Source organism: Brassica napus, chromosome C4 (assembly GCF_020379485.1).
Source record: "Brassica napus cultivar Da-Ae chromosome C4, Da-Ae, whole genome shotgun sequence".
Classification (NCBI taxonomy): Eukaryota; Viridiplantae; Streptophyta; class Magnoliopsida; order Brassicales; family Brassicaceae; genus Brassica; species Brassica napus.
The window spans coordinates 9,764,491-9,908,669 of NC_063447.1; the positions used below are offsets into that span (position 1 = coordinate 9,764,491).

The following is a 144,179-nucleotide window of genomic DNA, read 5'->3' on the forward strand; positions in this document are numbered from 1 at the left end:
ACCATCATCATATCTTCTAGGAACTCTTTTCCTCGTACAAACAGTTGGAGCAAAGTAGTATGATGTGAAGTTAAATGTTTCGGCTGTCAAACTCCCCGCAACTATTGAACCTTCCACCTTTGCAAGATTTCTTGCTTTCCCCTTCAAATGTTTCATCTGTCGCTCATACGGATACATCCATCCATTGTGAAAAGGTCCACGAAGCAATGCTTCATACGGTAGGTGGACAACTAGATGCTCCATGACGTCAAAAAATGAAGGAGAAAATATCTTCTCCAGGTTGCACAATATGATCGGAATGTTATGATGAAGTTGTTCGATGACTTCTTCCTTGAACGTACGTGTGCTAAGATCTCTGAAAAAGCGCCGATGGCTGTATATTGCAAAAGTAATCAAATTAATAACATTTCATAACATATGTATATATATTATAAAATTATAATTACCTGCAAGTGCTTCATGGACATTTGCTGGAAGGAGCTCGGCAAAAGCAAATGCAAGTAGTCGTTGCATAAACACATGACAATCATGACTCTTCATTCCGGAGAACTTTTGACCTCGTTCAACACATCTTGACAGATTTGAAACATAACCATCAGGAAACTTAACTTCTGATGCAACCCAGTCAAACAAGGTTGTTTTGGCTTCTGATGACAACCGAAGATGGGAACATGAACGTTTCCATTGCTCTTGATATGTAACTCACTTCTTGAGCAAATATCAGGTAAGTCCATCCTTGACTTTTTGTTATCTTTTGTCTTCCCAGGGACGTTAAGTAATGTATTCATGATGTTCTCAAAAAAGTTCTTCTCAATATGCATGACATCCAGATTGTGGCGTAAGAGAAGATCCTTCCAATAGGGTAGCTCCCAAAATATACTCTTCTTATGCCAATTGTGAGACACACCATACCCATCAGGCATATTTCCAGGAACATGCCAATTTCCTCCAACTTTAACTGTTTTCTGAGCTCCGTAATAATCAATGTCTGCTTCGATCTGCTGGCCAGTGAGATATGGAGGAGGACCGTCTCTGACAATTTTTTTGTGCCGAAACAATGTCTTATTTCTTCTGTACGGATGGGCAAGTGGAAGAAAGCGACGATGACAATCAAACCAACAACTCTTCCTACCATTCTTCAGTTGAAAAACATCTGTCAATCCAAGACAATATGGACAAGATAATCTTCCCTGTGTTGTCCAGCCAGACAACATCCCATAAGCAGGGAAATCACTTATCGTCCACAGCAGAACTGCTCGCATCGTAAAATTGTTTTTCAAGGAACAATCGTACGTCCTCACCCCTTCTGACCACAATTGCTTTAGCTCTTCTATCAACGGTTGAAGAAAAACATCAAGAGACCGTTTTGGATGCTTCGGCCCAGGGATTAATATGGTCAAAAATAGAAATTCTTGTTCCATGCACATATCCGGCGGTAAATTGTACGGCGTAAGAATGACTGGCCACAAAGAATATTGTCTACCAGACATTCCAAATAGACTAAATCCATCGGTGCATAACCCAAGATAGACATTCCGAATTTTTGTAGCAAAATCTGCGTGTACCTTGTTGAAATGTTTCCACGCTCTTGCGCCTGATGGATGTGCAACCTCACCATCTCTCTGGACATGTTCCGCATGCCACCTCATCGACGCAGCAGTCCTCTCAGATTGATATAATCTTTTCAATCTGTCTGTAATTGGTAGGTACCACATCCTTTGGTACGGTACCCTATTCCTCCCACGGCCTTGCGGTTTGAATCGTGGTTTTTTGCAGAATCGACACTCTTCTAACTTGTCATCTTCTTTCCAATAGATCATGCAGTTGTCGATGCAAACATCAATCATCTCCGAAGGCAACCCAAGACTATAAACCAATTTCTGAATCTCATAATATTCAGCAGACACGTTGTCTTCTGGCAAATACTCTTTAAACAACTCCGCCCATGCATCCATGCAATTCTCAGGTAAATTATGATCCGTTTTAATATTCATCATCCTAGCTGCTAGAGACAATTTAGAGAGGCCTTCTCTACAACCAGTGTAGATTGGTTGATTTGCAACATCTAGCATTTCATAAAACCTTTTTGCATCCAAATTAGGTTCTTCTACATTTCCAGTTCCATCAGCTATTGTTGTAGTTGTTTCTAAAATGCATCACTAATCATATCTTGAACCCTATCATGATCTACCATCTGCTCCTGATCTTGATGATAATTATATTCATTATGCAAATGATTCGGTTGTTCACTATGATGACCATCCTCAAAATTATTAACTACTACTAGCTTCATTTCCCCCATAACCCTCTCCATGTTGATACCAAATGTAGTACTGTGGTGTAAATCCTCTGTTTACTAGATGCTTCCATACAGTTTCACTACGTGCAAATTTTGAATTCTTGCATTTTCGACAGGGGCAAACATCTTACCACCGCTTTCCTGTGTGATCGGTGTACAGCCCGCCTGGTGCATGAATGTCTCTAGCCCGCTCAGAAATGCGTTCGTCACCCTCCCGTCGGAATCTTTGTGCAAATACATCCAACTCCGTAACTCGTAAATACTACCGCCACCGGCCATTTTTTCTTAAATTTTTTTTTGAAATTTTTTTTTCTGATTTTTTTTTCCGTTTGTGTGTTGTGAGGAAGAGAGTTGTGAGGAAGAGAGTTGTGAGAAATGACATATATATAGAGAAATTTTCGAGTTGGGTAGTTGAAATATAACAACGATTTTACAAGGAATATTTTACATGGTTTTAACATAATATTTACAACAACTTTACGACGGAATTAGGTAAGTTAAAGCGCATTGAATACACGTTTTCACCTAAATATAACGGTAACATGTTTCGTTGTAATGTCGATGTAATGATTACGACGTATTTCTACGTCGTAAACTTACATGGATTTTACGACGAAAACTGTTCGTCGTAAATTTACATGGCGTTTACGACGAAAGTTGGATTCCTCGTAACTTCGTTGTAAACACCATGTAAATTTACGACGATATGTAAATTTACGACGAAATATTTTCGTCGTAAATTTTCGTTGTTTTGGACACGTTTTCTTGTAGTGATAGTTTCACTAAGTAAAAGTCGTGTTCATTCTTTGAAGAGTTAATATCTTTTCAACAACTTAGCCATTGGACTTTTTCATAATAGAAAAGTTGTATATTTTTCAGAATTTTAACCACTAAATTCTTTCATAATAGAAACCTTTTAAAAATTTATTCACTTGAGCAAAAAAAAAAGCATTTTCATTTATTAAAGAATTGTAATTTCAGAAAATTAATCACCCAAAATTTTCATTAAACCCTTTCATAATAAAAATTTATATATTTTCAAAAGATTAACTATTGAACTTTTTCATAAGAGGTTAACAAATTTATCTAACAGTCAGTTAAAAACTTTTTTTTACATAGCACTTTTTGGCATCCTAAAATGTGATTTTTCACAGACAATATCTCCAATAATAACTGTTTCTGTAATTCTAGAATTTAGCATGCAACCTTTCATGCAAACACAAATAAAATTCTAGAACATGTTAACCAAAAGGTGCAACTATCCATAAATATCCTTCTTCGTGATAAGACAGCATTTTTAGTGATTTTTTTTTTATTGTTTTACTGGTTTTACCACAACAAAAACAATCCATCTGTATAGTATCACACTACCTTTGAAGAAACTATTTACGTGAATCTACAATAGACAAACTTTCATAATGCATAAAATCTATACTATTATTTTTATGCACTTGGCCACTTGGGTTGGTGTTCTTTTCAACTTTGACCAATCAAATATTATCCCTCAGTGCTTTTTTCAAGTTTGTTGAATTTCCCACAATAATGTGTACACATGTCAACAACAAAATTTGCCGATATGTAAAGTGAAGGCACTTATCCACAAATTGATGCATATATACGTTCGTTTACGTGTTTATGAGATTACAACACAATTTCAGACTATCGGTTTAAACAAATGCCTTATGTTTAACAACGGTTATAAGATTCTCTAGACCAAGACTGCAATCTGTAACTTCAAATGACCAAATCAGTGAAAGATTTGTATTAAGAAAATATTTATCATTTTATTTCAAAACGTTGAAGTAACGATTTTTTAAAATCGGGCTGGTTCAAATGATAATTTACATGGATTCTTCTCAACAAAACATAAAAAGGAAAACCCTCAAAAGAGTATGAAGAGAAAAATATGATACCAATCGTTTTCCAAAACCCACAGATATCAATTTAGGGAATCCCAAATTCAAACCAGAAAAGCCAACAGATTTGGTAGACATGCCTTTTGATCTAAGGGTCGAGCAAAACAAGGAACGAAGAACGATGAAGATGGGGTGAAGGTGGGAATAAAAATCAGGAAACAACCACGGTAAATTTGATTGATGAAAAATCAGACGATATAAGAGAATAATTGGAAGGTGTAGAATATCAAAGAAGAAATTACATGTATAAATATTTTCAAGAGACTCCACACGAAGGTACCATTTCTTTTTTGTTTGCAAATTTTTTGTTAATGCATTTTTCATTGCTCACAACTAATATATATAGACCAAAGATTGCAACGGTTAACCACCAAAAATTGCAATTATTAATTGAGTTTCAAATGTTGTAATGGTTGAACACCAAAACTTGCAATGGTTAGCTATTAAAAGTTGTAATAAGTTCCTTTAAACAGTTGCAAATATTAATCTACACAATTGCAAGAATTCATTTAAATGGCTGCAACGATTCACAACGATTCACATAAATCTACCACAGAACATTATCTACGTATGAAACTAAAAAAAAAAATATAATTTTAAGAACACACAAAGCAATTACAAGTGAAAAGGTACAATAAACAACTATAAGATAAAATGATACATGTTTCGAGCAAAGTTGAAAAGACTCATTCGTAGATATTGTTTGGAAACAGTACTATAGCCTGAAAATATTGTTTTCAATTTCATAAAAAATAAATATTTATTAGATGAAAATGAAACTCATATCATTTCAATATTGTGACCAATATGGATTTTTCTTCAATAATAAATAATAACAACGGGTTTTTGATGATCATCTGCAAAGAGAAAAAGTAATAATAATAATAATAATAATAATAATAATAATAATAATAATACAGTTATAAAACACAAACATAATAAATATAATTAAAAATACATACATTAAATAGAAATACAATTTTTTAAAAATAAAAACAGCTATAACCTAAAAGATATCAAAAACTGCTGTAAACAAAAAAGTACAATAAACAGTCATGAGAAAAATTAAAATGAAAAGACACATCCTTTAGAATTAAAATGATACATGTTTCGAGCAAAGTTGAAAAGACTCATTCGTAGATATTGTTTGGAAACAGTACTATAGCCTGAAAATATTGTTTTCTATTTCATAAAAAATAAATATTTATTAGATGAAAATGAAACTCATATCATTTCAATATTGTGACCAATATGGATTTTTCTTCAATAATAAATAATAACAACTGGTTTTTGATGATCATCTGCAAAGAGAAAAAATAATAATAATAATAATAATAATAATACAGTTATAAAACACAAACATAATAAATAATTTAAAAATACATACATTAAATAGAAATACAATTTTTTAAAAATAAAAACAGTTATAACCTAAAAGATATCAAAAACTGCTGTAAACAAAAAAGTACAATAAACAGTCATGAGCAAAATTAAAATGAAAAGACACATCACTTAGAATTAATTAGGATTGCTATTATTAGTAGATATGAGTAAAATAAAAAATAATTTTTTTAGACAAATCTAAACACAACACGTGTTGCATTACTGTTCATCTTCTTCATATCAGACTTCGTATATGACATTGAAGCATAGATAGTGAAATGAACTGTGGACAATGAATCATAGATAGTGAGATGAGCTGTGGACAATAAATCATAGATGGTGGAATGAATCGTCAATATTGAATAGTGGAATGAATCCTGGACAGTGAATCATGGATGATAGAGTAAAATTAATCATGGACGGTGAATCGTGGACAGTTTGGACAGTGAATCACGGACAGTACGAAGCGTAGTCAGCGAACTTAATCGTGAACTGGAAATCGTGGACGATTGACCGTGGACAGTGAATCATAAATCATTCATTACTCACAAACTTAAAAGAAAAAAAAAAACAAAAAACTTATCTTTTCTTGCAGTAAAGTCAAGTACGGATTTGCCACCATTTTTTGTGTAGTGTTAGTGGAGTTTGTTTCATGAAAATGATCATGTTAAGAACAAGCTAATGAAAATTCAGATCAACAATACGTCTTTTTGGAAGGGATGTGACATTTCCAAGTAGAACATGGAGAATAGAGGTTTTATCAATTCTGAAATTCGGTATGTCCTGCTTTTGAATCTTCACTGCTTTCATGACATCCTTGGTCACTCTACCTTGCTTGAACAAATATAACATGTGTCGAGTTAACTTAAGGGCAAGATGTAAGTGTACCGACTGACAGATTAGAGAGAAGAGTCAAACTCACTTTTATGGTTTGACATCAAACCATTTGTATCTTGGTTCCTCAACACCAATGATTCCAAGACATACACATGGTGTATGATTACGAAAGTCACAGTAGTAACCAGACCAAACCATGTCTCTTGTTATTTTTAGTCATACACAATCGCGTGAAGGAATTTTTCTGGACGTGAAAGAACAGTTGATTGGGAGTAGTTGGATTTCACATATGAATCTTGAGAAGAAATCACATTAGTTGATTCATCATTTTCAATGGACGTCAACAATTATTTTCATGATATCAGTCATATGAAGAGTGTTAAATATGAGAAGCAATGTCCATTGATAAACTTAGGCAAGGAAAGTACCTAAAACTCTACTTATTCTTGTTTGAATAGGTTTGTCCCTTGAGAATTAATGCATGTGTGTGTGCATTGTTTGAATAAGGTACTTGGAGCTCATGATAAAAGTCTGGTCGTGGATCAAACCTTTTGATGATGGCAGGATGTCAGAAGAAAGGAGGAGACAAAGAACCAGCCACATTGAGACTTCCAAGCAGTTTTGAGTGTGAAACAAGGAAGGCATTGGTGCCTGCTTGCCATTGAAGTAAGACTATGATCCAGGGTTTATGAGTCCCTAAACTTGATTATAAGACTCATAAACCCACTGGCTAATCCCTAGGCTGTGGGTGGTTACACTTTTTTTTCCTAAGTGATGGTTTTATCCCATGAGGTTTTCCACACTTAGGTTTTTAATGAGGCAAGTGCTCTCAGTTCCAAGCTTTTCCAAGGATCTCCTATGGCCAAGCTTGAGTTGGAGTGTTGACATGAAGCAATAAAAAGCAAGAGTAAAGACATGAAGAACCTGATTGATCATGGACAGGATATCATGGACAGAGGATCATGGACAGGAAATCATGGACATGAAAACTGAGGCAAAGAATGAGTTGTGGAGACTAATATGGACATTAGGAACCTCTAAGAAGTCAAGGTAACCAGTTTGAATTCAAAAGAAAAGATCTGGTTTGAATTAGACAAGAAGTCACATGTGTTGCTTTGGAGAAGCAGCTGGACTGGTCACTTTCACTCGAGCGGGCTGTGCCAACCTCTCTCGTGTCCCTTTTTTCTCATCTGGTCATGCCTTCCCTTGTCCATATTCTCCTTTGTGCCTCATCTCATTCCCTAGAGAATTATTTATTTATGTTTATCTTGCTTAGTAATTGTTTAATCATGTGTATTGCCTATTTAAAGGCTTCTCCATCACTTGTAACATAACATCAAGAATCAATATACAAGTTTCTCTCAGTCTAAATTTATGGCTCTCTCTCTCTATCTTGTGTCTAAACAATATTCACAATGTAGAGAGTTAAGCATTATGGTTTAGAGGCTGCCTTAACTCTTTCTCTCTTAACGCAGCTTAATACTTGTAAACTCATTCTAGTATATCAAAACAAATTTCAAACATTGGCTTCAAGTATTTTTTTTTCTTTCTCTTTGTTGTGATAGCAGTTGGGACACCAAAACACACGATGGCAGCCCCTGTCAAGAATTGCTGAGCGCAGGCATAACGTGCATCAGCCATGAGCGACCCAATTCTCTCTGGTTTAACATCATCACTCCTCTCTCTCCAGAAACTTTCTAACATTGCCTTCACAAACTGGCTAATATCTTCTGTTACATCCCCAAGGTTGCCACAATGACAGGGGAACCGGCTAGCAGGAAAGATATCGGAACACTTTTTGGTACATATCTGCCTCCTCTATATGGCAAACCGCTGCAGCATCCCATAAGAAAAGCTGCAGAACATCTGTCCATATTCTCTACTTTGCGCATGGGAATATATTGAAAAATGTCATGATGGAAACAAACTCACTTTCAAAGGCAATTGAGAAGAAAGAAGAAACTCGACCATTTTCTTTTCTTATGTTAAAAAAAAAGAAAATGTTTTTAAAAAATTGTAAAATTACAGAAGTTTTAAAAAATGTTTTTTCTTTGGGGTTTGTGATTTTTTTATTTTGTTTTATTATTTGTGTGTTTTGAGGGGACGTGACATCTCTCATCTGCTGTCTCTGCATCATCTTCTCTTTTGTATTACTCAAATGATTTTATAAGATTAATGAAAGGAATGTTATTATTCAGTCTCTGAAACATGTTTTCTATGTGGAATAATCACCTTATGATTGTACAACTAGTGGACATCGTTCTATCAAATCTCTTTGTGATTATTGTACTGATGGATCTCTTTGGTATTATTGTACTATAGTCAGTTTTGTTGAACCACATATAGAAATAGTGCTTTTGGAATAGTTGACTCCACTTATGATTATGATTAGGTCCTTAATCTATCACTAATTAGGTACTACATACTAAATTTTTAATAGTCATTTATTAGTTGGTTAGTGATAAACTGAAAACAAAACACTCCAAACGTATACTTCTAAAATCTTTTCGATGGGTTAATATGTTTAATTGGTTCTCAACCAACTCCGTGTACATACTTTGAGTTATCTTGTTGTTTAGGAAACAATATTTGTACTACCTAAAGGCCAAAACTGATAATGGAGATTAAAAAAAAATTGATTAACAAGATAAACCAAAGAAAGCCTATAGGAGTTTGATTAGTAGATTAAAAACTAACGTTCATTGACATAAAACTATTGGGTATGGGTTTGGATTGGGTTTTTATATACACTAGGTGCATAGTCTCCGCGCAAGCGCGGGGTCGGCTACATTATAGGTGTATTGTATAGTTTTGTTTACGGAATTTTATTGTTTTTTGTCTATAATGTGATTGATGGGACTTTGGATATTACATAAGTTGATGAGTTTGATATAAGAATGAACGATGAAGTCATATGTTGATATTTTTATATCTTATATGTTCAAAGTTGAGGGTGATGGAACTTGTTAGTGTTTACTTAGGTAGTTGTTTGTATATAAATCAAATAGTGCATGGAAAAAGATAATAAATTTAGATTTAAAATGTTAGGGTTTCAAAATAACTGGGCCTTGAATCTGTGGTTTAGTCTAATACTGAAAAAACTGTTAGGATTTCAACTCCTTTTTTTTCTCTATGTCGGGAATGTGGGCACTAATTTCCCGATTCATGTAGGTAAAATTGTTTCTTAGTTTGTGAGATTGAAAAGCGTAGATTGATTTTAAGCATGATTGATGAGAGGTTTACTTGCATCAGCTTCGTCTGCCGTGGGTGTTGAGTTTCGTCGGCGCCAGATGTTAGACATGCAAGAGAGAAGATCTGAATATGTTAATTTCGTGTTTTTGTTTTTTTCTCTCTCGTGTTTTGTGGGTTCCACTCTTTGCTCAGGCTGTACAAAAGATGAAGTCTGGCTAGGCCGTCTCACTTCTCTGAAATATTCCCTTGATTAACCTCCTACCAACATCTATCTTCTGATTCTGTCTTGAAGTCGATGAGCTTCCAAAAAAATTAGCTTTCATCTGCTATTCCGCTTGGAATGGAGAGTTCTGAAATGCCGCATAAAAACATATTGGCAAATAACTAATGATTGTCAACAACTATCACTATACTAAATAGAAAATAAATCAAGGTTTTTTGTTCTGCACAAACTAAAATCTTACAACAGGGTTGTCACGGTTTTTTTTCAGGAGCAAGATCTTTTTCTTCCCAGAAACCATAGTCAATGCAATTCTTGGGAGAGAGCTATCCATGACAGAGGCTAAAGTTGCGTAGATGAAAAAATAGATCAGAAACACAGTAGATTTTTTCAGATAAGGAAAATATGGGATAAGTTGTTGACTAATTACCAGTTTCAGTTGTTGGTATGTCATTCCACTTGAATTTGCCTGATTGTAATCTTGCTTGGAGCTGCCAAATATGCTATGTTTACCAATTTCTAGGTTTGTGTTCGCAATCACTTGGAGCACCTAGCAACCTCAAAACGATCTACTTTCACAATGGAATCTGCTTTCAAAGATGGCATGTAATGATTAGCATGTCCGACGGGAGTAAACCCATGAATCACGGAATCTGCAAATAGTATTACCCAACAAAGAATCAGGAAATAAATTAAAACAATTATGTTAAATAAGTGTGATAAATCGAAGATTAACTTACCTTTTCATCGAGGAAAAGAACCGTGATTCCCACAAATTCCCTGTCTTTCTTGAAGTTCAGGGAATCTCAGAAGCGGAGGAAGCCAGAGGCTATGCTCTGACTACTAAGACCAAGACGGAGAGACTCGAAGGTTGAGTGACGGACGCCGGGACGCCGGTTTGACGAACTGGAGAGGCAGAGAGAAACATTTTCTAAAAGATGGTTAAAGCTAAGAGGAATCAATGAGTTATGTGGAGATGCAGATTGAGTTCATCAAAGATGAGAATCATATATATATGGTTTACAGAGGGGCTACAAATCAGGAACATTTATGATCAAGCGATTTAAGATGGAAACATGAAGAGTTCATCGGTGAAAAAATAGATTACGAACATACACACGGCGCAACTCTGTAACTCAGACTTGTTTGAGACAATGATGAAAAGAACCCATATTAAACTACAACAGTTTACAATATAGGAAAACCATAATTGTTGCAAACTTAAGCTTTTTTCATATAACGTGATGAATCCTATTTAAAAATGAAACTCATAACACACTTGTAGGTCCGACCCTCAGAGGAAGCCGAAGAAGCAATGGCTTCCGACCTTCATAAATATATATTAGGTTCGGCCATCAATGTACAAAGGTATCAGTTAGCTTAGTGGTATAATGTTGGTGTTTATATCTCAATAACCCGGGTTCGAGCCATAGACTTGACACTTTTTATACTTTTTAAAAGTGGGACCCACAAAACGATGACGTGGCGCGCTGAGAAGTGAGCAAAAACTGATCTATTATAATATAGATTAGTGGAGTATCTGGAGACTATTAGACCACAAACCTAACTTAAGAATCAAAGGTTGATGTTGCTAATTTTAGATTACAGGGTTCATATGACTTTCTTAATCTCTGATGAAAGAACAAAATTCAATGGTTGGTCCAGTGAGTGTCTCAGTCCAAGATATGTAAAGCAAGTCCACTCTTTGTTCAAAAAAAAAAGTCCACTCTATCTAAAGCCCATCAGATCCATATACTTTTCTCTATTAAAGTTTGGTTTGTATATAGTTTTATCTTTTTGGAACATCAAACTTTTGTTATCTTTTAATCAGATTAAGTAAGATTGGTTTGTATACATCATTATTCATTAATATTGGCCAATTGGGTTCAGTTTCCCAAGACCATGCTCTTATAGTCTTCAATCTAGTGTATCTGAAATGAGACTGAATGGTCTATTTGTTTCATGCAGTATCTGTTTGCTTATTATTGTCATATGAATATCACAACGTGGATACTTCTCCAACACACATCACTTTGAAAAGTCAGTTGTAAACAAATCACTTTACATGTCATATCAAAATTGCATCACGAATAGGTTACGAACTTATTTCAAGTTGCAACTATCTAACAACCTTCATTAATGTCGAAGATCATATGTAATAAGAAGAGGCTCAAAATATAACCAGAAAAAACGTTCAAGTCTAAATATTTATTTATTATTAGAGAAATTGCAGTAGAGACACATTGAAAAAGACTCGAACCATAATTAAAATAACCCATATAATGGGTTTTCTCCCACGGATTATTCTAACGACAATCATTGCAATAACAAAACTTATATAACAGGTTGGTTTAGACCATATGTTAAACCGACTGATTCGAAATGTTAAACCGGCCGCCACTGGACGTTATATAAAAATTTCTTTGATTTCACATGGGTCATATGACACCCCTCATTATTAACTACCACCTCCGCCACTGGACGTAAGTGTACCGGCTGACAGATTAGAGAGAAGAGTCAAACTCACTTTTAAGGTTTGGCATCAAACCATTCGTATCTCGGTTCCTCGACACAGAGCCGAGCTTGATCCCATGCTTGTAAAACATTTTGAATGGGACCCCATTTAAAATTTTTTTTTTGTATATACTAAATATATAAATGTTTAATGTAAATAAAAAATGATTAAAAAAATAGATTTTAAAATTATAATGATATAAAAAAATTTATAATAGACTAAAATGTTCTTTTAAATTTTTAAGTAACCAAAAAATACTTTATCTTAAAAAAAAATTTAAATTAATTTTTTTCAAAAACATATTTTAACAAAAATAAAAATTAAATATTTTTTTTGTTTTGGATAGGGCTCAGGTCCGGCTCTGCCTCAACACCAATGATTCCAAGACATGCACATGGTGTATGATTATGAAAGTCACAGTAGTAACCAGACCAAACCATGTCTCTTGTTATTTTTAGTCATACACGTCGCGTGAAGGAATTTTTTTGTGGACGTTAAAGAACAGTTGATTGGGAGTAGTTGGCTTCCTCAGTCTTTTGTGGACATCAGAGATTCTCACATATGAATCTTGAGAAGAAATCACATTCGTTGATTCATCACTTCTCTTCAATGGACGTCAACAATTCTTTTTATGATATCAGTCATATGAAGGAAATACGTGGTTTGAATTCAATATTAAGTTGAAACACAAAAATAAGGAAGAAAAATCTTCTAAATCATCAATATTTTGAATGCCCTCCTAGTATATCAAAACAAATTTCAAACATTGGCTTCAAGTATTTTTTTTCTTCCTCTTTGTTGTGATAGCAGTTGGGACACCATAACACACGATGGCAGCCCCTGTCAAGAATTGCTGAGCGCAGGCATAACGTGCATCAGCCATGAGCGACCCAATCTCTCTGGTTTAACATCATCACTCCTCTCTCTCCAGAAACTTTCCAACATTGCCTTCACAAACTGGCTAATATCTTCTGGTACATCCCACAAGGTTGCCACAATGACAGGGGAACCGGCTAGCAGGAAAGATATCGGAACACTTTTTGGTACATATCTGCCTCCTCTATATGGCAAACCGCTGCAGCATCCCATAAGAAAAGCTGCAGAACATTTGTTCATATTCTCTACTTTCCGCATGGGAATATATTGATCTCCTGCACCACCCCCCCCCCCCCCCCCCCCCCCCCCCCCATTGCATGGCTCGAATCAGTAATTTGAACTTTTTTCTTATAGGTGTATTATGTAAGGGAAAGGACCACCATACCAGAACCATGCCCATGATATAGGAAAAGATCACGATTTCCCAACGCATCATTTAGCTCCTGAGCAGAAGGAGCAGGTGGCTCTAATCCAGCTTCTACCTGTATAAAACAAATATGATCGGTAACAACCAAGACAGACGAATTATATCAGTTTATTTTAATATATGTGTTACCTTGATTTCCTTAATCTCGGACAATCCTTCAAGCACGGTTTGCAATGTTTTGCAATTATATTTCGGATCTAATAGATAACAAGAATCTCGAGGATCGATCACAAGGAAGGGAGAAGGATCTTCTCGGTAACAGCTTTTCTTAAGCACTGCTGATATACTACCCACAGAAGGCATACGGTATACTTCTTGTCTTCTCAATGTTGGAATGTTCTCCCATGGAAGCATCTATTATACAGAACAAGTGTGTTTCAGAGAATACAACATGTTACACATCAAGTAATCACAAATAACATTGAATACAATCAGACAGTACCATATGATATTCTAGTATTCTCTCCTTTAATTTTAATACTCGTAAAAGCTAACAAGGGTTTAGAATCAATGAGCAAGATTATATCTTTCCTATGTTGTATTTAAGAAGAAAACTCTATTCTAACAATGCACATCCTGAATCTCATGATCCAACACAAGTATTATCGGTTCTCTCTTCTCATTATAATCCTCTAGCTTGATCCCTGAGTCCCGTATCAGTTGTAAGGCTAGCCGGTACCTACTTCGAAGGTCATCAGATATACTGCTTCCATTTTCTTCATCAATATGGTCACTTGGATGACCTCCTATGCAGCAACCATTCTTTGAACAAAGCTGAGATATCCATGAGTCGCCGTCCTTGGCTGTGTCATTTCCAAGGAAAACCTTTAGAAGTGTCTCATTTACTTCCATATTACATTTGGCCCTTAGCTCTTCAACCAGCTTCTTTTGCGTGGACTCATGCGATTTACTATTTGAAGACTCTCCCAAAAGCAGATGCCTCCAGGGACCCAACCAGGTGTCTTCAAGGTTTCTGTATATAATAACAATAATACAACACGCTTCTTTTAAAATAGAAATATGCTGTAGTCCCGAATTGTGCAACTATAAGTGTGTTCACTATATGCATCACCTCCGCATGGAATGTGTACCTTAGCAATTTATTAAGACGAAGTTCAAGTTCGTCTATCTCCTTCCACCTCAATTTTTCATCTTCCATAGGAACCTGAGAACCAGTAAAGTTGTACTCCTTCAATATTAATCGAAATGCTGGAGCGACAACATCCACCACTGTGGAACCCCATGGAGAATCCCATCTTTTATCCATCTTTTCAATCCCACCTGCTTCGGTGTTGGTAAAATTATTTATGCTATCAAGTAACAATGACAGAAAGGAAATCCCCCTTGATCAACCAATGGATAGTATAAATTTTACCTTCTCCAAGTGAAGAATAAATTGGCAGAAGTACAGCTAAAGGCTGCTGACTCTTTGAGCTCAACCGTGACAAGAGCAGCCACCCACAAACTTGGGGGCTTTTCAATAACTCCTGCAACAATTTACTCAGTGTGCCTCCAAGCACGCTAATGCAGATGGCTGTCGTTTCTGGTAGACCATTGAAAAAGTTTTTTGCAAACTTAACAAGACCGTCGGTGCTTTTGGGAGCAAGCCTGCAGTGTCAGGTAAAAGACAATGGACTCAGTAAGAAAAAAAAAACAAATAAATCCAACTTTAATCCATGTTTTCTAGCTTTAAGACCTGAGAAAGTCGAATTCTTCAGAAGCCTGCAGATCAGAATGTTTTGGTCAGTGCAACTTATCTTATTAAGCAAAACTAACAAGGGATACACATATTAAGATACAACAAACATAACCAGTAAAACAGATCGTAGGAAATTAGTTTTGTTTACCAACCTCTTTATCTGAGTTGCGTCCTGATTTCATAAATTTTGACAAGAAGTGGTAGTTGCTATTAGCACCAAGAGAGGCTTGATGATAATATGTAACCCAATGACTTAAAGAAAGCTCCCCGTCACAGGGGAGTGAGAACTCAGACCCTATAGAAGAGACCAAGTATAACACAGCAAGCAACCTTGAAATCTGTTGTTGTACATCAGCCAGTCTCTTTTTAATATATGCTAAATCACTATCAAAACATAAACATAAGAAGAAGAAAAAGCTTCACCTTTCGACAGAGTATCGGATCCTCTCTGCTAAGTACAAATGCCAACGTTAACAATGAAACCAGCGTCTGATATGGAATATGTGATAAATCACATAAAACAGACCTATACAAAGTAGTGATCAGTGATGTCTGGTGAAATTTACAAATTGGCATTTTATTAAATTTGTATATTAACCAATATGACGAACCTGGAGTGGTAAGTTTGAAGACTCAACTTGCACAAGTTGTATAATATTCTTGCACGATCAAGACCAAATACATCTCCTTTGATTTCCTTCCCAATAAAATCCAGCAATGGACTGCGAGAAGAAGGTGAGCTGAGGATGGATACGGTACTGTTATACAAAGCAGCGATGCTATGCAAAATTGCCCCATGTGCTTGATGAACCTTTCCAGATTTAGCCAAACATTTTCCTGAAATGAAAATCGGTTTAGCTCTTAGAACAACCAATATTCTAGTCGAACATTAATCTGTGCATGTAATCCGTTCTTTGTTGGAAAAAAGACATAGCCGAGAAAAGAAAGTAATTTTAGGCCGAAATTTTTAATTTCTAAGGACATGCATTTTAAAAAGTATAAAAATAGAATATTATAAGGGATAAGGGCATACCAAGGCTGACAAGAACCGTGCACGCAAGCCTCCTTTGGTAAAATTGCCATTTCAAACTTATAAAGTTATTCGGCAATCCAGATCTTGTAACTTCGTTAGAGAGGTGCTGCTGGCTTATTCTATTGATGCAAACGCAGATTCTGTTTTTAGTGTCCCGCATCAACCCCTTTGCATCACAGATATCAGATTCATCAATGAATCTACACTTCTTAGCAGGAAAGTTTTGAGGTCGTTCTTCAAGTGATCGACTCATTGAGCGAGTCAACCTTATAATAGGCTGCTCCTTCATCTCGCAAGCATGCACAATTAGAGCACCTCCTCCACGCCTCATTTTCGAGTCTCTTGGTTTCTCTACCTCGGCTGTTTGATTAATGCATCCTTTCCAAGCTGGGCAGCATATTTTTTGTAAGGCTGCACTATACAGACTCTCAGATTGTCTTTGAGACAAGTCTCCAAATTGCTTATCCAACGTAACCTCTAACATCAGCTTGCAGTTTCGGCAAGGAAAATTTTTTTGACTATCTGTTAGCAGCTTTTTCGCATTCTGGAGCTCCTTTTCTGCTAGATCCCTACACTGCATTTTATTGTAGAGATTCCCTAGTGGACAGAAAAAACAAATAAGTGGCTTTCATGGCCTAAGGAAAAAAGACAAATTGCAGAAAAAAATTAATGAAGCTTCATACCCAAAGCAAGAGAAAATGCAAGGACAAAAGGTTGTAGGCTCTGAATAGATGAAACAGTTTTTCCCCAAGATAGCAAGTTTCCAGCCCTATCTCTTTCCCCCATAAGCTCCCAAATACCACCAAGCTGCATTTTTAAAATAGATTAACAATGCAGAAATAGTGACAGTCCAAGCAACTGCCAAGGAAGTTTTTTTTTTGAAAAAAAACAAGACCTGAAGAACACTTTCCAAACAACATTGGAGCAAAATCCAAGGGCTTAAGTAGCAGCGGCTAATATCCCAGAGAAAAGTTCCACATGGCCATGAATCGGTATCTCTAAGACTTGAAACTTCAAACTTCTTAAAGTCGAAAGTCATTATTTCTACTGTCTGTGTAGTTTTCCCACTAAATCTAAACCATTTTCTTAGAAGAAAATTTCGAATCCTTTGTGCTTCCGTAGCATAAGAGAGAGCCTATAAAAAAAGGGAGATAATTAATAATCTTGATATTAAAAAACAAACTTTCATAAAGTATCAAGAAAAAACTACAATCAGTTGCTATATAGTATATACTAGTAAGACTCTCATGATTCAAAAACTATCTTACCTTGTATAAATTACCACATGACAATTCTCTTTCACAGAGATCATAATATAGAGATGCAGCAACAAAAGACGAGAAACAGGGAAGTGGATCCTGGGAGACAAAATCATCACATTTTAGCCAAACAGTATAATTTAGAAGAAAATAATAGATACATCTATTTCTTACACTTGAGACTGGTTTGGAAGTTGTGTCTAGTTTGGAAGCTGTGCGTTTAATCTCAACTATTGTGATGTCTGACTCATGTATGCTCAGCTCGAACCCAATTGATTTTGCTTTTGAAAACTGCAAGCAACTTTTCCAGAAATCTGTTGACTCTGATATTTCATCAAAGTAGCATGATAATCCCGTGATGACAGCATCATCTATTGGAGAAGGACATAACGCATGACTTAGCCGTCTACAGTCCCACAACATTGCCAAAGCATCCTTCAATCTGACATTTCTCCCTTTAAATATTCTAAACATCAAGTCGTATATCCGTTGATGGAGCTCTATCCAACCCTAAAATTGGAGGAAAATAGAAGTATTAAAGGCTAGAAAAATTGTAAAACAATCAGAATGAATGGAGGTATATCCCAAGAGAATAAATTTTAATATGATAAAATTACAAAATATACCTTTATTGAGACCAAATCAATTACATTGAACAGTAGAGGAATCACGTTTTCCAGGGGCATAGTCTCACCAGACTGAATCCATACACATAGATTCAATGATTTGTTAATGTCTTCGAAAATTTGCTGCACATAAAAGTAGGATTAGAAGTAAAGAAAATAGCACACAATTATAGACATTAGCGACCAAACATAAATAAATAAACAAAATTGACGTAACTCAATGATGTTACCTTGGACTCTGGTTTAGTTTCTTGGAAGTATAACGCTCTTAAGAAATATATAATAGTTAGTTGGAAACAAGTCTCATGGCCCTCATTAGATATGCTTTCCTGTGTCAATGACAAAGAAATCATTCACAAAAAGAATTGAACGGTAGTTAAGCTGTTAAACATAGTAAATAAATTACCAAATTAGATATTCCTTCTGATAAATGACGAACACAATCTTGTTCAAAAGCTCTTTTTCAACACGTGCTTGTTTAACAGGCTCTTGTTCAACAGGCTCTTGTTTAGCACCCTCTTGTTTAACACACTCTTTTTCAACATGCTCTTGTTCAGCTCTAGCAATCCTTGCTTTCCATGTTAAAACTCTTGCTCTCTCCAAGAATAGATCTTTTGTGATGATAACATCTTTCAAAAGGATATCAGCAATTTTTATCTGATTTGCGCGACATAATTTTGAGCACACAGGAACGAACTCCTCATTAGCAAGAATCTCCTACACGTGTGATGTAAGAATATAAGTTCATTTTATTTGTAAATGACAACAACAGATATATATAACAAGTAAACTAGAATGCAAGGTAACATGTCACTTATTGCTTTGGAAATCTATTGCATAAATTAAGTAATTGGTAGGATCCCAACCTGCTCCAAGATATTTCCAGTCACTATTTTCGAAATCTTCTGAGAAGATAGCAGCAAGGAGTGAAAGAGTGTACATGAGTCAGCCAGATCAGGACTCTTATGACGCTTGTGTTGTATCTGATGATAAAATGCAATTAGAAGAGTGAATTAGAAAGCAAGCGGAAAACGCTGAAGCATAAAGTTACCTTAACCCACTGTTGTATTATTGGTGTAAGGTCTGGTAAACTTGCGATGAGTTTTTTAGCTAAAGACCAAGTTTCTAGAATAAAAAAAACAAGCTCCTCAATTTTTAACTCTCCATGTTGCTCGAGAACATCCAGATAGTATGCAGATTTGCGACATGCCTCGCTCACAAAATCAGTAACTGCTTTTTCGGACACAAAATCCTCAGATGAGTTAGACTCAAATTTCAGACAGATGAGTCTAACACAATTCCACACGGTTCTAATACATAATTCGAACGCTATGGAAACCTGCAAAGTACAACCATCAATATTGAGAAAATAGACTAGACTGCAAAAAACTTGTAATAAAATGAAAATTTAGAGCTCACGGATGCAACCTTTTTAGAATGCTTTATATTGTCACCAGTTTCAGGAAATGAAGCACATAGATGTATGAGCTCTGGAGGTGAAATCCACGGACTAGCAATTACATCCTCAACTAGGCAGGAAATGATCTAAACATGGAAAACCTTGAGATGGTTAGTTTGCCAAGAACTACGACCTTACAAAAAGAAGAGTCTAAATAAAATCCACAGGTAAGCATTTAACCTTCAGTGCAGAGATGCAGAAGTCATGCAGTGAATCCCCATCGAGAAAATGCTGCGGCACTGCTGGTTCTCTAAGGATCGAGAGTGCACACTCTCCCATAGCTGAGACCAGCATTGTGAGCATTTTATTGCTGTCACCATTTCCAATAGGATCTCTTTCAGTAAGACGATTATTATTGTTTTGTTCTTTGTTAAGTGGCGGCATCAGAGTGTCGAACCACTTTGAATCGCTTTCAGAGGCGATGAGAGACCAGTCAGGTACTTGAGCTTGAAACTCTGAACAAAGTAGACCACATGATTCATCCTTCCCAGCTTTCCTCTCGTTAAACTGACTACTGAGTCTCTCTCTTAGATTGTAACTAGGCCCAGCACTATCCCGATACAAAGATGGATGCATCTTCTGGATTTTCTGAAACAAACGCAAGCAAATGATCAAGACTTGGAATGGAACAACAATAGTTAGATCAGAGAGGACATAGTTACAATCACCATAGGAGATTAGACTCTGTTTCAATCACACACGATGGACAACCTCTGTGTAGTGGGACAGCATAGAGAATGTTCTTAGCAATAACATTTCCTAAGCTGCTACTAGCGACTACTTAAAATGCTTTAAGACACATGCAATTCATGATTTCAAATAAATATACACACCCACCTGCCAAGTCTTTTCACAAGCCGAATCAGTAGTGTTTGTTCTTGAGGCCCTAAACAGAAGAAGCTGTTTCCAAGGCTCTTCACTTCCATAAGAATCCCACTTTGATCTATCCGGCAAAGAAGCATTAGATGTGTCACATGGATCCTTAGCAGCCTCGCTTAACCATTTTAAAGTCTCTACAGAACATTCCCGTTTCATCTTCCCAGGCGAAGAGTGATCCTTGTCAACTTTCTCAAGCAACCACTTGAACTCTGCTCCTACTTTCCTCAACTCATAGTTGCTCTTGGCTTGAGATACAAAGTCTCTAAGCCTAGCAATCAGATCCTTTGAGGTTCCAGGCAACCCCGGGCTAGAATCACTGTTCAACCATCGAGCAAGTGCGGCGAGATACTTGACATAGATCAATTTCGCACCAAGCCCTAATCCAGACTCCTGACCAACTTTATCCCATGCAGCATTCTCAGAAACGGCTTTAAACCCGCCTCTATTACTAACGGTGATGATAAGTCTGAGCCAATCCATGGAACTCCCGTGGCTAGTCATCGGGGAGAGGTAGAGGACAAATGAGGGCTTTTTTGTCCCCAGGGAAAGAGATCTTAAACCTTAAAAGAATTCTGATACGCACCAGTAACAGTCGTCTATTGGAAACAAAGGGGATGTTAGGGTTTTCTCAGTAGGGAGTCGTGGGGGAAGAAAAAAGAGGATAAGTCGAGCCACGTTTTGTTTTGAATAAGTCAATGTTAACTAGAAAGCTGGTTCTGTCTTTGGTAGAGGATACTAATGTCTTTCGTACACAATAAAATGCGTCTCAAAAGTACAATGCGACTTTTGCTGCGTAATAAGAAAATCTTTAAAGTGACTTTTAGGAGGTAATTTTTTCGTTTTTACATAGTTTTTTTTTAATTAAAAAAAAAAATTCAATTTCAAAATAAAATCACTTTTATTTAGATAAGCTTCAAAATTCTCTAATTTAGAGGTGGGCGTTCGAGTATCCATTCGGGTTTGGTTCGGGTCTATTCGAGTTTCGGATTTTCGGGGTCAGACCCATTCGGATATTTCTAAAATTTGGTTTGGGTTCGGTTTGGATCTTTACGGGTTCGGTAAGGGTTCGGATAACCCATTTAAATTATTTTTAAAGTTTTAAAATTTATTATATACTTTAAATTTCTCAAAATCTATACAAAAAAAACATATTACATATAAATTTGAATAACATATGTCAAAATACTTAAACTTAACATGTTTATTAGTTTTGTTTCAATAGTTGAATACATAATCGATATATATTTTAAGTATTATTAGTGTTTTGACTATACTTTAGTTATTTAGACATTTATTTTTAACTATTTGTATATATTTTCAAGTATTTTGGATAACTTAAAAGTATCTTATATATCTTGGATGCTTTTAAATATATATTAAATCTAAAAATAATTAATATATTTAGGTATATAAGTCTATTTCGGATACATTCAGATACCCATAATACTTCGGTACGGATCGGATTCGGTTTCGGTTATCTAAATACCAAAATTTTGAACTCATTCGGATATTTTATCAACGTCGGTCCGGATTCGGTACTACTTTTTCAGATCGGATTCGGTTCAGTTTCAGGTTTTTTACCCAGCTCTATTCTCCGTACCTTACAGCAACTGCCCCTTCACCATTCTTCAATTTCTCTATCTCCTCTGCATCTCCATTACTCACTGTCTCTCTCTCCTCTGCATTCTCTCTCTCTCTCTCTCTCTCTCTCTCTCTCTCTCTCTCTCTCTCTCTCTCTCTCTCACTTTGTGTTCTTTGTCGTATGTTCTTCGCAGTCTACAAAACGCAATTTATTAAAGATATTTAAATCAGTCTCACCACTTTCCTTACTTCAGTTTTTCTGTCCATGATTTGATGTCGATGATTTCCTGTCCATGATTCATGTCCATAATTTTCTGTCCATGATCTCCTGTCCATGATCTCATGTCCATGATTTCTTATCCATGATAATCAGTTTCTCATGTCTTTACTCTTGCTCTTTATTCTCTTCATGTCAACACTCTCCCCCTCAAACTTGACCATATGGACTTGGTCAAGTCAAGCGTGGAAACCATGAAGCATTTCCTCATTAAAACATATACTTGAAAAAACTACTTGGGACAAAAACCAAACAAAGGAAAAAGAGTAGAACACTTCATGACAAGATGATCAGTGACAAGAGAAGTCTATGAGTCCAAGCTTAGGAAGAATGAACTCACAAACCTTGCTGCAAGCTACCTTGGTGAATATGTCAGCTAGTTGATCTTCACTTCTTGTGTAGCATAGAAGAATCACTTGCTGTTCCACTGCCTGTCTCACCTTGTGGCAGTCCACTTCACTGTGTTTTTGTCCTCTCATGAAAAACTGAGTTGGAGCAATGTGTATTGCTGCCTTGTTGTCACAATGCATAGTCATGGGTGTGTTGATCTCAATACCCAAGTCCTTTAGCAGTCCCTTGATCTATATAAGCTTACTTGTGAGCTTCTTCATTGATCTGTACTCTGCCTCAGCACTTGATCAAGACACCACCTTCTGCTTCTTGTTCTTCCATGTGACCAGATTTCCTCCAATGAAGGTGCAGTAGCCTGTAATTGATCTCCTATCAACTCTGTCTCCAGCTCAATCAGCATCACAATATCCAACAACTTCAGTACTCTTGTTACATGTCATCCATGCTCCTTGGCCAGGTGCTTCTCTTAGGTACCTTAAGATCCTCTCCACCATATCGCAATGATGCACCTTAGGAGCTCTCATGTGTTGACTCACTTGATTCACAGCAAAACACATATCTGGTCTGGTGATGGTTAGATAGATGAGCTTGCCCACCATTCTTCTGTACTTCTTGATATCTCCAAATGGTGTAGACTCATACTCCCCCTCTCTCAGCACCTTGTATCCTTCTTCTAATGGATTCTTGGCCTTTTTATTCCCAAGGTTTCCTGCCTCATTTAAAATATCAAGTGTGTACTTCCTTTGAGATAAGAATAACCCCTCTTTAGAGTGGTAGATCGCAATCCCAAAGAAGTACTTCAACTCTCCCAAATCTTTGATATCAAAGGTATTTAAAAAAAAGGTTTTAGTTGAGAGAATACCTTCCTTGTTGCTACAGTGATGATAGTGTCATCCACATAGACTAAGATGACCACAATACATTGCTTACTAGTTAATGTGAAGAGGGTGTGATCAGCTTCTGACTTTACAAAGCCTCTTCCATTGAGGGTGGCGCTCAATTTATGGTACCAAGCCATTGGAGATTGCTTCAAGTCATAAATTGCCTTCTTTTATCTGAGAACATTTCCTGGCTTCGCTATATTCTCAAGACCAGGAGGTGGTCTCATGTAGATTTCATCCTCCAATTCTCCTTGAAGAAATGCATCCTTCACATCCATCTGCCATAAATCTCACTCAAGGTTGACTGCAAGAGACAAGAGAATCTTTATAGTGTGAAGCTTGGCCACTGGTGAAAAAGTGTCTAGATAATCTTCACCATATACTTGAGTATAACCCCTTGCAACTAGTCTTGTCTTCTTTCTTTCTGGTTTTCCATTGGCTCCATACTTAATAGTGTAAAGAAGCCGGCTTGTCATTGCCTTCTTTCTTTTTGGAAGTTCAGTCTCAAACTATGTATCATTCTTGATCATGTCTCCCATCTCATCTCTAACAGATTCAGCTTATTGGGTGAGATACAACTTCAGCATTGAAGTAAACTCTTGTGTTGATCCAGTGTGAAGGTTTCCTGATCTTTGTACTCCTTCTCAAAGGTTGTATCTGCTTAGTTTATGTTTCATTTTTTTCACTTGGCGCATCTACTTGAATCTCAGCCTCTGATTCTGATGGCATCTCATCTTGATCATGAGCTACTGAGTTCTCTTCAGGTTGAGCTTGTGTAGACTGCTCAACATTTCTACTGTCCCCCTCACGATCAGGATGAGCGCTCTCAACACTATCAGTTGCAGTAGATGGTACATTTTCAAGGACAAGTTTCACCCTTGGTAGAGAAGGTATACTGTTTGCTGCTCCATCAGCCTGGTTTGCAAGAACCATATCTTTCTTTCCTCCTCCAAAAAGACCAACTGAGCCTTGCTCCTTGTGAATCTCAGAGCATACCTCATCTAGAGAAGGTAGCTCCTTATTCCTTAGGATATGCTTGATGAGGTCGCTATAGCTTGGATGGAGGGTAAGCAGCAAAGCAAAGATTTTGTCTTGCTCTCTCCTTTGATTAAGCACATCAAGTTCAATAGTTGCTGGCCTGAACATCTCAAGTTCAACCCACAAGGATCTGAACTTCCGAAAATGTTTATCAAAATCATTGCCCTCTTGACTAAGGGGACGACTGGTTTTTCCGGTACCACTCGCAAACGCAACTTTTGCGGTTGGTAACGATTATTGGTGGTTTGCAACAATCATTCAGATTGCTCTAAATCGCTTCAAACCGATATATATATTTTTTAAAATATATATATATATATAGAAAAGTAAAAAAATTTAATAAAAAATTTAAAATTGAAATTATAAAAATACTAAAATATATCTATTATATTTAATTAAAATTATAAAATTTTATAATAAAAAAAATTTCAATATTTTTTTTTTAAATTAAAATTATAATTTTCTAAATATAAATGTTATATTTATTATAATTTTATGATTTTTGATATTTTTATAAGTATGTTAAATATAAATATTGTTAATTTATTATTTGACCGTTACCGCATTTGGTAGTTAACCAGTCATAAGTCTCCTACAAATGCACCAATTTTTAGCCGCAGTAACAGTCGTACAAATCTCTTAAAACTGCTAGAAACCGCAATCGTCCGCATCCGCAAACTCTCGCAACTGCTGCGTTTAAACCAGTCAGGCCCTAAGAGTATTGATAGTCCTCTTGACTTCAAAGAGTCTACTGATGTTGGAATTGTTTCCATACACCTTCTGAAGTTTATACCACAGCTCCTTGGAAGTTTCACAATAGGAGTAATCTTCCTGAAATGAGGCTGTGCTGAAGAATGGACAACACCAACTGGTCCTCTTGACATTTCTTCTTGGTGCCAGCATCAGCAACAACAATATTTTTACGATCCTCTCCTAGGATAGTTTTTTTTTGTGGTCTGCCTTCTTCAACAATCTCCCAAAGCCCTCTGCCTCCAAGAGCTGTCTTAGATAGCCTTGCCCAATGTAGATAGTTAGCTCCTTTAAGAGTAACTAGAATCACCACCATTCTTGAGTTTTCTCTTGAATCCATCAAGAATCACAACAACAGAACTGGAAAAAATTTAAGAACAGAGGAAAGAGACTGGTGTGAATGATAAGAGATTTTAAAAAGAAAAAGAGAAATAAAACCAGAACAATTTGCGGAAGAGATTTAGGTTTCAAGAGCTTGTAGCTCAGATACCATGAGAATTAATGAGAGTTAATGAGAATTATTTGAGAGATTTTGGGGAAGAACTAAGAGAGATATGTGAGAGAATCCAAGAGAGAGACAAGAATATTTGAGAAACATTTTTCCTTAGATTAATAGTTACATAAATAAATCTAGCAAGGAAAATAGGACAATGAAAATGAATAAACAAATGAAGATGAATAAACTAATGAAGACCAGATCTGGGTAAGTTACTTTCAGATAGTGACAACTCTCTTCTCTCTTCCTTCCTTAGCATATCATGTGACTTTGGCTTGTTTCCACACTCCAACAGCTCTATCCAGTTGCCTCCACTTGTTTAAATTCGTTCAAAACTTCGGGCAAAATATTTAAATCAGTCTCACACATTTCTTTGCTTCAGTTTTCCTGTCCCTGATTTTCTGTCCATGATTTGCTGTCCATGATCTCCTGTCCATGGAGATCATGTCCATAATCAATCAGGTTCGTCATGTCTTTACTCTTGCTTTTATTGATTCATATCAACACTCATGTCTCTTACTCTTGCTCTTTATTCTCTTTATGTCAACAGTGATGAGGACGACACTTGTTGCAGGAGTGTGTTGGTAGTTGTTGTCGCGCCGGTGGTGAAGGTGGTGGTTTGAAACCTTTCTTGCAGGAGTAGGAGAAGAACGTGTTGATCATTGTGATTCTGATTCTGATCATTGAGAAGAACGTGTTGATCATTGTGATTCCATCATCCATAGGCGACGGAGCAGCTAGGGTTCGGTGATACTATTGGCCGATCTTCCAATTTGGTAAGGAATCTAGATAACGAGCTAACATTCTTTGTTGATTCATGTGGACTTCGTGAGATTGGCTTTTGATCGACTCGATTCGATTCATTCTCTCGATCTGTTTCTCGCCATCTGTGTGTGTGTGTTTGCTTCCATAGATAGTTTCGGTAAACCTGAGGAGTACGTATTGTGATTACACTCATTGCTTGTTGTGATTCTCTGTGATATTGTATCAACATTGATTTGATTCATCATAGTTTCTAAACGTAGTTGAAACTGATTTGTTTCAGATTGTAGCTTTAACTTTTAAGTATTTGAAGATTCTGATTGGTTGATTAGCTCAAAGAAGCGTTGGAGATTTGAAGATTCTGATTGGTTGATTAGCTAATCAGGATTGTTTGGCTCACTTTCCCCTTCAAACAAATGTACTTAATTAACTTTGAACCTATTTAACTATACTGTAATATAATTTTTTATTTTGTTTTTATTTAAAAATCTATGTTTAAAATGTTATGTTTAATAATTTTATCAATAAAATTGAAGTTTAATAAAAAAATATTCTTTTTAAGAACCTTTAAATAAGAGACTTGCAATCAGTGTTTTGAAACACGACCCGGATCCGCGGTTGAACCGGTAAACCCGGTGACCCAGAAAAAATCCGGTCTGGGTTTTATGAAAAATCCAATATTTAAAAACCCGTAAAAACCCGCAAAAACCCACTAAACCCCGGAACCCAATACCAGTTGAACCGCCGATTGAACCAATAAATAACTTTTACTCCCTTTTTAGTTTTTAGATTATGTTTTATATTCTAAGTTTTCAATTAAAAAGTTAGGTGCTGACAAAAAAAAAGGTTAGGTTTTCTTTTTAAGTTTTATATATGTAATTTTTAGATTTTGATGAAGATTTTTCACTATGCCACCTAAAAAAAATAAAGTGAACAATGATTAAAAAAATCAAAATTAGTTGATGTGATTTGGTGTTAGTTTATTTCTGTTATTGACAATTTATTACAATAATCTTTTACTTTTAGTTTATTTTGAATTTGAAGTTAATTTATTATTCAAAAAAAATATTTAAATATTTGTGAGTTTTATATCTTGATTTTTTTATATGTCATAACTCTTACTTTGTTACAGAAAATTTTAAATAGTCTAAATATTTTTTTATATTTTGCATGTCAAATGAAAAAAAAAAACTAAAGTTAAGTATTTGTTAAATACTTTTTAAACATAAAGTATATACATATCTAAACTATTATTTTATGTTTTAAAAACATTTAGAAAATATTAAACTTTAGTTTTTATATATTTATTTTCATAGCTAATATATTATTATATAGTAAAATTAATTCATTTATTAACCCGCGGTTCATCCGCGGTTGACCCAGTGACTCAGCGACCCGGTAAGTCGTCCGGTTCAGTGTCCGGGTCGGATTTGAAAACATTGCTTGCAATAGACCACACAAATATACTCATCTATTAATAAAGTCTATTAAACTCACTTTTCCACTAAAAATTATTAAAAAAAGCTTAAGAGCTCCTAAGTGTCTTTTAAGGATAATGATGTTCTTAACCAAAAGATTTTAGCTTACAGAACACACTTTGGTTCAGATAGTCACTGTCTGATGCTTATTAACATTAAATGCTTTTAAGATTTTGATTGGTTCCCTACGTCGTCATATGTAGTTGCGGGCAACGTTTTGCGGAGTGGCCTTGAGTCCCGCAGAGTTGACAGCGACCGAGGTACGGGCGGGGAGTGCGGTTGTTCTCAGCGTTACGAGGTTGAGACCAAGTCTGAGGTGACCTCTGATTTCCTCTTGGGTGAGAGCCGTTGTTGCGATTGTTGGTGTAGTTCGCGGTGATCGGGAGGGTTGATACGGCTTGCTGTGGAGCAGAGATCTGGAGCTTCGCTTCATGATTTATGAGCTTTTCATGAAGTTCAGTGATTGATGGTGGTGTGTCTCTGCTCTCCGTTTGATCAACGACTGACTTGTAGTCCTCCGGAAGACCTTGAAGAACATAATCAAGTTGATCTTCATGATCAATGACTTTCCCAAGTAGAGCCAGTTGGTCAAATCGGGTGATTAGGCCTTGAACATACTCATCGATAGATCGAGTCTCTTTGGTCCAGGCTTTGAGTCGATTCAGGAGCTGTTTAACATGGCCTCTGTTAGGTCTACCATACGTGGAAGCCAAGGTATCCCAGATCTCGGCGGCTGTTGAGGCGCGAGAGAGAAGTGGCTGGATTGTTATAGAGATGGCTCCAAGAAGAGCGCTGTAGAGGAGCTTGTCCTGACGTTGCCATAAAGTGTAGGCCGGGTTGGTGGTGGTGCTGTCAGCTGTTGACATGAAGAGAATAAAGAGCAAGAGTAAAGACATGAAGAACATGATTGATCATGGACAGGAGATCATGGACAGGAGATCATGGACAGAAAATCATGGACAGAAAATCATGGACAGGAATCATGGACAAGAATCATGGACATGAAATCATGGATAAGAAATCATGGACAGAAAAACTGAAGCAAGGAAATGTGTGAGACTGATTTAAATATCTTGCCTGAAGTCTTGGATGAATTTAAACAAGTGGAGGCAACTGGATAGAGCTGTTGGAGAAATCGATCGATGTTGCGGAGACGAATTTGCGGTTACGATGGGGAGGTGCGGCGTGATCGCTAGCCTGTTAAGGCTCTTACTCAAGGCGAATGATAACGGTATTGTGTTCCGGAGGATTTGGGTGAAGTGTTTGTGGAGTTTAGTTAGGTTTGGATCTTCGATTCGAATTGGGTTAGCTAGGTTAGGTGGTGTAGAGATCAGCGCTGTTCTTTTTCTTGACGCTGCGGCAGCGATCAGCGGGTAAAAAACACGAAGAAAATATTATAATTAACGCCATCGTCTTTCAAGTTTGTGCCGCTGGCTTTATAAAAACATCCGCGTTCTCCAACTTTCTTGCCGCCGGAATTTATGGCGTCACAAAAGTCTCCAATATTTGATCGCCGCGTTTTTGATTTTCTATTTTAGCCACAGTAACAGAAAAGATGAAGCGACTGTGTAATGTATTTTTGTGCCGCCGAACGCTGTCGCGGCGTCAACTAAAAGAACAGAGCTATTAGTGCTGTTCGTTTGGTTGCCGCGGTTTTCGGAGTCAGCGGCAGCGTCGGCGACTGCGTCAGCGTCGTTTGATTGTTGTTCGTTTTGTAGACGCTGACGCCGATGTTGCCGCTGACGCTGCCGCAAATTGTTGTTCGTTTCGAAGTCGTTCGTTTGGCAGACGCTGCGGCTATTTTCATTTATTCATATTTTATTTTTAAAAATTGTAAAATTGTATTTTAAATAAATAAAATGTAGTTTAAATATATTTATATCCATAAAAATATTATGTTTACTTGGTAATATATTTTTGGTCAAATATACAAATATAAAAATATTTTATCATGCTTTTCTTTTTAGCTTTTTTTGTTTAACTTTTCAGATCAGAATAAAAAATGAAACAAATTTTTGGAAAAAATAATAATTTGAATTTATAAATTGTATTTTCAAATATTAATTTAATAACATAAATAAATATTATTAATCCTAACAAATTATTAAAGATAAGATTTTAATAATTTAGTCAAAAATATTAGATTATAATAATATAACAAACAATATATATAGATAATTACTCATTCTACCTAATTGGAGGGAGATGATAATTATAAATTGTATTTTCAAATTTTAATTTAATAACAGAAATATCTCATCTTGGTGTAATATTTTAAAACAACTTTTATTGAAAACCCACATCAAAGATCAGCCTTTGTTTCTATAATCATTATAGAATGACGTATGAACAATATTTGTAACATGGTCTTGTTGAAAGAGTAGCAGTCATCTTTTTCAGTAATGATAATGTTCATGTGAAGAGGTTCATCTTCAAGCTCACCATTAACCCGTCTTCTGCTACTGCTTCTGTAGAAGGAAATCAATTGGCTCTTAAAACTCCAAGTAATGATGGAAACATAGTTCCTAAAGAGTTTGTGAGCTTCTGTATCTTTATCACCAGGATAAAACAATTCGTCATATAACTGCATCAACATAATGAAACAAAGTAATCAGATAACTGCATCAACAAACCAAACCTACAAGCAGACCATGAACTTAGAGCATCAACAAAAACTAGCCATGAGGGGACTGACATTCTGCAAACCGTGGGGCAGTTGCAGAGACAAATATGTAATGCTTCTCGGATGTTACCTAAGAGTACTTGTAATGCTGTAAAACCATGGGGCAGTTGCAGACTTTCTTTCTTTGCAACGAACTCCAACACCTTCTCTATATGGAAACAGAGAGTCTGCAAAAAAGGTTCAATGATACAAGATCATTTAACATAAAGACTTACACTTCAAAGATTCACACAAACTCTATCAAGCATAAAGACTTACACTTCAAAGATTCACACAAACTCTTTCAACAACAAGCTACAAGGTAAAGAGTTATATCTTTCACAAAGCTTCCAGATGTTATGGAGAAGCCTGAGAGATCCTGAGACAAAGCAAACACACAAACGCCAGTAAATAACCAACAAACACATCACACATACAAACATCACACACGAAGGAAGCAAGCATAGAAGGCAAAGCTCTTACGATAGAGTGAGAGTGAAACACACATCGTTCAAGCAACAAAGCTAAACACACATCGTTCAAGTAACAACTAAACAAGAGCAGAATCTAATAGCTTGAAACCCATTCTCAAAAACTCATATGATTGTTACCTCAACAATGCTTGAAACCCAAATCGGAGGAGATAAGAGAGCTCGTGATAACCGTCAGAGATGAGAGAGCTCGTGATAAGCTTCAGAGATGAGAGAGCCCGTGATAAGCGTCAGAGATGAGATAGCTCGAGGTCTGCGTCTGAGATGAGAGAGCTCGTGGTCTGCGTCGGAGAAGAGAGAGAGATCGTGGTCTGCGTCGGAGAAGAGAGAGTTCGTGGTCTGCGTCGGAAAAGAGAGAGCTCGAGCCTGAGTCGGAGAGCTCGAGCCGGAGATGAGAGATCTCGAGGTCTGCATCGGAGATGGAGATGAGAGAGCTCGAAGGTCAGAGATGGAGATGAGAAGAGCTGCGTCAATGTAGAAATTAGGATTTAGGTTTTTTGGTCAATAGCACCAGAAAGAGAAAGTCACAAAAATGATATTCATTAAAGGGTAAAATATCTCTAATACCATTGGTTTAAAATTAAATAAACAAACAAAAATAAATAAAATAAAAATGAAAAAATAAAATTTTTTTTATATAGATTCAGATTATATGTTTTCAGAATCGAAATTTTTATAATTTTCTTTTTGAAATTTTTTTGGATTTTTTTTTTTTTAAATTTTCTTTTTATAATTTAAAAATACTTTTTGAAACTGTTTTAAAAATTTTTATTTTTTATTTTAGTATTTATTTTTTATAAAATTTTAAACCCTAATTCCAAAACCTCACCTCTTAACTCTAAACCCTAAGGTTTGGATTAATTAACCCAATGGGATAAGTGTATATTTACCTCTTTAATGAAACATATTTTTGTGACTTTGAGCTTTGAGTGCTACTTTGGGAACAAAAACTTGGTTTGGTGCTATCATAATCTTTTTCTCTTTTTTTTTGTAAATAATGAAATACAGTAAGGGCAAATGTGTAAAATACATCTCCGAACGCAGTTTTTTTATCGAAGACGCTGATTTTTTCGGCGTCTGACGCCAGAACGCCGCGTTTAGATGCAGACGCAGTACCGGCGTCAACGTAACGAACAAGATTTTTTGAAAAAATTGACGCCGACGCACGCAGGTACCTATGGCAACCAAACGAACAGTATTGTATTCGAGAGAATGACGTCGCCATCTTATTAACAATTAGCCACATAGCTGTTTTCGACTGGTATAACACATTGTATACTAGAGAATGACGTCGCCATCTGATTAACAATTCACTAAATCTTTGACGTGCGATCTTTATCTTTTGAAGCCAAGAAATAAAAAAACTAATTAAGGATCTAGACTTCCATTTTATTGAAGTTCATTTTGGGAAGGTATACACAGAGTTTCAAAGAGAAACGCCTTGGTTTTGTGGATAGAGAAGCAGAGATTAGTCTTTTAGACAAAGGTTTTTAGGGTTTTAGCTTCCCTTACCTTCTTCGGGTGTTTTTTTTTGTTATAAGAGATTAGAAACCCCAGAAAAAATATGAATATGCAATATGACGACGGCTAAGACTGGGTCGAGCTTTAGGTTTATGTTTATCTGGGCTTTGGTTATAGGCTTTATTATTGGGCCGATTATGATATCATATGGGCTGAGGCTTTAAGGGGGAGGAAAAATACTGATTTATTAGTTGATTTTAATCATCCCATATACGTAAAACAGTGAAGTATGGTGGAAACAGATTATGAATATGTAGAATTGAAAAATTACTGATCCCATAATATTTTTTTATAATATAAGAAATGAATGTTTTTTTCTAAAACAACATTCAAGATTTATGGACTTTGTTTCTTATTAGGTTGTATGTAACACCCCAAAACCACCTCAATTAAATTTTTAAAGACTAATGGGTTTTCTACAGCCCAACTAGAAAACCCTAGGGTTTTCCTTTTCCTCACATTATAAAAGCAAGCCCCCACCTCCTTTACCTCTCATCAGAAGTTTAGAAGCGAAGCCCTGCAGAGAATTCCCGGAGACTGAAAGCCCTAGCCGTCGATTTTCTCTCTCTCCCTGCGCCGCCTCTCTCCCCCTTCTCTCTCTTCGCTGCGTCTTTCCTTTCTCTCTCTCTCTTCGCCGCGCCTCCTTCTCTCTCTCTCGGCCACGTCTCTCTCTCCTCGCCGTGTACAGCCGCGAGTGGTGGTGGTGGCTGCGTGGTGTCATAGACCTCAGATCCCGTTTCCCTTACCCTCTATTCTCAGATCCAGATCCAGATCTAGGCTAAGGTGATGTGTTCTACCCAGATCTCTTTCATGCTCTTTTATATTGTTGAATGGGTTGCTAGGATTGATTAGATCTTGTTTGTTGTTAGGATGATAGATCATATTGCATCAGGACTCTCATACTGATTAAAGAACTTTACACGAACGGTTTTAATGATGATTGATGATTGACTGATTGTTTGATTGGTTGAAGATCTGTGGTTTGTGATTGAGAGCTAGGATGGTTAGAAAGAAATGAATGTAGGATCATAAGAGAAATGTTAACCGGTCTGGTTAGATGAATGATAGGATATCTATGAATGATTGTTAAATGGATTGAGTGTGACACCGAGAACGGGTGGCGTCTAAAAAGGAAAGTAAGAAAGAGTCTAAGGGTTTAAGGAAAAAGGAAATAAAAGAAAAAGAAAAAGTTAAATGATTGAAATGTGAACCACCGAGGAACTGGTGGGGAGTATGGGAAATGAATAGAAATGGAATACGAACCACCGAGGGACTGGTGGGGAGTATGGAAAAACGCGGCGGCCGTAGCGTTCAAAAACGGCAGGTTAAGAATAGAGGCGCCGGTAAGATTGAGTCACGCCGAGTCTTGGCGGGAAAGGGCCGTAATACACTGCAAAGGGTATAGACTACATCCAAGGGAACCGGATGTCGAGTGTACCAGGGCAGGCGGCTCCACAGGAACGCAGCAAGAAAAGGGGAGGGTTGGTCCGCTTGAGCTGTGTAGGTCCTAGAGTTCTAGGATGACTGGAGTCTTAAATAATAAACTGAATTGTGTGAATTGAGTGATGACTGAGTTCATTGCATTTCTTGTTTTCGTGAAATAAAACCTTAATAGCTAGTCAAGAAATGGGTGTAGTGACTAGTCGGTTCTCGTTTCGCATTGAGCAGTATAAAAGCTCATGGGGGAGACTGGTCTAGAATCGCTTCACTGAGTATTCATACTCACCCCTCTTTTTCTCTCTCCCTTTTTGCAGAACTATTAGTAGAAATGTCAATGGTAAGAAAGGATACGCACCTTAAACTCATGGGACCAGAAACGGGACACACGGAGATGTCGGGAAAGTAGACATGTGTGTCCTAAACCCCGCGCCCAGGAACCCCGGTTGGAAATGGGGAAGGGGCGGGTGTTTCAATTGGTATCAGAGCCAGGTTAAGGTCCCTTAATACTAACTTAAGGGATCAGCGTTTCCGATATTGCCCATTTCCCTTATGGTTCTGATAGACTGTCATAGCTAACGTTGAAGGAAAATTCGAACAGCTCAGAAGTCTCCAGTTCAAAGTGGCTAGTTGTGATTCCTGAGTCAGCTAGTAGGAGTAGGACACGGTTTTTCTTCCTTTCATAATGGTTTTAGCTTTTCATTTTTTTGTTATAAGGATATTCGCGGATTTTGGCGATACCTTGGGATCTATTTATTTGTTGTAGTCCTACTCCATTTCATTTATTAAATTCATTGTTGGTTTTAAATGATCTTGAGCAAGTAGGACGCCCTTTTCGTGCCTCCCTTGATTGTGTTTGGAAACTCACCCTAGTTTGGGATGTTAAGTTTGAACTGAAGATTTGGAATTCGGGACGAATTCCGAATAAGAGGGGGAGAATTGTAACACCCCAAAACCAGCTCAATTAAATTTTTAAAGGCTAATGGGTTCTCTACAGCCCAACTAGAAAATCCTAGGGTTTTCCCTTTCCTCACATTATAAAAGCAAGCCCCCACCTCCTTTACCTCTCATCAGAAGTTTAGAAGCGAAGCCCTGCAGAGAATTCCCGGAGACTGAAAGCCCTAGCCGTCGACTTTCTCCCTCTCCCCGCGCCGCCTCTCTCCTCCTTCTCTCTCTTCGCCGCGTCTTTCCTTTCTCTCTCTCTCTCGTCGCTGCGCCTCCTTCTCTCTCTCTCGGCCACGTCTCTCTCTCCTCGCCGTGTACAGCCGCGAGTGGTGGTGGTGGGTGCGTGGTGTCATAGACCTCAGATCCCGTTCCCTTACCCTCTATTCTCAGATCCAGATCCAGATCTAGGCTAAGTTGAGGTGTTCTACCCAGATATCTTTCATGCTCTTTTATATTGTTGAATGGGTTGCTAGGATTGATTAGATCCTGTTTGTTGTTAGGATGATAGATCATATTGCATCAGGACTCTCATACTGATTAAAGAACTTTACACGAACGGTTTTAATGATGATTGATGATTGACTGATTGTTTGATTGGTTGAAGATCTGTGGTTTGTGATTGAGAGCTAGGATGGTTAGAAAGAAATGAACGTAGGATCATAAGAGAAATGTTAACCGGTCTGGTTAGATGAATGATAGGATATCTATGAATGATTGTTAAATGGATTGAGTGTGACACCGAGAACGGGTGGCGTCTAAAAAGGAAAGTAAGAAAGAGTCTAAGGGTTTAAGGAAAAAGGAAATAAAAGAAAAAGGAAAAGTTAAATGATTGAAATACGAACCACCGAGGAACTGGTGGGGAGTATGGGAAATGAATAGAAATGGACTACAAACCACCGAGGGACTGGTGGGGAGTATCGGAAAACGCGGCGGCCGTAGTGTTCAAAAACGGCAGGTTAAGAATAGAGGCGCCGGTAAGATTGAGTCACGCCGAGTCTTGGCGGGAAGGGGCCGTAATACACTGCAAAGGGTATAGACTACATCCAAGGGAACCGGATGCCGAGTGTACCAGGGCAGGCGGCTCCACAGGAACGCAGCAAGAAAAGGGGAGGGTTGGTCCGCTTGAGCTGTGTAGGTCCTAGAGTTCTAGGATGACTGGAGTCTTAAATAATAAACTGAATTGTGTGAATTGAGTGATGACTGAGTTCATTGCATTGCTTGTTTTCGTGAAATAAAACCTTAATAGCTAGTCAAGAAATGGGTGTAGTGACTAGTCGGTTCTCGTTTCGCATTGAGCAGTATAAAAGCTCATGGGGGAGACTGGTCTAGAATCGCTTCACTGAGTATTCATACTCACCCCTCTTTTTCCCTCTCCCTTTTTGCAGAACTATAAGTGGAAATGTCAATGGTAAGAAAGGATACGCACCTTAAACTCATGGGACCAGAAACGGGACACACGGAGATGTCGGGAAAGTAGACATGTGTGTCCTAAACCCCGCACCCAGGAACCCCGGTTGGAAATGGGGAAGGGGCGGGTGTTTCATTGTAACCCATATAAAGTAAGAGAAATCATGAAGTCACAAATCAATGAAATCATTAGCTAATTGAAGTACTAAAATAGAGGTTTAGTTGACTCTCAATCTTAACTAAAGCACATCAGCAACAACAACTCCACTTCAATAACTCCATTCACAATAACACTAACCAAATTCATCAATGCTTCTTTATATAAACCCATTAACCCATCCATCATTAAACGTCAAACAAAACATAAATTAACACAACTTGAGTATCCAAAACAAGAGACGAAAATGACCAAAGCTCATCACATAACCATCCTTCTCTTCCTCATATCCGCCAACTTCCTCGCATTCATCAACTCAGCTAGACTTCTTGATGAGATCCAACCTCAGTCTCAGTTAGTGCTGGCCAAATCCCCACCGTTGCTCCAACCGAAGCTGAGGAAGAACCAGCACCAGCAACTACACTCCCATCTGGTCCGTCCAGCAGGGGCTGGACACGAGCCATTACTAGAGTTCTTTATGCACGACGTCCTAGGCGAGTCACACCCATCAGCTCGTGTGGTCACTGGAATAGTAGCACATACCGAAGTGAACGGTATACCATTCTCAAAGGCCAGCAACAGCATCTTCCCTGTAGACTGTTAGGAAATACGCGGTCAAATTTTGCGGAAAGCCAGAATTTATGGGATCGAGAAAGAGGACACACACACCAAATTGTTAACGAAGTTCGGCCAATGATGCCTACGTCTCCGGACCTGCTACAGATCTTTTATTATTAACCAGGGAATTTTTACAGGCTCATAACTCACACCCCGATCCCAAATACACTCAGAAATTACTCGTAATTTCTAAAAGAAGTTTTTTTGTGAAAAAAAAATAAAATTCTTCTTCTTCTCTCTTCTCTGCTCTACTCTCGTTCTCTCTTACTTTGTTTTTATTGTTTGGGATGAATTCCCCCTTCTCCTTCATGCATGTATTTATAGGAGGGGGATTTGTGAGTTGGTGGTGAGTTGGTGTAACAACCAAACTTACCAACCAAAAGCCAAAAAAAACGTGTTCTTCACCAACTTGCATGCGTTGTTTTTTGATCAACAATCTCCCACTTGAAGACTGATTTCAATCTGCCTTCACACCTTGATCAATGTAGCAGGTCTTCTCAGCTTGTTACTCTGACAAGCCAACTGAGGTTACACACAACCTCAGCTTATCATACGGCACGACCTTCGTTAGCATGTCTGCCGGATTCTTGCTTCCTGGGATCTTCTCAAGCACCTACTGATTCTCATCCCTAGAATCTGTCTTGCTTCTCCAAGGTCTTTCATCGCAAACTCTTCTGAGAGTTTCGTCTTCAAGCTATTGATCTCGTGCAAGTATGCTCCTACTATCAGCATGTCATCGACATATAGGAGCAATATCAAGTAGGACTCTTCAAGCATCTTGAAGTAACAACAGTGGTCAGCTTCACACCTCAAGAAACCAACGCCTTTAATAAAGTTGTCGAACCGTTTATACCACTGTCTTGGAGCTTGTTTTAAGCCGTACAAACTCCTTTTCAGCTTACAAACAAGGCTTTCCTTCCATTTGATCTCAAAGCCTTCGGGTTGCTTCATATAAATTTCCTCATCCAAATCACCGTGAAGAAATGCCGTCTTCACATCCATCTGTTGAAGATGCAGATCTTCTTGTGCTACCAGCCCAAGAACCGTTCTAATGGTCACCATTTTGACTACAAGAGAGAAGATTTCGGTGTAGTCAACGCCTTCTTTTTGTTGGAATCCCTTCACAACAAGCCTCGCTTTATAACGCTTATTCCCATCAGGTTCTTCTTTTATTCGGTAGACCCACTTGTTATGCAATGCCTTTTTCTCCTTAGGCAAATCTGCTAACTCCCACGTGTGATTGGATAACAACGAGTCCATCTCGTCGTTCATTGCAAGCTCCCACTTGATCGACTCATCAACTTACATAGCTTCCTCATAACATTCAGGTTCGCCTCTGTCTGTGAGCAGAATGTAGTTGAGCGATGGAGGGAATCTTACTGGCTTTCTGATGATTCTGCTTGACCGTCGTAACTCCGTGACTGGTGTATATGGGACCACTTCAGAATCATCACTTTCTTCAGCCTCACCACTCTCGTCTTGAGAGATTTCTTCTTCTGCTGTTGCGGTATCCTGTGGCAACTCCGGTGTCAGGATATCTTCTAAGTCAACAGCTCCAGGCTCTTTCCTCTCCGAGCCTTCTCTTAGCTTATTCTTGTACAACATGTCTTCATTGAACACCACATTCTTGCTGCGGATGATCTTTCGATTTTAATCATCCCAAAACCGGTTACCAAACTCCGCGTTACCATAACCGATGAAGTAACACTTCTTAGACTTCGAGTCAAGTTTACTTCTTGCAGCATCATCAATATGAACATAAGCTAAGCATCCGAACACCTTTAGATAAGAAAGATTTACTTTCTTTCCGCTCCAAACTTCTTCAGGGATCTTAAATCCCAACGGTACAGACGGTCCTCTGTTTATTAAGAAGGCTGCGGTATTGATTGCATCTGCCCAAAACGTCTTTGGCAATCCACAGTGCAATCTCATGCTCCTTGCACGCTCATTCAAGGTTCGGTTCATCCTTTCCGCTATTCCATTCTGTTGAGGCGTTCCAGGAATAGTCTTCTCCATCTTGATCCCATTATCAGCGCAATATCTTTTGAACTCGTCGCTGATGTACTCTCCACCATTATCAAACCTTAAACACTTCAACTTGAGATTCGTCTCAATCTCAACCATGGCTTTCCAAATTTTGAAAACCGAAAACACTTCATGCTTGTTCTTCATGAAGTAAACCCACACTTTTCTTGTGGAGTCATCAATAAATGTCACATAGTAGTATGAACCTTCCAGCAATGCAACAGGAGCGGGTCCCCACACGTCAGTGTGCACCAGCTCTAACTTCTCAGATTTTGGCTCTCTTCCTCCTTTAGAGAAACTAACTCGTTTCTGTTTCCCAAGGATGCAGTTTTCACACATCTGATGATCCACCGTCTCCAGATCCGGAAGAGCGCCATTTTCCACCATGAGTTTCATCCCTTTCTCACTCATGTGCCCCAACCTACAATGCCACAACTTGGTCTGTTTGGCATTCTCGACAACAGCAACAGTGTCTTGATAACTCGTCGTCATGTAAAGAGTGCCTCTTTTATGACCTCTAGCCACCACCATGGAACCTTTCTTGACTCTCCAGGCTCCACCACCAAAATTAACATCGTGCCCCATATCATCAAGTTGACCTACTGAAATCAGATTTCGCATCAACTTTGGCACATGTCTGACCTTGGTAATCTTCCACACACGTCCGTCTGACATTTTCAGGTTGATATCTCCAATACCAACTATGTCCAAAGGTAATCCATCAGCAAGATATACCTTTCCGTAATTTCCCGCAACATAATTTTCCATGATGTTATGGTGCGGTGTGGTGTGGAACGACGCTCTTGAGTCAAGCACCCATGAATCAACTGGGCTATCGACATAGGAGATTGACGCTTTGGTGGTATTTGCAGTTGTATCACAAGCTTCAATTTTCCTCGGGGAATCAACAGACACTACCAATGCATCATCGATTTCACGTGTCACTGCATTGGCTCCGCCTCTAGTGTTGTCTTCCTTCTTCGGTGGTGCTCGGCAATTCTTCTTAATGTGACCTGTCTTTCCACAATTCCAGCATTCTGCAGGCTGTCTGAATTTGGACTGGCCCCATCCATTCCTTGACTTCGATCTGCCATTACTCCGGTTATTTCTATCTGGGTTTCTCCCTCTGTTTTCCACGTTGAAAGCAGAGCTCGTTGATGCCTCCCCAGAGTCTATCCTTCGAACTTCCTCACCAAGGATACGATCTCTAACATCATTGAATTTGAGCTTTTGAGTACCCACAGAATTACTAACCGCTGCCCTCATCGGCTCCCAACTATTTGGCAGAGATGCCAACAAAATCAGTGCTCGCACTTCATCATCAAACTCGATTTCAACCGATGACAGTTGGTTGACAATCGTGTTGAACTCGTTCACATGTGCGGCAACCAGGCCACCTTCTTCCATCTTCAAATGAAAGAGTTTCTTCATGAGAAATACCTTATTGTTTGCCGAAGGTTTCTCATACATATCAGAGAGAACTTTCATGAGCCCTTCCGTGGTCTTCTCCTTCGCAACGTTGTGAGCAACGTTTTTCGACAGTGTTAACCTTATAACACCCATAACTTGTCTGTCAAGGAGCTCCCACTCATCCTGATCCATCTTTTCAGGCTTCTTGCTCAGCGGTTGATGAAGCTTCTTTCCGTACAGATAATCTTCAATTTACATTCTCCAAAATGCATAATCTGTACCGTCAAATTTCCCTATACTGTGCGCCAAACCGTCTTCGCCTCCCATCGTTTCTGGAACCACCGTGTATTAGAACACCTTCGTCGACAAACCGATGTTACCGACAAAATTCACTATTCATGAAGTACTGTTCACGTGAATAGTAACTCCGCAAAAATTTGACCGATCACCGTAACTCAAGCTCTGATACCAGTTGTTAGGAAATACGCGGTCAAATTTTGCGGAAAGCCAGAATTTATGTGATCGGAAAAGAGGGCACACACATTAAATTGTTAACGGAGTTCGGCCAATGATGCCTACGTCTCCGGACCTGCTACAGATCTTTTATTATTAACCAGAGAATTTTTACAGGCTCACAACTCACACCCCGATCCCAAATACACTCAGAAATTACTCGTAATTTCTTAAAGAAGTTTTTTTGTGAAAAAAAAAAAAAAAAAATTTTTTCTTCTTCTTCTCTCTTCTCTGCTCTACTCTCGTTCTCTTTTACTTTGTTTTTCTTGTTTGGGATGAATTTCCCCTTCTCCTTCTTGCATGTATTTATAGGAGGGGGATTTATGAGTTGGTGGTGAGTTGGTGTAACAACCAAACTTACCAACTAAAAGCCAAAAAAAAACGTGTTCTTCACCAACTTGCATGCGTTGTTTTTGATCAACATAGACAACGGAGTCCCGCTTGTCAACTCAAACAACATCAACAGCGTCATTAACCCAAACACAGCCCCGCTTCTCACAGGCCTAGGCGGCGCACAGACCAGCACAGTGATCCAAAACACCAACGCAAACTCCAACGACGCCCTCAGCACCAACAGTCTCCCCTTTGTAACCGCGGGAAACCTCCCTCCAGGTGCTGCTCTCCAGCATCTCATGTTTGGAACCATAACCGTTGTGGACGATGAGCTAACCGAAAGCCACGAGCTAGGCTCAGCGGTTATAGGGAAGGCTCAGGGGTTTTACCTGGCTAGCTCCTTGGATGGGACGAGTCAGACACTTTCTCTGACCGTGTTGCTAGACAGAGAGCATGACCATCATGACACTTTGGACGATGCTATTAGCTTCTTTGGTGTTCACAGGACAGCCTCTCATGCCTCTCAGATTGCTGTTATCGGCGGGACGGGGAAGTTTGAGCATGCTAAAGGGTATGCTATAGTGGAGACTCTGCATAACCAGAACAACCAGCATATCACTGATGGTCAAGACACTATTCTACACTTCAGTGTATACCTCACCTACTACAAAGCTTGAACAGGTGTCAAACAAATATATGATTTGCTTTTGTATATGTTATTGCTGTCTAGCTTCCACTTGTGGCTTTGCTTTTCCTGTCTTGTGTAAATCTGGTTTCCAAAGAAATTTTTATTTTAATGAAACTGTTTCAGTCTAATCATGTTTCCTTCAAACAAACTGCTACTTGACTCTTAAAATTACATACTGCTACTTGTTTCACAACATCTTTTCTTCAACAACCAAATCTGTTAATGACATTTGATGTTTTTATCACATTCCTCCACCATCTGTCACTGCAACCAGGTCTTCAACTGTCACTGGCTTATGCAGCTGCAGTAAAAACCCAATTTTCTCAAGCAAGTTAGAAACAAAAAAAAAACAAGACCGCATGAAACGCTTATGAACCTGTCAAGATAGGAAATGTATATACTCACCGCTTCTGCAATGTTGAACCAATGGAAAGACCGCAATATAGTATCGTCTTTTGAAGGAAGAGTATCATGATTCCAGTATGTCATTTTATCGAACTTGGCCTTCACTTCCCAACACGGATTCTCCTCTTCGTCACTACAAGCCTTTCTCTTTCCATTGGCGTTCTTATTACTCGCTTGTCCAAGTACAAAGCCTGAGGGGAATGATAAACAACATATAAACAAGAACAATCTTATAGAACATACACAACTCAGAACTAAAAAAGAAGAGAAAGAATGGTTACCAGAGTAGCCACTAGGCATTGAGATAGTTGCTCCCTGCAACTTCCTTCCTCTGAAATAAGCTTCTTCCGTTCTCACTCCATCAACTTCAACCTCTACAATCAATTTACGCCATTCTTAATCTGGTCACACAAAGTAACAACTGAATACAGAATCACACAAAATATGTTTCTATTACCACTGGACTTAGGCTTGAAATAGTTGGAAACTTGAGCAGGACCGTCGAATCTAATGCAGCAAGGAACCTGGTGAACCTGACCGCTGAGATCAGCAATCGAAGCTTCACCTGAAGCAGCACCACCAAAGTCTATGGTTCCCATCTCTGTAACCACAATTTTGACTTCAGCTTGATAAGAGTTTTTAAATAAAAATGTAAACTTTGATCCAGTGAGTGTCTTAAAAACATGTAACTGAACAGCATTTGATTCTGTCTTCTTTCTGAGTGTAAATTAAACCATTAAAGTATCAATTTTATAACATTCAAAGATCAATAACTAAAAGAAGGAACACATACAGAGGAAACTATAAGAAACTTAATCAGAAATGTTTTTGTCACATAGTGCTTTGACGACGATACGAGAGAGCAGACTCGTTTTTGTTCACAACGGAGGGTTGAAGTTTCTCGTTGAGGCTGCTAAAGTTGGGAACTTTGCATCGAGAGAGAGAGAGAGAGAGAGCTTGTCACGCTATTGGATTGATTGGTGTCACCAGACGGTGTTGGGGGCTGCTGGTTGAAGCAGGAGTGGTTCCAGCTCTTGTGGATTTGTTTCGTGATGGAGATGAGCAGGGGAAGCTTTTAGCTGGTAATGCCTTGGGGATCATAGCGGCTCAGACAGAGTACATTAGGCCTGTTAATGAAGCTGGTTCCATTCCTTTGTATGTGGAGCTTCTCTCGGGAGGACATCCAATGGGGAAAGATATTGCAGAGGATGTGTTCTGTATACTAGCTGTAGCCGAGGGTAATGCTGTTTTGATAGCTGAGCAGCTTGTGAGGATCTTGAGAGAAGGAGATAACGAAGCCAAGTTTGTTGCTTCTGATGTGTTGTGGGATCTTGCTGGTTATAGGCACTCTGTCTGTTATTAGAGACTCTGGTGTGAGTCCTTTACTGGTTGCGCTTGTGAGAGATGGGTCTCTTGAGTTCAGGGAGATGATCTCTGGAGCTATTTCTCAGTTGTGTTACAACGACCGTGAGGCCTTTTCTCAGTTGTGTTACAACGAGAACGACCACAGAGACGTGCAAGAACATGAGCATTTCAAAGACCGTGAGGCTATTTCTCAGTTGTGTTACAACGAGAACGACCTCAGAGACGTGCAAGAACATTAGCATTTCAAAGAATCTATTGAACTTTAAGTACGTCGGCACTTTAGATCATGTTTCTTTTTAGTGTGTGTTGTTCGTTATCGGTGTCTGAACAACACGGTTTTGCCATGTCTTATATGCTTGTATTATTTCTCTGTCGACCCTCATGTATAAAAAATTCTTAGAGCTTCTAATATATCTAAGATTCAGACACAGACACACCAAGCAAAAGAGATCTTAATTTCTCAAAGATGAATGTAAGTTGGATTTGCTCATTCTTTTTCCAGATGCGTCACTGCTACATAAGTCCACTATTATTATGTGTAAAGTATCAGTGTTAATGAAGAGAGCGGTTACAGAGGATGTAAAAAAAAAAAGTGTTTGTATATAAGAAAATTTCGCCTTCAAAATCTCGGCAATATGATGAGCATTCGGAATCGAGTTCGTGATAAAGCAATACATCAACAATTGAAAGCTGATTTGGTTGAGAATATATGACAAAAAATTGGAACAATTCAAGATTTCGACTAATCGTTTTTTTTTCTCGTTTACAATTTGTATTTGTATTTTTAATATGTTTTTATGTAATTTTTATTAAAAATTTTATGTATGCTTTTATTTTAAAGCATTCTAAATAAAATAAAAAAATTTAAAAATATTTAAGAACCCCTATGGGATTCTCCCATTGGAAGAAGAAAAAAATATTTCCACTAACCAAGGTTCTTAGCTTCTCAAATCACCTTTAAACCTACTAATTTAATCATTAGAGTCCATTAGGGGTTCTAATGGATGGAGTTGCTCTTAGAGTCGGTTGTAAACAACTTTCCCTTTTAGAAATCGAAAAACTAAGAAAAGAAAATAACTAAAACATGTTAGTAAAAGGAAAACCGAACATTGTTGCTTGGCCGGAAAAGTATCATGATGCTGCATCATCTCCCCTGCACACAAACCACAGATTATCTCAGATCAGATTCTACATGTCTGAATATTTCACGGTTCAAAGATCTACTTGCCTTGTCTGAGAAACCGGTGAAAGCATCTTCAACTGAAGAGAACTTGATCACTTTGACATCGTTGAAGGAAGAGAAAATCGCTTGAACTGAATGTGACCACAAAAACAAAGCAATGAGGCTAAAGCCAACCATATCAATAGACAGCTAAACAAATCTTTAGTTACCGTATCTTCATTGCTTCTCTTTGGGAACTTAAGAAACCCAGAGGGGCTTGTGATATTCGATGCCTCGCATCCTTCTTTTCCTTCTTGACAGAGCTGAACATCAAGCCATTACTCTTTAACCTGTAACAATAATGTCATTCCTTAGATTTTATTTTATGAAATGATTAATTAGATAAAAGAACAATATCTAGGAAGGCTTATGTTACTTGTTTTGGCAATGATGGGTTGTCTAGGAAAGAATATTCTCTGATACCAATTCCAGGGCCAAACTCATCTTCAGGTAGCTCCTTTAGCATGATATTGACCTGTAAATGAAATCCTTCAAGAGTGTTATGAGGCAGTTTCAGAGAAAGAACCAGAATGTATATTGGCATACTTTACCTCAAAGACATGATCAAGAGGGTAGATGAATGGTTGCCTGGTCATAGATCCAACAAGAGTACCGGGATGTCCAAACCAAAGCCTATCTAACCTGCACCATATTGGTGGCATCACCTGAAAAACATAGAAAGACCAACGAGATATACATAAGAACAAAGCGATATCACCATTAAATATGCATATAAGCTGTTAACTAGACTCACCAGTGTACGGTTTAGTAGAGACGCAATGGCTAGAGCTGATCTGATCTGTTTCATCTATCAAAGTAGACCAAAGGTAGATGTATAGTTAAAAGGTGGTCAAGTTAACATATAGCTCCCAGTGACGATGTTAGGTTAGTAGATGCATACCTGGTGGTTAACGAGGGTAAAATGTGATTCAATGGTATGCTTCCCGTCTAGTAACAAGCTCTTTGGAATAGATGGTTTGAACGAAATAAAACCTCCTTCATTGAGTTGGAGTTTACAACATTGATTAATGTTCAAGAATGTTTGAAAAATATTCAAACATTTTACACCAGAATATTGGTTTGGCTTCCCACATCAACAAGATTAATGGTATTTTATTTTACCTGGAGCGTCGTAATATTCTGGTGGGTCAAAGAAGACCATCCCCTCTCGAAGCCTGTGGCGTTTTCTTTCAGTACCTGCATACTGGAACGTTGTATGCAACGCGTATGGTTCTAGCCTAAGCTGTTGATACATAGCCTATACAATAGAATACGAGAAGTAACTATTAAGACTGTCCACAAAAGAAAAAAGAACAAAAACGAACCAAAACATGAACTTGCAAGTAGAGAAAGGTGTACCTGAACAAAGTAAGTGTGACCACTGCAAAATATGCTAGCCGGCAAAATCCCAACCTTGAGATTCCCATCATAAGCATAGAAAAGTCCACTATCACCATCCACAGATGGACCAAGCTGTTTCCTCACAATCTCATTGAAACCATTTTGATCCCAAACCTTATCATCAGCTAAGAGCATTTCTTTCCATTCTTTTGCCAACTTTTTGGCAGATTCTGTTGGCCGCCAATGGAAAATCCCTATGTTGTAGGCCGCACCAACTTGCAAAGTCCAATAAAAATAAGGAACAGTTAGTAGCCGTGTGAGCAGATTAGAGAGCAATGCATGTCTCTACCTAAGATCTTACCGTGTTGCCATGTATCCAAACTGTCATCTACCACTGTAGGTACAACTTGGTCGCTTGATGTCAAAACATCAGCTTCAGGGTACCGAGCCAAATAAGGCAGAGGGTTCTGTCACAAAAGTAATTTGATACCACTCAAATTACCCTAATGAGTGTTACTCTCATTAAAAGAATTTTAGATGTAGTACTTAGGGATCGAATCTACAAGGAGTTAGGGAACAATTAAATTTAGTGTTTATTAATTCTAAAGGTTGTAAATGTTTAAATGGAATAGCAATAGTAACAAGGGAGTAAATAATAAATGTAACTTGGTTGGAAATGATATTAGATGCAGGGCCACTATTAAGGTGTTGGAGATTATAATACCTATAGATGCCTAAATGTTGCATGCATGATATATTAGAGCTCATTCGCTTAACTCAGTGATCAACAGTCGCATGTACCACTGGTTAACAGACTAGATCTCGTGTCTCAACGGTTAGTATGCAGACAACGAGAGAGTGTCGATCGATGGTCGATTAAGACGTCGACCGATACACCTTTGCCAACGTCGATCGATTGTCAGTTGAGGACATCGATCGACGGGTTCTAGCCAGGCCTATGCGCGAGTATGAAATGCCCTACTAAGATGCTAAATTGGCGGTTAGCCTTCTCTAGCAATCCTAATATGATAGATAGATGTCAGGATGGGATAACAAGGGTGCTTGAGTATGCAATCCTATGATCAAGTTCTAGTTAGCAAGGCTAAAACAAGCAATGAATACAAAGCTATCATGAATATCACAAAAAGGCAGATCTATAGTTTGGGGCTATACCCTGGATCTAACAGTTGAACTACTCAGACATAGCAAAACAATTCATATCAATAGAGAAATTAAAACTCATAGTATAGATGAAAAGAAATAGAAACAAGGAGTTCCAATCACAAGTGATCTTCTCTCCCAAATGAAACTTGTAAGAAAACTAGGTCTAGAAAAAGCTCTGTTCTCCTTGCCGTCAAAACACTTAGGCAGTATATATTCTACTAGGTTAAAAACTAGTCATGGCATTTTGGTAATTTGGCTTGGCCTTGGTTTTTAAGTCTGCTGAATCCAAAATGTCGCGTCTGGTGTCTCGACATCGATCGATGGTACTTGTGTACATCGATCGATATTAATCTTCATCTGTCGAGGTATTTCCTGATATCGATCGCCAGCACTGATGCGCATCGATCGATTGTTCTTCCTCTCGTCGACCTCTAAGTAGTCAGCTCGAGTGAAATGTCCTTTAAGCTCCAAAATGCTCCAAAGTCGTAGCTTTACTCCGAAATGCACCTGAACCTGAAAACATACCTAGAAGAGTAGAAAACATAGATATATATATAGTAAAATACTTATATACCATGGATAAAAATGGGTCAAATCCAAGGTATATCAACTCCCCCAGACTTACCCTTTTGCTTGTCCTCAAGCAAAACATACAGGCAGTCTCTCTGAAAGAGGTTTGAAAATATTTGGGAACTTAAGATTTTAAAACATAGAAATCTTTCCTCAACAATTTTGCAACCACATTTAAAAAGTCCTAATCACAAAAGCACACTATGCAATATTCTAGCTTAGCAACCATTTCTAATATAACACAACTCATCAATTCACGTCTGACATCCCCTCTACTGATTTCATTTCTTAGTATAAATATAAAGTGAATGCTTTACCTTGAGAGTATCGATCACATGATGCAAGGATTTCAGACAGGTATCTGGAGCTGCAGGTAAAAGTTAGTTCCTAGTTTCTCTCTCTAAATTTCTCTCTTGAATCAAAGTCTGCTTCCAATGCAGGATCAGTGACCAAGATTGGACAGGCTTCCATGAATCAAAACTTAATGGTGGTTGCCACCAAGTTCTGTTCACTTCTTTTTTACCTATATCCAAGAGTTCTTTGCGAAAGCGAGCCTTGAAGATTGTTGCCTCCAAGTCCCGTTTCGAACTCTTTTATTTGAGTCTTTATGAATCAAGCCTTAATGGTTTTAGCCACCAAGTCATGTTCAAACTCATCCTAATTAAACAATAGATCTTATTTTTTTATTTTTTTTTATATACTCACTAACTAATCTAGGGTCGAAATTTAGAGAGAAAAAATGTGATAAATAATCTAAACCAGGCGTTACCTTCCAGACCTGTCTGAAGAATCCGATCCCATGTATACCAAGCCCCAAGACAAGCGGTTATGTCAGGTTTAGTGTTGGAAATCATCTTTGGTTACTTCATACGGTTCAAGGCAAGTGTGTAGTTGATAGGTTGATCCGCTTTAGCATCTTTAGTGCTATCTGCAATCAGTAAATCTAAAATGGTGCTAAAGATTGGTTAGATATTCATGTTTAAATTAATATAAGATTATAGTCCCTATTTTCAATAGCTAAGCATAATTTATTTAAAATTCCTTTTTACATAAGAATAAAATAAATTATATCAGTAAATCTCTCCCCATACTTAAATTACATTGTCCCAGTGTAACTCAGCCGGAGTGATGATGAATAGTTTATGATGTACGAAATGTAACAAGTAAGGAAGATACATCTGACCGGATTAGATATCGATCGATGTTGAAAGTGTTACATCGATCGTCGTGTGGTTGTCTATGTCGAACGATGTCGACATCTCGTCGTCGGTCGATATTTAGGTCCTCCTACTTGGGTCTCATAAATCTGAAAGAAATAAAACGAAAGGAATTAAATGCTAGCTAATAAAACCAAAGTAAAATACTTAATAGTGGGTTGCCTCCCACTCAGCGCTTGGTTATAGTCATTTAGCTTGACTGTGGTAGTGATTGGCTATTGGGTGGAGAAACAGCTGCTTGTTGGAAAGCAAGCATCCACGTCATCTCTGCGCATTCTGGACCAAGATGCAATGAAACTTCTTGTGGCCTCATCATTTCTTGTCCATTTGTCATCCATCTTCTCAAGTACATTGGAGGTGTTCTGTAGCCTTTCTTGAACGTTGTCAATGCTGACCTGGTGCCAGCCTATGTTGTCATAGGCGTATGCTGAAAGATCTGTCAGTTCCTTTTGCATTGACTCTACCGTCTTGTGTATCAGCTGCTCGCCGATTGGTTTAGACTCGGCGTCGATCGATGCGATTATGTGTTCGTTGGTCGATCTCGGCGAGTTGCCATCGATCGATTTTCCTAGTGTCCTGTCGATCGATGCAGATATCTGGTGTTGAGCTGCGAGTTGCCTTTGAATGGCTTTGACTTCTTTCTGTAGCCATTCTGCGTGGCTGTCTAGTCCACTGATTTTGTTGTCGAATGGAAAGTAGATGTCATCGCAGTGTAGATCTTAGATGTGATCTTGTCAACCTCTGCTGCTGTGTAAGGAAGTAACTCCACAGGTTTCTTGCCATCGATCCAAGGCCCTCGTAGCCTGTCGATCGATGATGATTTTGCCTGCAAAAAATTTTGATTAGTAATGTTCTCAATATCCTTTTGGGCATGAAGTAATTGACTAGACAATTTGTTTAAATATGTCATGACTGGTGATATAAAGCGGTCATGCATGTCCTCGTAAGTCCTCAGCCTCTCATTCATGGCTGAGATTTTAGCGTCGAGCGATGTGAATGTACACATGTCGATCGATGTGGCTGGTTGTTGGTCCTTCTTGTGAATGGTGTCCAGATCTTGCTGTAATAGCTCGATTTTAGTGCTTAGCCAGTCCACGTTATTGTTGAGAGGGCAGTAAACGTCGTTTATCCTTGTGTCGATGTATGAGACTTCCCATTCATCCCTGTGTTGTGTTGAACATTGCGGTTCTGCAGGGATTTGAGCTGTAGGAAGACTGACGTCGATCGATGTTGCATGTGGTGCGTCGATCGATGTCGAGGTCGTAGCTTCCTTCTCAAGTTGCTGACGTAAACTCTCAATTTCTGTCCTCATTTCTGCCATACATCTGAAAAGCTCATTGTAGCCTCTATCCAAAGGCTGATGTGTATCTTCTACCAATGTTTTGAGCTCCTCTCCCAGTTTCTCCTGAGCTCCACAAATACCAAACACCATCTCATCGATTTGGTGCCAGTCTTGTGAGTGTGAAGGAAGTGGCATGTTCTGGAAGACAGATGTGGCTCTCTTCAAAAAGAGATGCTCTTTCCAGTAATTTCCTGATGTTGTCCTTTGTGACAGATATCATCTCACCAGCTACGCCTCGTGCGTGTCCACACTCATCTCTGTAGACTCCATACTCGTTCCTTTGTTCCCAAATGAACTTTCTGGCTCCGTACATGTCAAAAGTGCGGTTCCCACATTCATAACGTCTGTCGATCGACGTCGAGTTATCCCTATCGATCGACGTTGGTGTTACCCTGTCGATTGATGTCTCCGTTTTACCGTCTATCGATGCTTGCCCTTTTGGTTGCGTGATAGATCTGGGTTGATCTCTGTTGTGGCGACTCCTGCGTGGTTGTTAGGATCTGTTTTAATGACGTATGGAGTGCCACATTGCTGTGAGAATAGGTTGTCAGGTCCACTGGCTACTTGAAGGATGTATGCTATGTCCTCTCTGGACACTTGTAAAATCTTTCCATCCATTGCACGTGCATTGCCATCTGGGTCCCTGGAAATACCAAATTCATCAGGTGTTAGAAAACCGTAATCAATGTTTGCATAATCATTCAATTTAGAAATAGAAAGATTAGGGTTTAGAGTAGTATCGATCGATGTAGATACAGTTGCATCGATCGATGGCAGAGTAATTTCTGCAGAACTTTTGTTCTTGAGATGATTGCTCTTCATGGATTTTTCTGTTGATGTAGAAGGAAGATTATTCATCTTTTTTGCTTGTGTGTTCGCCCTGATGTGTGTAGGTGGTTTCGGGGGTGCAAAACGAATTATATAGGTATCTATAACCTTAGTTGGGGAGAGAATATTCTCCTGCTCCTGAATTTTCGCTGCGGTGCGAATATCGATCGAAGTTCCAGTACGTGTGTCGATCGATGTGAGCGGTTGTTTTGCTTACGAGGGTGGGTATCGACCGATGTGGAGTACACAGCGTCGAACGACGTGGGGAACGTGTTGGTGAATTTATGTGTTTCAAGTCTTTCATCTTGGAAAGACATTTCTATTGCACGTTCTTTCTAATAATCCTCATCGAATTCCTCTGTATGTTCCTCATTAGGTGAAGTAATTACAGTGTCAACTACAAAACTTTCATGGAAACCACTGTCTGCCTAACTGCCTATGGAATAATCATCATGTGTCTTCTCTTGCTTGGAGGTTGGAAGACAAAGTGTTGGTAACAATGATTAGGTGAAGCGAAATGGTCAACTGGGTGCATTACGTCGAGTGATGTGTTGTTGCCGTCATCGGTCACCGTTGACTCATTGGAATCGATCGATGGAAAGGTTGGGGTGTCGATCGATTCCGAGTACTCTGTTTCATACTCCGATTCATACCCTGCTCCACAATGGCATGCGCCAATGAAGCCAAGTTCTTTCCCGTAATCCACAGAGTTAATGACCTTTCTCTTAGGTCGGATGGGGTCGTAGTGGATGTTTGGGTCTATGAGCGTTAGACACAATTTGTTTTTGTTCATGTCACATACGGCTCCTACTGTAGCTAGGAAAGATCTTCCAAGCAGAAGTGAAGAGTTTCAGTTAAGCTCGATGTCTAGGACATGAAAATCTACAAGGACAAGGACATTACCAATCTGTACCTCCAGATCTCTTATGATTCCTCCTGATCATTTCTCTGAAAGATCCACGAAGGTGAAGGATTCCGTTGAAGGTTCGATGGTCAAACCAAGCTGGTCTGCCATGATCCTAGGGAGGATACTAACTGCTGCTCCTGTGTCACACATTGAATGGGGAAATTCAACACCTTTGACTACGCATGGTATTGCAAACTTCCCAGGATCACTCTTCTTCGTCAATGTGATCATGTGTTTCATCTTTTCTCTGACTTGATGAAACATTCTCCTAATGTCCTCCTTAGTTACCTTTGTTTCTCTGAAGAACATCCACAACCGGTGTGTGAAGTAAGCTTCATCAAAAGGTTTTTCGATTGGGATTCTGAGGATTCTTTTAGTGAAACCATCCATCTCCTTATCGTTAGCTTCCCGCTTAAGGTTTTTAGGAATCTTCTTCTTTCTTTTCCTTAACCTTCTCCCTTCAGATTCTTGTTCTTCTTGAACTGATTCTGGTGAACTATTTAAAGGGTTGGGTTTTGGTTCGGGTGGGTTTGCTAATGGTTTACGTGGTGGTCTGAGTGCGTTGATGTAATCATTATAGACTGAGGGTAACCGCACTCGGTATGTCAGAGGTGCCTGTCGATCGATGGGAGGTGTGTTGTGACGATCGACGTGGGACTCACTCTGTCGATCGATGGTTGGCTCAACTGATCGATCAATTTTATCATAGAAAGGAGAGGGTGGGTGAGGATGCTTAGCTGCAAATTCTTCATGAGTTAGAATTCGAACCGCATTGCACTCAGTCGATTTGGCAGACGACGTCGATCGATGACTGGAGTAATCCGTCCATCGATCTTCATCATGGTCTGTCGATCGATGCGAGTTCTTCGACATCGGTCGACACCATTGGGATCCGCCGAGACGCATGGAGCTTTCGATTTCGAAGTCTCCTTCCTCAAGCTTTTCATTTCTCACCACTTGCCAGAAATCATCATCTATGATGGCATTTACGTGGTGTTTCCCTTTGTCGGCTCCTGCCTCTCTAGCGAAAGCTTCTTGCCTCTTTATAGTCTCGCCCGTCTGAATTACTTGGGCTTCAAATTTTCTCACCTGAGTCCCTAAGGTCTCAAATTTGGTGTTCAGATTGTTATAGGCGGAGTCTATTTTACCGTTGAAATCCACGGTGATTTGTTGTTGTCCCAACAGTACTCGATCAAGCATTTCTTCGATCTTGCTTTCCTGAGTCTGGGGTGGTGGATTTTGGTAGTAAGAGTTCGAGTAGATTTTGTTGTTGTTGAAGGGTTTTTGAAATTGTGAATTTTGGTTACTTCTTTGGCCATTTCCAAAGAAGTTTCTGGTTCCGCCCTGGTTTCCAAATTTCTGGAATCCGGTACCTCCGATGTAGTTCACATTTTCTTCTCCTTCCGTATCTGCTACTTCTCCTTCAGCTGAACAGACTTGCTTCCTAAGAAGCTCGTGCACCACATCTAACTTAGCTCTTACTTCATCCATCTGTTCTTTCCCGATAGAGGCTACAAACTTCTTCTGTTCAGAGTCAGTGTTTTTGGTGCTGCTGCTGTTAGCAAAGTTTTCGATAAGTCTCACAGCTCCCAACGGATTCCGAGTAGTGAAGTTTCCTTCACTCGCCGTATCAAGGGCCATTTGATACTGTAAGGCGAGACCTCGGAAGAAAGTGCTTAACAGCTGCACTTCCTTAAATCCGTGGTGTGGACGGTCTCGCTGGAAGAACCTAAATCTAATCCACGCATCTTTGAAGGACTCTCCAGCCTTCTGCGAAAATGTGGAAATTTTGTTCCGAAGTTCTTCAGCGCGCGCCTCATCGAAGAAGTTTTGTAAGATAGCATTCTTGATGTCGCTCCAGGATGTTAAAGATCATGTGGGTTGCTGCCTAAGCCAGTGCATCGCTTCTCCGTTCAGCGTGTATCTGAAGAGCTTGCACAGCAGGTAATCTTCGGGGACTCCTTCCATCCGAATAGCAGCGATTAGATCCTCGAACCGTTCCAAATGGTCCATAGGATGCTCGTGCGGTAACCCAGAGTAGGGTATCTGCGACACGAGAGTGTAGTATTGAGGCTTCAGCTCGAAATTCTGCTTCTGGATCTCCGGAAGTCGAATAGCTGATCTGTTGGAATAGTACTCATCTGGGCAATTGTAGTCAGCCAGTGGTTTCGATCGAGCGTCCTCATCTACAGGTTGAGCAGCTCCTGTAGCATCAGCATCAGGGATTACAGTTCTCTGAGCATCTATTTTCTGACCTGTTGCATTACGCAGATGACCGGCCTGGTCATACAGGTTTCCGTTCTCGTCCTGAGTTAGAATAATAATGTTTACCATTTTTGACAACACGGTATCGATCAACGTACGCGGTGTAGTATCGATCGTTGTCGAACGATTGGGATCGATCGACGCTGATGGTCTAGTGTCGGTCGACGGTTGGTTTTGCGTATCGATCGACGACAAAGTGGTTGCGTCGAGCGATTTGAAACGTTGACCTCTACGGATAGTGCGTTCCAAATGAGCAGGATCGTCTGAGAACAGCAAGTCTTTCTCCTTGTTGCTTCTGGTACCGCTGGGCATGCACCTGAAAAGACAAGAAAAAGATTATTAGAAAGGGGGTAAAGAAAAGAATAAGAATCAATAAAACTAAATCTAATGGCGATCAAAGCTTCCCGGCAACGGCGCCAAATTTGATACCACTCAAATTACCCTAAGGAGTGTTACTCTCATCAAAAGAGGTTCAGATGTAGTACTTAGGGATCGAATCCACAAGGAGCTAGGGAACAATTAAATCTAGTGTTTATTAATTCTAAAGGTTGTAAATGTTTAAATGGAATAGCAATAGTAACAAGCGAGTAAATAATAAATGTAACTTGTTTGGAAATGATATTAGATGCAGGGCCACTATTCAGGTGTTGGAGATTATAATACCTATAGATGCCTAACTGTTGCATGCATGATATATTAGAGCTCATTCGCTTAACTCAGTGATCAGCTGTCGCATGTACCACTGGTTAACAGACTAGATCTCGTGTCTCAGCAGTTAGTATGCAGACAACGAGAGAGTGTCGATCGATGGTCTATTAAGACGTCGACCGATACACCTTTGCCAACGTCGATTGATTGTCAGTTGAGGACATCGATCGACGGGTTCTGGCCAAGCCTATGCGCGAGTATGAAATGCCCTACTAAGATGCTAAATTGGCGGTTAGCCCACTCTAGCAATCCTAATATGATAGATAGATGTCAGGATGGAATAACAAGGGTGCTTGAGTATGCAATCATATGATCAAGTTCTAGTTAGCAAAGCTAAAACAAGCAATGAATACAAATCTATCATGAATATCACAAGAAGGCAGATCTATAGTTTGGAGCTAATCCCACAAACCTATCTAAACCACAGTTGAAATACTAAGACATAGCAAATCAATTCATATCAATAGAGAAATAGAAACTCATAGTATAGATGAAAAGAAATAGAAACAAGGAGTTCCAATCACAAGTGATCTTCTCTGCCAAATGAAACTTGTAACAAAAGTAGGTCTAGAAAAAGCTCTGTTCTCTTTGCCGTCAAAACACTTAGGCAGTATATATTCTACTAGGTTAAAAACTCGTCAGGGCATTTTGGTAATTTGGCTTGGCCTTGGTTTTTAAGTCTGCTGAATCCAAAATGTTGCGTCTGGTGTCTCGACATCGATCGATGGTACTTGTGTACATCGATCGATATTAATCTTCATCTGTCGAGGTATTTCATGAAATCGATCGCCAGCACTGATGCGCATCGATCGATTGTTCTTCCTCTCGTCGACCTCTAAGTAGTCAGCTCGGGTGAAATGTCCTTTAAGCTCCAAAATGCTCTAAAGTCGTAGCTTTACTCCGAAATGCACCTGAACCTGAAAACATACCTAGAAGAGTAGAAAACATAGATATATATATAGTAAAATACTTATATACCATGGATAAAAATGGATCAAATCCAAAGTATATCATAATTATCAGAAGATAGTCTATCAAGGTCCAAGGAAGTATTGATTGTGTCTTGAATCAGTACCTTGAGCTACACCATGTCAGTGTCACACATTAAAAGCTCGTAACCAAAGGGCAAGACAGAGTCTATGAGAATAACTTTCTCTCTTCCCATTTTGTGAAACGTAGGGGAGCCCCACCCAACATCCACTGTGCTCATATGGCTTCCCATGTCAAACACCGGAACGCCTTTCCAGTACAAAGACTCTAATAACTTTGTATCCATTGCACCTATAAATAATCCCCACATAACATAAAGTTACTTAGTGAAAATTGACAATAACACATAGGTAAGTGAAAAAAAAAACTCGCCAAATAGAAGATTGGAGATATCTAAATCAGTCAAGTGTTTAACCCAAGTCAAGATGAAATCCATAAAAACATAGTTCCCAAAGGTGACTATTATCACATTGTCCTTCACCCTTTCACCAAACAACTCTTTCGTCAGCTTAAACGTTTCAAGAGGTGGCATCTTCTTTTCTCGAGGAGGAGACACCCAGATTTTACCCAAGGATTTTCCTTCAGCTTCCTCCGGAGATGGCAGTGGCAGTGCATGTGGTGGTGGTGGCCCAACTGGTGTCTGAAACGTTGCATTTTCTTGCGGAGCTTGGCGGATTCTTCCAGCAGCTACAAAGAAAAACTCATGAATACATTGTACACAATAAACCAAAAAGAAGAAAACTTGAAACTTCTTGCTGCTCAAGCAAAGCTTATCTAGCCTGATACCATGAAACATTCAAATGGCAGAACACTAAAAAGATAAAAACTTTAGCATGCTCGTAAATGCAGATCCAAGTACAGTACTGATCATAATATATACAAAAGCTGGGATGAGAATCAACTAAAGTGAATCAAAAGTCAATACCCATCTCAGATCATATAGTGAATCCACTGTATCAAACGAGCATTGAGATTCAAGGTCAACGGTGAGCTCGAATTAGAAACAGAACCTAACCTCTAGCTAACGAAATCAACCTAACAAGCAGACCCATAACAAAAAGTTTTCAACTTTAAATCGAACAGAGAGGGAGAAAGAGAGGGAGAAAGAGAGGTTACTGGAGAGAGGAGGAGAAGAGAGCCAGGAGGTGGAGCCATTGGTGGGAGAGTAAATGGCGGAGAAGACGTAGAAGGAAGAGACGAGGACGCCGATGATCACCGTCGCGTAGATCGTCACGAACAGAGGCTTCGAATTCGTTGCCTCGCGTGACCCATTTCGCCAACCCTCCACCATTCTCAATCAATCTGCTCTTCTTTTCTCAATTCTCCATTACAGAAAGGTTTAATTCGTTTTTTTGGGTTTTGTCTTCGTCTTCTTCTTCTTCGATCGATTTGATCGTTAGGTAGTGTGGTCAACTTTGTTTTCGTTGTTTTCTCTTCTTCAGGTTTACCGTTGAAAATTATTAATCTCTTTGTTTATCATTAAACTTGATCATTGAACGAACATTGATGCAACATAGTGGACATGTTGTGTATAAATGGATAAATTATAAAGAATAGAGCTAACAATATTATTTTTAGGGTTGGCTGCCTAAAACCCCCCGTAGACTTGCACACCCTATCTATTCTACCCCAAACTTCTTGGCTCTTGACCAATCCACCCAGAAATACAAATTCTCTTCATATTTCCCCCTGAACTTATTTAAACCCCCTCCCTAATCAATTTTAAAATCGAAATTAGAGTAAACTTAATTGCGTTTTGTAAATTGCGATTGCCCAATTAAAAGGAAAACCTGACCCTGAATAAAAAAAGACCCGGCAGAAGTTAATTACAAAATGAAATCGAATTGGGGAAAATTTTAAATTAGGATTTCAACTTTATTGTTTGAACACGAAGAACAGACGACGAAGAACACACAGACGACCAGGGGAACAAGGAGAGACACCATGACGACGAGAACAGAGAGAGACTACGGGAACACAGAGACACGACAACGACGGGAACAGAGAAAGACGACGACGCGAACAGAGACACGACGATGATGGCGAGGAACAGAGAGAGAGAGAGAGAGAGAGAGACAACGACGAGGAACATAGAGACAGAGAGACGAATCCATCGATAATGAGCAACTCAGCCTCATCATCTTCGCGACAGAGAGCAATGGGAGGCGTACCAACACAATGTTGGTGTGGTAAGAATGTACCAACACAACTCAGCCTCATCTTCTTCACGCACATCGATCTCATCCTCAGAAGAGTCATCTGAACTCTCTGGTATCTGGTTTCTTTCAGTTGGCTCCTCATCCTCAAATTCAGCGACTGATTCTTCGATTTCAAATTCATATCGACCAAGAGTATCCTCATCTTCATCCATCTTATCTTTTTTCCCAGATTTTTTCTTTTCCTCGTACTCGTACTCAGTTTCATACCCTTCTTCGAAGTCTTTTTTCTCTGTTTCAACCATGGTTTCATCACTTTCAATTTCACCTCTTTCATCTCTGTCAAATTTAAACAACTCAAACTCAAGCCAAGACATAAACAAATAAAAAAATTAATTTTAACAAGCTTAAAATCCAGACTTTCGATACCTAACAACAACAGATCCTTCAACATTCTTCACACTGTCGAACGGTTCTTCAATGCTTCTCAGGTAGTGACTTTGTGTCTGGGTTTCGTCCATGGTACCATCTTCATCGTTCCTCATTGTCCCTCTCTCCCCAACATTATCTTCTCTCTCCTTTGCATTCTTTTTTGTCGTTTCTGTCTCTCTCTCTTTCTCTGTCATGTTCTTAGTTTCTGTCGTGAAACAGAGACATGAAACCTAATTTCAATTTGATCTCTAATTTTTTTAAGTTAACTCGGGTCGGGTTTTATTTTTAGTGTCGGGTCGGGTTTTCCTTTTAATTGGGCAATCGCAATTTACAAAACGCAATTAAGTTTACTCTAATTTCGATTTTAAAATTGATTGGGGAGGGGGTTAAATAAGTCCAGAGAGATATGAAGAGAATATGTATTTCTGGGTGGATTGGTCAAGAGCCAATAAGTTTGGGGAAAAATAGATAGGGTGTGCAAGTCTACAGGGGGTTTTAGACAGCCAACCCTTATTTTTAACTAAACAAAATTGGTGAAGAGAAACAAATACATAAATTTTAAATGTAATTTATGATTAATAAACCTAATATTAAAACAAAATCTACCTAAATATTAGAATATACTTTATATTTTTGCAATCTTTGGTAAACGTCTAGGATATATCACGTGAGTTTGTGATGACTTCTTATGGTTTCAGAAAGATAATTGGGAAAATTCACTCAGTGGAATTCAAAACTATAATTAGGATACAGTAAATAAGTTGACAAAAAAAAACTAAGTAAATAAAAATCGCCAAGCGAACAATCAGGCTTCAGAGTGTATGGGCTAGCATCTACCTTGGTTGACTTGCAGCCCATTTGGTAAGATTAGGCTATTATTGAAGCCTTTTTTTTTTTAACAACAGCTAATATATTCGATAAAAGGATCAGTATAGAGTGATCACATAACAGAGCATGTAATCCTGTTTATACTTTCCTACTAGGTTAAGATCCGCGTCTTGCATGGAATGAATATTATATATAAAAATTATTTAATATATTAAATATTTTTACATGTTATGAAATAATAAATATATATTGAATAATTAAAAATAATTAACTATTAGATATATAATCAAATTGGTATGAACATATAAATCAATTTTATTAATCGAAAAAATATTTTTCTTATAGGATATGTAATTAAATTTAAGTGATACTGACATACATAGTATATTTTAGTATATTTTTAATATTAATATCTATTAAATGATGATTTCTAATCATATATTTTTTTGATCATTTGTATCTTTTATAAAAAAAAATTTAAATTACTGATAACAAAATTGTCATTGTGGGATTAATAGTTTTAGTAATTTACATTTTTAAAAAATAAGTTGTCAATGTTCGTTCAAAACTTTTATAAAAAAAATTGTTCAAAGTAAATTTTTAAACAAAAATATTTATGTATTTTACATGGTTTATTGTTTAATTTAAAAAGATATATATATATATATATATATATATATATTAATAATCAATTAAATTAGACTTTTTACTTATTTAATTTTGTAATCATCTGTATATTTTCATAACAAAAATTTTAAACTATGGATCACAAAATTTGAATGTAAGACTTTTAGCAGTTTAAGTAATTTATAGTCGTTTTTAAATTCAAAATATAACATATACGGAAAAATATAAATTTTTATTATATTGTATTGTGGTTGTTTAATTTATTTAATAGTTTTAAATTAAAAAAATATGATAGAAGATACACTATTTTTTTTATCAAATCTTTATTATTAAAAATCATTAATTGTCATATATACTTTAGCCACATTAGGCAATTTCGTAAATTTTATTAAGGAAATAATAAAGTACATTAATAATGAATTTATTGTTAGCTTAATAAAAAACTTATTATATAATTAGATAGAGCAACACATTTTTCTAATGATTCTAAGAATCATCTTAATGATGACACGTGGCTACAAAAAAAAGTCGTAATACTTCTCAAATAATATATAGGGGATATCTGTATTCTGTACAAGATCATGGCCCTTCAACAAAGATTATATTAAGTAATGGAACTTTCTATTTTGAGAAAAATGACTCTTTCCTGAAGTTCGCAGTTCAATTTTGAAGGATAATCACAAAATGATTATTCAGAGATTTGTTCTTAAATCTTAACAATTATTGAAAGAATAGTGCGTGCCAATAGGATCAGACTGGCCTCAGAACTGTAGTATAAATTCTGATATGTATCTCTCATTAGATAATCATGTACATGCGGTTGTATTGATGATAATTTATCTACACAAATATATTCACATAAAAATCTACAAAAAAAAAAAATAGGGAGTTTTTCAAAACCAACTCATTTTTTCAAGTCAAACTTAAAACCAACTCTTTTTTTTGGTCATTACTATTCATCAATGAATTGTCCATATCATTCCTATGTTTCTGAATTAATTACAAAATTGCTATTATCATTTATTTTTATATTAATTTCGAAATTAACAAAAAACCCAAATACACCCTAACCATTTCTTTTTATTTACAATAATGTCATCATCATCAATTTTTTCAACCACCATAAACTACCATTTTTGAGCTTTTAAAACTCTATAATTCAATTTTCAACCATTTTTTCTCATTCTAAACTAACAAATCTTCATATCCTTTCATTTCCTCTACATTTCCTCTACATTTCCATCTAAAAAACTCTCATAACTTTCATTTTCATAATCACAAACTTCATATTTACGAGTTTCTTCATTAGTGAATCGTCAAATGTGCTTCTTTTTGCTCATATTTGGAGTTTGGACGGTTGAAAAGGTTGGAAATGAGCTTTACACCGGAAAAAGTAACAATTTACATGGTTTTCGTCATTTTCAGATCTGTGTCGCGATAGTAGACTGTTTTATATGTATACGCCATTGTGTAGACGTAGGATGCAGTCTACTTGTCAACACACAGGTCAGTTTTGAAATTGACCAAACAATTTTTTTTGTAATGCAGACTTTCCTGGCAGTCTCCGTCTTTACCTTTGACAACAAAAACAAAAATTTAGGTAGACTTACCAAAACGTCTACGTATAAGAGGTTAGTTTTGCATTTGACTAAACTTTTGACTTTTCAAAATAGACTTCATCGGATGTCTACAAAATGTAGACTGTCCGAGAAGTCTACAAATGTCACTTTTGCATTTGACCGAAACTTTGACTTCGTCGAATAGGTTAGTTTAGTGTTTGACTAAAAAGTTTAAAAAGTAATCAAAAATTTATTAAATTGTAGACTTCATATGTAGTCTTCTTATCTTAGAAAAAAATGTAGACTGCATGTAAAGTCTATTTTTTTATTTTGGTCAAATGCAAAACTAACCCGTCGGATTTGAAAGAGACTTCACGCGAAGTCTACACACTTGTAGACGTTCATTTCAATCTACTCGTTGAAAGTCAAACATGGTCAACTGTAAAACTAACCTCTTTCAAAAAAATTCAAACATGTAGACTGCATATCAAGTCTACTTCTGAAGGTCAAATCCTGGGTGAATTATGGTCAATAACAAAAACTAACATTTTTAAAGTGTATAGCGAAATGGAAGTCTACTTGTATAAAATCACAAGTTTTTTTCAAATATAGATAGCAACCCGTAAAATTTGCAATTGCAAAAACAAACCCTAAGAGTAGACGTCCTACATGACAATCTACAAACATAAACTGAAAAGAAAGTCTATTATTTTGTAGACTGAATATGAAGTCTACATAGAAAAATCTATAAAAAAAGTTAATTTGTGTATTATTCATTAAGTTTTTTCACGATTTTTTTGTTTGACAGTGAGTGTAAGTTAATCCTATTGGTCTTGGGTGATTTTGAAAAGAAAATCTGTTATAATTGTGAAACTATTAAACTTTTGGTTTGACTATGTAGTTAGCTAATAAGTGTAGACGTCTTTGTAAGTCTATTTCTGTAAATAGAGGTTATGTGAATTTGTGGTCGATAAAAGAGGCAAAATGTTCTTTGTGATTTTGTATAAACTTTTATTTCTATGCATTTCACAGGTTGATACACAAATGTAAAAGTTATGTTGAATTTGTGGGTCTCCAGTGTTATGTGCTAAACTTATATTATATTGTTTTGGAGTTGTATTATGTGATAAATTTATGTTAAACTTGGGATCTAACTTTTTTGTATTGCTTTGAAGTTGTATTTAAACAAGTCTGCTTTCTATCAAGTAGCCTTTACGGTTAGTCTTTGGATCTCTATTCCAAGTAAATTACATAATACATAGTTTGATACAAAAAGCACAATACAATGTAGTATGGTATAGAAGTACATTACAAATGCCTATTACAAACATCTACAGATATTATCTCTGAGGATAGTTTTCAAAAACTACATTTATCTTCCAATTCTAGCCAAAAAGGTGGTTGCACAAGCACTAAAGCTGTCAGGCTAAATCTATCTTGAACTTCGGTGTTGAGTTTATTTGAATGTTTTCTTCCTGCCATTTAGAAACATCAACTCCATGACTGAAAATTGGTTTTACATGAAGTCCTTGTAATAAGCATGCTTTAATACAATATGTAAACAAAAGAGGCCAAGGGGAAGCACATTTTTGAGAAGAAGATTTGAAAACTTTGGAAGAGAATACCTGTAAAATAAGATAAAATTGTGAAAAATAAAATAAAAATTAAAATCATATTTGAGTAAACTTCTAATGAAATATGCTTAAAAGTTAAGGCTAGTAGACTTCATTTGAAGTCTACTCTATCAAAAAGAAATTAGATCTGAAAAATATATACATTAAAAATATGAAATAAGTTTAAATCTAAAAAACTTTAAAAATATAATTTAATAGACAAAATAGTAATAAATTAAAGACATAGAATTTGAATATGTAACTATATTTAAATATAAATACTAGAACACATATTTAAAATCTATAGATGTAAACTTTACATTTTTGGGAGGAAAAGAAAACAACTATGGAAGAAAATACCTGCAAAATAAGATAAAATTATTAAAAACATAGAAAAAAAATTAATGTCATATTCTCGTAGGCTTCCAATGAAGTCTGCTTAAACTTTGTGGTTTAGTAAACTTCATATGAAGTCTACTAGCTTTAATAAACTTCTTTAGAAGTCTACACTGTCTGATAATTTTCAGATCTGAAAAAATCTATACATTTTGAAATGTGAAAATAATTTTAAATCAGAAAATATTTTACAAAATAGAATTTATAAGATAAACTAGTAGCAAATTAATGCACAGAGCTTGATCAATAAATTTATTTGAATATAAACATATAAATACATATTTAAAATCTATTAATCTAAAACTTACATTTTTAGAGGAGAAGATGAAATCCATTTGTGATAATACCTACAAAAAGAAAAGATAATATTGTGAGAAATAAATAACATAAAAATACTCATTTAAAATCTATAGATCTAAAACTTACATTTTTTAAAGGAAAAGATGAAAACCATGAATCATAATATCTAAAATGACAAGATAATATTGTGAGAAAGACTTGAGAAAATTTTAGAGAGAAAGAAGAGAAATGAGAGAGTGTTAGAAAGAATGGAGAGAATTTTAGAGAGAAGGGAGAGAGTTTTAGAGAGAAGTGAGAGAGTTTTAAAAACTTGTGCAGCTACTTTAGAGAGAGACTTTATAAATTTTGTTTATATAGTGAGACAAAATATTTGAGGCTGGTAGGCTCAGATCATCGACCTGTGGTAGCTTTTTTAGAAGATAAATTAACAAGAAGGAGAAGGAGACAGTTCAGGTTTGATAAGCGATGGATTGGCCAAGAAGGACTCATGGAATCAATTGTATCGGGTTGGACAGAAAATCAGGAAGTATCATCAGCGGATTTTATTACTAAGATTAATAATTGTCGGCATGAAATATCTTCATGGCGAAAAAATAACCAACCATATGGGAAATACAAAATTCAGGATCTCCAAAAGGCACTGGAAGAAGTACAAACAGATGACAATAAAACGCAAGAGGATATTATTGACATTTCCAGGAAATTACAAGAGGCCTATAAGGATGAGGAAGAATACTGGCATCAGAAGAGTAGAAATATGTGGCATTCATCTGGGGATCTTAATACTAAGTTTTATCATGCTTTGACAAAGCAACGTCAGATCCGAAATAAAATAGTGGGTCTCTATGATGAGGCGGGTAATTGGGTTACATGAGAAAATGGTGTGAAAAAAGTGGCGGTAGATTACTTTGATGGTTTGTTTAGTTCAACTAACCCGGTGGAGGTTGATAGTTTTTTGGAGGAGATTGGACCATCAATTTCCCCACAGATGAATCTTATGCTACTACGAGTAGCAACGGAGGAAGAAGTCCGTCAAGATTTATTTATGATGCATCCGGAGAAGGTGCCAGGCCCAGATGGAATGACGGCTCTCTTCTTTCAGCACTCCTGGAATGTCATTAAAAAGGATGTGGTTGAGTTGGTAAATAATTTCTTGGTTACAGGAGATATGGATTCACGGTTGAACATAACTAATATCTGCATGATACCGAAAATTGAAAGACCTACAAGGATGATGGAACTGAGACCGATAAGTCTATGTAACGTTGGTTATAAGATTATCTCGAAAGTGTTGTGTCAAAGGTTGAAAAAATGTCTTCTCCATCTAATTTCGGAAACACAATCGGCTTTTGTGGCAGGAAGATTAATATCGGATAATATTCTTATTGCGCAGGAAATGTTCCATGGTTTGCGAACCAACAAATCCTGTCAAAATAAGTTTATGGCAATTAAAACGGATATGAGTAAGGCATATGATCGGGTAGAGTGGGATTTTATTGAGGCTCTTCTTCATAACATGGGATTTGATTCTCATTGGGTTAAATTAATGCGAGGGTGTATATCTTCAGTTCAATATAGAGTTCTTCTTAATGGGCAACCGAGAGGCCTTATAATACCTAAGCGGGGATTACATCAAGGAGGGAAAGAGGTGATTATTAAGTCGGTTATCACGGCTCTGCCAAATCATGTGATGTCGGTGTATCGACTACCGAAAGCTATAGTGAAGAAATTAACGAGTGCAGTAGCTCAGTTTTGGTGGAGCCTAGGAGGAAGTACAAGGGGTATGCATTGGAAATCATGGGATAAATTATGTGTCCATAAGGATAATGGTGGGCTAGGTTTCAAGGATTTGATGGATTTTAATACAACAATGTTGGGAAAGCAGCTGTGGAGGCTGATTGAGAAGCCAAATTCTCTTTTCTCGCGAATCTTCAAAGGACGGTACTACAGGAATGCTTCACCCCTGGAACCGATTAGCTCATATTCCCCGTCGTATGGCTGGAGGAGTATTATCTCTACTAGATCTCTAGTTTGTAAATGACTAATTAAAAGGGTTGGAACAGGGTCATCTATCTCAGTATGGAATGACCCCTGGCTCTCATCCACCGGCCTGAGACCAGCAAACAAAAATTTTCACGATAGCTACCCGGACCTCACAGTGGATTCCCTCATTCATCAGGAATCCTGAACATGGAATTTACAGGCAATTAGGACTTTGGTGGAATCCAATGATGCAAAAATGATTGAAAGTCTTCCTCTGAGTAGAAATATGTTGAATGATAGGAATGGATGGCATGTCACTAAAAATGGAAGATACACGGTACAATCAGGGTATCAAATTGAAAGGATATATCCTGATAAGGAGAAACAACCAGAATTTTATGGACCCAACGTGGATATTCTTAAGGCATTCTGTTGGAAAGTGAAGTGCCCTCCAAAGTTAAGGCATTTTCTATGGCAGTTGTTGACAGGTTGTATAGCAGTGAGCAAAAATTTAAAATCACGTGGAATACAAGGAGATACAAGATGTGCAAGGTGTGGTGATCCGGATGAATCAATAAATCATGTGTTTTTTGAATGTTCTCTGGCACGGCAAGTATGGGCACTATCTAAGATTCCATCAAACCCAAATATTTTCCTTTTGGGCTCGATATTTGCTAATATGGATCATCTGTTTTGGAGAGTTAATCCAAAAATGGAGGATCATCAGTTTGCATGGATTCTATGGTACATTTGGAAGGGTCGGAATAATAAAGTTTTTAGTAATATTGATGTTGACCCGAAAGAAACGCTAAACTTAGCTGAATTGGAATCAACACTTTGGGTGGAGGCACAAATTGTTAATGATTCCAGGATGGCCCTGAAGCGCAGTTCCGAGTTAACTCACAGACTAAAGGAAGATGGTGTTTCATTGACGGTTCTTGGAAAGATAAGGATTCTTTCTCAGGACAAGGCTGGTTCAGCACGCTTCCGGGGTTTGAGGGTTTGCTAGGGGCAAAGAATGTAAGGGCAAGTTTCTCACCTCTTCATGCGGAGTTGGAGGCTCTAATTTGGGCAATGGCGTGTATGAAGAACTTACGACAGTACCGGGTCACGTTTGCAACGGATTGTTCTCAATTGGTGAAGATGGTTTCGGAACCAGAAGAATGGCCGGCATTTGAAAGCTATCTGGATGACATTAAGTTTTTGAAAAGAAGCTTTACCAACTCAGAGATTGTTCATGTTCCAAGGACGGAAAACATAAAAGCGGATCGCTTGGCACGTAGTGCTCGGACACAACCGTCTTTCGTCGTACACATGGATGCGGAGTTACCACATTGGTTTACAGAGTCTATATGAGTCTGTAAATTTTTCTTGCTGTCAAAAAAAAAGTGAGACAAAAATGTAAATATGAAGTCTACTAAAATTAAAATTTTGGAGTAGATTTTACTGTAACATAGTAGACTTTTTGGAAGTCTACTATAATAATTTCATTATTGTTGTTTATTCTTTATTATTTTAATAATTTTAATATATGATTTACTAAATTTATTTCTTTATTTTTAATAGTTATAGTATATTATTTCACTTTTTTATTCCTAAGGTACTTAACTTAGTTTAAATATAATAATTTTTTGTAAAAAATTTGAAAAATATAGACTGAAAAAGACGTCTTCAGATAAATAGACTTTATTGTACGTCTACGAAACCCTAAACCACAAATCTCAAACCCTAAATGTTTTGCTTGATAATAAAAAAGTCTCAATTATACAAAATATAAACTACTAAACATTAATATGCAAATTTAAGTTAATAAGACAAAAAAAAAAAAAAAATTTTAAAATCTAACCCTATGAAATCAATCACTAAAAGGCATAACATGTTAGAACCTTTTGTTCTAAACTATGAACATTGTCTAACATATGATAACCAAATTAGTATATATTCTTCAAAATTGTTCAATTATATGAAATTTTAGTTTATTTACTTCATACTAGGGCAATTGTCAATAATAGCTCCTTTTGAAGTTTATGTCTCAAAAATAGCACTAGAAGGAGAAAATCACAAAAATGACATTCATTAAAGGGTAAAATATCCTTAATACCCTTGATTTAAAATTAGATAAACAAACAAAAATAAATAAAAATAAATAAAATAAAAATGAAAAAAAAGAATTTTTTTTATAGTTTCAGATTATATGTTTTCAGATTCGAAATTTTTATAATTTTTTTTTGAAATTTTTTTTTTCGAATTTTTTTTTATTTATTTTTTCAAATTTTCTTTTTATAATTTAAAAATACTTTTTGAAACTGTTTTTAAAATTTTTATTTTTTATTTTAGTATTTATTTTTTATAAAATTTTAAATCCTAATTCCAAAACCCCACCCCTTAACTCTAAACCCTAAGGTTTGGATTAATTAACCCAAAGGGTATAAGTGTATATTTACCTCTTTAATGAAACCTATTTTTGTGACTTTGAGACTTGAGTGCTACTTTAGGAACCAAAACTTGGTTTGGTGCTATCCTAGTCTTTTTCTCTTCATACTATCCATTAGTTAAAAATATCACAATAATTATTTTTATACATTTTCAAAATTAAATTATTAAATCAAATTAGAGTGTAGATTACAAAATAAGTCTATAAGGTAGATTTCATAGGAAGTCTATATATATGTAGACTTCTTTTATTACGTGTAGACTTACGAATGATGGAAACGTAAAATACATTTCTGTTTTTTTGTTTGGTCATAAGGATTAAATAGTACTTTCACTATCCCTTTAGATTGGTTTTGCATTTTATTGAAAGTAGAGTACACTTTTAGGTTTAATTTGAATATTTGGATTGGTTTTAGCAAATGTCCCAAAAAAATATCTACATAATGTTTTACTATAATTTCCTAATTCGATCATGTGTACATCTAGATATATGCTTCATAGATCCATCAAAATAGGTAATCATATTCAGACTGACACTAATCATCACATTTCAATGGGTTGAACCAAAAAAAATCAGGAACATTGAAACTTTTTTACACAATATGTATATCCACTATAATTTATTTACAAAAGGATGTTCATCGCATTAGAATCATGTTTCTATAAACAGATGACAAAAGAGAACATGGATTTCATTACATGGAAGATTATGTCTCCAGCTTCTAAAGATTTTGGACTAATGAATGCAACAACCTTATTCTCTACTCCCTGCAAAGTACACCACAAAAATACATATAACAAATTTTGTTTTTCACTTTCAAATATAGTAACAACATAGACAGGAAAGAAGTTTCATATGGAAAACAAAGGTTAAAATACTTTTATAAACAAGAAAATATCTTCAAATTACCCAAGGTGCGTTGGGCTAGTGGTTTAGTGCTTGGAGTAGGTTTCATTGCACCCCTAGTTCGATTCCCATGGGGAGGGGTGCTTTACGCCATGTTATCGGTATCAGCGCAGGCCGGCCCCGGGCCTAGGGGGGATTAAGGCCGAAGGTCCGAACCCATCCTGGTTAAAAAAAAAAAAAAAAAAAAAAAAAAAAATCTTCAAATTTGTTCGATTATTCTTATATCCATCCCAGCGACCCAGCCTATGGAGCTTTTTTTGTCTTATGAGATTTAGAAGCTTTAGCTTTACTGGTGCACACTCGAGGTTTGTGGCAATAACTTGGCCAAATACAAGGTTGCCGGTGAAGATTCTCTCTCTATTGCTGCTGATGGTTATAACAATGTTACATTTACGTATTTTGATGGTTTGTGGTTTTGAAACAGTTTTTGGTTTTTGTTTTTCAAAAAACTATCTTTTTGCCAATCAAGATTTTGAGAAAATGGATTCCCTAAAATATAGGGAAACCATATTTTGTGAATAACTATTGTACCAGATTTTCAAGTAAAAACCAAAAACCAGATTTTCTTGGTTTTTCAACATTGTACGTGGTTTTGTATTTCTTTTATTCTTATTAAATTATTTGTATATTTATGTATTAATATATTAACTTTTTGTAGTCTTGGTTTTTAAATATTGTACGTGGGTTTTTTATTTCTTTTATTCTTATTAAAATAATTGCATATTTATGTATTAATATATTAACATGATTATTATTTTTAAATAAAAAATAAACCAATCTAAATATTTTTATTGATAAAATATAAATAGTTAATTTTTTTATTTATTGATTCAGTAATGTCACAGTTTGTTTAGATAGTCGTTTTAATTTTATAACAGTTTGTTTTTGTTGTTTATTTTAAACATAATTTTTAATATATAATTATTTATTTTTAGTGATAATAGTAATTTTTTAATTTTTTTTATTAATTCTTTTTTTTACTTTGAAAACAAAATCTAAATCTAAAAGCACCATTCAAGTTTTTCAAAAAACCAAAAGTTACTGCAAAATCAAAAACCAAAAACTAAAAACCAAAAACCAAAAACCAAAAACTAAAAACTAAAAGGCAAAAACCAAAAATTAAAAACTAAAAACTAAAAACTAACTAAACAATCATCACCTAAATATAACGAGAAGAAGTGAAAAAAAAAGTTTATAACTTTTGGATGAATAGTTGATATTCATTAAGTTTAAAATAAACATAAGTGGTTACATATTTACATTTTTAGTTAGTTTTCAAAGGTTTACTGAATTGTTAGTTTTTTTAACGTCTGACTACGCCACTCCGAACCGTCCTATGAGATTCATGTCCGATGGTATACCATGCACCATGCTGAAAAGTTTTTGAAATTTTTTTTTTTCTATAATCCGCATAATTTGAATTTTTTCGGGGGTTTGAACCACAAACTTCTTGGAGTAGAATCACTAATAAATCTTAGTTAAACCGTTGGACTAAAAGGCCTTTCAAAATGTAAAAGTGCTTTTATAACTAAAAGTTTCTAAAACAAAACAAAATTATGCATGAATATTTTTTGTGCGTAAACAACATTATACTATGAATATTTTTTGTGCGTAAACAACATTATACTATTACATAGTTGGCACCAACTTGTTAATAACCAAAGTAAAAATACATAAATATTTTTTTCCAGAATATAATAATTTTTGATATTTATATTTGGAATATTATATTAACACAATTGTTTTGCTGTTAACATTTATGTATCATATCATTATGTCCTTTGCCAAATCGAACTTCAAAGAAAAAGCGTTATGTGCAACGTCCACCTCGATCCACGATAGTAAACTAAAATATTATATTAACACAATTGTTTTGCTGTTAACATTTATGTATCATATCATTATGTCCTTTGCCAAATCGAACTTCAAAGAAAAAGCGTTATGTGCAACGTCCACCTCGATCCACGATAGTAAACTAAAATATCTTCTTTTTTCAACCCTAGATTATATTTCCAGTTCATTGTATTCAACAGAAGGTACCAAATGGTATACTAACAAGTTGGAATTTAAAACATTAAGGAACAAAAATGATTGAATCGCATTATAACTCAATTATAAAATATAATCAATGAAACCAGAAACTTGTAAATCTAATATATTAAAACAGAAGTCATTACTTCTTTTCATGTGTGATTTTTTTAGTTTGGACCATTCCTAAAAAATATCATATTTTACATAAGTTCATTATTATATCTTTTAATATCTTTATCTTTTTATTTGAAATACAAATGAATATATTTAAAATGTTCTAACAAAATCTTTTTAAAATCTTCTTAGAATCTTTTTAAATTTACTTTCGAAAAATAGTTAGTTTTAATTTAAATTATCATAAAATATAATTAAAAATTAAAATTAAATATAGGTTTGGTTTATAAACGAAAATTTAAATAAAATGAAATTAATTATTTCAAAAATACATTTACTAATAATTTTTAAAGATTTTGTTAGAAATAAATATTTATTTCTATTTTAATTTTTTCATTTTTTTTTCTAATAAAATAAAAATCATGATTTTTTGATGAGTGATATTTTTATTTGGACCATCATTTAAATTTTCTATTAAATGTATATCACTAATGCTAATATATATAATATTTTTAACTACTTTAATCATAATATCTTTTAATTTTTTTTAAAAAAAAATTAAAATTCTAACAAATCTCTTGAAAAAGATTATAATAAGATCTTAATGTCATAAATTGAATATAAATATTTTCAACTAATTTTTTTAATTAGTAATGAAATGTTACTAAAAGAATAAAATTAAATCCTATTTTATCAATTTTATAATAATATCTATCATTTTAAAATAAAAACGTTATATTGAACAAAATATGATAAACTTATTTTAAATTGATAAGTTAACATATTTTATTTTCATAAATATAAAATATTTTATGAAAAATATTTATGCTAAAAATATAATATGTTGGTATAACGGGTTAATATTAGTAAACTATATAATACATGTATAAAAATTTCTCTTATCTTAAATTTTTTAATATACAGTAATTTATTATATAAAATTAATAAACATTAAAAATTACTAAAAATATCTAGCGATTTGAATTACGAATCATGATTATAATAAATTAAATAAAAAATTATTTGCATATATGTTGTATCATGCATAAAAAAAATTATTTTTGTAATCAAACGTAAATTCAATAGGACAAATATATAATAAGCAACATATATATGTGATGATTTTAATTTACAGTATGAAAACTATAAAATTATTATATTTGGCATAATTATACAAACATTTAAATATGTGAGTAACATTAAAAATATATAATAATTATGTAAAACAAATATCTATATATATAAATGTGAAAATATATACCCGCACGGTTGTGCGGGTGGTAATCTAGTTAAATAAACTAAAAGTAGAGTTGTAAAAAGCTGAACAACAATTTTAGTAAAAAAAAAGCTGAACAACAAAAATTTACTATTAGAACAAACAAAGTTTTTATAATCTAACTATAGAAAATGAAAATATGAATTCTTATTTTTACGTTTTACTGCAAATGTTATGTATTTGGCAGAATTACTTCTTTTTTTTTTTCGAAAATGTGAATATGCCGTTTATCATTTATGTATTTTTACTTTTCCTTAAGAATTAGCTTGATATTTGTACAAGTACCCTCAATCCAAAAATATGAATAGTGAAATATTGTGTATTAGGTTAAGTAGGGGTTATTGGTTGTTATATTTTAATGGATTTGAAAATCCGAACTAAATCTAGTATTATTGGTTCTATGATTTTCAAATCTGTATTAAAATCATGTGTTATTGGTTTAATGATTCATAAATTCTGTATCAAATCAAGTGTTATTCAATCGTAAGGATTTACTAATATATTTGATTTTATAATGGATTTGAATGGATTTGTTTTGATTTTTTAGTTAAAAATACAAAGACTCAAATCCGAGGAAAAACCTCCGGATTTGCATATTTTACTTGGATTTATAAATGCTATATGGATTTCTAAATCAATCAAAATATATAAACCAATAACACCTCCTAAGATACGCGCCTTGAACATAATGAATATTATATAAAATTTAATTTTAAGTATTATATATTTTTTACATATTATGAAATAATAAATATATATTGAATAATTAAAAATTTAGTAACTATTACGTGTATAATTAAATTGGTACAAATACTTACATAAATTTTATTTATCCAGACAAACACTTTTTTTCTATTTTATATGTTATAAAATTAAATTTAAATGATATTAACATAGATATATAGTATATTTTTAATGTTGACATCTGTTAAAAAATATTTTATACTCATATTATTTTTGATCGTTTGTATTTCTTTATAACAAAAATTTTAAATCAATGCTAACAATAAAACATTTATGCGATGTTTAATAGTTTTAATAATTTATAATTTTAAAAACATTCAATGCAAAGTTTAAAATCTAAATATTAAGTTGTCAATAATTGTTTAAAATATTTATCAAAAAAAGGGGGAGTTATACTTTTATACTTTGTTGAGTACCAGTTTTCAAATATACACTTAGAAGGAGGACATTTTCAGAAATACCTAATTGTTTAGTAGCCGAAAGACAATAATAACCCTCACAATTCTAACCTTCTCTCTCGAATCTCTCTCGCCATCGACGGCGACAAGATTACAGAACTACGACGACGACGGCGAAGAGATTACAGAACTACGACGGCGACGACGGTGACGAAATCGACTACGGTGACGAAATCGAGTATATCCTCTCTCATCCTCGAAACAGACGAGATCGAGTGACGGCGAGATCTAGCAAGAATCACAAATTGTAAGTAATTTTCTAAGATTTTACTGTTTCGATCTAAGAGAAAGTGAAATCTATTAATAGTCGGATCTAAGAGAAAGATTTCTGATCGTGAACATTAAGTTTTTGAAAATTTATAACTCTTTATAAATCTAAATTTTAGAACGACGGCGATTCTAGCAACGGCGACACTCTAGAAGACGACGAGAAAAGGTCTTCTCTCTCACTAGTCACGACGTCTCTCTGGAAAGAGCATCCGGTGACGACGAATAACAATCACACTATACGATTCAAAATTTAATCTCAAAAAATGTCGTCTACTCCTTACGATTCTCCTCTGCACGATTCTCCTATACACGATTCTCCTCTTCACGATTCTCCTATTCATGATTCTCATCTTCACGATTCTCTACAAGTAAGTTCCTAAATTTTTAAATTTGTTATTTCTGTTATAAGAAAATAGAAGAACATTGGTTGAGGATTGTCATGTTTCTAATTAGATCTAAGAGAAATAGAATCGATAGTGAACATTGAGTTTTTTTGAAAACTTATAAGCCTTTATAAATGTGGGTTTCAAGTAATTATAAAATGCGTGAACTCAAGAAGTGTTGTCTTGTATTGCAGTTGGATAGCAACGAGTTTTGCACAACCTTGAAATTGCCTGGGAGGGTTTATGAAGCTGTAGAAACACCAGATAATCCCAAAGCGATAATCCATCACTCAAAGATTGATTATATCGAGAAGAAGGAAGATATATTAGGAAAAGAAGAGTTTTCTTTGATAGAGAACTCTCACATTGGGAGCATTTTGAAGTTGGTTAAAAGGAATAGGGTTCAATTTTCAGAAGAGTTGTTCCATTTTCTAATGCAGCGAATAGTATTGACGCAAGGAGAGGATCTCTGGTTTACTTTCCCGGACCAGCCTATGAGGTTTTCACTAAGGGAATTTCATCTGACAACAGGCTTACGTTGTGAGGAAGATCAGACAATAACAGAGCCGCAGTTCAAAATAATGAAGAAGCCATACATTTGGATGCTGGGCAAGATTGATAAGTTTAAGGTGAGAACGTTGTATGAAATGTTTAAAGAGAAAGCACGAAGCATGCCAACACTAGAAAGATTATCCCTTGGAACAGCAATAATCACAGAAGCGGTAATTATGGCAGAAAACCCGAGTTCTAAAATCCCGAGAGACAGGTTGCAGCGTTATATGAACTATCGCTCACCCAAGATTGCTTGGAGTAAAACTGCTTATAGCATCTTGATGAGAAGTGTAAAAAGTTTGAGTGCAAGTTCCTGGACAGGAGATAGTTATGAAGTGAGTGGTTTTGCGCTAGCCATAAATCTGTGGGCAATGTCATCAGTGAATATGTTTGGTAAATCTTTGGGAAAGCCATGCGAGACATCCTCTTCTTCTGATCCGTTGTGTCTACATTGGGACTCATCCGACAATAACTAAAGTGTTAGAGCTGGAGAAGATAAACAATGTGAGTTTTTATAAGCGTATATAAATATATTCGTATTGTATTGTTTGAAAAGTGGATTTCTAGGGACTCCTTGAAAAGGTCCACAAATCGGTGTCTTGTAGGATTGTAAATTTGACATGTGTTTATAAAAGATTGTAAATGTACTTTTATAAGGACTATATAAATTAATATATAAGAGGTTTACATAGATTTTTTTTATTTATTCTATAGGTTGAGGTTAGCACAGTGATTGGATTGGCTGAGGAGTACAAACATTTGGTGGGGGCAACACATAGTGACGATGCTGACTTTCACAGTGTTGTGAAACTAGTTCAACAAGGATACAAAATGAGGAGAAGCGATTGAGAGAAAGGTTTTGTGGATATGTTTGTTGCAACAGAAGATATAGGTCAACAACGCAAGACAAAAGACGAAGATGCAGAGCATGGTGAAGATCTGAACCATAAAGAAGATGAAGAGGAAAAGAAAGATGAAGAGGAAAAGACAGATGAAGAGGAAAATAAAGATGAACAGTATCAAAAGGATAAGGAGCAAAGAAAAGATAAAAATCATTCCATGTCTAACAGCGAGAAACTTGATAAGCTAATCCAAATGGTTCGTGATTTGGATAAGCGAGTAGTGATAATCCATAATGTTTTAGGAGTTAAGGTAACCAATTCAATTTTACCAATCACTTATCAAATTTCACGTGTTATTCCTCTCTAACGATTTCACTTGTTTTTTTGAAGTTTAACGACGGTTCACCAAACAAAGAAGATTTTGAAAATGGAGCTAGTTCTGGTGATAGAGGAAGTGCACAAGATTATGAAAATGAAGAAGATACAATTAATGAAGAAGCAAACTCTGATGATAAAAAATGCACCAGATGATGAAAATGAAGAAGATACAATTGCTGAAGAAGCAAACTCTGGGGATGGAAGAAGTGCACTGGCTGATGAAAATGAAGAAGAGATATGTGATGAAGAAGCGAAATCTGGTACAGAGCATCAAAAGGAAGAAGAGAATATTCTTGGAGAATATGAAACTACACAAAAAATCACTCAAGACGAAGACACGGAAAAACTTGAATCAGAAAGTTGCTTGAAACAAACGTCGCAGGTATGAATCTAAAACAGGATATAAAGGTTTATAAATTTTTTGATTTAGTGATAGGCAAATTGAATTTCTTATTTCTTTTGTAGGTTACGTCGCCTACTCCAACATTCAATACTCCAAACTTTGATACAAGGGTACAAAATTAATATATTTTATAAGGCCTTGTAAAAGTTTAATGTATATAGCATAAACATCTAATTTTCAAATATTTTGTCTGAAGGTTTCATCGCCTAATCCAACATTTACGTTTTCTAAGTTTGATCTCCTTTCCCAAGAAAGTCATAGTGGAAAGGGTACAAATGAGGTATTTTATAAAGCTTTATAAACTATTTCATGATCGTTAAGGCCTCTTAAACAATTATATAAAAACGATTTGCATGAATCAGGTTCTTATGAGAGATGTTTGTGAGATTCCTGTTTTCCAACCTCTAATGAAAATTAAAAAGAGATTGGTACAACAAGACAGCCAGGTTTGTTTTTCAAACTTTATGAGTATTGATTTATTTTGTAGACATAATAACCCTTTGTAAAAACTATTTTTTTTTGGTCTGTAGGTAAACGAAGATGTTGAGCCTCCACTTCAGAAGAAGTTTAAAGCTGATACAGATAATGTTCCACTAAGAAGAAGTGAAAGAGGTCAAATACCATCCATTCATACACAACCACCGTTTACAGGAGCAAGGAAGAAACATCCGATTCTTCATCCCTTTGAGCCAGTTGATAAAACAAGAAAAGAAAAAAATGAGAGAATGGAAAATGTCATACAAAAGAAAGTAAGTTTTATTTTATAAGAAACTATATATTTCATGAGGTGAAACTAGATACCTACATAAAAAGTATGAGTGTCCAATGTAGGAAGCTGAGAATCAATCAAGAGATAGTAAACACAAAGTGGTTTTCGGATATTGAAACTCCGGGAAAAAAGCTTTCAAAAACGGTTAGACTATATGTGAACAAAAATTCTTTATAATCCCTTATAAATTTATATTAATCTTCATTATAAAACTATACGATCGCTTTTATGAGTATTTGTTTTTTTTGTTTCAGCATATTGAAGCAGGTTTTGAGTTGCTGAAACTGAGACAGATAAACAATCCAGATTTGTTTCTGAACAAAACTGCCTTAGTTGTTGGAGTGAAGTTTCTTGAAGAAATAGATGAGTTTTATGATGAGTTTTTAGATGACAAGAAATGTTTCCAATTTGGAGCAGGCTTTGACAAGTACAACATAGAGAAGAATATTAACTTCCTCTATTCGGCCATTGCAGTAGCAGAGAAGTATTGGCTTGGAGTTGTAGTCAACTTGGAGAAGAGAAGTATCACATCATTCAATTGTGCAGCGATGAAGTTCACAGATGCGAGTTTGGTCCCTTACGTTAATGCATATGCGATGGCTCTCCCATTCATGTTTCGCAACTTCTTCAGAGATGTCAGCATGGATACAAGCAAGTTCTCGATAAAAATTGTATCTGAAGGTTTCCCACAGGTAACATCTTTATAACCGTTTATTAAATCTTCATGTTAGATTTGTATCCAGGTTCTTAAGATCAAATAACTTATATTATAATCTATCTGCTAATATATTACTAAAACATTTTTGTTTAAGGTTCTTAAAATAGAAGACAGTGGAGTTTATGCATTGAAGCTGATAGAGTGCCATGCAATGCGTATAGTGGACTTGACAAAGCTGAGTGAAGAAAAAATTGCAATCATCCGAAAAAAGTTGGCAGTTGATATCTTCTCGGAATTACAATGAATACTAATGTGGGAATAACAAAAACTTTATCGCTTGCTTATAGTTATGTGTGAACAACTATCTGTTTTATGCGTGTTTGGTAAACTTTGTTTGTAGAATTCTGAGTATTATGAGTTTATGACTTGGATTTATGGCTTTGCTTAAATTTAGAAAGTTCAACGGTAAATTTGTATTTCAGTAGCTTTATAACACATTATTACAAATAGTTTATAACCTCTTATAAAATCAAAACAAAATGGTTTATTACAAAAGTTATATCTTAGTAGCTTTATAAGACCATATTAAAACTGGTTTTTTTACCTCTTGTGAAATCAAATGAGTTTAAAATATATAAAGGAGTATTTAAAAGTTATAAAGATTTATAAATCGTTTTTCAAGAGCTCATCAGTTCATAAAACAAAAAAGAAATAAGGTTTATAAAGTTGTATAAACAACCAAAATGATTTATAAATCGTATAAAATAATGTATAAGGGCATATAAATTTATATAAGATAAAAAACAAAACTTGTTTTTTTACCTCTTGTAAAATCAATCAAGTTTAGGATATATAAAGGCGTATTTAATGGTTATAAAGACTTATAAATCTATAAAAAAGTAACTTATAAAGGCTTCTAAATCAGTTTACAATATTATATACAAAAATAATGATATGTAAACATCAATACGAGGATATATAAAGGGGAATTTAAAAGTTATAAAGACTTATAAATCTATAAAAAGGTAATTTATAAGCAAGTTCTCGATAAAAATTGTATCTGAAGGTTTCCCACAGGTAACATCTTTATAACCGCTTATAAATCTTCATGTTAGATTTGTATCCAGGTTCTTAAGATCAAATAACTTATATTATAATTTATCTGCTAATATATTACTAAAACATTTTTGTTTAAGGTTCTTAAAATAGACGACAATGGAGTTTATGCATTGAAGCTGATAGAGTGCCATGCAATGCGTATAGTGGACTTGACAAAGCTGAGTGAAGAAAAAATTGCAATCATCCGAAAAAAGTTGGCGGTTGATATCTTCTCGGAATTACAATGAATACTAATGTGGGAATGAACAAAAACTTTATCGCTTGCTTATAGTTATGTGTGAACAACTATCTGTTTTATGCGTGTTTGGTAAACTTTGTTTGTAGAATTCTGAGTATTATGAGTATTATGAGTTTATGACTTGGATTTATGGCTTTGCTTAAATTTAGAAAGTTCAATGGTAAATTTGTATTTCAGCAGCTTTATAACACATTATTACAAATCGTTTATAACCTCTTATAAAATCAAAACAAAATGGTTTATTACAAAAGTTATATCTTAGTAGCTTTATAAGACCTTATTAAAACTGGTTTTTTTACCTCTTGTGAAATTAAATGAGTTTAAGATATATAAAGGAGTATTTAAAAGTTATAAAGATTTATATATCGTTTTTCAAGAGCTCATCAGTTCATAAAACAAAAAAGAATTAAGGTTTATAAAGTTGTATAAACAACCAAAATGATTTATAAATCTGTATAAAATAATGTATAAGGGCATATAAATTTATATAAGATAAAAAACAAAACTGGTTTTTTTACCTCTTGTAAAATCAATCGAGTTTAGGATATATAAAGGCGTATTTAATGGTTATAAAGACTTATAAATCTATTAAAAGTAATTTATAAAGGCTTCTAAATCAGTTTACAATATTATATACAAAAATAATGATATGTAAACAACAATACGAGTATACGTGCTAATCGTAACGAGTATGTAATATGGTCTAGTGGTAAGCTGAGGTTACTTTAAATTTCAATTTAGACGGAATCCCGTGTTCGACCCATGACCTCAGCGATTTATCTGTTTTTTTATCATTTACCAAAAGGGATGGCAAAACATTAAATTTAACTCTTCTCACGCGCCACATCTTCATCTTCTCCACTATGAAACGTTTTTTATTTTGCTTTATTGTTTTCTATCATTTCTTCATCGTTTTCTATGTCCGTAAATTCCAAGAAGAAGAATCAACTCAACAATCTTCCCCATTTTGAATCATTATCGTGGCAAAGGTAATTGAGTTTCATCTTCAATTTTGAATAAACAATCTAAATTGAATTGAATTTTTGTTTGAAACCTAATTGATTGACTAAAAATCTCAATCTGTTTCAGTTTCAGTTCCAATTCAACTTGAATCGATTTTAGCAAAAGTTAATTCAAGAACATTCTCTGTATTCTCTTTTGATTTTTTATATTCAATTTAGATCAAATTGAAATTCCTATTTGCTTTTGTATATACACTTCAAAATCGAATTGAATTTTTGTATGGAACCTAATTGATTTATCTAAAATCTCAATTTGTTTCAGTTTGTTGGATGCATGTCGTTCATTTGATCTTTATTCACCTACTTTCTTTCTTTTCTTGATTTTTTTTTGTGCTCTGGATTTCCGATTCATTCTCAGGAGTAACCAATGAAGAATAATTTGAAGAAAAAAAGAAATCTTTTGTCTATTGCCAAAGATTTTGAAGTAGAAGTATCTATTCAAGAAGATGGGTTCAAAGGTTCTTGGTATAGAGCTATCCTCGAGCAAAATCCGACGAGAGTAAAAGAAAAAAAGCTTCGGGTTTGTTACAAAACTATGTTCAACGAAGATGGTGTAAGTCCTTTGAAGGAAACTATTGAAAGAAGTTTTATTCGGCCAGTCCCGCCAGAGTGTCTGAATGAGGGTGTCGTATTCAAGGAAGGGTCGGTGGTGGATGCTTATTTTAATAATGGTTGGTGGACTGGTGTTATCGTAGTTGAAAGGCCAGATGGTAGTTTTTGGTTTACTTTGATGATCCACCAGACATAATGAGATTCATCAGAAGCCAACTGAGACCTCATGCTGATTGGATCGGCTCTAAATGGGTCAAAAGCAAAAACAAGGTATTGTTTTCTTTGTATGTTTTAAGTTCTAAAATTTTGAATTGTTGAGGGCTTTAGCTTATATATGATTGTTTTGGAATTGAAGGTATTGAGTCAACACATGTTTAGAAGAGGAAAGTTGGTGGAAATGACCCGTGAAATTAGTGAAAGTGAAAAGGAAAAAATTTGGGTCCGAGCATTGGTAATTACAGAGGTTCGGAAACAAGGAGATGATAGAAGAAAATTTCTAATCAAAAGATGTACAATCTCACCAAATTCGAGTGATGAAGCAGAAGGAAAATATTTAATAGTTGATATTTGCAAAATAAGGCCATCTCCTCCCCGAAATCTTTGTACAGAGTACAGTTTGAACGACTATGTTGAAGTGGTTGTTACACATGGATGGCGCAAAGGTCGAGTGATGGAAATTCTCCTTGAAAACAAATACAAAGTGTATTTCGCTGCCACAAAAGAGGATGCTGTTTTTAATTATACTGAGATTAGACTGTCAATGGAGTGGCTAGGTGGTGGTAGTTGGATTCGCGCACATGAGGTATTTTCTCACACATAAGTTGTATTCATTTTTGGTGCAATTTAAAATCTTCCTACACCATTTTTTCAGAGAGAATTTGAAAATAATGCTGCCACACCAATCAGACCCGCTCAAGAGAGCCCTAGTAACAGACTTGCTTTAAAATCCGATAAAGATGATACGGTGAATGATGATGCCACCCAAATCAAATCCTCTCGAGAGAGCCACAGTAACACTTCTTTTTTAGAAGCCACTGAGACTGAAACACAAAACCATGAACCCGTAGATGTAAGTTTTAAACTATCACCCCCTTGTGTGTTGTCATAGGTTTCTTTTTCTTATCGTTACACTATATGTTTTTACTAATGAATGATGTGTAGGTAGTGGAGTTACCATTACCTCATGAATCAGATGTTATGATGGATGATATAGCCACTCCGATCATAGACCCTCAAGAGATACCACGAGGTAAAATGTAAATTAGGATTTATAAAAGTCTATAAATAATTTAAGAAGACTTACGAATCTATATATTATAATTTATAAAGTCCAATAAATAATTTATAAGAGCATATAAATAGTTTACAAGGGCTTCTAAATCTATATTAAAAATAAATTTGACAATTTATAATGATTTATGAAGATTTATGAAATAAGTTATAAGATAATATATAAAGGTCTATAAATAATTTTAAAAGACTTATAAATGTGTATAAAATGGTTTACAAATTTTGCCAATTTATAAAGACTTATGAATCTATATATAATAATTTATAAAGCCCAATAAATAATTTATAAGAGCATATAAAAACTTTACAAGAGCTTCTAAATCTATAATAGTTTATAAAAACCATAGTATTGTTTTCTAAGCATTAAACCATATATATAACTGGGCCTTAAACTGATAATCAAAATTGGGCCTTAAAAATAAAACCATCAACAAATTAAGCATAAAAAGACGGGACCTTTCATCGTCTTCCTCCATTCGCATCTGTTCCGATACAAATCCAAAACCGCACCTTTTCATCTGTTTTTATATCCGCCCTTCTCCATTTCTTTGATTACAAAAACCTACTCTTCACTGGTGGTTTTCAATTAGCATCGATTTCTCTCAACTCCGGTAATGTTATTTTTTCTTCTTGGCGATTCTTCTTCTCGATCTACCTAATGTTTAGTATGTCGTAACTTGGAATAGAGTAGATTAGGGGGTTTTTTTTGTCATTTGCGATATATTTCATTGCTAGTTATTTCGTTTTTGATGTGGTTAATCGATTTTAGAATGATCTATTATGATTTACAAGTGTTGATAAACAAAACCTTTATAAGTCATTATAAAACATATCTTTGACATTGCGATTTTGAATTTTGTCAGGTGAAACGATGAGTGAGTCTAATGACAAGATTGCGTTGCCAAAAAGAATCTCCAAAACTGGTACAAAAGGAGTCGTATTGGAAAGAATTAACAAGCGCTCCAATCTGAAGTTGGTTGGTAAAGTTGAAACCCTTTTGGGCAAAGAATTCAAGAAGCTTGAAGATTCATTCTTGGCTCCGGTAATTAAGATGGGAAGGAGGCAGAAGCATATGGTGTTTTCAAGGCATTTGATTCATCACTTACTCTTAAGGAGAATTGATATAGGCGAGAAGGGTTTGTGGTTTACTTTTGGAGAACAACTAATGAGGTTTTCTCTAAGAGAATTACACTTGACAACGGGTCTGCCTTGTGTTGTTGATAAAGATGAAGATGAAGCCGAGACTTCAGCAACAAAAAAGAAGAAGAAAGATCCATGGATGAACAAGAATCAAACTCTAAACACCTTGCTTAAACTACTTGTCGAAAAGAGTACAGAGCTTACTGTTGATCAGAGATTAAGATTGGGAGCTACAATCCTTGTGGAAGGCATGTTGATGGCAAACAATCCGGTGACAGGTATACCAGAAGAGCGTCTGCTTAGAGCTAGAAATTTCAAAAAGTTTTGCAAGTATCCCTGGGGGAATTTGGCCTTTAATTATTTACTGAAAGAAGTGAAGAGCTTTACATAGGTAAAGCTGACGGAGAATAATCAATATGTGATTTGTGGCTTTATATATGCGATTCAGCTCTGGGCGTTATCTTCTGTGAATCAACTAGGCACCTTCTTTGGTATTAGCGATGATGAAATTCAGTTTCCCTTGTGCTTGCATTGGAAAGAAACCAAAGCGCTTACTATTGAGGAGATTAACAGATTCGACAAAATGGAGAAGGTAACCGTTTATAATGTTTTATAAAACTGTTTTAGTCTTTGCATTCTTCTTTTACCGATTGTTTGATCATATGCAAACACTTGTTAGGTTGATGTCAAATGTATCCTTGGAGATCCCGGATTGCATAGCGACTTGGTTGAAGATGTTGACTGTGAATTTGGAAGAGTTGTTGATCTTGTCAAAAGAGGATATTGTTTGAAGAGACAAGATTGGGTCAATGGAAGTGTCGACATTGCCGTTGCTGAAGCTGAAGTGGACGAAAATAATTCTGTTCCTGGGATTGATGCAACTGATCAAGAAAAGATTGAATTCCTCACTAATAAGGTAGTGTCTCTTGAAGAAAGAGTGAAGTACCTTGAAGGTCTTTTGAACATTCGTGGAGAAACTGTGAAGGTAAACTACTTTCTATATTTGTTTCGTGTTGTAAATGAAAAGAAAGATTCATATGACTTCTAACTTGTAACAGGAAACTGAGAAGTCAAAAGAAACTGAAGCCGCCACAAAAACCAAGGTTTGTTATCTATAACGTCTTCATATTCTTAATACAATGTGTGTGAGCTCACATATAATTTTTCAGGTAAATGGACAGAATGCCGATTATGAACTTGATGAAAATGAAGTTTTAGGAGTTTATATAGATGCCAAAAGAAAGGAAATCGCTAAGGTTATTTTGTTTTTGATATTTTATAATGCTGTTATTAAATTCGAAATTGCTAAGCTAGTTTTTATTTCTTGTAATATTAGAGAAAGAAGAATGGTGTAAGACCTCCACGTGAAGTAGGACATCAAAATGAAGATGATGCAGAAGTCGAAGTCAATGAAGTAAGCTTATTTATAACCCTTTATAAATTGAAAACCATTTTAGAATTATAAATCATTAAAAATATGTAATCTTTTTTTTTTAAAAATAGGAACAGCCACAAGAAGAAGAGGAACAACAACAAGAAGATGATACAGAAGACGATGTGGACGACGGTGATAAAGAGAGTGAAAATCCGGAAACCAATGAAGTAAGCTGATTTATAAATATTTATAAACTGAACAATCGTTTTAAATTTATAAATCATTATAAACATGTAATCATTTTATTGAAATAGGGACAGACACAAAAGGAAGAGGAACAACACCAAGAGGATGACGCAGAAGTCAATAAAATAAGCTTATTTATAACCCTTTATAAATTGAAAACCGTTTTAGAATTATAAATCATTAAAAATATGTAATTTTTTTTAAATAGGAACAGCCACAAGAAGAAGAGGAACAACAAGAAGAAGATGATACAGAAGACGATGTGGACGTCGGTGCTAAAGAGAGTGAAAATCCAGAAACCAATGAAGTAAGCTGATTTATAAATCTTTATAAACTGAACAATAGTTTTAAATTTATAAATCATTATAAATATGTAATCCTTTTATTGAAATAGAAACAGACACAAGAGGAAGAGGAGCAACAACAAGAGGATGATACAAAAGTCAATACAGATGTGGACGTCGGTGCTAAAGAAAGTGGATCTGAAAAGCCCGTGAAGGGTACAAAGAAACGTGGAAGAAAGGTAAATATCTCTCTGTGTATAAGGGTTTATAAAATGTTGTTTAGTATAATATATTGTGTCATCAAAATTGAAGGATGGAGAGGCAAATGAGAATGCATCTGAAAAGCCCGTGAAGGGTACAAAGAAAAGTAAAAGAGGAACTAAGGTAAATATCTCTCTGTGTATAATGCTTTATAAAATGTTGTTTATTATAATCTATGTAACTTTTTTTATTGTGTCATCAAAATTGAAGGATGGAGAAGCAAATGAGGATGCATCTGAAAAGCCCGTGAAGGGTACAAGGAAAAGTAAAAGAGGAACTAAGGTGAATATCTCTCTGTGTATAATGCTTTATAAAATGCTGTTTAGTATACTCTATGTAACTTTTTTTATTGTGTCATCAAAATTGAAGGACGGAGAAGAAAATGAGGATGCATATGAAAAGCCCGTGAAGGTTACAAGGAAAAGTGAAAGAGTAACTACGGTAAATATCTCTCTGTGTATAATAGTTTATAAAATGTTCTTTCTGATTATCATTTCTGATTTACAAAGGCTGTTATTAAATTCGAAGTTGCTAAGTTATTTATTTGTCTTGTAATATCAGGGAAAGAAGAAAGGTGTAACAACCCCACGTGAAGTACAACAACAAGTAGAAGATCATGCAGAAACCAATGAAGTAAGCTGATTTATAAGTCTTTATAAACTGATTGACTTTTTAAATGTTTAATATGCTCTATGTAACTTTACTTATTGTGTCATTAAAATTGAAGGATGGAGAAGGGAATGAGGATGCATCTAAAAAGCACGTGAAGTTTACAAAGAAACATGGAAGAGGAAATAAGTTAAATATCTCTCTATGTATAACGGTTTTCAAATTTCATTTGACTACATCCAATTATCATTTCTGATTTTCTTAATTGTTAGCTTATAAAGGAACACAATGTTGGCACCCCCAAATCGAAAAAACAAAAGAAACAATTTGAGAAAGATTCAGCTGATGATGTGATAGGAAGTGTTTTGGAAGATTTTAAAAAAGCCGATTAGAAGCATCGCGAATTTGAAGAAATGAAGCTCTTTCAGTTTTTTAGTGCTTTTAACAAATATCTATGGAACTTTTTCAGTTTGAGTGTTATCTTTTGATGATGTCTTCAATGAAGAACATCTTTTGGTTTGTACCTTAATCCTCCATGATGAGGAAAATATTTTTTGGTTTGTACCTTAATCCTTTGCTAAGGAAACATATTTTATTTATATTCATGCAGGTAAGCTAAGATATCAAACGAACATATAATTTCTACAATTAATAAGAATCCTAATGATTTATAAAGGGTGGTTTATGTAACCACACATTTCGTATAGTAAATAACATAACTTCTATTAGACACCTGTAAACTTTATAAAGCATTATAAATGATAAATGTAAAAATAAAAGGAACATAACTTCTATTAGACACCTATAAACTTTATAAAGTATTATAAAACAATAAATGTAATAGTAAAAGGTCCCCCAAAAGCTATGCGATTCCAATTCTATCTTATAACATCATATAAAATAATCAATTGCACACAAGTTATTATACTATTCTGTTATCAAATAGGCCTTACACAACTACCTTTGTTGTGTCCTTTATGTCCACATCTGCTACATTTGTAAGACTTGTGTGATGGTTTGGATATGGACCGATATTTTCCATACTCCCACGAACTTGGTATCCTCTTTTTTTTCCTCCTGCCACTAGAAAAGCGTGTAGATGGAGGGCGACAAACAAACGAAGCTACATAGGGAGGAATATCCCAATATGTTTTATCACCAACAGGATATACACTCTCTGAATATGCTAGTGTAAACCTAATAAGAAAATTAAGAGAATTAAATAAAGGTACAATCAAGACAGAGAAATGAAAAAGAAGTGTTGTAGAACAATATTTATAAAACCTTATAGATTTGATCAATTTTATAAATATATATAAACGTGCTGATGTATTACCACAATGGCTGAGAGAGCGCACCTTTCATTGGATAAAAACTCATCGACATAATCATTTTCGTGCTTATTCCCAGACTTTGCAGCGGCAATTGCATGAGCATAAGGAAACTTCTCAACATCAAACACAAAACATGAACAATGCCTTGTTTGAAAATTCACCACTTGATCTCTTGTATCTCCCTTAACCTCAAACTCTGAATCATTTATTTTGGAAACTTCAATGAAGCGAGACGTAAAATCATATAGCTCCTTCATCTTGTTCCCCACTTCGAGAGTGACAGGGTGCATGTGACGAACTCCTTGTTCACGTCGTTCAGTGAACCACTTAGTCATTATCATCCTAATAGTGTCAAAAAGACAGACAATTGGATACTCACGACTCACTTTCAGCAAATAATTTATAGATTCGGCCAAGTTTGACGTCATGATGTTGAAGCGATTAGCAGGAGAATAAGCTTGGGCCCACTTCCTGAAGTCTGCTTTACGAAGATAATATGCTAATACAATGTCGGACGCCTCAATCTCTTGAAAGTAGCAATCAAAATCAGCCTTGGTGTAGGCATAACCAGCCTCAACAACCAAAGGAACAAGTGTTGAACTCTTGAAATTGTCCTGGACATTCTTTTGAAAGTGGAAGATGCAGATTCCATGGTGAGCAACAGAATAATGTTGTAAAAGAGCTTTTTCAATAGAGGTCACACGATCAGAGACAAAAACCAAATCCTCTTCATCAGGAATGATGGTTTTCAGACATTTCATAAACCAACTCCATGAGGCTTCATTCTCAGAATCAACTATAGCAAAAGTTATAGGATACAAGTGAAAATTACCATCTTGTGCTGTGGCAGCAAGTAGAGTCCCTTTATACTTTGATTTCAGATGGGCACCATCAACAGAAAGTACCTTCCTCATCAACTTCAAACCTCTGATAGATGGACCAAGCGACAAAAATGCGTATTTGAATTTCCCAACAGAGTCAACCTCGATAAAAGTCACAGAACCTGGATTCTTTTCTTTTATCATGTGAAACCAACTGGGCAAAGCTTCATAACTGTCATCAGGAGTACCCCTAGCTATATCTTGGTCGTGCTCTTGAGACCTCCAAGCCTTTGAATATGTAATCACAACACCATGATCATTTCTGGCTTTTTCCATGATCTGTTTAGGTTTCAGCCCAATCTTTCCTCCTTCATAATGATTGCTGACCATAGTTCCCAACAGTTTTGCAGTAGCTTGCCGATGACTAACAGTTCTCAGAGAAGTGTCACAAGTATGTTTAGATACATAATGACGAACAAAAAAACTCTGAGATCCTTTAACTGATTTTGCACGAAAACTCCAACTGCATCTTTCATCCACACAACTAAGAACATAACGTGTTTTGTCTGAATATTCTGTGTGGAACTCAAAGCTTTTACTAACTGCATGCAACCTCAACTTTGTGCTCATTTCCTTTTTATCCTTGAAAAACTTCCAGCAGAACAAATCATCATCATCACCACAAATTGGAGACAAGATATCTTCTCCCATGCTTTCTCTACCACGTCTACGGGAGAAAGATGGCAATTTTGACTTTCCAGACCCATATACAACAAGTCCAATCGAGTCCAATCCTCTCTGAGATAAAAACATGAAACATGTACATTAAAAATAGAATTTATAATCCATTATATGACATTGATTAAACTCTTATATATTTATATTTGACAAAGAAAAAAGTTATATGTACCTTATTGCTAACAAGACCACTTGAAGGAGAAATAAGATTGTCGCTAATACGAGTATGTTGTATACCAGAGACTTCGTCAACTCTCTGAATGCTGTTCCATTCAGTCTCTGTGTGTGTTTTTGTTCCTCTCTAAAAAATTAAACATAAATTTATTACCTTTATAAGACATTATAAAATAAAATCCTTATTTACAAAGTTGTAATAAGTACGTCACAACCAAACAATAGCTCAATAAGAGCCAAATATTGCCAAAAGTAACGATGTTATTGTAGAACTCCATAAAGTCTAATTTCTAAAAAAATTTATAGAACATTATAATTATGAATGTTAAGGTAAGAGTTTTGAAAAGTACCTCAAATACATTACTACTTCCAGCAATAGGCGAATCATGAGTACTAGAAATTTCATCTTGTGTCTGAATCATGTTTGACATAATCAATGGTGATTTTTGTGTTCCTCTCTGAAACATAAAACCATAAAGCTAGTAATGAATCTTGTAATGAAACATAAAAAGATAAAGCTAAATATAGAATCATTTACAAGGCCTTATAAAAATAAGAGTTGTAATAAATACCTCAAGCGGATTACTATTTCCAGCAATAGGCAAATTATGATTACTATTTCCACCCCGTGACTGGATCATATTTGACATAATCATTGGTGATAATTGAGTTCTTCTCTGAAACATTAAAAAAAACATAAAAGCTAATAGTTAAAATATATGTGGTAATGATCCTGCAAAATGCACAACTATTATTATAAGGTCTTATAAATGTAAAGTTGTAATAGATACTGCTATGGCAAACTTCTTCAAGCAATGAGCAAATCATTACTACTACATACTACCTTATAAAATAAATGATAACTCTAATAAACAAACAAGTTAGCAAAAGAGTTTCATGCAGTTACCTTAATGGTTACACATAGATGAAGGTCTCCATTCTCCTTAAGTTTGCTCAGATAAGATGTTACTTGACGATCATTCCTAATAAATGTTGGAGGAAGCTCTTTTGTACCAAAGTTTAATTTTGAAGGTGAAGCATAGCTAAGAGTTACACTGTTTCTGTTGCCATCAATTCCAAAATCTTCTAAAACAGCCACAATCAAATCATTGTAGCAGATATCTTCATGAATCATACTAAGAGAGGATCCTCGTTGATCATCCACTATGAAATCCCAGTGAATTCCATTTATTAGTTTCCATTCTCCACATATAGAACAAATTCCGATCATCATAACCTGATTATAAGAAGATGGGGATTAGAGAAGGAATGATCAATAAGATATATCAAAAAGAAAAATACATAAAACTATATTCTTCATAGATAAAAATTTATAGGGTTTTATAAATCTGAGATTCGAAAACTTCATGAGAAAAAAATTCGTTTCCTTCCCAGACCGATCGATTTTGAAAAACCAAGCAAAAATTACAGAAAAAGACGAAAATCACTTTGTTACGTTCGTGAAGAGAGATTGTTTTATTCGTTTGAGCTTGTAGTCTTCGCCAAATCTCGTCGGACGTCAACGTCGTCGGAATAATCAAATCTCGCCGGTGAAATCGCCGAAGTCGTCGAAACTCTCTCGCCGGATCAAATCTCTCTCGCCGGAATCGATCTCTCTCGCCGGAATCGATCTCTCGTCGGAATCTCTCGATCGCCGGAATCGATCTCTCGATCGCCGGAATCGATCTCTCGATTAGGGGTTTTTGAATTTTCAAATTCTTGTGGGAGATGACTTGTGTTTATGTTTGATTAAATAAGGGTATAATGGTATTTTACCCATTAAAATTTTAAAGGTAAATTTGAAAAGTTGAAAAGTGGTATTAGGAAAGTAGTATTAGTGGCAATTCCCATCAAAAAATTTCAATTCAAATTCGAAATTAAAATACTTATGCATTTTATATGGTATATAATTTATTTTTAAAAAATATTTATATGCATATATATAATATTTATTAAATGAGACTTCCTTCTTATGTAATTTCGTAATCATTTGTATTTTGTTATAACATAAATTTTAACCCATGGATCACAAAAATTTCAGTTTGAGATTTTTTAACAACTTTAGTCATTTATATTTTTTTTTTAAAATCCAAAATATAACATATTCGAAAAAATCTAAATTTTTATTATATAGTTAATGTGGTTGTTTAATTTATTTTAAAATAAATTAAAAATTATAAAAAATAGATTGATTTTTATCAAATCTTTATTATTCAAAATCATTAATTATCATATATACTTTAGTCACATTAGATAATTCCGTGGTTTTTATTTAAGAAAACAATGAAAATTATTTATGATTAATTTATGATTAGTTTCATAAAAAACTTATTATATATTTATATGAACCAACATATTGTTCTAAGGATTCTAAGAATGATTGTGGTGATGACATATGAATATAAAAATGCGTTGTAATGCTTCTGTTTTCATATTGAGAGGATGTGCCCCAGTTCGATTTGATCCTAGATCCACCTCGGGTTCAGCTACTAGCGTTATATCAATTATATTTTTATATGCTTGTTGAATAACCATGATATTTATTTCTTTTGGTGAAAAAGATGATATTTATGTCATACGAGTCGCTACCAAACATCTACACAAGTGCTGCATGAAATAAACAGCTCAATTTTGTCGAGAATATTACCTTTTCTAATAAAACATGTTCTGCTAAGAACTTTTTTAAAGATAACCTTTGTTAACCTAAAACTCGATCGAATATGATGTTTTACGGACACAACTTAGGTTTACGATAGCGGTGAACTTTTAAATTCACTCCACCTTTTAATACCAATCAAATTGATACATAGACTATTAATTAAAAAGCATTAAACTAAATAAAAAATAGCTACAAAAAATTAAAACGTTAATTTTAACGACACTAACGCTTCCAGCTAAACACTAAACCCTAAATCTTAAATTCTAAATCTTATACCCTAAATTCTAAACCCAAGTCCAAACCCTAAACTCAAATCCCAAACCCTAAATCCTAGACCTTAAACCCAAATTATATACAAACTAGACTATAAACCTAAACTCTATACCCTAAACTCAAGTGCTAGACCCTAAACCCAAACCGTAAACTTTAAACCCTAAACCGAAATTTTAAACCTTAAACCCTAAACCCAAACCTTGAACCCTAAACCTTAAACCCTAAACCCATACCGTAAACCCTATACCCTAAACCCGAATCCTAGACTCTTAACCCAAGTATTAGACCCTAAACCCAAACCTTAAACCTTAACCCAAACCTTAAACCTTAACCCAAACCCTATAGAATCTAAGTTTGGTGTTTAGGTTTAGGATTTACGGTTTGGGTTTTGGGTCGAGGATTTGGTTTAGGGTATAGGTTTTGGTTTTAGGATTTACGGTTTGGGTTTAGGATTTACCGTTTGGATTTATGGTTAAGGTTTTGGGTTTAGGGTATATAATTTGGGATTAAGGTTTACGGTTTGGGTTTAGGGTCTAGCACTTGGGTTTAGGATATAGAGTTTAGGTTTATAGTATAGTTTTTGAGTTTAGGGTTTAGGATTAGGGTTTAGGGTATGAGATTTGGGTTTAGAGTTTGGATTTAGGTTAGAATTTAGGGTATAGGGTTTTGAATTTAAGATTTAGAGTTTAAGGTTTAGCTGGAAGCGTTAGCGTCGTTAAAATTAGCGTTTTAATTTTTTGTAATTATATATTTTATTTAATTGAACACTTTTTAATTAATAATCTATGTGTCAATTTAATTGATGCTAAAAGGTGAAATGGATTTAAAAATTCACCCTAGAGGTGAACCTAAATTTGTCCATGTTTTACAAAATTCAAATATATAGAGAAGCTAACTACTGTATGTATATGATGATAAAACTAGGATTGACCTGGTTCAAAAGTTATCAAATACATGAAAATCTTTTTTTTGACTCAAACGGAACCGTCGTATGCAATTTGTTTTTATAATCTTAACACACTTGGATGGATTTCTTCGTGAAACCATATTTTAACGTAACATCTTGGGACAAAACGAACACCATAGAGATGTGCCATAAATTAGCAAATCTAGCCAACAAACCTTATATTACTACTATTCATAATTTTCGTTATAAAATTTTTGTAGTCCATCCAGACAACATCCTATAGGTAGGAAAGTTACTCATCGTCCACAGAAGAATCGCTAGCATCGTAAAATTTGTTTTCGTGGAGCAATCATACGTCCTCACCCCTATTGACCACAAATCTTTAAATTCTTTTATCAGTGAATGTAGAAAAACATTCAGAGACCCTTTTGGATGTTTCGGACCAGGTATTAATATGGTCAAGAATAGAAACTTCTGTTGCATGCACATCTCCGGTGGCAGATTATATGGCGTAAGAAAGACTGGCCACAATGAATATTGTCTACCTGACATTCCAAATGGACTAAATCCATCTGTGCATAATCCAAGATACACATTTCGGCTATTGGACTTTGTTGAAATGTTTTCAGACTCTTGCATCTGATGGATGAGTCATCTCACCTTCTGTCTGAGTATGCTCGGCATGCCATCTCATCCCTCCAGCAGTCTGCTCAGATTGATACAATCTTTTCAATCTGTCTGTAATTGATAGGTACCACATCCTTTGGTATGGTACCCTATTACGTCCTCGTCCTTGCAGGATCGACATTCTTCTAATTTCTCATCATCTCCCTAGTAGATCATGCAATTGTCGATGCAAACGTCTATGACTTCCGAAGATAAGGAATAAGAATTTCACCATTATTTTGTTGATAAAATATGGTCACTAATTGGCTTCTAACAAAAACTCCTCTTATATTCCTTACAATTTTAAACTATAAAAAGACAAAACAAAACATTTGAATTTTTATCCAAACAAAAACAAAAAAAACATTTAAAAAATCATTAACGATAAAATAGAAGATGATGCCGAGCAGAGATTGAGAATCCGTAGACTTGAAGCGATAGAAACACAAAACAATTGAGAGATACTCCACTAATGTAATCTAAAACCCGATTCAAGCCAATACCCAAGAGTTTTATTTCACTGAATATTAGTTTTAGTAAACTAATCAAACTCCTATGGTTTTTTCTTTTGTTTATCTTGTTAATCAAAACTAGATCTGTTGTCCACTCTACGCGCAGATAGTGTACAATACATTTTTTTTTTGTTTTATCTTTTTGATATTTTGAATTAGGGAGAATTGCCAAGTGTGACTCAAAACTTGGAGTCAAACCCAAAACAATACCCCAACTTGGGTCAAAGGAAAAAGTAACCTAAAAGGCTATTGAAATTACAACTATCCCCTTGTGACCAAACAAAAAAAGGAAATTTTTTTACGTTTCTACCCCTCGCAAGTCGTCTGTTTAGACGACTTGAAAATAAGTCGTCCAGACGACTTAACTGAAAGTCGTCTGGACAGTTAGTCTTAAACATAATTTAAAAATTTTGTAAAAAATATTTTGATAAGCGAAAAATGGGAATTATGTAATTAACATATGTCTTAGGAGGTATAATTAAATTAAGATATAACAAATTTCAATTGTTTTCAGCATAGATGAGTGAAAGTAGTGAGTCATGATATTCTTAAGTTTATGTTTCATCAACATATGTTGTAGTATTGTATGTGTTCTTAGGGTTAGATTTTGGAAAGCATTAAAACCGTTTTTGAAAATTTTTAAAATTACTTATGCGTGTTCATTTCTGTGTATAGTAAACACTATTTAAGTATAATTTGATTTTATAACGTGGTTAGTTAGTTAATCTAGTCATTTTAGTTTAGGGGTTCATTTTAGGGTCTAGGACGACTTAATATTTTGTCGTCTGAAAACAGACGACTAAATATTAAGTCGTCTGTTGTACATTATCAGCCAGAATAAGTCGTCTAAACCGGACCAAACCTTAAAGTTTACCAATGTACTTTTAAAGCTAACCGGATTATTTACCCAATATATAAGGTGATTTTTTTTTTTTTTTTTCATTTTTCGCGAAATTCAGAAACCCTAACAGTTCTCTCTCAAAGGCGATTTTGAATTCCCACGATTTCCGAACAAACCATCGTTCTCAACGTCGGCTATCTATCTCACTTCATTCTCACCATTGTCGCCGCAGCTTCTTCTAACCCTAGCGCCGCCGATTCCTCTAAACCCTAGCGCCGCCGATTCCTCTAAACCCTAGCGCCGCCGCTTCCACTATTTCCGAACAAACCGTCGCCCTCGCCACCGTGGTCACCAACATTCTCACCTTTTCACGTTTATTTTTTCAGATCTATAACCGCAATGACGAGTACTCCAACTCCTTCTGCGACTGGAAGACTTGTAAGTAATTTAAGTCGTCTGGAAAGTCTTCCAACTGGACGACTTAGTAGATGACTTAAATATAAGTCGTCCATTTGGAAGACTTTCCAGACGACTTAATTATAAGTCGTCTACTAAGTCGTCTGGACTTATATTGTTGTCTTTGATTATTTTGCAGACAAAAAGGATGGATATTCCAGAACTCCCCCGTAGGTTATACACATCAGGGGAAGAGCCAGAAGCCCACAATAGCATTTCGTATCATACGGATAACAGCAAGTTGCATACTGCTCTTAGGAAAGCTCTTACTGATGACGAATTTGAAGAGCTCAAGGAGTCGAGTTTGGGAGTTTTCATCAAGTTCAAGGAGCAGGGATTTGGTTGGGCTTCAAGGCTGGTTCACTACATGCTCAGTTTCAAGCTGGACATTAAGAAGAAGTATGAGATGTGGTCTCTCGTTGGTCCAGAACCTTTGAGGTTTTCACTGTTAGAGTTTGAAAACCTCACTGGTCTAAACTGCGAGTACATCGAGGACCTTGAGACACCAAAATGTGACGTTACCCCAGAGATGGTTTCTTTCTGGGGGATGGTGGGAGTTCATCTGGAAGCTGGGCCAACTACTGATCAGATAATAGCAGCACTGAAGAGATGCGGGGATTGGTCCAGGGAAGATCGCAAGCGGCTCGCGTACCTCTCCATCTTCACTGGATTCATTGAAGGGAGAAAGTTTTCAACCGCTACACGATCTACTCTGGCAAGGCTAGTGATGGATTTAGAACGGTTTGAGAATTATCCATGGGGGAGAGTCGCGTTTAAGGTGCTGATGGACTCTTTGTGGAACAAAGAAATTGCTGGCTGTTACACCGTGGATGGGTTTATACAAGTTCTTCAGGTCTGGACGTACACAGCTATGCCGGAATTGGGTGCTAGTATTGGTGGTCCCAGAGCAGACAGTCCGTCTCCACCGATACTGGCTTACGAGGGCAGCAGAGGCCGCAGATCAATGAAAGCTGCTATCTTGAGTCAGGTATTTACTTCAATCCAAAAGACTGCGCAGACGACTTATTATAAGTCGTCTGGAAGGTCGTCCAGCTGGACGACTTACCGGACGACTTATAATAAGTCGTCTGGAAAGTCTTCCCAGCTGGACGACTTATCGGACGACTTAATTAAGTCGTCTGGAAAGTCTTCCATCTGGACGACTTATTAGACGACTTATTATAAGTCGTCTGGAAGGTCTTCCAGCTGGACGACTTAGTAGACGACTTATAATTAAGTCGTCTATTTAGTATTTTTTTTCAAATATCTAACTCGATTCTTCTATTTACTGCAGACCCGCGTGATCAACTTTGTTGAGAAGGACATTAGTGAAATGTGGCCAAAATGGGACTCTGAGGTTGAGGACCTGCCCGCGGAGAACATCATTAAAGTCATGTATGAGCGGAGACCGTGGAAGTGGACCATGGATTGCTGGGAAGTCACTGGTACTAAGGTCAATACAAAACCTAAGGTTGTGACTCCATCAAAGAAGGCCAAAGAGATGGTTGTGTTGGAGGAGGAGGAGGAGGATGAGGAAGACAATCCAAGACCTCGGAAGAAAGCTCGTAAAGAGGCTCCTAAAGTGGCTAGTGAAGAGGCTAGAGAAGAGGCTAGAGGGGTGACCAGAGAGGAGTTGGAAATTATGTTCAAAGGCGTAGCTGACTGCATGAAAAAAGGGTTTAATAAGTGCATGAGAGAGTTTAGGAAGTTGTCCGATAGATTGGAAGCTGTGGAGAAGAAGGTTGGTGTCACCAATCAAGATAAACAGCCTGCCCCTCAAGATAAACAGCCTACCCCTCTTGCCAAAGAAACTGGGGGTAGAAACAAACAGGCTACCCCTCTTGCCAAAGAAACCGGGGGTAGAAACAAACAGGCTACCCCTCATGCCAATGAAACCGTGGTTAGTAACCAGCCTCCTCCTCATCAAACCAAACAGCAGCCTCCTCCTCCTCAAAAGAAACAGCAGCAGCCTCCTCCTCCTCAAAAGAAACAGCCTCCTCAAATCAAAGAGGTTAGTATCAAATCCAGGGTTAACTAGTTGTCCAGACGACTGTAAAAGTTGTCTGGACGACTAGTTGACCCTGGACGACTTAAACGTAAGTTGTCTGGACGACTAGTTGACCACGGAAGACTTAATTTTAAGTCGTCCAGGGTCAACTAGTCGTCCAGACAACTTTTATTTAAGTCGTCCAGAGTTAACTTGTGTGCAACTTTTATTGCAGAGATGGTTGCCGGAGGATACAGCAACCGAGGCGAACTCGGTAAATAAGACCTCCAAAGAGATTGTTGCTGTCACTTCCACCGATCACCAACCGAGCCTCGCTTCCACCGATCAACAACCGAGCCTCGCTTCCACCGAGCCAAGCGATCCAGTTTCAGAACCGAGCCTGGTTGTATTGGACAAGCGTGCAAAGAGTAAACGAGCGAAGAAACCTGCTCCCACTGTGAGATCTCCTTATACGGCAGAGAAAAAAAAAGATAAAGTGGCAGCCTATAATCCATTTCCGCCAGTAAACAAAGATAAGTTGAAGGAACTCGCTGATTGGTTGAAAACTGATCCGCAAGTGATTGCTTTACCCATAATAGCTTGATTTAGTCGTCCAAAACTGATTGCTTTTTTGTTTGCAGTCATTATTTAACTAAGACCGAGGACAAACCACGTACATCACCAACAAGGTGGTACCACTTCCTCCGGACAGCCAGAGGATGGCTGGAAGACTGCGTAAGTCTTCTGCACACGATTTAAGTCGTCTACAAAGTCGTCCAAGTAGACTACTTTCCAGACGACTTAAAGATAAATCGTCTACTTGGACGACCACGTAGACGACTTATATTTAAGTCGTCTGGTAACTTCTAACTTGTTATATTTAATATGCAGCATATAGATGCTTGGATTAATGTGCTAAGGCAGAGGTATCAGGAGAACCCACAAGCTTTCAGGAGCGAGCGAATGTGCTTCCTGGATCACAACTTTTCCCAGTCTTGGAGAGAGCAGTATCAGCTCTTCAAAACATCGGAACCTGATCACAAAGGTTTAGGAAGAGTTCTACCTGGTGGGGCGTCGTATTTTTATGACGGATCAATACCTTCATTTTGCCAATCAAACAAGAAGTGGGGGGAGGACATTGATGATATCTATGCGCCAGTGAACTTGGACGACAAGCATTGGGTTGCTATTTGGATATCGATCCCTAAGAGGCACATAGTCGTCTGGGACAGCATACCTTCATCTAGTGTACCAGACGCATGGGATGCGATAATGGAGCCTTTTCTCCAGATGGTCCCTTATCTGCTTGTTGAGTGCGCAGCCACCGACGAAATACGGGTCAAATACGGGTTGGAGCCATACACATATGAGAGACCGCTGAAAGGTGTACCCACGGCCAACAATGGTGATTGTGGCGTGTACGCTGTAAAGTACATTGAATGTCATGCTCTCGGGGTCTCCTTTGACCCTAAAGACTTTGCTAGGTGCAACGCGAAGAAAATGAGGGATAATATGGCGGTGGATATATGGAAGGAGCTTGTTGATCAGCATCTGAAAGAAAATGTGGATGGTGATAAGTTCGTGGGCATGTATGATTAGATTTGTGTTTGTATTTGAACTTGTCTTTGTATTTGAACATGATTTTTATATAGATTTGTAAATATATAAGTTGTCTGGAAGAAATAAGTCGTCTGGAAGGTTTTCCAACTGGACGACTTACAAATAAGTCGTCTAGAAGGTTTGGACGACTTGAAGGGATAGTAGAAGGTAGTCTAAAAATAAAATACACTTGAAGGGATAGTAGAAGGTCGTCTAAAAATAAAATACACTGGACGACTTAGTAGAAGGTCGTCTAAAAATAAAATACACTGGACGACTAAAAATTTAGTCGTCTGGACGGGTAATCAAGACTGGACGACTTAAATTTAGGTCGTCTGGACAACTAGTCAACTGGTTGTGTACATTGTGGTTTCGTATGGCCAGTTTCCTTGCAGTTTGAGCATCTCCGTGCCCTGTGTTTCTTCCTGGGTTTGTGTCCTCTCATCCTAGATAGCTCCAACCAAGATTGCCATCTTGATTTCTTCGGTCTCCCCCGACCACGCTTTAGTTCTGGAGGAAAGCATTCTCGTTCCTCAATATGTTGTGACACGATAGGATATATATTCTCTGAGTATCCTGCATACAGATAATTCTTTGAGTACAGTGGACATACAAGTGTGGAGATATGCAAACCAGCATGTATTCCAGCAGCTATAGCATGAGAGCAAGGTATTTTCTCCACTCCATAGACACCACAATCACACTTTGCATGTTCCAAATCAACCACACAGTCCATTTTGCCACCTTTGACAAAGAAATGCCATCCATCAATTGGTTCGACCGTCATCGTACCCGCTATCTCTTCTCGAACAGCAAGCAAGTATTCAACACCCCCGCTGTGAGACTCAAAGCATCTTGTCTCCTTTTCCAATACCATTTTCCTAACTTCTGCCTTATGAACTCCAGCAGGAACGTAATCGGAAATCCTCTTGCTCGCTTCAGTGCGGAATTAATAGATTCAGCAATGTTGCTTGTTTTTATGTTGAACCTGTTCCCCTTACAATAAACCCTTGACCATAGCCTGACGTCGGCTTTCTCCAAATACGTTGCAAGTTCCGGGTTTGCACTCCGTATCTCAGCCATGTACCGGTCAAAATCGTAAACCGTGTGAGCATAAGCAGCCCCTTTCACCAAGTACATGAGATGTTTCCCTTTAAACTTTTTGACAATGTTATCTTGAAGGTGATAATAACATATTCCTCGGGTTGCCCAAGGAAACACCTTATCACACGCACTTTTAATGGCCTTGTGCCGGTCGGAGACTATCACCAGAGGCTTGTCATGAGATATACAACTAGCCAATTTTGTGAAAAACCATTCCCAAGAAGGTATATCTTCCTCATCCACGATCCCAAAAGCCAATGGGAATATCTGAAAATTGCCATCTTGTGCGGCTGCAACTAACATAGTTCCTCCATACTTTCCACTTAGGTGAGTTCCATCCACCACAATGACCCTTCTCTGATACTTAAAACCTTTGATAGAAGCTCCAAAAGAGAGAAATAGATACTTAAATCTTTTCATAGAATCAAGTTCTATCGCCGTGATAGAATCAGGATTTGCAATGGAGATTTGCTCGAGATATGATGCCAGACGCGAATACCCTTCTTCTGCTGATCCTCTCACCAATCTTTGTGCATATAACAGTGCTCTGTATGAAGTGGTGTAATCAAGCGCCATGCCAAACATGTTCCTCATTGCATCAGTGATATGCTGCGGAGTTATCCCATCAATGATTCCAACACGATCAATGAAAAGACTACCTACATACTTCGGAGTACAGTGTCTCCGCTGAGCGATTCGGTCTCCCGCTGAGCATAAATGTTTTTCCACATACTTTGTTACCCAAAACGTGTTTGTCCCATGTTTGACACTCGCTCTGACCTTCCATCCACAATAGCTAACCGGACATGTTGCCACAACGAGAGTTTTCGTTGATTTGTATAATCTGAAAGAAAACTTACCCCTCACTGCTGCCAACCGCAGCTCTGAAAGCAGTGCACCCTTGCTAACAAAACTCTGGTTGACATAGATACTGGTACCATTCGATTTTCCTCCTTCAATAGCATTTGTCTTAGCATATGTCTTTTGGATTTCTTCAAAACAAATATTATCATCATCTTCCTCGTCCTCATCTGGAACCTTTCCATAAAGACTGTAATCCCCACCATTCTGATCCGTTTCACCAACAATAGAATTATCAGCATCCTCCTCCCCATTTTCCTCCTCCCCATCTTCTTCCCATTCACCAGCTTCATCATTATCACCAACATCTTCTTCCCATTCACCAGCTTCATCATTATCACCAACATCTTTTTCCCATTCACCAGCTTCATCAATATCCCTTTTCTCTGAAACCGTTTCGACCTTGCTGCGGCTTGATACACAAAGACATACTCTATGGGTTTTGAGTATCTCCAGCAAGTTTCGAACTTGTCTATCACTTGTAACATGAATGGGAAGACTGCCTGGAGCCATCATCATTTCTGCTGGTAATGAGTAGCTAATCTCCACACTCACTGTTCTCATGTCCAGGTTATAATCTTCTTGAGCCATTGCAACAAGTTCAGCATGTGTTGAATCTTCATTCAATAAAAACAATCTTCCTCCTTTGAGATCATCAACCACAAAATCCCAACGGAAATCTCTCAACAACCATTCTCCATACACTGCATGTAACTGAAAAATCATCTGCAAATATTCAAAATAAAACACATTAGTAAACATAGAGAAAATGAAGAAGTTCAATAAACATTGCCGCAGACGACTTAGCATTAAGTCGTCCAGAAGACTTAAAGGTAAGTCGTCTAAAGAGGTCACTTTTGCAATTGAAAATTAAAAGGGACGACTTAATTCTAAGTCGTCCGGCTTTGTTTGTTAAAAAAAAAACTTCAGACGACTTATATATAAGTCGTCTACGAGAAACGGGCTAGTTTTGCATTTGACCGAATCGTGTCAGATCTTTGACTATTTCTGGACGACTTATAATTCAGTCGTCTCTGGGAAAGTTAAAATTTCAATATTTTATGAAAACTTGACGACTTACGTGTAAGTCGTCCTAGGTTAGTTTTGTAATTGAAAAATAAAACTTGAAATTTAACTTTCTCCAGACGACTTAGATGAAAGTCGTCCAGCTAAACGACTTAATTTAAGGTCGTCCGGGATAAGCAAGGTTTGACCAGAAAATTGGGAAAAATTCTGGACGACTTTGCTTTCCCCGGACGACTTTAAATTAAGTCTTCTGGAGGGACGACTTTATATTAAGTCGTCTGGTTAAAGTTAAATTATGAAGTTTTATTTTTCAATTACAAAACTAACCTAGGACGACTTACACGTAAGTCGTCAAGTTTTCATAAAATATTGAAATTTTAACTTTCCCAGAGACGACTGAATTATAAGTCGTCCAGAAATAGTCAAAGATCTGACACGATTCGGTCAAATGCAAAACTAGCCCGTTTCTCGTAGACGACGTATATATAAGTCGTCTGGAGTGTTTTTTTTTAACAAACAAAGCTGGACGACTTAATTTAAGTCGTCCGTTTGACCAGAAGACTCATCAGTAAGTCTTCTACATACAGATGACTTACTAGTAAGTCTTCTACGCGAACAGATCTTGAAAAAAAATTCAAATTCGTACCTTAAACTAGGTGAGATGACTTCGTTTGCACACAGGGTCTTCTCCAACCACCCAGAACCTCAAACGAAAGCAACCGTAAGTCAAAACGAAAGAAATATGGCTCTGTCAACCATAGCCCATATTTTGAATCAAAAGCTTGAGTTTTTTGGATGAATATAGAGAGAAAGTGAAAGAAATGTTGTTTTTAGTTCATAACAATTGAAACAGAGAGAGTGTAAAGAGATTTACGTGCATTAAAGGGCATTAAAAGCTCCAAACAGTTCGTACAAGGTTGTTGCCACTATTCATTGCAGTGGCAATATTGTAAATACTTGAAGAAGATGAGGTTGAGACAGTAAAGAAGCCATTTTCGAAAAAAAAATAATAATAATGTTAATGGCATTTTCGTAGATAAAATGCAGGTGTGGGGTTAAAATCTCAAAAAAAAGGAGTCAAAAGAAAAGGTTAATTTTCTGTTTGACTCCAAGTTTTGAGTCACTTTTGCAAAAAGCCCTTTGAATTATTGTGGTTATATTGCACTTAATAATAAAACAGATAATGGTAACTTGAAATTTTGCATTTTGATTATTTAGATATTATCATATTAGTTTAATTTGTTACTCATGGTTTGCATATTTGCATGGATGTGTATCACAAGAAATGAATAATTATATTTAATGATTAGTATTTGATACTCTAATTTTAATAATATTTTTAATAAATGATATGTTTTCTGAATGTACATAATTTTGTAATTTTTATTATTATTTTTATGTTTTGGTCCCTATTTTCCTTTTTAATGTTAAAGATATATCTATTCAAACCTAATTTGTTTCCTTATAAAATTTTTATCGTATGGAAAGGTTAATGTAAATAATTTTTTTTATGAAGTTAACCAGATTATATATATATATATATATATATAATATATTTCACTAAAGACTCTTAACATGTAAAGAGTATAGCATCTAATTTTGTATGCCACCCAATCTTAGAAACCTAATTTTTTTTCAAGTTGTGTTTATTTCAAAGTTATAATTTTTAAAATATAATTTTTGCATTCAATTTTTTTTATCTTTTTTTTTTGTCTTCAATTTTACACTCATATAGACTCTGTGAACCAAACTGGGAGATCTTGATCCATGTGAACTACAAAAGACGTTTCTTTCCTAGCGCTACGGGCTAAGCTGTCCGCCTGCTTGTTCTGCGTTCTTGGTACATAGATAATCTCTGCGCCGGAAAAACTCGCTTTCAAGCTGTTTATATCCTCCAAATAACTTGCAAATGCTGGCCAATCCTCTGGTGTTGAAACCATCTTCACCAATTGAGAACAATCTGTTGCAAACGTAACCTGAAATTGTCGTAAGTTTTTCATACATTCCATTGCCCATAACAAAGCTTCCATTTCTGCATGAAGAGGAGAAAGGGACGCCCGGACATTCCTTGCACCCATCAAACCCGTAAATTTCTCTAGAGTACTATACCATCCTTGTTAATTTTTTTTATCTTGATCTTCAAAATATAATCTATAATTATTTTAGAGGATAAAAGCCTTTTAGTCTCAAATTGTTTTTATTCAGAAATATGGAAAATGGATAACTTTTTTTTTTGTCAACGAAAATGGATAAGGTTAACTTCTAAAATTGTTGATTGGAATATTTTTTTAGTATATTGTTTATTTTGGTTGTCAACCTAATTAATCCTATAAAGATTGGATTATTTTTATTTGATGTTTCTCATTAAGCTTGATCTCACAAATTTTAACAAAACAACAATGATTTTTTTCCTAATTAATATGCACAAGCACAATGCATCATAAACTCAGATCTCAGTGTTTAGAAGAATTAAGAAACCATCGAATTAAACCTTACATGATGCATCTTCTACTTAGACATGAATCCGTTCGTAAAAGCTTTTAAACCAATAATTCAGAAACGGAGAAATCGTAAACTAAAAAAAACAAAATCATGTGAAGAGCAAATAAAACCCGAAGATTTCAACTCCCGAGTAATAATATGTTGTTTGACTTATAAATAATTTATGATTTCAATAGTCTAAGTCCTAAGTCTTAACAAAACTTCATGTTTCCTTTTTCTCTTTTACTCTCTTCTGAAACAACCAAACAAACAGGTGAATCAGAAATGACCAAACCAAACAGATGAATCAAAAATGACCAACCACATTACAAACATGTCTTCTCCTCTCTACCTCTGTATAAGTTTTTATTCTATCTCATTGAAACTGATAGCAAGTTAGAGAACTAATCGCTGGACCGGTCTAATTGATCCTTCTTTATATATACTGCCAAAAAGACTGGTTTCAGCCCGTTCCAAGCATCGCTTGTAACTGAGCTCGAGCTTCATCAGAACACAAAACCTTAACCATCCTTTATTGAGGTCTGTCGGAACTGAGGAGAAGCAGATATGAGCATAACCGTCAGAGCGTTTGATGAATTAAGCCACGCTGCTTCATTCCCAATTTCCATCCCATATTGTCTAAGATATCATGTGGGAAGGAGAGTGAGTAAGATGACTGTTCCTGGAGTTGGAGGAAATCACTGAACTTGAGGGACACCTTTCATCCGGTCGGTAATGCTAAATGTACTTTTCTTTGGATCCCCGTGCCTCAGTCTTTGAGGTATGTTACTTATTGCATTCCGGCTTGACAATACATCCCATATACCATCACATGCCAAAATTAAGAAGTCATCGTCCTATGTTAGAATAGTTTGCTGAATCTTTGGGCCTGAGATCACAGGTGAAGAGGAGCCAGTGAAAGGACTCTTCAGTTCCCAGTTCTCAATGGCACGTTTGACCTCAAGGACTCCGTTGAGGTATAACCGTCCTCAAAGTATTCTCGTAGATCCTTTATCTGCCTATGTTCTTCTTCATATGTTGATCTGTGATTGAATGACATGTCAACAACCACTCCTCTCTGTTGTTCTAACCTCAATGTATGAACTCAATAAGATCAATAAGAATGCTCAACTCTTATTAGCTTAAAAAACTTTCTCAAAACTTAAGCTCTCACAATGATCTATCTCAAACTCATAAGTTATGCTACACATTAGCATCTCCTTATATATATCCTTAAAAAACCTAAACACATTAGTAAAACCTAATTTATCCTAATCCTAACTCAACTAGGATAAGTATAACTTAACCAGCAAGTTAACTCTCAAGTTTACTTCCAACATTCTCCCCTTTGATCTTGAAGTTAACTTCCCTTAAGTCTTGAACTCCAATAAGTTCTCTCATCTCCTTGAATTTGATTCTGCCCAATGCTTTAGTCAGGATGTCCGCCTTTTGCTCATTGCCGCGTACATGTTGCACGTCGACTTGTCCATTTTCTGCACACTCTCTGATGAAGTGATATCGCTTGTGTATATGCTTGCTTCTACCATGGAAAACTGGGTTTTTGGTGAGAGCAATTGCAGATTTGTTATCGATATTGATCATGACTCTTCCGCAGGATTCTCTGGTGACTTCTTCTAGTAACTCTTGCAACCATATAGCTTGTTTTGCAGCTTCAGTAGCAGCCATGAATTCTGCTTCACATGATGATAGAGCCACAGTTTCTTGTTTTTGAGAACACCAACTAATTGGACATGAATTGAGATAGAAAATATGACCGGTGGTGCTTCGTCCATCATCTTCATCTATGTTGTGGCTACTATCCATGTAGCCTACAAGCTCTGACTTCCCCATTCGTTTAAAGAACAAACTGTAGCTCAGTGTACCTTTTAGATATCGCAGTATCTGCTTCAGTGTTGTTGAGTGTGATCTCTTCGGATTGTGCATATAGCGGCTTAAGATTCCAACTGCGAACGAAAGATCAGGACGAGTATGCAAGATGTATCTGAGACATCCTATCATTCGCCTATAGTCCTTCTCATTAATGTCCTCTTCATCGCTAGCCTTGGATATTTTAAGTCCAAATTCCATCGGGGCTTGTACCGCGTTACACTCGTTCATGCCAGCTTCATCCAACAGCTTGTTTGCGTAGCTCTCCTGTTTTAACATAATCCCTTCTTAGCATTGTGTCACCTCAATCCCTAGATAATAAGTTAATCTTCCTAGATCACTCATCTCGAATTTCTTGGCCATACTATCTTTGAACGCTAGAATCCTCTTAAGACTTGATCAGGTGATGAGTAGATCGTCTACGTACACGGCTACTAGTAGTATATGATCACCTTCATGCTTCCGATACAGAGAAGGTTCTTTGTGGCACCGGAAAAACTCAAGAGCAAGAAGGACTTGGTTCAACTTCTCATTCCAAGCCCTAGGAGCTTGTTTGAGACCACACAAAGCTTTGTGTAGCTTGTATACTTTGCCTTCACTTCCTTGAACCTCAAACCCCTCCGGTTGTGTAACATATACTGTCTCCTTTAGTTCACCATGAAGGAATGCTGTTTTTACGTCTAAATGATGTATTTCCCAACCATTAGTCGCAGCCAGTGCTATGATGAATCTCACCGTTTCTATCCTTGCTACTGGTGCAAAGACCTCTTCGAAATCAATTCCATACCTTTGAATGTATCCTTTAGCTATAAGTCTCGACTTGGGTTTGTTGATAGTTCCATCGGTATTACGTTTGATCTTGAAGATCCATTTTAATCCGATTTCCTTTCCTCCTGCTCTAAGGTCTATTAGCGTCCTTGTATTGTTTTTGATAATTGATGCGATTTCATCCTCACATGTATCCCTCCATATCTTATCTTTCAATGCTTCGTTGATATCCCATGGTTCTTCATCTATCTCAGTATCTTCTTCTCTTATACCATTGTTCCCATATTCTCCAAGAATTACTTTGAACATTCCAGGTTGCTCTTCTACCGTCTCGACATTCTGTAAGTTCCACTCCCAGCACTTTTCCTCGTTGAAGTTTACGTCTCTGCTCACGAATATTCTTCGATGTGTGGGATCAAGAAGCCTGTACGCCTTTGAACCTGGTTCGGTTCCAAGATGTACTAGTGATCTTGACCGATCATCAAGCTTCTTGATGTGTGATGTATCTACCTTCGCATAACAGACGCACCCGAAGACCCGTAGATGAGAGATACTTGGCTTCCGTTTCTTGAATACTTTGTATGGTGTTTGTGACATGAGTACACGAGTTGATACACGATTGATAGGATATGTGGCGTGTCTCACCGCTTCTCTCCATAGATAGTTAGGCATCTTCATTTGTTTTATCAAGCTTCTTGTCATCTCCATGAGCATTCTGTTCCGTCTTTCTACTACGCCGTTCTGTTGCGGCGTATATGGAGTGGTTAGATGTCTTACTACCCCTGCTGTCTCCCAGAACCTGTTGAATTTTGTAGATGTGAATTCCCCTCCTCTATCGGTTCTGAAAGTTTTTATAAATGCTCCTGTCTCGCTTTCGACTTTTGTCTTGAATTTCTTAAATTTCTCGAATGCTTCTCCTTTGTCTTTTAAGAGTATAGATCACATGTATCGAGAATGATCATCGATCAAGACAAAGATATATCGATACAGAGCCGCAGTGGGTGGTGAGATAGGACCACATAGGTCTCCATGTAGGAGGCCTAGTATCTCAGGTCGATATGCGCTTGCCTGCGGGAATGGTCGTCTCGTTTGTTTGCCATACATACATGATACACACGTCTCTTTCTCAACCGAGATTCTTGGCATGCTGATCACAAGTTCCTTTCTCACCATTGTCTTTAGTGTTTCTGCTTCTATGTGACCAAGTCTCGCGTGCCATAGCGTTGAATCTCCACCAGCTATCAATTGTAGACACTTATTATTCACGATCTCCATAGCTACTTTGTATAGTCGATTTCTTGCTCTCTTAGCTTTGGTGATTAGAACCCCATCTTTTTCGTCTAATGTGAGATAGTCTTCTCTCATCCTAACGTCACAACCGGACTCAGTTGCTTGTCCTAGACTGATGATGTTGCTCCGCAGTTCCGGGATGAAATATACATCAGGTAATGTTTTCTGATCTCCATCATTGCCTACAAAGAGAATCGAACCCTTTCCTTTAATATCGATACGAGAATAATCGCCAAATCGTACCTTTCCTGTGATAGTTTCATCAAGCGTTTTAAAGTAGCTGCGTCTCCCAGTCATATGGTTGCTGGCTCCATTGTCTAGATACCATAGGTTTTCTCCGTTGCTGCTTACTTCAAACTCCTCAGGCTTGATGTTTTTCTCGTTTACGTAGACTACTTCATGCATTAATAGTCCCTCGGCTTCATGAGTCTCATCTTTGCGGTTCTCGTATGTCTCTTGTAGCTTTAGGAGACGATCCAGGCAGCTTGCTGCAAAGTGACCGTTCTTATCGCACCTGAAACAAGTGATCTTTGACATATCCATATCTCTGTATGACCGTCCTCGACCATGTCCTCTGCCATAAGATCTTCCTCCTCTCCCCCTGCTTCGATAGTCACCATATCCATCTCGGTTTGAATATTGTTGCGAAGATTCCATGTTGGCATACATCAATTTGTTCTGGTCGTCTGTGCTTTCTTCTTCTTCGTTGTTTACTCTTTCTTCATAAGCCTTTAGACGTCCAATTATATCCTCGAGGCTTGTTGTTTTGGGATCCAATACTTGCTCCAGCGAAGCTACTATGTGTATAAACTTCTTTCGAGGAAGGCTTTGGAGAAAATTTTTAACCAACTTTGTTTCTTCAACATTCTCTCCTAATGCAGCTGATTTTGATGCGATCTCTGATAATTTTCCCACAAAGTTATTAATTGTATCTGATTCCTTCATCTTTAATCTCTCAAATTCAGCCATTAGGGTTTGTAACCGAGCTTCTTTAACTCTTTCGGCTCCCATATATATGCCTTGACTTGATAGCTTCCCACACTTTCTTTGCATTATCCAAGTCTCCAACCTGCAGTATGAGTGCTTCAGAGATCGATTGAAAAATCAGTGCAACTGCCATATCATTCTTGTCCTTCTCATCTGTTTCTTTCTCGATCACATCCCACGCCTTATGTATTTTGAGGAGGGTTTTCATCCTGATTGCCCACACGGAATAGTTGCTCGAGGTGAGCATTGGACAGTTGATGGATGACGAACCTCCATCCTTCTTTGTGATCGTACTCGAACTGGTTATTATATCTCCCATGGTTTTGCTCTGATACCAAATATTGTTCTAACCTCAATGTATGAACTCAATAAGAATGCTCAACTCTTATTAGCTTAAGAAACTTTCTCAAAACTTAAGCTCTCACAATGATCTATCTCAAACTCATAAGTTATGCTACACATTAGCATCTCTTTCTATAGATCCTTAAAAAACCTAAACACATTAGTAAAACCTAATTTATCCTAATCCTAACTCAACTAGGATAAATATAACTTAACCAGCAAGTTAACTCTCAAGTTTACTTCCAACACTCTCTGACTCATGTCCTGTTAACATGAATGTACATTGTTAATGTTACAGATCATTTAATTCACAGAACAAACAAAAAATCTCACAACTAACTCAACAGAACAGATCACGCTCAACAATTCAAAGGGCAATCAAGTCGTCTTTGTAACAATGTAACAGTGAGAAACAAAATTATCTAACAAATAAAAATTTATAAAAATACAAACCTAAACAAAACAACTTATATAATAATTCAAGCAACTAAACTTAGAAGTTTTTTCAATCCTCAAACAAATTAATAACATACTTGATAACAAAAAAAATTGAAAAACTTTTACTATGTTTGCTTGTATTTCCTAACAGCAATAATAAACGGAATTTCTTACAAAGCTTGTAACACTCCAATTCTACTTGTGGAATCAGTTGGATTAGAAATGATAAGAGCTTCATACAGTTTTCTGGGACCAAGCTCCAAGGTGAAACCTAGGTTGCCTAGATTTTCTCTACACGAACGACCACTCTGTGATAGAGAGTTGTTGACTTGTTCTCATCTCTAACCTTCTTCCCTCGGACTAAAGCCCCAATGTGTATTCCATCACTGAGTAAGGAAGTGACAGCCGCCATCACTGTACTTTGAAACCAAAATTGTTCAATATCACGACTAATGTCATTAAATAACGTTCATGTATATTGCAAAACCAAATCATCTAGAAAGAACATGTAAAGAGATTCAATCAGACGCCTTTAGTTAGCCTATATTTTCTGTATCAGGAATTTCAATAAAAAACTCTGGAATCCTAAGAGACTTGATGCTAAAATTTAATGCAAACAATGAAACTAACATGAGAACCACATATTATACATGGGTCAAAAAGGCTGTGCGATTTATCAACAGGTCAAGTACCACGTGACTCCTTTGAATGAAGACCAACTGCGGCAGAGGAAACACCATTTACTGCATTTTAATACGAACCAAAAAAAAATCATGAAATAAAAACCGGCCAAGCCAGATAATGAAGCATCTTCATATAGACTGATACATACCTTATTCTCCATCAGAATTTAGAACCAATCCTTTGTCAGACAATCATCTCTTCATATGAACGGTCTCATGCTTCCATAGGTTGTACGTTGTAACCATAACATTTTTTTTCTTGTGGTACAGAGTTTAAAAACCCATCTAGACAGATATCCACAAGCAAAGTAAGAAGTGCGCAGCAACTAAATAGGATGCATCAAAGAGAGGCACAGTAAAATCTGATACTAACCTGTTCTGGTGTACTCTATGTTGTGGGCTTGATCTATGTAGTCTTAGTCTATGTTTTTGTGTGTGGTTAAAAGACGCGGAAACACTGCTGCCAAAAAAGAATCTAGCACCCATAGATCTCAATGCCTAACCATGAACAGTATCTTTAGGATCTTACCATAGGAGGTCGGTCACACATAGCACCATCATGTGGTACTTCTTGCTTATGGTCTATTGGCCTGTTATGACATACATGTGTACAAATTTATCTTGTTAATAATTTGGTTTATATTATAATCGATTTAAGTTTGTTGTTAACAATTAGTGTTAACCATTTTTTTGGATAACATATATTTTGAACAATTTTATAATAATTTTTGTTATTATATTTATTGTACAATGTATAACGTTATATATATATATATATATATATATATATTTATGTAATGGCTATTATTGAATTATTGTGGTACTTAAATAAATTATATAACCATTATTTAGGAAAAATAAATAAAATCATCTATTAATTTAATTGATTTATTAGTGATTAAAATGTTTTTGTAGTATTTAAACGTGTAAAAATAAGTTATGTTTTTTTTTTTGTTGCTTATAAAGGATTTTTTTCAATTATTTAATTTATCAAAATAATTTTAAGAAAATTGTTAGAAATTATTAAAAAGATGAGATCTAATATTTTATATTGTTTGGACACAAAATTAATTATAATGTTGTTTGGAAACATGGATAATAATATAAAGAAATAAGTACATTGTTTGAAAACATTTATTGTAATATTAAAAAAATATTAGTGATTTAAGGTAGGTTTAACTATAAAGTAGAAAGATGTATTTAATTTAAAAACTTACAAAATAAATGTTAAGTCCAACATAATGTTTCTGTTTTAATAAGATAGATTCATAAGACATAATTTTTTGTTGATATAATCTAATAATTTTTCCATGTTGTAATTATTTTCAAAATAATGAAGATTAAAACTTCATGATCAGTTAATCATATATACAAAAAGGTGATTATCAGTTTTTCAAAATCTGGGGTTTGTTTGATGACAACCACAGAGGTTCTTAGGGAAACGAAACTTGATTAATATCACACTCTAATGTGACGCTTACGCTCTTTCCATTGTCTTAACACGGTGACCAAAGAATAAAAATGTAACCTTGGAGTGGATCATAAGGCCTATTAATTCATCGTTATTCAATTACAAATAATACATACAGCAACATATATCACCATGACCTGGTATTTTGATAGTAAGGAGAATCATCATTAGGATGCCATAACCTGTTGTAAAACCACATGGTGTCAGCCTCGACGACCTAACTGTTGACATAAAGCAATAAAAAGCAAGAGTAAAGACATGAAGAACCTGATTGATCATGGACAGGAGATTATGAACAGGAAGATCATGAACTGGAAATCATGGACAGAAGATCATTGACAGGAAATCATGGACAAGAAATCATAGACAGGAAATCATGGACATGAAAACTGAGGCAAGGAATGAGTTGTGGAGACTAATATGGACGTTGGAAACCTCTAAGAAGTCAAGGTAACCAGCTTGGAGTTAGAAAAGTTACCTTCTGATTGGGAAACTATGGATTAGCTTCTACATGGAGTTAGAACAGTTACCTTCAGTTGGGAAGCTATGAATCAGTCCAAGAATGTTTGCTAGTACCATGTTGATGAAACTTCAAGCCAAGAGGGCTGTGGTCTCAAGGCATTGGTGATCATCATTGGCTCTCATCTTCCAAGCTTGACCACATACTCTTACTTTCAGGTCAAGCTTGAGGAGGGGTGTTAAATATGAGAAGCCAATGTTCATTGTTCATAAATTCATGCAAGAGAAGTACCTAAAACTATACTTATTCTTGTTTGGATAGGTTTTCTCCTTGAGAATTGATGCATGTGTGTGTGCATTGTTTGAATAAGGTACTTGGAGCTCATGATAAGAGTCTGGTCGTGGATCAAACCCTTTGATGATGGCAGGATGTCAGAAGAAAGGGGGAGACAAAGAACCAGCCACATTGAGACTTCCAAGCAGTTTTGAGTGTGAAGCAAGGAAGGCATTGGTGCCTGCTTGCCATTAAAGTAAGGCTATGATCCAGGGTTTATGAGTCCCTAAACTTGATCATAAGACTCATAAACCCACTGGCCAATCCCTAGGCTGAGGGTGGTTGCACTCTTTTTCCCTAAGTGATGGTTTTATCCATGAGGTTTTTCACACTTAGGTTTTTAATGAGGCAAGTACTCTCAGTTCCAAGCTTGCCCAAGGATGTCCTATGGTCAAGCTTGAGGGGGAATGTTGACATGAAGCAATAAAAAGCAAGAGTAAAGACATGAAGAACCTGATTGATCATGGACAGGAGATCATGGACAGGAAGATCATGGACAGGAAATCATGGACAGAAGATCATTGACAGGAAATCATGGACAGGAAATCATGGACATGAAAACTGAGGCAAGGAATGAGTTGTGGAGACTAATATGGACGTTGGGAACCTCTAAGAAGTCAAGGTAACCAGTTTGAATTCAAAAGAAAGGATCTGGTTTGAATTAGACAAGAAGAAGTCACATGTGTTGCTTTGGAGAAGCAGCTGGACTTGTCACTTTCACTCAAGCAGGCTGTGCCAACCTCTCTCATGTCCCTTTTTCCTCATCTGGTCCTGCCTTCCCTTGTCCATATTCTCCTTTGGCCTCATCTCATTCCCTACAGAATTATTTGTTTATGTTTATCTTGCTTAGTAATTGCTTAATCATGTGTCTTGCCTATTTAAAGGCTTCTCCATCACTTGTAACATATTATCAAGTATCAATACAAGTTCTCTTAGTCTAATTTCGTGGCTCTCTCTCCCTTGCTTGTGTCTAAACAGTATTCACAATGTAAGGAGTTTAGAGTAATGGTTTAGAGGCTGCCTTAACTCTCTTTCTCTTAAGGCAGCCTAATACTTGTAAAAACTCAGTTTAAACTCTTCTTTATCTCTTCTTAAACTCTAGCTTACTGATTCTAAATCTCATTCATCTTAAGTGCACAAACTCTAAAGTATTGTGTTACTTCTCAAGGATTAAATTCAAACTAGAGATTCTCTGCCTTATATAATCAATTTAATGTCTAGGATTCTTGGTTATATTTATGCTTTGTGTGAGGATTCAATCACAAGTTGGTTGTCTCTGATCTTGAATGGTGAGTTCCTGCTGTGTGGTTGAAGGAGATTCAGTTACAAGTTAACTGAATACTCTCATGACATGAGACAAACACTCTGAATACTCTCTTGACATGAGACAAACACTCATGAATTTCAAACACTAACTTGTTCTTGTTCCATTCATATTACGCATATGTCCATTTCTCTATCGAGATCATAATGTGTCCAAAGCTTGCTTCTCTGTGGCAGAGCACTTAGGGTGAGGCTCAATCATTCTGCAAAAATCCTATCACGCATCAAAAAGGTTATTTGCAATGATCATAAGTCATTTATTATATATCTTACTTGGAGCAAATCCTTCAATGTTTCCTCCATCCCCAATGGTTATATAGACATGAGCTGATTGATCTTTGGGAACTCCTCTAACTGCAATCAAATTAGGATTAACATTAAACGGCACAATAACCCGTGGCTCCACACCAGACATAAAGGTAGAGTAATACATAAGAATCATTAACCTGGCCAATTGCTTTCTCCCGTTAATCTCCAGGTTCTAACCACTCTCATAGATTCATCTCCTAAGGGAATATTAGCAATCTCCTGGTAAGTAATACACTGGTACATTATAAACAGTTCAATAAATCTTTTAAAAACAATAAAGTATCCCTGAAAAAGATAATTTGATAGTCTATGCAAAGCTTCTCTCTTTATCAATATTTATTTGTACCTTGACTCTTTCAATGATGACCAAGAGAACTGCAACACCTGAGACAGTTCAATACCCTACACAATTCAAAAACTCAAATCAGTCTTTTACAGAAAATGATTGATATGTGATCAACAAAAAAAACAATCTACGCCATATGTTAGTCGACCAACGTTTTAGAGAGACAGTGATTCATGATCGGTATCCACGTATCAAAATCAAAATAACATACCCATTCCAATCACGGGAACTATGTTGATACCAGCCGCAACCATTGTTACTGTCACAGATCAAAATTAAATCAAACTGCTCTCCAATCCCTATGAGCAAAAAGGAATCGCAACGGGAGTGGTGAATAAATACATTGATATCTAAAATGAAACCAAATCAATTGAAAATTTGATGACCACAATGTTCGAGCCCGTGAAAGTGAGGAAGAGAACACAAATACTAACATGAGATGGCGAGAAGTAACATCCATGACCAGCCCGACAGAAGCAACCATATATGGAATATAAAAAGTTTTTAAGTGAGATTATTGAACCCCACGACTGCAAGCAACTCCGCCACGGAGTGACGGTCGAAAACCTTTTCAAGGGTCTTTGGGATCAAAGGCAAGCAAGCGTTCAAGAAGGCGGAGAGCCAAAGGATCAGCTTTAGGGAACTTATGAGAGAAAGGGAGTGGCGGTTTTTTCCTCATGCTGCTAAGATACCTCCTCGCCTTTTCATTTCTAATCTGTCATTATTTCAAGATTGCAACATCATATTTTAAGAAATTAATTCACTCTCAAATGACGATGGTATGTAACATATTAATCTGCTAGACAAAAAATTGAACATGTTTTTCTTAAAACTATTGAGTGACTAATCCTTGATATAGACTCAGGAGGTGGAGTGCCAAGGAAGTCAGTCATAAGATTCAATTGGTGCACAACGTTTTTCCGGGAAACAAAGGCTTACCCAAAAGCATTTCCGCAAAAATGCAACCAATACTCCAGATATCAATCGCAGGTGTATACTGTAATATGAAAAAGAAGTACATTTAGAACTAGAGGTAACTATAGAAGTTGGGTTCAGTGAAAAAATAATCTTACTTTGGAGAAAACCGATCCACATAGCTCAGGGGCACGATCCACCTCCTGATACGACACGTAAGCGGTCTATGGGTCTCACTTTTTAAAATTGTGAAAAAATGTCAAATATGTGGCTCGAACCCGGGTTATTGAGATATAAGCACCCACAATTATACCATTACACTAAACGATACTTTGTACATTAATGGTCGAAACTAATATATATTATAAAGGTCGGAAACTAATATAACATTATGGACCCTACCTCTTTTTTTTTTTAATTGATGGGTAACGAATGGACTTCGACAAAAAGTGGGCTTTGGGCTTATTGATTTTCTGTTTATTAGGCTTTGTATCTGCCCAAAGTGGTGATACGGACAAAGCTAAGAAGATTAGGAAAGCCGCCATCTTCACCATCTCCTTCGTCGTTTGCGATTCCCCTTCCGACAATCAGCTATTATGGTCGATCTTTAAGGCTCTACACACGTTTTGCACCTACCAAACGCTTAGTTTCTCCTCTAACGCCTTCAGAGCTTTCATATATATAGAATCCCTCGAGGTAAAAGCTTCATCTTGTCTCAAACTTTTCTTTCTCAGTTTTCCGATCGCTTTACTTTTTCACATCCGTCACGAAAATGACTTATCCAGCTGCTCCAGCATCTTCAGCCGCTGTTCCCTACTCCACCTTCAACTCTCTCCGCCTTGGAAGGTCCCCTCAGTCCATTGTTGGTCGGCTCATCCGATTCTAGGATTCCAGGAACATTAACAAGAATGGAGAGTTTATGGGCATCACCATTCTCCTCCTTGATGAATTGGTGATGATTTTTCTAACTTATTTTTTATCACTTTAACTCTGCTTTGCTTATTCTTTGTTCATATATGAAACGTGTCTTCATCTTTTTGTTTTGCTTTTGTCTATGGGTTTTTTTATGAACAACTAATGATTTTTCTCTGTTTTTCTTACAGGATTCTGTGATCTACGGTTTCATCCCTGCAATCTCCAAACAAAACAGGAAAACTGAATGAATTATGTTTTTAGCACCCGAATCTAAAAAAAATAAAAGACATCTTACTTAACAAATTAAAACCTTTTCTTTTGCAGATTCTGACGACGACGAAGCACCCGAGGACCAACGACAATGGAATGATGCGGACGAAGCCTAACTGATGTAAGTAAACTCCTCTTCAATAACGCATCGCACTATTATCGCTCCCCAATCTCACAAACTTAAGCTTTAATCATGCCAGGGATCCCACAGGTGATGCTGTCCCGACGACGGAGAAAAAAAAGAAAGATAACCTAACGTTTTTTTTTTTTTCAGTTTTTAAGTTCAAATCATGTTTTAGACATAGAACCCAACATAATTTGAGCCCAAACATTTTAAACCCACAATTACTTTTTCATAATGTAAAAACGTCAACCTTCGTTTATGTTTTGTGAAACTATTTTAATATTTATGTTTTGTTAAACTATTTCACACAGGGGGAAGATCTCCTTAGAAGGGGAGCCACTCGCCACGATGCTTCCAGTTTCACCATTCTTGAAACTCTTATGAACCACAAAACCAATATAAGAGCTCTGTTTCAATCCAACGGCTAGATTTTGTCACAGATCACCGCTAAGCCTGAAGAGGGAAGAGAAGTGGAGTGCTGCGTTTTGGAAGATGGTTACTTGGAGTTTACAAGATGAAGATGGAACCCGTGACGAGGAAGACGAGAAGAAGTGTTACTTGGAATATCCTAACGTTGAGGATGTAGACAATGTGTGATCTTAGCGATGAAGATTAGTGTAGCTTTACTATATGCTACTACGGTCCTTGAGCTCCCTAACAAGTACTAGCAAACAATGTGTATTTTGTAAAAATAAAATAATTTTGTAATGCAAGTAGTTTGAAACTTTGAGTATTTATTCAAACAACGGATATATACAGAGTTGATAACTTGATATGGACCCTCAAATAAGTTGGTGCTGCGCTGTCACAATATCTGTCTTTTTAATTTCATATACCTGACGTAAGCTTCTTCATCTTCTTCTCTTTCCCTTTCCGTTGTTCCACGCTCTCTGTTTCATGTTTAGGCCTTTTCTACATTCTCTATATTTTACCTTAATTATACTTTTTGAATTTTCCTTCCGTTTTGGGAAATGTCTCTAACTTGAGTTAATTGTCAAAAGCTAGGATCAATTTTGTTGTCTTACTTCCGATAATTTTATTCTTTAATTTGCACAAATCTTAAACAAGACCAACATACCGTAAATCATACCGCCCCACCGATATCCAAAGTAACCAGTCCCGCGCTTGCGCAGGGTCTCAGCACCTAGTATATAAAAGGAGTGAGTTTACAAACCACGAAAGAGTTAAAAGAAAATCTAACGACCAGTTTAGTTGCTTGAAAGAAAAGTCACAGTCCAGAATATAGCAGTTGGAGCGTCGTTGAAAGAAACACGAGCGAGTCCAAAATCACAAATCTTCAATTTGCAATCATCATTAGCTAGAATGTTCTTTGGTTTCAAATCCCTACGAAACACATTAGCTGAAACAGAACCCACTTCAGTATCTCAATAAATCTAAAATATTACCACAAGGGTCGAAAGAGAACAATATATACTAACCTGTGTGAACATATTTAAGACCACAAAGAAGTTGGTACAAGAAAAACTGATGATGCTCAGCAGTTAAATCATCGTTGGCCTTAATCACCTGTGGGAGATCAGACTCCATCAACTCGAACACAACGTAAATATCCCTGAACTCTCGGCGAGAAGGAGGTAGCATGTTGTGTTTGATCTGAGTGTCTTTGGACATGAGCAACATCATTTTAGAGCAGAGATGTAGGGGCTTTTCTGGTTGATTTCCTCATTCTGTCATCGTTTTCTCTGAAAATTTGGTTAGCTTGAATAGGGTGAAAGAGAGAAGCAAAGAAGAAAGGAGATATATAATTGTGGAGCTGATGGAAGGGGAACAGAATCATGTCAATTACTACATAATTAAAAAATTATTCTGTCACCTAACTAATCACCTAAACTAATTACCAAACTAATTAATCACCTAAACTAACTTTAAAAAAAATAGAAGAGGGAGGGAGTTTACCTTAGAGGGAGAGCAAAGGAGTTTGGAAGGAATGAACAAGGCAGCCTCGTTCTGCGGCGTCTCAATATATAGAAAATGTATTCGTCGTAAATGCAACGTAATATTACGACGAAGTTACCAGGCCCGTCTTTTTCCATTTACGACAAAGTTACCAATTTTTTTTCATTTTCGACGAAGTTACCAGACCCGTCTTTTTCTACTTACGACAAAATTACGTGGAATCGATTTAACCATTTACGACGAAGTTACCAGTCCCGTGTTATTTTTACAAGGATTTTACTACACTTAACCCTAAACTCCGAGAATGAAATCCCTAAACCCCAAAGTCACATATCATCTAACATCATATCTTCTTCTTTACTTCTTCTTGCTCTTTCTCCAACTTAATCTCTAAAACTCCAAATAAATTTTTAAAAACTAAAGAAATACATATTATATAAAATAACATTTAATGTTACACATACATTAAGATGATATAAAAATAATATTTCTTTAAACATACATTACAATAGAGAAATACAACATTTGTTACATATATTACATCACTCTAAATCGTTTTCGTTTTCGTTTTCATCACTATCATTACAATCATCATCGTCGCTTCTCTCGAACGTGTCTTCACGTGCTTCATTTGTCGCATCTTCGGGAATATCTTCATATTGAAAATTTTTCGGGTCGATCAAAAAGATTTCATCAGTTTGTTGTTCTGGTACCTCAACTTCAGTGATAGCGTCTTCTTCTTGCAAGGGCGGTTCTTCTCCAGCGATAATGCGTCCACGAGGTGTAATTTTGATAGCAATTAACCAGTTTATCCCGGAAGTTCGAAGCCGAGGATAAGGAAGGAAGCTAACTTGCTCGGCTTGTGAAGCTAAAATGAAAAGTTCAAATTTGTTGTATCTTCTCCCAAAATTGACATCCACAACACCAAATTTGTTATACCGAATCCCTCGGTTCACAACAGGATCGAACCATTCACATTTGAAGAGCACGAATTTTAGCTTCAATAACCCCGGAAATTCCACTTCAATAACCTCCTGCAAGATCCCATAAAAGTCTGTTTCACCTTTCACACATATTCCGTAGTTACTCGTATGTGTGAAAGGTAAATCCTCATGTGAAATATATAGGGGATGTGGTGAACTTTGCAACTGGACCTTGAACCAATTCGTGAAACCATACGAGATAATATGGATCGTCATAATCAACCTGCAAAAAACAAATATTTTTAATTAATATTGAAGTATCAAAACACTTACTTAATTAATCAATGTATGAGATATATTACGTACCTGTGATTTTAACCACTTGACAAAGTGCTTATCTTTCCGTGTGTCCACATCAGTTGCAGATATTTCTGGTATTGCTTCTTCAACTTGAGATACAAACATGCTGCAAATTAAACAAATAATCAAGTCATATATAATTAACTTCAATTCATATAATTAGCAACCGGGCTCGAGCCAAAAGTTCGGTCGCTGTGTAGCGATTGAACCCTTCCGAACATCGACAGACATCAATCCATGCATTCCCGTCAAACCATCAAATGCTATCTCCCGAAGACCGTAGCAAGCTCAGTCTATATTTCCGCTATTCTAAATCATCGATCAAACTTTGCGAATTAAAAACCGCGGAAAGTTCGTTCTTTATCGAAAGAATTCGTAGTAAACGTGTCGAGTCGGAAGACGGCCCAAAGGGACCTAAAACATGACTCGAGGCCCATCCTACGATTTATTAACCAAAAGCCCGTAAACCACAGCACGGTTTACGCTTGGTCCACAAGGAAGGATAAATGTCAAGTTTCCGCGAATAAATACGGAAGTTTTGAAGATAATTGTGAAGATCGGGAAAATGGAATATCTCCATTTTTATGCTATGACGGCTTAAGGGCAGAAGAGTAAACTCGTAAACCGACCTTGGAGCTAGTATATAAGGAGTCCTAGGCGAGGAGCATGAAAAAGAGAACTTTTCAGAGCAAACTTAGCACTTAGAGCAATTTAGGCAACTTTCCGTTTTTGTTATTTCGAGCTGCGACTCAATTAGGTTTAGCCGTCTTAGGGTTGCTAGAACTAGGAATCTTGCCAACAGCTCTTGAGCCCAGGCTTACACCTTGTTGTAAACGCTCATACGCAAATTCGGAATAAGATCTTCTTTGCTCTCTTTTTCGATTTCTTATACTTTATCGTTGTTATTCTCGTGTTCTGATTGCTTGACGTGTGGTAATTAGCAGATATCCGGGTCCTCTGGAAAATTAAGGTTTTCCTAGTTTCCTTATTTAAATGGAAATCGACAGTGCGAATTTCGGTTCCCACATCGTCCCAGATGAATTTCTTATTTCCTCGGAGGAGATCGTAGAAGGGGAGACATTTGTCGGTGGACCGGGAGATAAAACGATTGAGTGCTGCGATTCGGCCGATTAGTCATTGGACTTCTCGGCAGTTTCTCGGACTGGGTAGGTCGAGGACGGCTGATATTTGCTTCGGGTTTGCTTCAATTCCACTCGGTCGCTATGTACCGGCCGATATCGGCCCGGACTTGGTTGCTACGTAGCGACCGGACGACGTGTATGCGCGATAATTACGCAACGACCGAGCTTGGTTTGTTTGGTTTGAATCTTCAAGGATACTTCTTCGTAAAAACTTCGTATTGGTTATATTTTATGAAAGTTGTATCCTTGTTTTTACTATCTCTTTCGGAAATACGATCTCTGAGGATTTTCGGGTGGTAATTCCGTCGTAACCATTTTTGACCCCAACAGTTAGCCCCCAGCCCGTTAGGATCATGCGTCGTGGGATCCTAGCGTGCGGTTAGGCAGTTTTGGCAAGTTAGGCGTGTTGGATGGAATTAATATCCGAAAGTCCGAGCTTGAATAGTAAATCCTCAAGCCTATAAGAAGGGAGGTAACTTGTTTCACAATTTTTTCACTTTCTTGTCTTTCTCTAAGATCTTTCTTAAGAAAAACTTTCTTTCTTTCTCTCCACCCTTTTCCTTTATTTTCTCAAGAGAAGTGTAAAGATGTCGAGCAAGAAAAAGGTTGCGTAAAAAGGGTCTTCATCCGCGAGTGCTTATGAAGAGCTCATTGTTCCGAAGATGGAGTTCGTGCCTCACTCGGTACATCCCGCCGAGAACGAGGCATGGTGGGTTGCTCATTATGGTTCGATGACTCCTCCCAAAGAGAAGTCGTTCCCGGTTCTGATCCATCGTGGGGTCGAGAAAGAGGATCCGAGCAGGAGTACCGACGAGTTTCTCGCGATCATGTGATCGTTCTACCATATCCCGGATGCCGTAGAGTTCCGAGTTCCCTATCCCGGAGAGTGTGCTAACAGCCCCCCAGAGGGTTACTTCACTTGCTACGAGGCGTACGTAGTGCGTTGTCGCTTATGGTTCCCAATCCCCGAAATTATCGTCCGAGTATTGGACCGTTTCGAGGTTGCGATAAGCTAGTTGAATCCCCTCGCCGTTCAGCATTTTATTGGGATCCTGATCCTGAGCTATGAGCATGGCCTTTCCCTTTCCGTCGATCATTTTGAAGCGCTTTTGAGGCTTCAACTCGTCAAAGATACGGACAAGCATAGGCTGGTCCCTCGGAAGTTTATGTCAGTGGTTAAGAAGTTCATTTCGAACTTCAACTCGTGGAAGAAGTTTTTCTTCTTTGTTCGTTTAGACGCTGCGTCTGTCGAAGAGAGTTGCATTCCACTGTTCCGGAGGTTGCCGAACGATCGTCCTTTCATCAATCCTCTTGCTCCGTTCCCTGAGGACATTATTGAGGTGAGGGATCTTCTTAGGAATGGTCCCTTCTTTTGGACTTCCTTTACGCCGAAGAGGGTTCGGAGGGCTCTGAGGTTCGTGCACCCTGACTCTGAACCTGATGACCAGAGTCCCGCTGTAGCCCCAACAGCCGTGCCAGAGTCGAGCTCTTGGAAGGGAAAAGATATCGACCTTGGCGACATAGAATTTTCGATGCATGACTCTATGCTTCCAGGATGGGATCCGAACCTAGCTTATGGCGATGGGAGTGGCTCGAGCGAGGCCGCTATCCCGGACCTTGATGATTTCTTTGTCAGTCTGCCACCGGGTTTTGATGCTCCTCCGCCTGCGAAAGAGTCGGCGAGGCCGAAGGTTGTTGCGGAAGGGTCCCGAATCATCAACGGGGTATGATTTTTTCGAAAATATTCGTGATTGCCTAGGTTTTTCCTTTTCTGCTTACAATGCGTTAATTGATTTCGCAGGGCCTTAACTTGCTTGGCTCGGCCATTGAAGCGAGTCATAGGGAGGCTATGGTCTATCGCTTCAAAGCGGAGAAAGCGGAACGAGATCTCGCTCGCGTGCAAGGCGAGATTTTGGAGCGAGAAGCGCAACTTACTCGTGATCATGCGCGGGCAGAAAGGAAAGGCAGAAAGGAAAGGCAAAAGAGAAATCGTCGAGGTGATTAATACTCGTGCCTCTCAATTCCAGGTTGAGTATGGGAACCTCAACAACGCTTTTACCTCGGTGGGTGATTTTCGTGAATGCCGCGGTTCGGTCGGAAGTCTTTGGAGGACGCGAGCCGACGACTACGTGTTCGAAGAGGAAATAAGCTTGATGAAGAGTGGAATGAATGAACGTGCCCACGCTGAGGCGCTCATCCCTTCGATCGACGAGCGGATTCAAGGGTTCTGGGATTCCATCCCGGTTTCCCCTGATACCGAGGAGGTTTCGACCGGGTTTCCCGACGGCGGCGAGGAAGTGGATCGTCCCGCGGATGCGTTCGGTGCTTCGTTGTCTGGGGACTTTGACTTTGGATTATGAGCGGTGGAGTAGTTATCGAAAGAAAGATGTTCGTCTTTCTGTTTTATGTTTATGGCCGAGTGTGGCCGGGAGATTTGTATGGGCCTGTTTTGGCCGTTTTTATTGCTTATCGGGACTGGCCGTTGGTGGCTTCGAATGCCCCTACCGCTTTACGCGGTTATTTATATGATGAATGTTTTGTTTTTTTGAATTTTCCTGAGTAGGTCCGAAGTAAATATGAGTTGTCGTCTCATATTTAATTCCGATAAGACGTCCAATCTGTTGGTTCGTTCGTGATTTTCGTAAGAATTACCTATCTTTACGATTTTCAAGAACGTTGAGATACGAACGGAGAGACATGGTTTAGGATCTCGTATCTTTTAGATATCATGCCTTGAGATGTTTGAGACCAGAGCGTTGGGTTTAGGGCAAGACCTAGGTTTACTTTCGGTTAAGGTTTGTGCGGTGACTAGCCGCCTATCATTTTTCCTGTTGCGATTTCTTCCTGACTCGCACCGGTTTAAAGTCCGCGATAGGTTCTCGGCTTATATGACTTGTATGGTACGAATCGAGCATCTTCTCAGAGTCAACTGGAAGTGCTGAACCAAAATTTCGGATTTTTTGTTGTAGCGTGCTTTTGTCCTTGTGCTGGACGTTTTGAAGATCAAAAGAGTGATCGAATTGCGTTTGTTTAAGACGGCTGGCGTGTTCGTCGGGGCCAATCGACGAACGGGGTGTAAGGTTTTTGGTGGTCGCATTCGTACAATTTGTTAGTATTATCCTCGAATTTTAACTTTTGCGACGTCTCGCAGTTATTTCGGGGATTATACGTGTATCTTTGTGTGTTTGAAATATGATGATTTTACGATTTTTGGGCCGGATGAGGCCGCAGACAAGAGTCTTAATGTTTCCAGGCGTGTCCTGAAAGTTTCTTTTATGTTTTACTGAAGCGTAAGCGTTTTCGATAAAAGGGACAATGTATATTGTAGTAGAAGTTTCTAAAAACTCGATTACAATAATGAAGAGTTTTCTAAGTGGGAGTATACGAGTATATGCACCCACTCCCCCCCCCCCCTTTTTAGAGAGGGGGATAGCTGAACTCGTCTTTTGACGAACTGCCTACGTACCCCTTTCGAAGATCAAGCCATCTCGTAGTTCTGTTTCATGCCGCGAGTGTTCTTACTCGGCGGTAGATGTCGCGATGTCCGCTGTGGCCATGTCGACCGTGGCTGGGTCAACGCTATTTTCCGGATGTTCCGGTTGAGTTGTAGCGTGGGCTTCAGACTTGTGTCGAGCTTCGACGTCCGATGCGTTTGCGTCGGTAGATGATTTTAACTCGTCTTTTCCCGGGGCGCTTTTGGCCGAAGATCGGTCTATCTTCGTGCGCTTGCCGTTTACAGCTGCAGAAGTTGTGATTTGCCTTAACTTGTGCTCTGCGAGGAAGCATAGCCGCGACTGTTTTTGGCATCCCCAGATGGCCGCGACTCCGCTTGGGGTTGGGAATTTGAGACCCAGGTAGTAAGTTGATGGAACTGCCTGCATGGCGTTGAGCCATGGGGTTCCCATGATCACGTTGTAGATAGCAGGATGATCGACTACCGCGAACTCGACGATTTTCGTGATCTCCTTGGCCATGACTGGCAATTGGATCGATCCAAGAGTCATCGATACTTCGCCTGAAAAACCCGCGAGTGGTTTCAGCGTTGGAATTACTTCTCCGAGTTCGATGCTCATCCGCTTGAGAGTGTCACGGAAGATTACGTTGATCGTGCTTCCCGTGTCGACGAGTACCCTTCCGACTTCTAAATCTCGTATGACGAGATCTATAACGAGCGGATCGCAGTGAGGTTGGTCGATACCGCCAGCCTCTTCCTTTGTGAAGGTGATCGAGCAATTTTGGCCATCTCGAGGAGGAGACCATGTAGGCCAATTTGCACTCGACTCTGCCTTCCGTTGGTAAGCCTTGATGGCCGACACAGTATCGCCGCAGTATTGTGATCCTCCGATGATCATATTGACTCTGCGACGATTGTTATTGTTTCCCTTGTCGTCTGGCCTCCTACTGCGTTTATGCCCAGGCTGGTTTCGTTGAGGGATTTTTCAGCGGGCGGATTTCTGTCCGTCTTTGAAGGGCGATTAGAATCGAGGATGAGATCCTTGACGCTAGTTACTTCCGAGAGCTCTCCAGTGAGTAGCTTCGCGGCCAGTCTTGCTCCCAAGACTTTGTAGTTGGTCGTGGAGTGTCCTCGGGATTGGTGGAACTCGCAGAAGGTGTTTTCGTCATACCCTTGATTGCGAGTCCATGTATTGCCCGTGGTCCGGCCTTGATCCGAATTGATCGCATAGTTATGCGCCCCTTGGAGATCTTCCCCCTCGTGATGGACGTACTTGTCATTACGAGAGTTCATCTTTTTCCCTTTCGGATCCACGTCTTTCGAGGATGGTCTTGCCGCCTTATGTTTTTGTGATAAGAATTTAGTTTCTTCCTCGACTATGATGTAGTCCGTCGCTTTGTGGAGGGTGTCCTGGATCGTTCGCGGTTTGTCGAGAGTTATCCACTTTCTGAATTTCGACTTGTACCAGAGCGTCTTTCTCAGCGCGTCGATGGCCACTTTGTCGCTTATCCCGCTGACTCTGGACATTATTAGGTTGAACCGACTGATAAACTCACGGAGGGGTTCATCTTCCCTCTGGGAGAGACTCCAGAGATCAACATCAGAAGTTTCTCTGTCTATGAATACAGAGTATTGTTTGAGAAATTCCGATGCGAGCTGTCGGAAACTCCCGATGGTGTTGCGACGAAGGCGCGCGAACCATTCGAGCGCTGCTCCTTCAAGATTTTCGACGAACAGGCGGCAATAGCCGACATCCTTTTCGCCGTCCTTCAGTCTTGCTCTTCCCATCGCGATGTGGAAAGCCTGAAGGTGCGTTTTTGGATCGGCTGTACCATCGTATTTCGGTACTTTGACTTTTCCCGGATCGGACACCCTCATGTCCGAAATGCGACTGGTAAAGGGGGTCTTTCGAGCTCCTTCCAGCAGTCGATCGATCTCGGGGGCAGCACTAGTAGCATGATGGATTTGAGATTTTACGGCTCTCACTTCTGCCGCAGTCTTGGTGATGTAGTCGCGAAGATCGCGGATATCCGATGTCTAGTCAGTGGATTTCCGAGCTTGTCGGCGTTTACTGCAAGTGAGCTCGGTTTGCTTTTCAGCCAGCTCCTCTTGTTCGTTCCAATAGGCGATTACCTCTTCTTCTGTCATTGGTTTTTCGAACGGGGAGCCTTCCCGAGCGGATCGGCTTCCGGTCCTTCTTGGATGTCTGTCGACGTCCTCGTCGGTGTCGTTGGAGACATCACAAGGATCCAGGTCAATGTGTTCGGCTTCGTTATCCTCCGAGTCCTTTGCAGGGGGTGGAAGACTTTCAGCGTTCCCCTTTTCGATGGGAGATTTCTCGCTAGGGTTTTGACCGGAAAGTCGTTCCCGCGCGACTCCTGATCTGTCGAGTGGGGTAGCGAAGTCGAGCCTCTTTCCGTGAATTTTGGTGGTTCCGCGGGGACGGATTGCTTGGGTCCTTGCCGTTAAGGTTTCAACCTGTTTGGTCAAGGTATTCACGACCTTATCCTGTTCTTCCGACCTTTTCTCATAGGTGGCGAACATCTTTTTAAATTCCTCGAGCGTCGCGGCGTTGGCTTGTGCGTTGGCTGCGGATACGTCCGCTACTGGAGTGTGGAGATCGGTGCCGCTGCCTCCGTTAAGAGGAGTTTGCACGTTATCCGCGTCGTTAGTTGACATGTCTGATTGAGAGTGATATGGCTTTTGCGGGTTAGATTGATCCATACCCCCCCCCTCCTTCTACCGCCAAACTGTGGGAACCAAAATTCGCACTGTCGATTTCCGTTTAAATAAGGAAACTAGGAAAACCCTAATTTCCCAGAGGACCCGGATATCTGCTAATTACCACACGTCAAGCAATCAGAACACGAGAATAACAACGATAAAGTATAAGAAATCGAAAAAGAGAGCAAAGAAGATCTTATTCCGAATTTGCGTATGAGCGTTTACAACAAGGTGTAAGCCTGGGCTCGAGAGCTGTCGGCAAGATTAATAGTTCTAGCAACCCTAAGACGGCTAAACCTAATTGAGTCGCAGCACGAAATAACAAAAACGGAAAGTTGCCTAAATTGCTCTAAGTGCTAAGTTTGTTCTGAAAAGTTCTCTTTTTCATGCTCCTCGCCTAGGACTCCTTATATACTAGCTCCAAGGTCGGTTTACGCGTTTACTCTTCTGCCTTTAAGCCGTCATAGCATAAAAATGGAGATATTCCATTTTTCCCGATCTTCACAATTATCTTCAAAACTTCCGTATTTATTCGCGGAAACTTGACATTTATCCTTCCTTGTGGACCAAGCGTAAACCGTGCTGTGGTTTACGGGCTTTTGGTTAAGAAATCGTAGGATGGGCCTCGAGTCGTGTTTTAGGTCCCTTTGGGCCGTCTTCCGACTCGACACGTTTACTACGAATTCTTTCGATAAAGAACGAACTTTCCGCGGTTTTTAATTCGCAAAGTTTGATCGATGATTTAGAATAGCGGAAACATAGACTGAGCTTGCTAAGGTCTTCGGGAGATAGCATTTGATGGTTTGACGGGAATGCATGGATTGATGTCTGTCGATGTTCGGAAGGGTTCAATCGCTACACAGAGACCGAACTTTTGGCTCGAGCCCGGTTGCTACGTAGCGACCGAGCGGGACGAGTGCTCGGTCGCTACGTAGCAACCGAGTTTGGTCGAGCTCGGTCGCTACGTAGCGACCAAGCTTTGGCTCGAGCTCGGTCGCTACGTAGCGACCGAGTGGGACGAGCGCTCGGTCGCTACGTAGCGACCGAGCTTTTGCTCGAGCTCGGTCGAGTGACCGAGCTCAAGCCAAAGCTCGATCGCTACGTAGCGACCGAGTGGGTCGGACGTTCGGTCGCTATGTAGCAGCCGATATCGGCCCGGACTTGGTTGCTACGTAGCGACCGGACGGCGTGTATGTGCGATAATTACGCAACGACCGAGCTTGGTTTGTTTGGTTTGAATCGTCAAGTATACTTCTTCGTAAAAACTTCGTATTGGTTATATTTTACGAAAGTTGTATCCTTCTTTTTACTATCTCTTTCGGAAATACGATCTCCGAGGATTTTCGGGTGGTAATTCCGTCGTAACCGTTTTTGACCCCAACAGATGACAAGTGCGAAGAGGCTTTTAATCGGCTCAAGCACTACCTGCGACGCCCCCGATCTTGGCAAAACCAGACATAGGCGACGTCCTATCCCTCTACATTGTGGTTTCCTCCGCAGCAGTCAGCAGTGTATTAATCAAGGAGGACCTAGGAGAACAACGACCCGTTTTCTACATGAGTAGAAGGATGACCGGACCAGAAACCAGGTATCCGACACTTGAAAAGATGGCCCTAGCTGTCGTCGAATCAGCGAGGAAACTTCGTCCCTACTTTCAGTCACACTCGGTGGAAGTTCTCACCGACCAACCGCTCCGAACTGTTTTGCAAAACACGAACAGAGCTGGCCGCCTTACCAAATGGGCGATCGAACTCGGAGAACTCGACATCACTTACAAATGTAGAACAGCCGCTAAAGCTCAAGTCCTCGCCGATTTCCTCGCGGAATTATCTCCAGAACCTGCTCAAGATTTGGAAACCTCAGATTCAACCTGGATCCTGCATGTCGACGGTTCCTCGACAAACAAAGGCTCAGGAGCAGGAGTTCAACTTCAATCACCATCAGGTGAACTCATTCGACAGTCGTTCAGCTTCGGTTTCCCGGCATCAAACAACGAGGTGGAGTACGAATCGCTCATCGCTGGCCTTCGTCTTACAAAAGCAGTCAAAGCTAAGCGGCTCAGTGCGTACTGCGATTCACAGCTCGTTGCCAGTCAGTTCAGCGGTGACTATGATGCGCGCAACGACAGAATGGACGCTTACCTCCGAGTCGTACAATCGTTATCTAAAGAGTTCGAATTCTTCGAACTCACAAAGGTTCCTCGTGGAGATAATGTATGTGCCGATGCATTGGCAGCACACGGAAGCAAGCTCCGCGATCAAGTCAAAAGGACTATTCCGATCTATCGAATCGAGAAACCGAGCATCGACATCTCAACGGAGGCAGCTAACTTCGTCACTACGGAATCCGAAACAACGCCCCTATCTCCGACCAATGACGACTCCGAAATGACAGACCAAGATTGGTTGGTACCAGATTGGAGAACTGAGTTCATCCAGTATCTCATCAACGGCACGCTTCCAACTGATAAGTGGGCCGCGAGACGACTAAAGAGACGCAGCGCGCACTACGTCATCATGGAAGAATAACTCCACCGGATAACAGCTAGCAAGGTCCTCCTCAAGTGCATCTTTGGCGAGCAAGCGCAGTTAGTGATGGCCGAGACTCATGAAGGAGCAGGTGGCAACCATTCGAGAGACCGAGCACTAGCCTTAAAAATTCGAAACTTAGGGTTCTTCTGGCCAACCATGAACACAGATTGCGAAGCGTATGCTCGACGATGCGACAAATGCCAAAGACATGCTCCGAGCATCCACAGCCCAACTGAGCTACTGCGAACTTCCGCGGTTCCGTATCCATTTATGCGATGGGGGATGGATATCATCGGACCAATGCCGAATTCCCGCCAACGCCGCTTCGTGTTGGTACTAACTGATTATTTCACCAAGTGGATTGAAGCAGAAGCCTTTGCACAGGTTAAAGAGAAGGAAGTCCGCAGCTTTGTTTGGAAAAACATTATTTGTCGTCACGGTCTACCGTACGAGATCGTGACGGACAATGGAACACAGTTTATGTCTGGAAATTTCAAAGATTTCTGTAGCAAGTGGAACATCCGACTAAGCCCCTCGACACCGAGGTACCCTCAAGGAAACGGACAAGCAGAATCCTCAAATAAGATTATCATCGACGGAATCAAGAAGCGTCTTGATCTCAAGAAGGGATACTGGGCCGACGAACTCGACGGCGTCCTCTGGTCGCATCGGACGACTCCTCGAGGAGCAACAAAATCTACTCCCTTCTCTCTCGCTTACGGGATGGAGGCAATGGCTCCGGCTGAGGTCAACGTAACAAGTCTCCGCCGATCCAAGATGCCTCAGCACGTTGAGCTTAACCAAGAGATGCTACTAGATGCCCTCGATGAACTAGAGGAGAAACGCGACCAAGCCCTCCTTCAGATCCAGAATTACCAAAATCAAATCGAGAGCTACTATAACAAGAAGGTCCGCTCGCGCCCTCTTGAGATCGGTGATCTGGTCATGAGAAAAGTCTTCGAAAACACCAAAGAACCCAACGCCGGAAAGTTCGGCGCGAATTGGGAAGGACCATATAAGATCACTCGAGTCGTCAAACCAGAAGTATACCGACTCGAGACTTCCCTCGGAGAGGCAATCCCACTAGCTTGGAACTCCGTGCATCTTCGTCGCTTCTACTCATAAAATGAGTAAACTTGCAAGAACGAGTAAATGATCTACATCACCATTTACTCGTTCAAAAAAAAAAAAACCGAGTAGATGCACCCTAGGGTCACTTCTACTCGTCCAAGTAAATGACTACCAAGTCACTTTTACTTGGACTAAAACGAACTACGAAAGGCTTGATCCTCCTCGGAGGTACGTAGGCATCCCCTCTACGGGGTCCAGCACTAACAAAACAAAAAATAAAATCCTTTTTACTTATCTCGTGTCTCCCTCGAGCAAAATAACGAGAGTAAAAATCCGAGCAAACGATGCTAGCCCCTTAACTCGAAAGCAGCGCACGAGCACTCGCCCCAATCAATCGAACGTATCCTGATCAGATATCGAACGAAGGGAAAAACAGAGTCACCGATGCTTCTCGCATTGACCAATTCACGAGCAAAATTTCCAGATCTTATCACAAATTGAAGAATAATAAGTTGGCCGACCAAATTTCTCTCAATTACTGTGTTGCATCCGGATACCTTTTCCTCGGAAACTTATTAAAATTCTTGTCTTAATTTTTCCTGACTAATCGTAAACAAGATTGGTGGGATTAAGTTAACGAGCAACAAATTACTTCAAAATCAGTTAAGTCATTTGTGCTCGTTCGCAATGCACTTAGGATGAAAATACTTGATAAAAATACGAAGTCTTAACGAAAAAAGGGAACTATCCCAGTACCGAACAACAAGACCTATCAAGGTCGATTATACAATACAAAACAGAAATTCGAGGGCTTCCACGAGCCTAGAACAAAATAAAAAAGAGAAGTAGAAAACTACAACAAACAGCGGTCGTCATCCGTCAATAGCCGGGGGATCTTTGCTCACCGCGCCATCTTTCTCTCCGGGACCCGAGATACGACCAAAAGTTAGGATCGGTGGGTCCTCGTTCACCGTGGAAACGCCTTCCGGACGACCCGCAGAAACGCCGTCTTCTTTCTCAAGCTCTTCAGAAGAAGACGTCGAAGAACTTAGATTTTCAGACGCCTTCGCGGGAGAATCGGTCAGGACAATGGTAGGCACAGCTCCGTCCTTCGGAATGACCGAATCTATCGACATTTGCTTCGTGAGATCGGCATCTTGATCAGCGCGCTGGGTGGAAGATCCAGCGGTTTGGGCGGGTTCCTTCATCTGATCTTCGGAAGGTGGATCTCGATCAGCGCGGGGAGTTCGGAGAGCAATAGCGGCTTCAGAGTCGATCAAATAAAAATTCGATCCGAACGGATCAATCTGCCGCCAAATCTCGTCGATTAAGAACCGAGATTCCAACACCAGCGGACAAAGGCGAAGATCTTCCTCCGGAATCTCCTTAACCTCAAGACGAGCTGCTTCTCGCTCGTAATGCTCCTCTTGCCCAGCATAAGTCTCGATAATCTCCTGCAGGATTTCAGTTCCCGCATCCTTGATCCGCTCAAGACATCTCCTCGTCCCGAAAGCTTGGCCTTGCAGGCATCGAGCCTCTTCGTACTTGTCCCTTCGCACTTCACAAAGAGAAATCTGATGAAAGCGTTTTTCGGCCTTAGCAATCATAGCGATCATCACGCGGATCCTCTCATGCGTGACTTCGTACCTGCGAGACTTATGAAGTCTATTCATCTCTTCTTCGTATTTCAGCGACTCTGCGGCCCTTGCCTTCTCCAACTCAGCCTTTTCCTTTGCCAACTTATCCAGCACCAGCTCGAGGTTCTTCATGGAATCTTTGCACATTTGCAATTCCACCGCGTCAGACGTCCTCGTCTCGTCGAACGCCTTTCTGAGGGCTTTTTCCCGAGTAATCGCATCAGACTTGTCCCACAACGCAATTCGGAGAGCTTCCTCGGTTTTCTTCCTAGCTTCCTCACCCTCACGAACCTGCTCTCTGGTTCGCCTTAACGCCGTGTCGTACTTCTCAACGAGTACGCTCCAATCGCCTTGACTCTGATCAGGGCATACCAAAGAAAAAGTTAGACAAGATATCAAGAGCAAAGAATGAAGTGATGGAAAAGCACGGGCAAACACTTACTTTAACAAACGAGCAAGCGGCGTGTTCATACTCATCCTTGAAGAGGAGATCCCCTACCGGAGGAAGCTGGTCGGGACCGCCCTTAACCAGCTGCAGCAAGCGAGCACAATCTTCCGGGTAACAGACTAACGGAAGCTCGCGATTGAACTCGAACTTGAACCCATCCTCCGGGGTTTCCTTGGGATGTCCGGACACGCGGGTCTCAGATCCCTCTGTAATATGAGCTGAGGAATCGCCCATCAGGCGGCCTTGCTGTCCCTCGGAAGCTGGAAATTTCCTCGGAACCTCCGAGATGCCCCGATCGCCCGTCGAGACTCCACGAGACCCTCCTTCTGTCGTCCGATCCTCTCGTCTCCGCCGACGCAAGGCAATGGTCTCGTTCTCATCGTCATCTGAGGTTCCAGCCTCGGGAGTAGCATCAGGGACCAAGGCCTGGAGTTCCTCCTCACAAACCGAGGATGGTCGGGGCAAGGAGGAATCTTTTTTCTTCATCTTTTTCTTCTTGGGAGCGTCTTCTGCAGGCGGATCTCCGGCCTTCCTCTTCTTCCCACCCTTCTTGGAGGAGTCATCCACATCGGTTTGCTCCACCTCGTTGGACTCCTTCCGAGCCTCCGTGTTTTTCTTCTTCTTCTTCGAGTTCTTCCCCTGAGAAGAACCGCCGGTAGGTGCTTGCTCGGCGGTAACAGGAACAACGTCAGTAGTCTCCGGCCCCGAAGGACCAACCTTACTTCCATAACCACCCCTTTTGGTTCCTAATTTCCCGGCCACGATGAGACTAAGATCTGGCAATTGCTTCATGGATCTAGCTCGATTAACTTCTTTCTGCTCGGCTCGAGTAAAAAGCGACAATCTCTTCGTCATTGACCGATTAACGTGAGGGAGTGAGTCCCAGATCCAATCCTCTGCAAAAAGAAAGAAAAAGGAAAACTGATAAGTTATCGAACGATCACTCGGAAATAACGAAGGAAAAAGTGGGGACTCACGGTTGGCAATTCGATCGATAGATCTGCAGATCCTATCCCGAGTAAAATTCTCCCAATGATCTTGTTTCTGCAATGCAACGGTTCGGGCACTCGTCCTCCAATCCTCGGGGTAGGTGGCAATACTCGGATGACCAACTGCCAAAAAAAAAAGACAACGACAAACACAAAATATCAGATAAGTATGCGCAACAGTCGTCATTAAATCAGTATGCTATACCCATCTCCGCATTCCAAAGAACACGACAGCTAGATCTCGGCGGTTCCTCAAACGCCGACCTGTTCGACTTCACGTAGAAGTATGAACGCTGCCAGTCTGAGGTTTTGGTTGGATACCCGGTAACCACGTTGTAGTTCGGATGCATCCTCGTCGAGACTAGCCCGTCATCAGAGATTGAGACTGAAGTCAGTTCCTCGAATGACCTCACGCTCAACGACGTCCCCGCTTCGGCCGCAATCACCGACAAAACAACCATCAGGCGAAGCGAGCCATTCATTAGCTGACTCAGAGCAACCCCCCTGCGGAACGCGTAGGCCGTGACGATTCTGGGAATCGGGAACCACAGCCTTGTGTCGTTTTGGAAGTACGACTCGTAGACACATTGGTAACCTCTTGGCGGGGACCAAGGCCTTTGGTTTTTCTTCGGGATTATTAACGAGACCCCGTGCGCAGTGAGATCTCGGAGAATCGCCTCCACTGATTCTACAGTGGACTTCGTCTTCTCGACGTTTGGCCAATCCTGACCGTTGACAACGGAAGGACGCACCCGCCAGGATTCCAGCGGACTCTCCTCCCCGAAAATATTTCCCGGATAATAGCTGATCGGAACGCACGAGACGTCAACTGCCTCTTGACCATCGTCATCACCCCGGAATTGTTCCCTCGCCTCCGAGACGAGAAGACGCTGCGCCAGATTCATGCTCCCAGTATCCATCATCGCCTCGTGATGAATATCCTCCGGACCCTCGGAGGAACCCCGACCAAGCGCTACCTCTTTCCCCTTTTGCTCCCGAGTTAACTTTTGGGGAGACGACATCTCGATAATCAAAGTTCTAAACAAAGATTAAGAGAGAGAAAGAGGGTAGAGAGAGAAAGTACCTTGACGCTGCGGAGAAAAGTGAAAAGAAGCGAGGAGGGGTGCGCTATTTATAGAAGAGTGCGAGCGCTGGAATCAAGGCGTAATCATTACGCCTAATGAGGCCTAAATGGGCCTAAACCCAATTGGCGCGTGATCGACAGACGCGTCGGTCCGTTTTCTCGATTAGCAAGCATTTATTTCGCGATCACGACGCGTGATCGACAGATGCGCCGGTTCGTTTTCCCGATTACGAAGCGTCAATCCAATGGTTTGATTCCTCAACAGATCCAATTATTTGCCCGGACTAAGCCTTTTGTCCTCCGAACTAAAGACACCAAATTCATCGAAGATCGACCGCTCGACCATCAATGAACTGGGGGGGGGGGGGGGGGCTTACTGTTGGGGATGGATTTAACCCATTCACAAAGCCCATCGAACAAAAGACCCAATCCAGTAATCCGGATCGTCATCGGCTCGGAAGCCGATACCCGAAGTTTCGACTCAGCTAAAGACTGCTTTTAGTCGAAACGGAGAGCGGACAGAGCGCGATCGACTAAGTAGCTCAGGACGAGCATTCATCAATCAGGCCCGAAGGACCGACAAGGCCCAATCCACAAAAGGAGATTAGGTTAAGACGATTGCGAACAGACTATAAAAGGAGAGGAAAGCAAAGGAGAAAGGCATCGACACTTAGCTACACAAACTTAGCGGCGAGATTAGGGTTTATCATCCGTACAATCATCTCTCTGCTATTTGTACTTTTCCGGTTTAAGCTCTTACGAGCTCTGGCTTGCCATTACTTTCTCCACCTTTGTAACCTCATCTCGAAATCTAATAAACGTCTCTGTTCGACCCATTTTTAGTATTGTTTACTTCATCCGAGACCAAACTCACCTTAAACAATGGAGATGGACAACCTGCTGCACAACCACTTCCTCCTCAAGTTATCGTTAACTCTGATCAGTCAGAGGATGAAGTAAGTGACCATGGTGATGAGAATCAAGCATATGATAACGCTAACGCTGCTGCACCACCAGTTTCTCCTCACGATAATCATCAAGATGATGGAGATGGACAACCTGCTGCACAACCACTTCCTCCTCAAGTTATCGTTAACTCTGATCAGTCAGAGGATGAAGTAAGTGACGATGATGGTGAGAATCAAGCAAATGGTAACGCTAACGCTGCTGCACCACCACTTCCTACTCGTGGGGATCCAGGTTGCCCCCTAAGACCTTTACTTCCTAGGAATTATCATGAACCAAGGCACATCCGTGTGTTCCGTGGAGGACGACGTGGCCGTGGAGGGGGCCGAAGAGGAGGACGAGGAGTACCTGGTAACGTTCACCAAGGTGAGCATGTACCACTAGTTGATGATGCCAATGTGGCTAACCAGAAAGAGCAGCAAGTTGGTGGAAATGTCAATAATGATAACCATGATCAGCGAGAGGATGGAGGAAATGACTATAATGATGCGAATGAAGCACATGCTAACGCTAACCCTGCTATACCACCACTTCCAGTACCCGCACCAGTACCACAAGTTGATGATGTACCACCACCTCCACCACTTCTTAACTTCAGCTGTTATAATACAACAAGACGTCTTGAACAAGATCATTGTCAAAATCCAGAAATGGAATGACCAAGCAAAAAGATGAATAGAGATCCATCGACCAAATCTCACACTTCTTCAAAGCATATCAAGTGCGGCTAGCACCGATAATGGCAAAATCGCCAAATACTGCTTGCTTCTTTTACCTAGACTTTTTGACATGCAAAAATGTATAAAGACATGAGCTTTCTCACCAGGAACAAATTTTCTAACAAGTGGTTTATCATTTTGATTTCTTAGTCTTCTTCTTTTTCCTAGACTTCTTATTTTGATTTCATATTTTTCTTTTGTTTTTTAATTTTTTTTTCAAAATTTCAAGCCTTGATTTTAATTCTAGATTTGATTATTTCATCTGAAAGTATAAGCATTTTTTTTGTTCTTTTATTTTAATTCAATATCATGCTCTAAGAACTTCAAATGGGTCTTCCCCGTTAATCATGCTCTAAGATCTTTGAACTCATTCATCAAATTATTTTTCAATCATTACATAGTGTCACAAAGACGAGAGAAAGACATCTTTTTTTAAAAAAAAACAAGAGAATACAAAAACATATAACTATGGGGGCAAACATAAATAAAATTTTTTTGTTAGATTCTGTGAACAGAAACCCAAAAGAAAGCAATAAGAACCCCATTCTTTCTGCTTCTTATGCCACACGCTGCTGCTTCTCATGCTCTATGTACATTTTCTCTGCCCACAACGGCATCTTAAACTCGTCCCTAACCGCTGCACCATTCAACCCAAAGGCTGCCTCCTGTAGTCCTGTGTACTATCTTTCACCAGTTAGTTCACCCACGACACATCTGGCTCATCACTATAGTCCCTCACAGGACGTGACACATTGTTATTGTTATTATTATTATTCTCATTAATCCCAAAGGAGACGCTTCTCCTCATCTTGTTCATCTCCTCTCTTTGCATCCCCCACTCAACCTTCCCATTTGGATCCCCAATCCGAGACAATAGAAGCTGCTACCGGAGCTGGTTTGAAAATCAAACTGCGTTTAGCAAACGCTGAAGATCTAGCGTTCATCACCGCAGCTGCCATAGCTGCTGAAGACTCAAACCTCTGAGGAGGCGCTTGCCTCTGTTGACATGAAGAGAATAAAGAGCAAGAGTAAAAGACATGAGTGTTGACATGAAGCAATAAAAAGCAAGAGTAAAGACATGAAGAACCTGATTGATCATGGACGGGAGATCTTGAACAGGAAATCATGGACGGAATATCATGGATAGGAAGTCATGGACAGGAAATTTGTAGCCTCACAGGAGTAGAAAGGTAATAGTTCATCTGAGAATGCCTGCTTGGAGACTGAAGTTGCATCACCATATCCATATCTCTAGCACTCAAACTAGACTTCAATCTACTACCGTTGACATGAAGCAATAAAAAGCAAGAGTAAAGACATGAAGAACCTGATTGATCATGGACAGGAGATGAAAAGGAGATCATGGACATGAGATCTTGGACAGTAAATCATGGACGGAAAATCATGGATAGGAAATTTATAGCCTCACAGGAGTAGAAGGGTAATGGTTCATCTGAGAATGCCTGCTTGGAGACTGAAGTTGCATCATGTGGGAACCGAAATTCGCACTGTCGATTTCCGTTTAAATAAGGAAACTTAGGAAAACCCTAATTTTCCAGAGGACCCGGATCTCTGCGAGAGCCAACGACAAGTAACCAAATAAATGCGGAAAATATGAGAAAATATGATAAAACGAATTTACAAAGAAAGTAGATCTTATTTCGAATTCGCGTAAGAGCGTTGCGATCATTACAAGAGAATACACGGCGAGCAGATGCGGACAGTCTCGATTCGTCGAGCTGACTTGTTTTCGTCGTAAAATCTCAACGGAAAGTCCGATTGAGACGAAACGAAAAGCAGTACGATCGAGACTGGAGAGAGAAGCTCGAGGGGTGATCCAGGTCGCCGTAGGGCGAGCTGAATGAGCCCTCTCAGCTCGCCACACGGCGAGCTGATGCGGACAGTCTCGATTCGTCGAGCTGACTTGTTTTCGTCGTAAAATCTCAACGGAAAGTCCGATTAAGACGAAACGAAAAGCTGTACGATCGATACTGGAGAGGGAAGCTCGAAGGGTGATCCAGGTCGCCGTAGGGCGAGCTGAATGAGCCCTCTCAGCTCGCCACACGGCGAGCTGATGCGGACAGTCTCGATTCGTCGAGCTGACTTGTTTTCGTCGTAAAATCTCAACGGAAAGTCCGACTGAGACGAAACGAAAAGCTGTATGACCGTTGTTCGGAGTAGGATCAGGCTTGGGATCCTGAGAGTCTTGTCCGACTCGCCGTTGGACGAGCTGGACGTTGCGTTTCTAATTTGCTGCGCTCCTTTTTTTCTGCGAGCGACCTAGGGTTTTTCTGCGTGTAACCTAGGGTTTTTTACCCAGTTTCTAGGAGAGCAAGTTTTATTTTTCCGAAAAGTTCTTGGAAAACATCTTTTGGTCAAACCCTCACACGTTGAGATTTCTCCGATTTGGTTACGGGGTTTGACAGGTTTTATCGTTGCCCTTTTGTTTAGACGGAGAAATCGCGAGCTCGTTTCGTGCTCTTTCCGTGGTGAAGAGTCTCGATTAGGTTTTCGATTTAGTTAAGTACTACAGCGTCTGCATGAGCGTTGGCTATAGGAGTAGTCGCTGCTGGAGTTGTTTTACCAACGTTTTTGCGAGCTGCGACTTTGTCTTTCATATATCCAGACATCGTTTTGATCAAGCGTTTTGCGGCTATGAGTAAGAGTAATCCGACCCCCCCCCCCTCCTTCTAGCGCCAAACTGTGGGAACCGAAATTCGCACTGTCGATTTCTGTATAAATAAGGAAACTTAGGAAAACCCTAATTTTCCAGAGGACCCGGATCTCTGCGAGAGCCAACGACAAGTAACCAAATAAATGCGGAAAATATGAGAAAACATGATAAAATGAATTTACAAAGAAAGTAGATCTTATTTCGAATTCGCGTAAGAGCGTTGCGATCATTACAAGAGAATACAAAGGCTTTGGCCGCAGGGGCCGTCAGCGAGTTACCTAGTTCTAGCAACATAAAACCCTATTCCTAGTTGAGTCGCAGCTCGATAACAAAAGACGAAAAAGATATCTAAAAGGCTTTTATTGATTTCGGACTGAACCTTATGAAAGGCTGCCTACGTACCCCTTTCGAGGATCAAGCCGAACGTAGTTCAATTGGTAGAGCTGGACAAGAGATCGAACTGCCTAGGCGAGTTCGTCTAGTGATTGAGTGCCAGTCATAAAAACCGAACTTGTCGAGAAATAAGCCTAAGTTTCTAAGTGCAGAGAGTTCTGAGTCTAAAAGAGTCCTCCCCCATGCTCCTCGCCTAGGACTTCTTATATACTAGCTCCAAGGTCGGTTTACGCTTTTACTCTTCTGCCCTTAAGCCGTCATAGCATAAAATGGAGATATTCCATTTTTCCCGATCTTCACAATTATCTTCAAAACTTCCATATTTATCCGCGGAAACTTGACATTTATCCTTCCTTGTGGACCAAGCGTAAACCGTGCTGTAGTTTACGGGCTTTTGGTTAAGAAAACATAGGATGGGTCTCGAGTCGTGTTTTAGGTCCCTTTGGGCCGTCTTCCGACTCGACACGTTTACTACGATTTCTTCTGACAATGAACGAATTTTCCGCGGTTTCTAATCCGTAAAGTTTGATCGATGAGTTAGAATAGCGGAAAACATGGACTGAGCCTGCTACGGTCTTCGGGAGATAGCATTTGAAGGTTTGGCGAGAATGCATGGGCTGGTGTCGTATCGATGTTCGGAAGAGCTCGATTGCTGCGTAGCGACCGAACTTTGGATCGAACCCGGTCGCTACGTAGCGACCGAGCGGGACGAGCGCTCGGTCGCTACGTAGCGACCGAGCTTTGGCTTGATCTCGGTCGCTACATAGCGACCGAGCGGGACGATCAGTTTTCCAATCTCTTCGTTTCAATCTCTTCCCACTGCTGTTTTCCAATCTCTTCGTTTCAAACTGGGTGTTGATGTTCTACCTACACCAAGTTAACATCAACACCCAGTTTGAGGGGGGGGGGGGAGGGATATCAGTGAACTTAGCTCTACCAAAGCTCAAGTTCAAACATCATCACAAACTCCCACCAAAACAAGACTTACTCAAGAAGAAAAGGGAAAAGCTAAGATGTATGAAGAAGACATACCCTGTGCTGTTCTCCAGTCGAAGTGTGACAGCTCAGACTCAAGTGATCAACGGTCACAAAGAGTTAGTCTTTTCCAAAAGAAGCTTGACGACAAAACACTACTCAAGACCGGTACGGATAGAGCGTTTTGTCTAAAGCTGTCCAATGCATTCTCAGCCCTTGATGGTGAAGCTGATACTGGATTAAGCCATCTGTCTTAGCTTAGGGCTTTCACTTGCTTTCTCTTCTTTGTTTAAATATGCAACTCTTGTAAGAGAACAACCTCCATGCTGAAATGAATAAAGATTGAAACTTTATCTTCTTTGTTCTGTGTGTGATATTGAGGTTTCTTATAAAGTGGAGGCATCAAGCAAGATCTTGATGACTTCAACGATTGAGACAGAACAGGCGGAAACCGCACAGTGATGAGCAGTGACTTTCTCGCCGCTGGAAAATCTGTTCACGTCTGATCTTCCGGTGGAGATTATGTAAGTTAGGACTCCGATGCTTCCGTACATAGCAGCAACCATGAGAGGTGTTATCTCTTGAAAACCCATCTTCTTTGACCCGACCCGTCTGCAGTACCAAAACCCGGTTTGTTGATATCCAACGAGTTCTCTTCGATCTCTCTCTTGAAAAAGGGAAGATCGTCACATGCGGCGAGTTCAAGAAGACACGTGGCGGCCGCGGCTACACCCTCTTGTGATTTCTGTCTCATGGACTCGGCTTCTGTTAAGGTTCTTGAAGAGCAGAGGTTGCTCTCTGAGCCACACATCTTTTCTCTGAGATTCAAAAGTAAAAAACAAGAACCGTAAGAAGCAAGAAACAAGAAGATAGCTATCAAAAGGAGGAAAGAGCTGTTAAGTACAAGCTTCCTTGGAGACAAGAAAAAGGATAATATCAAAATATCTCTTATTGATTAAAATGCTCATTTACATGTATATATAGTCAGTTATACAATTGATATTGAACCAACTAATCTAACCAAACCACTAAACCAGTATACATAAACCAATAGGCCTCTCAAGATGAACTTCCAAAGATATTGCGAGGACTCATCTTGGCCGATAAAATTGTTGAGGGAACAAAGGTTTGGTCATAATATCAGCCACTTGATCTCAATTTTACAAATCCTAAAACCTATATTTACCTCAATTGTATTTCTTTCTCTGAGTATTCTTGGTCTTTTTCGTTCTTGGTTCAAGTTTGTTCACAACAAATACTGACAAAAACAGATCCAACATAGTGGCTGGGTCGTAAACCCTAGAGTCTACAACGTGTTACTCTCTCCATATCTCTCTGCTAACATAGTGGCTGGGTCGTAAACCCAACTGTATGATAAGGAAATCTCAGCTCGGGATGATGTAACAAATTGGAAGTTGAATGAAAATAAGAAGTGTTCAATTGTTCTGTAGACATCGTGATCGTCGAGACTGAATAAAAGAATTAATTTAACATTCAAACTGTTTAGTTAATATGCTGCTCTTGCGAGATCTACGGGTATTAGCCTTGAGCTCCTGACTCTCTGGACACGTTTACCAGACAAGGTGAGTTGTATAATTGTCAGGCCTGACTATTGTACTATATTATATAACCAGCATTACGACAGGCAGACACATAATTAACTAGATAATTAATTCGCACGTAAAATAGTACAGCTTATTGGAAATTAAAATGTATGCAGAACTGAAAATATTTAGTGAACCACAAATTAGTTTAACCTTATATTTTAATTGAATAACAATCTCTTAGTTTATCAAATGGCTGTTGATGTAATTTGTAAGGTTATTATATATGATCATTCTTCTGATTATATTACTCAC

General features: G+C 37.9%; 5 protein-coding genes, 2 long non-coding RNA genes, 1 other non-coding gene and 3 pseudogenes across 8 annotated transcripts; 6 read left to right on the forward strand and 5 right to left on the reverse strand.

Annotated features, from left to right (window-relative positions):
• Nucleotides 1-7,685: 7,685 nt before the first annotated feature.
• On the forward strand, nt 7,686-8,632 carry LOC111211087. Its single transcript, XR_002662272.2, has 2 exons — nt 7,686-8,096; nt 8,182-8,632. It is a non-coding gene; the product is annotated as an uncharacterized LOC111211087 (long non-coding RNA).
• A 4,389-nt stretch (nt 8,633-13,021) lies between these two features.
• LOC125585778 (separase-like) lies at nt 13,022-21,121 on the reverse strand. The gene is made up of 23 exons (XM_048755442.1): nt 20,579-21,121; nt 19,922-20,329; nt 19,702-19,827; nt 19,424-19,621; nt 19,149-19,265; nt 18,718-18,999; nt 18,513-18,611; nt 18,283-18,405; nt 17,831-18,166; nt 17,666-17,755; nt 17,293-17,532; nt 17,081-17,204; nt 16,398-16,994; nt 15,976-16,201; nt 15,788-15,890; nt 15,517-15,702; nt 15,362-15,387; nt 15,041-15,273; nt 14,757-14,946; nt 14,242-14,638; nt 13,795-14,019; nt 13,624-13,720; nt 13,022-13,513 (listed from the first exon to the last, which is right to left on the reverse strand). The coding sequence occupies exons 1-23, from the start codon at nt 21,119-21,121 to the stop codon at nt 13,206-13,208; spliced, it is 5,274 nt and encodes a 1,757-aa protein (XP_048611399.1). The 3' UTR covers nt 13,022-13,205.
• Nucleotides 21,122-30,443: 9,322 nt separating this feature from the next.
• Nucleotides 30,444-31,891, reverse strand: LOC106416163. The gene is made up of 4 exons (XR_001283100.3): nt 31,508-31,891; nt 31,176-31,275; nt 30,988-31,084; nt 30,444-30,818 (listed from the first exon to the last, which is right to left on the reverse strand). It is a non-coding gene; the product is annotated as an uncharacterized LOC106416163 (long non-coding RNA).
• A 5,210-nt stretch (nt 31,892-37,101) lies between these two features.
• On the forward strand, nt 37,102-37,458 carry LOC125585779 (dirigent protein 9-like). The gene has a single exon (XM_048755443.1). The coding sequence runs from the start codon at nt 37,102-37,104 to the stop codon at nt 37,456-37,458; it is 357 nt and encodes a 118-aa protein (XP_048611400.1).
• A 4,285-nt stretch (nt 37,459-41,743) lies between these two features.
• Nucleotides 41,744-42,430, forward strand: LOC106413227 (dirigent protein 9). Its single transcript, XM_048755444.1, has 2 exons — nt 41,744-41,747; nt 41,847-42,430. The coding sequence occupies exons 1-2, from the start codon at nt 41,744-41,746 to the stop codon at nt 42,428-42,430; spliced, it is 588 nt and encodes a 195-aa protein (XP_048611401.1).
• Nucleotides 42,431-42,523: 93 nt separating this feature from the next.
• On the reverse strand, nt 42,524-43,496 carry LOC106416162 (ribonuclease H2 subunit C). Its single transcript, XM_013856997.3, has 4 exons — nt 43,304-43,496; nt 43,128-43,220; nt 42,847-43,037; nt 42,524-42,742 (listed from the first exon to the last, which is right to left on the reverse strand). The coding sequence occupies exons 1-4, from the start codon at nt 43,443-43,445 to the stop codon at nt 42,683-42,685; spliced, it is 486 nt and encodes a 161-aa protein (XP_013712451.1). The 5' UTR covers nt 43,446-43,496; the 3' UTR covers nt 42,524-42,682.
• A 1,932-nt stretch (nt 43,497-45,428) lies between these two features.
• Nucleotides 45,429-58,310, reverse strand: LOC106413228 (annotated as a pseudogene).
• LOC125586746 lies at nt 54,499-54,604 on the forward strand. Its single transcript, XR_007323281.1, has one exon. It is a non-coding gene; the product is annotated as a small nucleolar RNA R71 (small nucleolar RNA).
• A 16,865-nt stretch (nt 58,311-75,175) lies between the features above and the next one.
• On the forward strand, nt 75,176-87,714 carry LOC125586416 (annotated as a pseudogene).
• LOC106442888 (chromatin modification-related protein EAF7-like) lies at nt 84,922-87,405 on the forward strand. Its single transcript, XM_048755445.1, has 12 exons — nt 84,922-84,981; nt 85,032-85,223; nt 85,297-85,341; nt 85,408-85,494; nt 85,575-85,652; nt 86,254-86,382; nt 86,456-86,527; nt 86,615-86,686; nt 86,774-86,845; nt 86,966-87,037; nt 87,132-87,167; nt 87,286-87,405. Exons 1-12 carry the CDS (start codon nt 84,922-84,924, stop codon nt 87,403-87,405), a joined length of 1,035 nt encoding a protein of 344 aa, XP_048611402.1.
• A 24,548-nt stretch (nt 87,715-112,262) lies between the features above and the next one.
• Nucleotides 112,263-120,577, reverse strand: LOC106442890 (annotated as a pseudogene).
• Between the last annotated feature and the right edge of the window lie 23,602 nt (nt 120,578-144,179).

What these genes read in the sequence shown, in the direction of transcription:
- LOC125585778 (XM_048755442.1), bottom strand. Translation starts at nt 21,121, where the DNA reads ATGACTAGCCACGGGAGTTCCATGGATTGGCTCAGACTTATCATCACC. An exon ending in TGCATTTTCTCTTGCTTTGG is followed by an intron (nt 16,995 to 17,080) that starts GTATGAAGCTTC and finishes TCTGTCCACTAG; the next exon opens with GGAATCTCTACAATAAAATG. An exon ending in GAAGAATTCGACTTTCTCAG is followed by an intron (nt 15,274 to 15,361) that starts GTCTTAAAGCTA and finishes CTGACACTGCAG; the next exon opens with GCTTGCTCCCAAAAGCACCG.
- LOC125585779 (XM_048755443.1), top strand. Translation starts at nt 37,102, where the DNA reads ATGACCAAAGCTCATCACATAACCATCCTTCTCTTCCTCATATCCGCC.
- LOC106416162 (XM_013856997.3), bottom strand. Translation starts at nt 43,445, where the DNA reads ATGGGAACCATAGACTTTGGTGGTGCTGCTTCAGGTGAAGCTTCGATT. An exon ending in TTTCAAGCCTAAGTCCAGTG is followed by an intron (nt 43,221 to 43,303) that starts GTAATAGAAACA and finishes AATTGATTGTAG; the next exon opens with AGGTTGAAGTTGATGGAGTG. An exon ending in AATGCCTAGTGGCTACTCTG is followed by an intron (nt 43,038 to 43,127) that starts GTAACCATTCTT and finishes CATTCCCCTCAG; the next exon opens with GCTTTGTACTTGGACAAGCG.
- LOC106442888 (XM_048755445.1), top strand. Translation starts at nt 84,922, where the DNA reads ATGTCAAATGTATCCTTGGAGATCCCGGATTGCATAGCGACTTGGTTG. An exon ending in AAAGAAAGGAAATCGCTAAG is followed by an intron (nt 85,495 to 85,574) that starts GTTATTTTGTTT and finishes TTGTAATATTAG; the next exon opens with AGAAAGAAGAATGGTGTAAG. An exon ending in CAGAAGTCGAAGTCAATGAA is followed by an intron (nt 85,653 to 86,253) that starts GTAAGCTTATTT and finishes TTATTGAAATAG; the next exon opens with AAACAGACACAAGAGGAAGA.